Genomic DNA, 104,679 nt, shown 5'->3' with positions numbered 1-104,679 from the left:
GTCTATCTATGCACGCAAATACTTCACAAAGCCGGGTTCATCCTGCATCCACTGCTTGAATCCTGTTTTGGCTGAGGGAACTCGTGCCGGGGGAAGGGCCGTTATCTCGCTAAGACAGGCGACGCCTGAGCTCACGGGACCTATCAGACGCGCCTTCCTCGCCTGCGGCGCTGGCTAGGCGCGGTCCGAGAACTCGCAGCTCGCGGTAAGCCCTGTCCACCCCGCAGCGGTCCGCGGCGTCGAGGTATTCGCAGGGCGTTGCGGTCGCCCCTTTTGGCGGGCTCGGGCGCCCCGAGGCTCCGCCCCCCAGCGCTGTCTATCCGCACCCGCGGAGGCGGGCACCGCGCCCCCATTGGCGGAGAGGCCCGCGACGGCCCCGCCCCCTCCCGGCCCCGACGCCAGCACGTTGAGTGGCGGGGGCCGGCAGAAGAACTGCCCGAGCGAGGAGCGGCTCCTAGGGCGGGCGGCACGGTTGGGGCGCCGGCGTTGGGGCCCCGGAGAGGCTGTTGGGTCGGGACCGGGGTCCGCGGCCACGGGGGGAAGGGGGTGGGTGGGCTGAGAGCAGCTCGGCAGCGAGGCCGGCCCGTCGCCCCTTCCCCCCACCCCCGCCGACCTTGCCGGCAGAAGCTTCCCGGAGCTCTTCACGCCGGCGCGATGGCGACTGCTGGGGAGACGGAGGCCTCTCCGCCGACGGACGCGAGCTGGGAAAGTGGCGGCGGCGGGGACGACGAGATGAAGCAGGCGCTTCCGGAGCTTGAGTCCTCCCCACAAAATGGCGGCGGCGGCCTCAGCATCGCGGAGCCCGGCGGCGGCGCCGGGCCTGAGGAGACAGCAGCGGCCTCGGCCGCCCCGAGCGTCAGCCACGAGCAGACTCAGGACTCGTCTGAGGCGGGCGCGGCCGCTGTGCCCAAAGGCCCCGAAGAGCCCGAAAGACCCGTTAGGAGGAGTTTTCAGATCCCCAGGAAGAGCAGAGAAAAGAAAGGTGGTGCTTCCCCTCTCCCCCAACCCCTCTTTCTCTCTCCCCTCCATCTTTTCATTAGAACCTCTCTGTCTCCTCTTCCCACACCCATCCGAGACACGTAAACACGCATGCAGCGCCAGCCGCCTCTCCCCTCACTGCCACGGCCACCCAGCTGCTGCGCCTGGTGCGAGAGGAAAGCGGTGGAACCACGCTCCCCTGCTCCCCCTCTCCCCGTGGAAGTTGGAAGTAGCTCAGGTTTGAAGCTTGTCCGTAAGGCTGCAGCTCCCAGAGAGGAAAGATGGTGCTCGGCGCCCCTCCCTCCCAACCCCTGAAGGCACAGAAGCTGGTGTGTCCTCCTCAGGATGCTTCTGACAAGTCTCACTCTGGAAATAGCCCTTGGCCGTGGATTCTGGGGCTTTCTCCAAGGCCATTGCATTCAGAGGACCACAAGTGCTTCTCCCTATGGAAATTCTTCAGCTAGAAGTGTCTACTTGAAATTTGCTCGATGTCAGCGTCTCCCCTTGTTTAGAAATCTCCATTAGATGTGATCCATGCACACTGCTGTCTTCCATCACACTTCATTTCCATGTAGATTTTTCCCCCCTTGTTCAAGCGTTAGATTAAAATAGGTCTCTCTTTAAATCCAAACTTTGGTATGTTTTCTCTTGTATTTGAGAAGAATGGGAAGGTAGGTTCTTGGTGCAGTAATTTCCCTATGGAAAAAATAGAAGTTAGCTTATGCCCAAGAGTCACCAACTTGATCTTGCAGATGAGAGAACTTAAGTTGGTTTTTTGGTTTTTTTAAGGCCAGTCACTTGTTTTTTGTTTTTTTTTAAGGCCAGTCTACTTTTTGGAACCAATATGGGAATAGTTACATGAACTACTTTTACGTTTTTAAAACAATGCTATATTGGGACACATTTCTAATGGAGATCAAAAGTAGTAGTATGGTTTTCTATTACACTGTTTTTGACTCTCCAGTGATTTGGACTTAGTCAACTTAAAGTCTCTTTTTGTTTTACCTCATGGTTCAGGTTTTCATGATTTACTTTGGGAAATAATAGGAATTTTTTATTTGCAGAATGCTTTTTTATTTGTAATTAAAGTCTTAGTAGACGTGGAATCTTGATTGAAGCATGTGCTTCTTTTTTCCATGTGCTTAACCACCTCCCATTTGCACAACTGAAATTGTTAGAGCCTTGTATCCGGAAGATACAAATAAAATCAAACTTAATTTCTTTTTGGATGAGAAAACCAAGGAAATCCTTGGTGTCAGAAACCATGTTGACAAAGATGAAGTTACCTTTTGCCCACTAGCATGAGGAATGTTTCTAGAAATATCTTTTAGGTGAATTAATGTAATGTATTTTAGAGTTCAAGGGGATATTTGTAAAGGTCAAGGCTGTCCATTATTTTGGTTTATTTAGTCAAGATGTATGGTACAGCCTATATGAGGAAAGTTAGGTGTTCTTCCCAAATTAATCAATTGCTAGAGAATAGGTTGGAAGTACATTCACGTGGCCTCTGGTTTATGAGGTAGGAGATTGAACTTTTCTCTTGTTCGTAGCTTGATAAAATTTTGAAGTCCATTTTTCTCTTTTTCCTCTATTTCTTTCTTTTCTTTTTTTTTCTTTCCTTTTTTCTTTCATTTTTAAGTGCCCAAGAATATGGTTTATGTTACACCATAAACAATGGATGTACCATCTTTTAAAACTTTTGATAGGACCAGAATATTGGTGTAGAAAGCCTCATAGTTTGGTTTGAAATGAGGGAAGTCACCAGGAAATGTTAAAAGGCACTGTTTACATGTATTTTTTTTAGTTAGGTAAATCCAGAGGTTGCTGTAAAATAGAACTTTATTTGAACACACTAAAAGTGGAAATAATTGAGGAATTAGGAAATATAAAATCTAGCTGTTTTCTCCCCCGAGTCTGATGCTCCATGGGGAAAATTTGTTTTCCATTTTCATGTAGAGGCAAAAGGTTGTCAACCTTGGGGAAGTTATAGCTAAGGAAAATAAAACACACTGGACTTTCTTCGTATTTAGTGAAAATAATTGATGCACTAAGCAGCAGCTGTTCAAATAATTCAATAACGACTTAACTAGAGCTTTTAAAACTTAAACAAGCAGGTATTTTACCACCATGGACTTTATCCTATCCAAACTGAAAGAAGTTAGTGCTTGGTGATAGAATTTAATAGAAAAATTCAACTTTTCATTATTTTAAAAAGAAAGTTTTATTAGAAATGGTATAGCAGGTACTGTTAATTTCGCACTTCATCCCCACATCTTTGCCTCTTGAAAGGCTTGAAAGGTATCACTTTACGTATAGGATGTGGCTAGATACTAGTTGTGGTCACAGGAGTCTTTTATCATGACTATTAAATCATTTTCAGGAGATCCCTCTGAACCTTCCAGTATCAAAGATTCTGTTGCATTCATATTTTAATATGGCAGACCTGTGCTTGTGACTGTGCGTTTCCAGTGAAACTTAACATGACTTGATTATGGTACCTCAGATATATGTGAGTATAGCTTGCTGACTCAAAGTTCGTTTCCTTGTCTCGACAGTAGCATAACATGCAGAATACTGCCATTCTAATTAATGGTAGTGGCAAACACTTTATAGTGCTTAGTAAGTTGTGGGCGTGTTTAAGGCAGTTTACATGTGTGGACCAAATTCTATGTAGTAGGTACTATTCCCATTTTACAGATGAGGAAACCGAAGTATTGAAAAGTTAAATAACTTGCCCAAGGTCACACAAATTCCAACTTGAACTTGGAATTTGAATTTAGGTGTACAGTACTTATCATTACACAAACTGTAGCAAGACTTCTTTTTTTGTAATATAAGTGCTCTTGTTAGCTTTTGATTTGACCTATTAAATTTTTTAACCAATGTTAAACTGAGATATATTTAGTATGTCTTCATCTCTGGGGTATTTTGAGATTCAGAAATTATGTTCATTATGAAATTAACACATTTAATCTGTGGTGACAGATTAAATGACCTAACTTGACTGGAAGGGTAAAATTTTACTCTTTGATGTATGTTGTGTTGTTTATTGGCTGGGCTCTTCTATAGTGTAAAGAGGCACTGTTCTTATATTTAACCAAATTGTACAATTGGATTTTGTCGGTAGATGTTTCTCTATTGCCTTCTTTTACTCTAAAATCTAATACTATAAGTCATTAAAAGTAAATTAAAATTGGCAATTTGATATAATTTTTCCCTCCAAAGTTCTTGGGACATGAAGTAGTGATGATTCATTTTCTGGAAAGTGTTTATTGGTCAATGTTTTTTTTCTGTAGGACACAAGACTAACTTCTCATGCACCTGCGTCCATACTGGTCTAGGCTAGCACAATTAATGGCTAATTCTCCTCCCCAGCACCCATCTTTTCCCACAGAATTTGCAGTTGTCTTTTTTAAGACTTGGAGCAAAGTTTCCTTTATGGAAATTTGCATCGTGTTTCAGTAGTTGTATATGAATGACTGGGTTCTAAGTACCACAGATTTCTCTATCTACAGGTAAGCAGGGAAGTATAGGCAGAATCCAGTTATCCACATAAAACATTTGATAGGTGTGTATCAATTTTAAGTAATGTAAGTAAAATTTTCTTTGACCTATTCCCTGGGCCAGAAAAAGTCAATAGTTTTTAGTTTTAGTCATATTTGTACTTGTTTCTCTAGTTCTCTGCCAGCATATTCGTTCTTAATTCTGTATTGTGTTCAATCTTGATTTAGAGATGAAACGTCCATTCCTAAAGCATTATGTCTTTAGCAATTTTATTAGACTGGAGAAAAGTGATTTTTAAAATATCTTTCAGATAAATTATTGGAAGGAACAAATGGCTAGACATCAGAGAGATGGATTCAGAGAATTGAACACACATGATCTGCAGCCTACTCTTGGCTATTTCCTTTTCTTCCATGAATTAGTTACTTTAAATTGGAATGTTTATTTCACATTGGCTATTTATATGTTTTGATAATAGTGGTCTATCTTTTAAAAGTTTAGCTTATTTTTACATATATATATAGATGGGTTTTTTGTTTTACATATATACATAAATCGTAATACAAACATAAAGATTGGCATTTACACTAAGTAAATTGGTAAAAGTAATTGAAAACTGTTCCTTTGACAAAGGAACAAAGCTGTTGCATGACTTAAATTTTATGTCTATTCCAACTGCTTAAATAGAACATTAAATTCAATATATATTTGTATGCTACCAGTAGTAAAAAATATTTAATGATAGTATAGATAGTATGGAGTCAGGAGACCTGAATTCTAGTTCTAATTTTGTGATCCATTTTCCTTGTCCGAATTATAAATCTCCTAATGTCTTTTTAAATCTGTTCTTCAGTCCCATAAAACATCTATTATCAATTTTGTCCATAAGGAAACCTTGTAAATTATGTACATCAACTCATTTCTGACATGTATGTTATGGAAATCCTATAAATAAGCAAAATCGTGTTTCTCGGTGTGTGGAGGAACTATGGTTACTTCTGTTAACCTTTAGAACCCTAAAAAGGGCACGTTGGCTTTTGGCTCTATTAAAATGAGAAAAACAAGAGATCTGATAGAAGAGACACATAAGAGGGTAGAAAGAGCATAATCCTGGACATCAAGTTCTTTTTCTTTAATACCTAATTTTCTGTGTCTAAGTGTTCTATATGATTTCTTGGTCTAAAATGAAGAAACAATTTTATTCTCCCAGTTCTGTAATGATCAGTTTCAGCTCTTACACACACACACACACACACCTTCTACTTAGAGTTCAGGATATAAGATTTGGAGCTAGGCAGCCTGAATTTGAATCCTACCTGCCCTGTTATTCACAACTATGTAACCTTGGGTCATATTGGCTGTTAGCTCTCAGGTTCATTTGTGAAATGAGTATAATTGAACTAAGTAGGATGGTTTTAATGATTAAGTGAGATCATTTATGTAAAGCTCTTAGTATAGTTATCTAAATAGTAATAATGACCCACTAGTGGTTAGACTCCGTAATTGTCAGAATCCAGAAAACAATATATTGGATACTGACTTTTCATAAGTGAAATAATTATCATATAAAATGTTCTGTTCCCCATTTGGATAATCACAGGGTTGTTTATTAATTGCCTCAAATAATGGCCTATAATTAAGATTATGATGTATACATGTTTTCTTTAAGAGAAGTGATAGGATATGTTGACCAAGGGATGTGGAGTGTTAAGAGGATTATTAAGGACAAAATAGGCCACTAGGGAATGTACATTCAGAACAAAAACTTGTTAAATTTCTAATTATGATTACCAGCACTTTGACTTGAAATCCTTAAAAAGAGTTAACAGCATAATTTTATTTTTGTAGAAATGAAAACTGGGAGGAAAAAGAGAAATTACAACTTTGGCCTAACTAGTAAAGCCAATGGAATCATTTGATATATAAAATAACTAGGACACAGGCATCTTTTTCTATATTTTCATTCACAAGAATGTTTTCCCCCCACTGGCAGTCTACTTGAGGACACTTGACATGACTATAGGACATTGCTTTGGAATGAAACAAATGTTAAGTACTTTTCTGATAATTGGAATGTTAATTTCTCTATAAACTTATATGATGAAATTTTCCCCATATGATTAGATTGATAGTCAAAATAGTGTTGGGACAGCTTAACTAAGGAAAATGCTTTATGTAGACTTGTAAGATTTCATAGAAGTTTAAAGCCACATGAAACTTTTGCAGAAGGAGCATTTTAGATGTCTGAAGTCACTTAGAAACAACAAAAAAAGGAATCGTGCATAAAACCCAATTTTTGAAATCATGCTTAACCCATTTTGGATGTGAAAGCCTATAAAGACTATTCCAAATACATGCTGTTCTCCTTGCCAAGTTTTTCCCAATTTAGTTGGGGACAGTCAAAAAGATGTTTTTTCCTATTCTGTAAAACTGATTTTGACTTAAGAGGATTTATTTCAGAGCTTATATTTTGTTTTACATATTACTGAATTATTGAATCTGTGGGACTTAATTTAAGATGACACAGCAATGATACTTTGGTAGGTGTAGAATATGTTTGTATTCAGTATAAACTTTTTTTTAAGTTTATTTTGAAAGAGAATGCAAGTGGGGGAGGGGCAAAGAGGAGGATAGAGAATCTGAAGCAGGTTTGGTGCTGCCAGCAGAGAGCCTGATGTGGGGCTTGAACTCATGAATAATGAGATCATGACCTGAGCCAAAGTCAGCTGTTTAACCAACTAAGCCACCCAGGCACCCCTCAGTATAAAAATCATTGAGAAAGTTTATTCTCACTTTCTTTACAAACTTATTCAACTTACTTGGGTCCAGTGCTCACAGTTCTAGCTACTGGCATATAATAAAGGTAGAGTAATAAAGCACATATGGTTCTGGCTCTCTGGAGGTTACAACAGTAGAGGTTACAACAGTAGATTATTGAATGTATTCATCTGCTACAAATTTGATTATAGGACACTTTGTGTTTAATTGTTGTATTTGAGGTTTTTTTTTTTTGTTTTTTTTTTTTGTTTTTTTTTTTTTTCTGATTAACCCTAGTCAGTGTCTTCATTGCATTATAACTATGTTGGCTTTATTTCTTTATTTTAGTGTGCGATCCCAAAGTAGTGGGCACCGTATATACACATTTTGTCATCGATATACACATTTATACACACATTACAGTTTTACAGACACTTTTGTAATAATATACATGGTTTGGTGAAGGGATGGATGGATATGTCATTTGACATGTCCTTTAAAGCCTAATAGTATGTTTAGAAAATACGGTGAAAATATCTTATTTGCTGTCTAGTACTGTTAAGAGTACGTACAATTTTTAGTAGTAGCCTAAAAGTATTTTGACCGTGAAATTTATTGACTCTTTAGAAATAGTACCTCAAAAGAAATTAAGGTAACACAGGGTAACAAGTTCTATGAATGAATACTTCTATATACAGTGAAATATAAGTAGTTCCTTTTTTGGCTTGGGGAAATTTTATGTACATAGATTCTTGAAATTTATTATTAAGTTAAACTATTTCATGCATGAAGTGGAAATTTGAAATTATTAGACCAGTAATCCACTGGTCTAAGAACAAGTGGATATTTAAGTATTTTAAAAATTAAATGGGTTGTGGAATAGTTGTAGGTGTGGGGAGTAAAAACTTTTATTGTCTTACTTGAACAACAGATGTTGTGCTTAGAGCTTTTTCTGTGTATTGTATCATGTGTGGCATGTAGAATTTAGTGGTTATTAGGATAGCTGGAATGAATTCTTACAGGTAGGAGAACTGAGCTTATTTTTGGTTAAGTGAATTGATTTACCCAGGGACTTCCACAAAGCTAGTAAATGCTAGATCTGATATTTGTGTCCATGCTTCACTCCAGAGCTCTACATCTTTCCATTTCACTAAGCTTTCATAATGTCCCACTACTTTGTATTGGTAATACAAGAAGCCAATGGATGCAGTGTATTTTATTCTAATGTTAGTACTAAAAACCAGGTAGGGTAGTTTTATTATATAGATACATAAGTATCTTAAATGTTTTTATGCATTCATTTATGCTGTAAGCATTTAGTTTGCTCAAGTAAATGGTCCTAGACCTATTTCAGTGTAACATAAAAAAAGGAGTGGAGACAAGTTGAGCTTATGCACAGATTCTTTCTTATGAGAGTCTTTATGCAATTAAAGTTGCCTGATGTAACATTCTTAAGGTTTGCAAAATTGTAACCTGCTCGTGCATGTGTAACGGCCAGATACTTATTGCTGAAGGAACTGAACAATGTAGGCAATTGATTTTTATTTTCTCTCTGTTAATATGTGTTTCTTTTGAATATCACAAAATTAGCCTTGATGCCTTATTTCAACCTTATTTAAAAGTTATAGTAAGCCCACAAAAGTTTAAGAAATTACGCTTAAGAAGGAATAATCTTAAAATTAATGTTTGTTTTGTTTTGTTTTAGCACTTTTTCAGCCATTAACTCCAGGCTCTCGAGAATTTGAAGACGTTCTAAATATTCTCCATTCATCTTACCTTGAACCAACCTCAGTAACAAATTTTAACTACAAACGTGCTTGCTTGATACATAATGAACTTTTGGAAAAGGAGGTAAGTTTTAAATAGTACTTATTGTAAGATTCTTCATAACCAGTTAATAGCCTGGAAGTTGTTTTATGTTCCTTTTCTTTAAAAATGCTAGTTTTGGGAGAACCTGGGTGGCTCATTCAGTTTAAGTGTCTGACTTCAGTTCATGATCTCACGGTTCGTGAGTTTGAGCCATGCAGGCACCCAATAAATAAAACTTAAAAAAAAAAAAAAGTAAACAAAGGGGAATAGTTAAGTATGTAAGATAGTAAATTTAAGTTTCATGTAGATTATAAACGTTTTTAGGAAAAGCCAGAATGAGGAATTCTGCAGTAATACAAATGAGATGTTTAGAAATATTTTGTGTTTGTTGCTTTCTAATGCACATGAACTACTATTAATTTTGTACTTTTGTAAAGTGGTCAACCCAGTGCTACCAGAATTGAACTTCGAAGGAATCCCTGAAGTTACTGGCTACTTGAGAAAATTAAAACCTTGATAGTTTGATGTGATTTTAGGGTGTGATAGGGGTTATTTATTAACTTTATATGAAAATTTTGTCTAATAATTCTTTAATTACTGAACATCAGTAATGGCCTGAATACTGCATATAAATCTCTTAGATGTATGTTCCATATTTTGAATGTATATCCATTTGCTTGTATCTAAAAGTGAAAGCAGTTTGGGTGACTTGCAGTTGACTTATACTTAGAGGATGTCACTTTTATCCAGGAAATATATATGGAGTACATCTTATGTACTTGGCATTGAGAATGTAGTTATAAAGAAAACATTTTTCCTTGTCCTAATTGAGTTTATAGTCCAGAAGTTGGCCATTCCGCAGAGATTTATTAAACCACCTACTTTATGCAGTGTACCATGTTATGTAAAATGAGAGATCCAGAGGTAACTATTAACTTAAAAATCTGTGGGAGAGTTGGAATATGGCAAAATTTTAGTAGACATTTAGTTAAAATTCATAGATATTAGATGTTTATTTGATTATTACAAGGTATAAAGAGCTAGTTATAATGGGGTAAAAATTAATTGAAGCATGGAAATTATAGGGAGAGAAAAGATCATTTCTGCTTTGGTTACATTTGGGATTTCTTAGAAATAAAATTCCTGAAGCTATTAGCTTGAAAGACGTAATCACATGCTAAGGAGTTATTACAGATTTTATTTTATTTAGTTCACTGAAAAGCGAAGAGAACTGAAGTTTGATGGTCGTTTGGATAAAGAACTTTCGGAATCCTATGCATTTCTTATGGTTGATCGATATCAGGTGTGTGAACTCCTTTTATAAAAAACAATTTGAGGATGTTTCCACTGTAAGTTACTAATTTTGCAGTGTGAACAATACACTTGGTAATTATAAACTAATGTTTTACATTTTACTATAAATGATATGTGTAAATGGATCTATATGTGGAAGAAATGATTTAGTAGGGCAAGATATTTCATTGTTATGTAATTTATTTTTCAAATGTGCTTATTTTTTCTCTGACCAAGCCTATTTTCTTTGCCTAGGATGTGCTTGATAATAATTTTCTCTTTATTAAAGTAGATTATCTTCTGTATTGTTGATTATATGTACTAGAAGCTGTTTTGTCTCCTTTAATTAAAGTTGTGTAGGTGGAGTTACTTTTTCTTTAAATGTTTTGCCAGTTCTAATTCTCTTTAAAAGGGAATGTTTGTATATACGAGTGGCATGAATTCTGAGTATCTGTCACACCTAGTATAAACAAAAATGGATATCTGCTATGGTTACATTGGAAGCATAAGCCAGTTTCACACTGATATTTAGTCATAAATTGTCATGTGTATAAAATTTCTATAATGTAGAACTTATAGGGTTTAGGAGCTTGTATTTTATTTAAAACAAGTTTATAAATTATCTTTTCATGTTTTAAATGTATTATGATCGCAAGATGAAGTGTTTTGTTTATTTAGGTGCAAAGCATATGTGAAAAAGGATTACAGGTGGGCCAGTCCAAAATAACCATTCTTGGCAGTCCTTCCATGGGTAATCTTTTTTTTTTTTTCATTTATCTATTATTAAGTTGCCACTTAAACATGTTTAATTTTGTTGCAGTCCTTATAATTAAATTCATGTTTGCTTTGTCACGTTCTCAGAAAAAGGAGGATAGTTTGAGGTTATGCAGCGTAAAACCAGTTTTACCCTTTGTTTCTGATTTGCATACTTCAAATTGATCAAAGATTATTATTTTTTTAACTCAGTCCTGGTGATTTTGAGAAATTTGGATAGTTTCACAGGTTTTTTTGTTGTTTTGTGGTTTTGTTTTTTGTTTGTTTTGCTTTGGATTAATATCCACTGTCTTTACTGCCATTACATTTTTTTTTAAGTTGTCATACTTTTTCTCTCATCATTAGATTAAATGTTTGAATTTTCTTTTTAGTATTTGTGCCCTTATTCAAATTCTTTAATTTTTCCCTCTTTACTAGGTATCTATCTTTCTAAGTATGCTGATTTATTACAAGCTAACCCTTTGGAAGCTGGGGCAGTGGGCGATGTTGTTATTTTTAAAATAATGAAGGTAATTTTAACTTTTACATTTCATATATCAAAGACAGCATTTGGTTTGGATTTTAGTTGGCTCTGTCTTTAGGAGTTTGATTAAAATTGATGCTTGCTTTATTTAGTAGATAAACATACTTTGAAGAGTGGTTTGCCATCTTTAATCTATTTGACTTCCTTTCCAAAGAAAAGAATGAAGAGGTAATACAACTGGTAATGTCATTTAGGCTAATGAACAGTGTTGTGAATAAAATTTTTATTTCCTTGGGGCGCCTGGGTGGCTCAGTCGGTTGAGCGTCCGACTTCAGGTCATGATCCACGGTTTGTGGTTTCGAGCCCCGCATCAGGCTCTGTGCTGACAGCTCAGAGCCTGGAGCCTGCTTCGGATTCTGTGTCTCCCCTCTCTCTCTGCCCCTTCCCTGCTCATGGTCTGTCTGTCTCTCTCTCTCTCTCTCTCTCTCTCTCTCTCTCAAAAATAAACATTTAAAGAAAAATTTTTTTATTTCCTTGTTATTAAATTCAAACAGCACTTTTTTTCATGGTTAACTCCTTTTTACTGCTTCAATATTGGTAAAAAGTGTTGAGTGTTACCAGGTATTAAAGGAAAGAACTGTTGTCATAGGTGATCTGTATTCAGAGAGGTATTTTGTAATGTCATATAGTCAATAATTAGGTTAGGTGGACTTAAAAGGTTTTCTTTATTTTAGGGTAAAATTAAAAGTTTGGAGTCTATATTAAATAAAAGTGCTTTGGACCCAACGCCGAAACATGAATGTCACGTGTCAAAGAATGCCAATAGAGTTACATCACTTTTGGCTTACAGAGCCTATGAGCTTACCCAGGTAAGTGCCTGGATTCATTTCAGTGTTAATGACTTCATATCTGTTTTGTCATCAAATCCTTTAAAATGTCTCCTTTTCTGTACCTTCTGCCACCACACCAGTCTAACCTCTGGTGTCCATATAACACTACCAGACTCCAGTGTTTCTCACTACTGTTTGTTCCGTGTTTTCAAGACCATTCAGAAACCTAAGTCTTGTGGCTCCCCAGACTTAACAAAGTAATACATTCCTTAGTCTAGTTCTTCCTTCCAAGCTGATGTTTTGTATGATTGCTGCCCTCAGTAAACCTCATTTTATTTGAAGCCTAGGCTTCTCTTGGCCTAGATCCTGGCCTAGAAAGATATCCTGTCTAATAAAATACTACTCATTCTTCAAGGTAAAGTTGAAGCCCCTTGAATTACCTTAATTGATGTAATTTTGCACTGTTGATTTGATATTTTTTATTTTAACGTTTTTCTAAGACTACAAACTTAGAGTTTTCTAAGATGTAAGTTTTATTCAGATATAATTGATAATACAGTAAACTACAGGTACTTAAAAGTATAATATTTACCAAATTTTAGTCATTTTGTTTTGGAAGTGCACACGCGCAGGCGGGGTCAAGGGAGAGAACCTTTTTTTGTTTGTTTCATTGTACTAGTTTTTTATTGCTGCATAACAAATTACTACAAATTTAGTGGCTTAAAACAACACAAATTTATTATTGTACAGTTTTGATTGGTCAGGAGTCTGGGGACAAGTTAGCAAGGTCCTTTCCTCATGTTTCACCAGGTGAATCATGGTGTTGGCCATTGCTGCCATATTCTCTGAGGTTCAGGATTCTCCAGAGAGAGAATCTCAAGCAGGCTTCACACCCAGCTCCTTAAAAAAAAAAAAAATTGTGAGTGTGAGTGAAGCTTTTGTGGTTTTTTTTTTTTTGTGTGTGGTTTGTTGTTGTTGTTTTTTTTTAAGTAATCTTAATCTCTACACCCAACATGGGGCTTGAACTCATGAACTCCAGATCTAGAGTTACACAGTGTACTGACTGAGCCAACCAGATATCCTTGAAACTTTTTTTTTTTTTTTTTTTTTTTCCAACGTTTTATTTATTTTTGGGACAGAGAGAGACAGAGCATGAACAGGGGAGGGGTAGAGAGAGAGGGAGACACAGAATCGGAAACAGGCTCCAGGCTCTGAGCCATTAGCCCAGAGCCCGACGCGGGGCTCAAACTCACGGACCGCGAGATCGTGACCTGGCTGAAGTCGGACGCTTAACCGACTGCGCCACCCAGGCGCCCCTCCTTGAAACTTTTTTTAATTGAAATGTATAGTTGACTTTTTGAAGACTCTGAATGGGCAAGACGTATTGTTGGGGGCTTTCAGCAAAAATTATGTTCACCAAAGATGTCTGGGCTGACTTGTTTGTTTGCCTTCTGAACAGTAGTTGGAGAAGGTAGCAATAGGCTTTTCTTTTTCTTTTTTTTGTATAGTTGTTTTTGAGAGAGAGAGCGTGCACATGAGCAAATGTGGGAGAGGGACAAAGAGAAGGAGAGAGAATTCTAAGCAGGCTCTGTGCCATCAGTGCAGAACTGGATGTGGGGCTCAAACTCAGGAACCTTGTAAGCTGAAGTCAAGAGATGCTTAACCACTGAGCCACCCAGTCCCCCCCCCCCCCCCCCCCCCGCCCTTTTCTTAAAGCAGTAGGTTTTTCTAGCAGAACTTGTAAACTGGCTTGATGTTTCCAAAAAATTTCCAGGCATTTTTAGAGCAGCAACAATATTGAAAATCAGTAGTTTCCCAAGGGAATAAACTTTGAAGGACAATGCTTTCTTTATAAACCAGGGCATTCTTTTTAATGAAAATCACTAGTCTGGGTTGGTGCCTGGGTGGCTCAGTTGGTTAGGTGTCCCACTTCGGCTTGGGTCATGATCTTCCAGTTTGTGGGTTTGAGCCCCATGTCAGGCTCTGTGCTGACAGCTCAGAACCTGGAGCCTGCCTCGGATTCAGTGTCTCCCTCTCTCTCTGACCCTCCCCTGCTCACTCTCTCTCTCTCTCTCTCTCTCTCAAAAAAAAAAAAAAAAAAATCACTAGCCTGTGAGTCACAAAACCCTAATGAATGCTGTGAATAGGTGAAGGGGAGAAGCAGATGGATAGTAAGACAATTAGCTACGTTTGTCACCTGTGTTCATAATCTCTTCTACCTCCTTTTTTCTGGTTAGTCTGTGGTTAGAGCCAAGAATATATTTTTCTTTTGAAATAATGAACAGAATACTAGATTTGGTTGAGATTGTGTCCTTAGCATTTTACTTTTCGGATCGAATTGACTTTTCTGGGCTGGCTTGGAGCTTATAAATGTCCATTTGTAACATTTTTATGAGGAAATTTGTTGCACATACCGAGCCCTCAGCTCTTTAGTAATAACTTTTTCAAGTACCTATTAGTGCTCTGGCATGATTGATTGATAGGTAGGTAGGTAGGTAGGTAGAGAGATAGAAGCAGAATACTTTATACCATAAAATGAATATAAAGTGCAAATTATTTTAAATAAATTAACAAGCAGTGCTTAAAGATACTTCCTGTTAGAGATATTTAAATGGTGTTATGTTTCTCTAAAGTCAGGCAACTAAAGATTCTACTCTGTACCTTTTTGTCTTTTTATAGAAGTTAATTTTGCATTTTCTTATTTTTAGTATTATTTTTATGAGTATATCTTTGATGAACTCAGGCGAAGACCAAGACATGTGTGTCCATATGCCGTTGTATCTTTTACTTACAAAGATGATATACAAACTCCGAAGTTTGTACCTTCATCAAGGTAAGACTCATGAGTTTTAGACATCATTCAGAATACTAATTTACATATCCTGCATGGCCTAGAACACTCTTTTCTTCCCATTTTTTTTCTTGCCTTGCAACTCATTAGATGCACAGTGTTTATGATGACTTATAAAAGTAGAGTGTGAAAAATGTACTTTATATGCAACTAAAATTTACTTAAACCTCACCAGTTAACCCTTTTTTTCTTGATATTGAAGGTTTGCATAGTTGAGTAAAATGCAGCTTTTATTTATTTATTAAAAAAAATTTTTTTTTGATGTTTATTCATTTTTGAGAGAGAGAGGGAGACACAGAATCCGAAGCGGCTCCAGTCTCTGAGCTATGGGGGGGCTCAGAGCCCTATGCAGGGCTTAAACCCAGGAGCCGTGAGATCATGACTGAGCTGAAGTCAGACGCTTAACCAACTGAGCCACCCAGGTGCCCCTAAAATGCAGCTTTTAAAAAAAAGTGAAATTTTGTGTGTTAGCTCTCCTACAAATGAGGAGCTTCTACAAAAGATCCCTGATCCTACCTCAAACAAATTAAATCAAATGTGTATTAAGGAGCCTAGGCATTGGTAATTTTTTTTCAGTGTTTGTTTATTTTGAGAGACAGGAGGAGCAGAGAGAGAATCCCAAGCAGGCTGTGCTGTCAGTGCAGAGCTCAATGTGGGGCTCAATCTCACAAACTGTGAGATCATGACATAAGCGGGAATCAACGAACTTAGCCCTCCCTAGGCATTGGTAATTTTAAAAGCTTCCAGGTGATTCTGATTTTCAGTGAGTTGAGTACCACTGATGATTTCTTATAAGCTTTAATACAAAGTGACCAAATGCAAAGTAGTCTCCCTTATTGTTTCGCCCATGTGGTGATTCCAGAAAAAATGTTGGTAAAATTGAATAAGTAAATGTATAGGGATGTAGGTGAAATGGTCAAATGTCTGTTTAAAGTTATGTATGAGCCTTATTAATTTAGAAATACTGTTTTTAAAAAGCCACATATCATGAAACACATGGTTTGGTTGTTTTTCCAGATCAAATCATCTTGTCTTTCTTTAAGTTGTTTGAGATCCAGCACACTTATTTCATGTCACCAAATAGCCTTGGTAACCATCCATCCATAGCCATAAGTAGCAGTTCATATGTTATCCAGACACTTGTGATTTTCATTTTTCTTGTGGCTCTGTGTTTATGATTTCCATGATAAATTTACAATAGGGCCTTTCGATAGTAATCTTTTTTTTTTTTTTTTTTTTTTTTAATTTTTTTTTTTCAACGTTTATTTATTTTTGGGACAGAGAGAGACAGAGCATGAATGGGGGAGGGGCAGAGAGAGAGGGAGACACAGAATCGGAAACAGGCTCCAGGCTCTGAGCCATCAGCCCAGAGCCTGACGCGGGGCTCGAACTCACGGACCGCGAGATCGTGACCTGGCTGAAGTCGGACACTCAACCGACTGCGCCACCCAGGCGCCCCTCGATAGTAATCTTTAAAAGACATCCACCACTTAGTAATTATGAGGTCATACCTCCAGGAATTGTAACTGTGTTAATTTTTTTTTTTTTTTTGCCTCTTCTTCGATTCTATCTTTTGGTCTCCATATCATTTAAAAATGAGCATTGTTTGAACACCTTTGCTATACCTCAAATGCTGCTATGAATCATTCTGCCTCAGGGCCTCTGCATTTACTGTTCTCTTTTCCCAATTAGCTACATTGTTTACACTAAAAACCTTTATCAGATCTCTCCTTAAAGGTGACTTTATCAGTGAGGCCTTTCATGATTTTTGTTTTTAACCCCATAACCTTATTGCTTTCTCTTTTTCTGGTTTCACTTAAAACCATCATCTGGTAAACTATATACTACTTTTGGTTGTTGCCTGGAATCTTCATGAGGTTGTAAACTCTATGAAGGCAGGGGCTTTGTTCATCCTGGTAATCCTGTTATCTAGAACTGTGCCTGGTAAATAATAGGAACTTGGTAAATATTTATTGAATGATGAATAAATACATTTAAGTGTATTTTGAGGCTACTTTTTCAAATCTTATCACCAAAATAAAGTAATTCACAGAGACTTTAATGGACTCTGTTTTCTCCTGATGACTATTTTTGGGGAAAATAGCTCCCATAAATTTGGACAGATATGATCATTTGAGCCAAGTAAGTAATTGTTTTCTTCATATAGACTTAGATTTTTAAGTGTTGTAATAAGTAGTTCATATGTATTTCCCACTTGGATAAAAAGGATTTAATTTTTCTTGTACCTTATGCCATTAGAAATAGTGCTTATGTCAAGATCCTGAATATTAACTTTCTTGTTACCAATCAGTAATGTTTTCTTTTCTTTTTAAAACTTGTAGATCTAACAGTTTCAATGCAGATAGAAACACTGGTAAGATTCTTTTATTATTTTCCTTTAGTTTTATAAATTGGAAGAATACATAAAGTAAAAAAATTAGTGTTTTGCTTTATTTTTATAATGGACAAAAATCTGCAAAGTATGATAAAGGGGGTGAGGCCATGTTATGATATAGCATCAACATTTGGTTGTCCAAGCATAAGGTCTTCTTTAGAAGCTGCTGAAACTATGAGTAAACCAAAGGATTTTAGCACTTTGATAAAAGTAAACAAACAAGCTTTACAACTTAGATAATTAAAATACATTTATCAGAAGTTTAGGATTTAGAAGACACAGAAAAGATTAAAAGCAAAACTGACATTTTCTGTCATCAAGTTTCTCCACAATGAAAAGAAAGTGAGTAGAGAGGATAGGAGATGCTGTGGGGATTTGTGATTTGTGTAGTTAACTGGATTTAATATAGTAAGATAGTCTCCTTTGGGTGAAATAAGAAGGCAGTAAATGCTTGGTCTTTGCTCTTCAACTGTCTGATATGAGGACATTTAGACAAATTTGTTAATTTTTTGCAGCTGGAATAATCCTGTAGGGGAAAAGATATCTGAAACAAAAATCCTATTATTTGAACTCTCTCCTAAATAGCAATGTCATGGGTGTTTTTTGTGTGATTTTTGTTTTTTGTTGTCATAGATGTTTTTCCCTTATTTGTAGTAAACATGTATTTGCTTCTGGGCTGCTAGAGGCTGAATTATATCATTCTTTTTATTTAGACAAATTTAACTACACCTTGTGGAAAGGACAGCTTTTAAATAAAGGAAAGCTTTTGTGTTATATTTCTCTGAGGTCAACCACTCGTGCTTTTTTGCCTATCAAGCTGTAAGTATGTTATAAGAAATAGCAATTAGCGGTTGCTCAATATAGTTTCTTCTTTTGCTTTTTATTCTTATATTTAAATTTTGCTTTGGTCCACAAGAACTTCAATATAAATGTCGATTTGTTTTAAAAGATTGATAACTTGGGAAACACAGTTGGCAAAATGGGCCCTCTGCTTTTCTATCTTGGTTTGAGAATGGGCTAAATAGTCATATACATTTATAGCATAAAAGTTTCTGAATGATTTTAAATTTTAAAAGTAATTTTTCAGAGTTTTATCCTAATTAGATATATTTGTCATTTAGCAATTTGAACATGGTAGACCTAAAAGTTATCAGTTCTTTGTTGGAAACCTCTTTGATGTGGTGAGGTAAGTTAAAATTTATAGACTGTTTTCAGTCCTGTGCAGCATATATTAGAATAGAATGGTCTAAAATGATCTTTTGCTACCACCCAAACATTATGGGCCTTCATTAAATGTTTGATGATTACTTTCAGGATTCATACTCAAATTGTCTTAAAAGGACAGCCTTTAATCCTTTGTGGTTAGGAAAATTGGTGTATAAGATTAGCTTCTGGCTTAAAAATGGAAGGTTGGTGATATTACCAGTCTTCCTATCTACTTCTCTATATATCTGGGCTTCCCATTTCCAATCCTCTTTAGAATCAAGTCTAATATTAATAGTATGTTGTGGGTGGAAAGGAGATAACATTGTTAGAGTTAAAAATACAGGTGAGGCAAACATACTTTTTCAATTTTCTTTCAGTCCCGAAAAGTTAGATGTTGAAACAGTTATGAGTATTGATCATCTGAAACAGAAAATCCCTCCAGCGCTGTTTTATAAGGAAACATACTTAGGTCCAAGTGAAGGTAAGTAATTTAATTTTATTAAAATATATAAGAAGCAGATTTGATTTGAATATTTACCTTGTATTTTTTCTTATGTCAGTTTTGAAGAATGGAATGTATTGCAGCCTTTATGAAGTTGTAGAAAAGACGAGAATTGGAAGTAACATGGAGAGTTTACTACAAAAACTAGAGAAAGAAAAACTTGTGAGTGAAAGGTTTTAAAATGTTCCTCATTCTCCCTTAGAAATAAGTGTTTGAATAAGTGATCATATTAATATTTCAATTTATTTCATTTTTGCCTCAGAGTACCATAGGGTCTCTGTCTTTGTCGATATTATTTAGTGAACCATTTTACTATGGCCTTTAGTAGTTGTTGTCGTTGTTTTTTTTTTTTTTTTTAAAGCCATGACACTAGACCTTCTGCAAGTCTTCTCCATGAAGTATCTTTATTGTATTTTGTGATTGTGACAACAAATATTTATTGAATATTTTCTTATGCAGGGTGTATAATTCCAAAAAGAATGAGATAAGGACTTTTCTGGATCATATACAGAGTGATAAATGGAGTTACTCAATATGGTTTGTTCTAGTAGGACTGTGCCATATTTGAAGAATCATCAGAACAATTGCTTGGTGAGGTTGAAAGAGAAAGGAACACTAGAGTAGTTGGGGGAAAGTGGTAGGACTTGAGACTAGAAAAGTTGTGGGGGTGGGGCCTGTGTCCTGCAGTGTTGTGTAGGCAGTGTTCAAGTGTTTGGAATTTTGGGTGTGATCCTAAGAGCAGTTGGTTTTAAAGGGAGCGCAGGATATGTTTTTGATTGTGTATACAACATGATCAGATCCGTGTTTGGGAAATTTATTTGGTTACTCTGTAAAGAATAAAGAGGCGAGATGGGGCAGGAAAGTAGCATTACATTAGAGGGTGGTAGTGGGTTAGAGGAGAGAGGTAAGAACGATGATATAAGAAGAGACTGATTTAAGAGCTGTTTACTAGGTAGTATCCAATAATAGATACTGATTTTATTGAGTTTAGATTGAGGGTTTAGGTCAGGCATTAGTTGTGATGGGTTTAGGAAAGAACAAGATGAATACATGCTATTATGTGTAGTTCTGCTGAAGGAGAGGAGTTGGTTACAGAGAGGGGTTATTGCAAGGTTTCGGTTAACCTTGGAATGTTGATGAGACATTTCAATAGGGGAAGAAGTTTTTTGCACAGGTATGCCATGTGATAAAAGCTTTTCAGCAGTTAACTTCTTTCTACTCATTTTATTGAGCCTCAATTTCCAGGTAGTCAAATGGAGGTTACTATCAGTGATTTTCAGAACTGACAACTGCATTTTTAATGGTTATGTAGAATTTTGTTGTATGCATATTTATTTTCTTAACCCATCCATTGTTTAGAGTGGCAGAGTCAAATTGTGTACAAAATTTATAGGCAGAGTTTATATACTTATGAATTGGTGGACATCTAACAATAATTTTTTGACTAACCAGCTGGAAATCTTTGGACTGGGCATCTTATAACACATACATATGGACAGATGCACATTCACCGCATATGAATATACTCATATTTACATTTGTTTGTTTTCTTCTGAAAGCTTGCCTAATACAACTATTCCTCACATCAAAATCTGTTTAATTCCTGAGTTCAGAAAGTGAAAGTTCAGATTGTAGGTTTGGGTATGGTGAGATACTGGGTTATCCAAATCTGTTCAGTTCTTGCATTTCAGAGAATGAGTATTGAGAATCTTGACAATGAGGAGTTTATCAGAAAATTACAGTATCTTTCATTCTAATAGTGAGACTCGGGATAGGAAGATACTGGTATCTTATTCTTCACCTGAGCAAGTACTATATTAGATTCTTAGAGGACTGGGTTTTCTCAGGGTTAAGAAATAGAGTAAGATCCTATGTCTTAGAGGGCATGAGCATTCTGCAGGGGTATACTACCTGAGTCTAACGGAGTTGAGATATTTTTGTATAGCTATCCCTTTTCCTGCAACCTCATTGGGAATTATTCTAACTATGGCTACTTTCTTCTTAGTTCTAATGAAGATGGGAGATACATTGGGGACTGTTGAGTTCTCAATAGTTTTATCTTGAATATGCACACTAAATGTTCTGAATCAGAGATAGATTTAGTGAATACCTCACGGTAGTAAATATATTGGCCTTCCTTTGCCCCCTAGTCCTTAGCCTTAGGGCATCCCGAGGAAAGACAGGTCTGTTATCCTGTGCAGGTGGCTGGATATTCCACAGGCAAGGGATGAGGAAAAATTACTTTTCTTTGCTTATTAAGGGAAGAAGGCCACTGTCTCCCTCCCCTTCTGGGAAGTTCTCCTTGAAAATGTGATGAATATTAACTCCAATACTGTGGTAAATAAATAAAATCTCTTCAGGATACATTCAGCCCTCTGGAACTTAAAACATAGGAACTAATCTGTGCTGTAACCTCTTGTTCCTCTTGTGTACCCACATGGCACTCTCAGGGAGATAAGAGAAATTTAATTATCTTTTTGGATCAGAGCAGTTACTTAGATAATTGGCTATAAAGTACGTGAGGAGTAAAATATTTCTGGGGGAAGTGAATGCAAACATTTCCCTATCTGTATATTTACTTTTTTGTGCATCAGAAGGCTAGTTTTGGAGGACCACAGAGAAATTAGGGAAACTTTATTTCCTCACAAGGAGATTTGTACTATAAGTAAAATTATATTGAGCTTTCTTTTGGTTGGTGATAAGTTAGTAATTCTTAAAACTAACTTAATATAAAGGAAAATGATATATGTCACTAAATTTGAACGTTATTTCTGATGTGAACACTCTTCTGTATATCTCCCAGTGTGACATGTACAAAAATTTTTTCTCTTGGGTATATATCTAGTATATTAGATTTATTATCGATAAGTAGAATCATTGAATCATAATTCTACATGACTAGCTTTACAAGATAATGTCATATTGTTTTAAATATCTGTACCAATTAAAAAAAATATTTGTACCAATTTATATCCCTTACTACCAGCAAGTTCTCGTAAATTCACGGTTACTAGTATAGTCAGACTGTGGCATAATCTTGCCAGTATGGTAGGTATAAAATATATTGTACTGTGATTTTAGTCTGTATTTTCCTGAAATATGATGAGTTGATCATCCATTTATGAATGTATTTCTTTCCATATTCAGTTGCCTATTGTTTGAGTGCTTTGTGTTTCTATTTTATTATTTTTTTTTTTTTACTGTTTTATTTCTTAAAATTTTTTAAATGTTTATTTTTGAGAGAGAGAGAGAGAGAGAGCGAGCGAGCAAGCAGGGGAGGGGCAGAGAGAGAGGGAGACACAGAATCCAAAGCTGGCTCCAGGCTCTGAGCTGTCAGCACAGAACCTGATGTGGGGCTCCAACCCACAACCCTTGAGATCATGACCTGAGCCAAAGTCAGATGCTTAACTGACTGAGCCACCCAGGTGCCCCTGCCTTGTGTTTTCTTACTTATTAGAGGAATTTTTAATACATTTTTGGGTCCTAATACTGAGCTATGTGTGCTAGAATTTTTTTTTTCATAATCTATGCTTGCCTTTTCACTTTATTCCTGGTGTTTTTTGAAGAACAGATGTTCCTAACTTCAGTGTGTTTAAATTTATCTGCCTGAATGTTAAGCACTGTTTGTGACTTTAACAAATCTTTCCTTACCCCCTAGATCTTACAGGTATTGCCCCTGTGCTTTCTTCTGAATATGTTATGATTTTGCCTTTGGCACCTAGGTCTTTAAATAAATAAATAGGTTTTTGCTTGTTTTGTTTTTGTGTGATATAATATAGGAATCCAATATTCATTTTTTTCCCCAATATGAATACCAAATTGTTCCTGAAACATTTCTCCACCGAGAAGCCTTGATATGAGGTAGAGTCAACTGACTCTTTTGGGAACTGTTTTGCTATTTGAGATGGAACTTTTTTTCAAATATTTAAATATCAGCTTTGCTTTTTTCTTTCTTTAATTTTTTTTTTTTTTTTTTTTTTTTTTTTTTTCCATTTTAGAGAGAATCCTAAGCAGGCTCTGGGCTGATGTGGGATCCCATGACTCTGGGATCATGACATGAGCTGAAATCAGGAATCTGTTGCTCAACTGAGTGAGCTCCTTAGGCTCCCCTCAGCTTTGCTTTATGCAAAAAATGTTAGAATCAGATTTTAAGGTGCCTCCCCCCCCCCCAAAAAAAGCCCTATTGAGATTTTGTTAATCTATAGATGAAATTTGAGAGAATTGATGTGTTTTATGTTACTGTCTTATCCATGAACAGGATTATCTCTTTTTTAGGGTATTTTTTTAGTAGAGCTTTATAGTTTTCTGGGTACATGTCTTGCTTATTTTTTGTTTGGTTTATCCCCAGCCATTTAATTGTTTTTGGTGTGATTGTAAACAGTATTTTCCATTTCAGTACATTTTCTGTTCGTTTTGTATATAAAAATGTAATTGATATTTATGTATTAATTATATGTTAGATCAGAGTATGAAATTTGAATAATTTATTTTTTGTACATTGTTTGAGATTGCTATATAGATTTTATTATCTGGAAGCAACATTGGTTTTTTTTCCTTTCTAGTCTTCAAGCTTTGTATTTCTCTTTCTTGCATTAGTATTACTGTGTAATCTAGGATCTCCAGTACAATGTTGAATAAAAGTGGTAGTTGGAGGCATTCTCTGGTCTTTGATTTTAAAAAGAACATGTCTAACATGAACCATTAGGTAGGAAGGTAGTAGATTTTTCATAGATACCTTTATCAGTTTAAAAATTTCCTTCATTATTTTAACCACTATGGGTTTTGAATTTTTTTAATGCTTTTTTCATTTTTTGTTGTTGTTTTTGTTTTTGGCTTTTATCAAGTTGGTAACAAGGTGTATTAGGGTTCTCCAGAGGAACAGAACTAATAGGATGTACATATATAGAAAGAGATTTATTATAAAGAATTGGCTCACACAGTTATGGAGCCCATAAAATTCCAAAATTTGCAGTCACCAAGCTGGAGAATCAGGAAAACTTATGTGTTAAAGTCATCCAAAAATATTCTCAGAAACAGCCAGAATAGAGTTTGACCAAATATCTGGACACCCTGTGGCCCAGTCATGTTGACACACAAAATTAACTATCACATGTAATATTTATTCTGTAGACTTAGAAGATGAATTACATTTATCTTTTGCCAGTATTAAACTATGTTTGTATTGCTAGTTAAGAACACCAACTTCACTTTTTTTTTTTTTTTTGTAATGTATGGTTTGATCTGTGAATGTTTTGTTGAAAAATTTTGTATCTGTGATAAGTTAGATTGACCTGCAATCTTGTTCTTGTCTAGTTTTTGTATCAAAGTTATACTAGTGGGCACCTGGATGGTTCAGTCAGTTAAATGTCCAACTTTTGATCTTGGCTCAGGTCATTATCTCATGGTGAGATTGAGCCCTGCATCAAGGTCTACACTGACAGCACAGAGCCTGCTTGGAATTCTCTCTCCCTCTCTCTTTGCCCCTTCCCTGCTAGTGCACACACACACTTTCTCTCAAAATAAATAAATAAAAACTTAAAAGTTACACTAGCTTCTCAGAATTGAGTTGGATAGTTTTCCTCATTTTGTAAGAGATGTTTGTACATATGATTAGAATAATCTGTTCTTTGGATGTTGGCTAGCACTTAATTACAAAACTGTCTTCGTTTTTCTGGATGATTTTAAAGTACTGATTCAATTTAATAGTTAAACTTCTCAGGTTTTCTTTTTTTTTTTTTTTTTTTTTTAAATTTTTTTTTTTTTTTTCAACGTTTATTTATTTTTGGGACAGAGAGAGACAGAGTATGAACGGGGGAGGGGCAGAGAGAGAGGCAGACACAGAATCAGAAACAGGCTCCAGGCTCTGAGCCATCAGCCCAGAGCCCGACTCGGGGCTCGAACTCACAGACTGCGAGATCGTGACCTGGCCGAAGTCGGACACTTAACCGACTGCGCCACCCAGGCGCCCCTCAGGTTTTCTATTCTTATGTCAGTTTAGATATATTATGGTTTTGTTTGATTTTTAGGAATTTGTCCATTTTTTCTGTGTTTGAGTTTATTGCAATATAGTCATTTAAATAGTCTATTAATAGCTGTTGTGAGCATTATTATGTGATACTATTTTCATTATGCCTTCCCTTATTAGTCACTTTCACCAGGGTTTGTATGTTTTATTAATCTTAACCAAATTATGGTTTTAACCTTCTGTTATATCTTTGTTTTACTCTTTTCCTAATTTTAGCTGTTCTATTAATTTCAACTTTTGGGAGGTTCATTTTATTTCTGCTTTCTTAAGTTGGAAAAATGGTCAATGCAAGTAGTCTTTTAGTTGCATTCCACAACTTTTAATATGTAGGATTTTCATTATCATTCAGTTCTAAGTACTTTTTAGTTTCCATTATGATTTTCTATTTTGATATGTGATATAGAGGATTGTTTTTAAATTTCCAAATATATAAGAATACTTTTGTCTTTTTTTTTCCCCATTTAATTGTTATAATCAAAACAGGTGGTGATTATTTGAAATGTATTGATACTTGATCTAAAGCCAACTTTGTGGTCAATTTTTGAACATGCCCTGTAGATGCTCTGTAGATTTGCCAAAAAAAGTGTATTCTTTGTCAGATTCTGGTTACACAATTCTGGGTTGACAGCTATTTCCTCTTAGTGCTTTGACTATATTACAATATCTTCTGGCTTCTATTTTTGTTGAGAGGTCAGTTCTTAGTCTAATTATCGTTCCTTTGTAGGTCGTCATCTTTTTTCTGGTTGTTTTTTTTAATCTTTGTCTTTGGTGTTTTTCAACTCTATATCTAGGTATAGATTTCTTATTTATCCACCTTGGTATAATTTGATATCTGGATTTATAGATGCATTTCTATAATACAATTAGTCATTATCTTTCTGATTATACTTCTCCTTCATTCTTTGTAGACTGTTTTTCTAGGAACCTGGAGCATCCTATGTCAGGTCTTTTCATTATGTTCTTGATGTCTGTGAACTTCTTGTGTTTTACATCTACTTGTTTCTCTGCTTCATTGTGAGTGATTTCATCATAGTTACCCTCTAGTTTACAAATTCTGTCTTTAGCTGTGTCTGGTTTGTTATTTAATCCATTCGTTGAGTTTCCAATTTCACATAATATTTTTGATTTCTTAAAAGTTGTATTTGCTTATTTTTAAGACCTGCCTGGTCTTTTTTTTTTTTTCTTTTTAAATAGATTCTTGTTAATATTTTTTAGAAATACTTATTGAGGACATGGAGGTTCTATTCTGATATTCAGGAGGTATATTGAAATAAGCTTCATTTTAGCCATTTCTATTTTTATTATTATTTTTTAGAGAGAATGCGAGTGAGGGAGAGGGACAGAGAGAATCTTAAGCAGGCTTCATACTCAGTGTGGAGCCCAACATGGGGCTCGATCCCACGGCCCTGGGATCATGACCTGAGCCAAAATCAAGAGTTGGATGCTCAACTGACTGATGTTTATTTATTTTGAGAGAGAGAGTGTGAGCAGGAGAGAGGCAGAGAGGGAGAGAGAGAATCTTAAACAGGCTCCATGCTCAGCACAGAGCCCAACACGGGGCTCAATCCCACAACCACAAGATCACAATTTGAGCCTATATCAAGAACCAGATGCTCAACCAACTGAGTCACCCAGATGCCCCATGCCTAGCCATTTTTAAGTGTACACCTTTTCAGTGATGTTTAGTAGATTCACAGTGTTGTGTGGCCATCATCACTATCTAATTTCAGAACATTTTTATCACCCTAGAAAGAAAAGAAACCTCATACCTGGTAACCATACATTCTGTATTTGTTCCTCCTCCAATCCCACTATGAATCTACTTCTGTCCTTATGGATTTGTCTATTCCAGACATTTTATATAAATGGAATCATGCAGTATGTGGCCTTTAGTGCATTGCTTCTTTCACTCAGCATAATTAAAAAAAATTTTTTTTAATGTTTATTTATTTTTGAGAGAGTTGAGCAGGGGAGGGGGAGAGAGAGAGGAAGACACAGAATCCGAAGTAGGCTCCAGGCTCTGAGCTGTCTGCACAGCTTGAACCCATGGCTTGAACCCATGAGCAACAAGATCATGACCCGAGCTGAAGTTGGGGATGCTTAACCAACTGAGATACCCAAGCACCCCTCACTCAACATAATGTTTTTAAGGTTCATCCATGTTGTAGCATGTCATTATTTCATTCCTTTTTATGGCTGAACAGTATTTCATTGTATGGATAATACCACATTTTGTCAATTGTTTCTATTCTTTGTTATGAATAAGCTGCTATGAACATCTGTGTATCAATTTTTATGTGAATATGTTTTCAGTTCTACCAGTTATTTCTTTAAGCATCTCATACCTGTTTTATATATTACATCTGTTATTCCAGTTTGAAGCCCTTGGGCATTTGAATCTCTTGTTTCTGCTAAATCTCACTTAGGGTAGCTTATTTCCTCCTAGGTTGTGAGCTTGATGTTTTATATTATTAACACACGTTTGTTTGTTTGTGTGTTTGTGTGTTTTTAAAGATTTTCTTTTTAGGTAATCTCCACATCCAACATAGGGCTCGAACTCACAACCCTGAGATCAAGAGTCATATGCTCCACCGACTGAGACATCCAGGCACCCCAACACATTTTTGTTTTTGTACCATGTTACCTGTAATATTTATATGGAAAGTCAAAATAGTAGAATTGAGTAATAAAAATTAATGACTGGGTTAATACTGTTTTCTGAGGGGAAGAAAACAATAAGGTGTAATCGAGGTAGTAGGAGAACCTAGTTAACAGGTGTTTGCTTTCCTATAGCATTTAAAGTATTTCTTGGAGCTAAAGGGCAAAAATACTACTGTTAGGGCCTCTGTCTGCCTGAGTGGTGTTGCTGGGTATAGAGTCCCTGTGCTCCATGAGACTCTGGGGACATTGAGGCCCCTTAAAAGACAAGGAGAGTCTTTATGCCACAGAGCCAATGGAATTTTTAAAAACCTGGTACTTGGAGTGAGGCGAGACATTAAAAAGAATCTTTCTCCTTAGTTACCACAAAACATGAAAATCTTACTCATGCTTCCCAACTTCCTGTTCTGACAAACCCGGAGTTGGGTAAAATGTTAACAGAAATATATAGGATGTATAAAACATTTTTGGACAAAAGTGGTTGAATCTGAAACAAAATGTTGCAGGTACATTTTCCACCTTACTTTTGGCTATTCAAACGGTGTTTTTATTTTTTATGTTATTTAAAAAACATTTTTTTTTTAAGTTTATTTATTTATTTTGAGAGAGACTCAGACAGTGCAAGTGGGGGAGTGACAGAGAAAGAGAAGGAGAGAGAAAATCCCAAGCAGGCTCTGTGCTGTCAGGCAGGGCTCCAACTTATGAAACTGTGAGATCATGACCTGAGTTGAAACCAAGAGTCGGTCACTTAAATCGACTGAGCCACCCAAGCTCCCCTAAACCACTGTTTTATTAAATGTAAATTGATAGCAGTTACTTTTTGTCCTTTAAATTTGCGTTCTTACACAGACTTTGTTTACTGGAACAGTTACAAATTTACAATACAAATTTAGGTAGCACACATTTCCTTTCAGAGCCCGGAGTTCGTTTGTGTGCAACTGTCATGCTCAGTTCTTCCTTTACTTCCCCTTTCTTTAAAATGTATTGTGAACAGGGGCGCCTGGGTGGCGCAGTCGGTTAAGCGTCCGACTTCAGCCAGGTCACGATCTCGCGGTCCGGGAGTTCGAGCCCCACGTCAGGCTCTGGGCTGATGGCTCGGAGCCTGGAGCCTGTTTCCCATTCTGTGTCTCCCTCTCTCTCTGCCCCTCCCCCGTTCATGCTCTGTCTCTCTCTGTCCCAAAAATAAATAAAAAACGTTGAAAAAAAAATTTTTTAAGTAAATAAATAAATAAATAAATAAAATGTATTGTGAACAATTACAATAGCTCCTGAAGTTTCTTTGCATTACATTGTTTTCTTCCCCCTCCTGCACAGTGCTGTTGGGTTTTTGTTGTTTTTTGAACTCCCGTTCAAAAGGATATATTTTTGAGGGCATTCCTGGCTAACTTGGCATCCTTGTCTTTTTACAAATGAGCCAGTGATCTTTTCTTCTAGATTTGTGTGTTTGTCATAGTCTGTCATTACCCTTTTCCCAGTCATAAGTACTCTGATGCCTGCAAACTGTTCATCAATTATAATTCTGCCTTTGTTCATGATGTTGCCTCTATTGAAATGTTCTTCCCATAATCTCAGGCTCTTGGCAGTATTCCCATCCTTCAACATCCAACTTAAGTATGCTCTTGGCATCTCTTCTAACCATAAATAAATTATAGTTTTTCTCTGTTGTTTTATAAATCTTTTCAAGAACTTTTCTATCTTGACTAATTATTGACATTTCTTGTGTTACTCTCTCCATCCAATTATAAATTACTCTCAAGGCTCTTGTGTTGCTTATCTTTGAAGTTACTTCTGGCAAGGGAAATTGCCTTAGATGTGAAATGTGTTCTTTATGTGAAAACATTAGATTATAGCAACACATTTCATTTGAGATTAGCCTGTACTCACAGAAAGGCAATGTTTGTGCTGTAGTTGTTTTATACCCCCAACATCCAACACACTGCCTTGGCAACTAATAATAGGTCTTTTGAATTGCTGAGGAAGATATTTGAAGTCTTTAGTTTGGTCCTTGCATTTTAACTTCAAGGAAAAATCAGCAAGTTGGTTTCACAGTTAATTAGAGGAATTCTTTCAGTAGTAATTTCTTGTTTTCATTCTGAGAACTAAGTAATTTTTATTCGATTGGAATTCTGTTAATCAGAGAGTAGAGCTTTTAATTTAGTAGAATTATTTTTCCTAAAGAAAGATGATCAATAACTTATTGTTTTCTTTATAATTAGTAGAAATTGCTATGTCTTTGCCTTATGAGTAATAATAAAACAGATGCAACTTGTTCCCTCTTCCAAAAATGCAGGTTCTTGTTAAACCTTTGGGAGACCGAGGATACCTATTTCTTCTCTCTCCTTGTCAAATGGTTTCTCCATATGGTAGGTGATCTCTTTAATTTTTACAGTTCTTTCTCAAATTTTTAGTTAAAACATATTGCTAATCAATTTGGCTTCTGGTTTTTTTGTTTTTTTTTTTTTAGAACATCAGACTGCCAAGTCTCGAGTCCTGCATGCTTTATTTCTATTTCAAGAACCTAGAGGCATAGTTACTTGTAAGTTCTTTGAGTATCTAAATCTAGTTACTTATAGATACTTAACATTTTATCGAAATTTTCCAAATATTTTGTTTCTTACGTTTTGGGAAATACTGGGAATATTAAGAGGTCTTAGCAAAATAAAACACATTATATATGACTTGGGTTTTTTTTTAACTATTAAAAATTATTTGGTTGTTATCAGTATTTTCACTAAATAAACATGGGCTGTAATTATTAAAATACTACAGCTTAGATTTTTGGGTTTTATATTAATTTTTATCTTAGTTCAATTTTGCATCCAGATTTTAGTAACGATAAAAGAATCGTGTGCTAGGTTAAATTTATGCCATTTAAAGTTATAAAAGCTTTTCACACTGATTTTTTTTTTTTTTTTTAATTGAACTTAGTTAACATACAGTATAGTCTTGGCTTCAGGATTAGTAGAACCCAGGGATTCATCTCTTAAATATGACACACAGTGCTCATCCCAAAAAGTGCCCTCCTTAATGCCCATCACCCCTTTAGCCCATTTCTCCACCAACCTCCCCTCCAGCAGCCCTCAGTTTGTTCTATTTTTCACACTGAGGTTAGAGAAAATTTGCTATTCACTGTTTCTAAGAACATACTTCAATGCTATATTAAGGTAAAAGTCCCACTAATGGGTTTCACTGTTAGATTAGGAATGTCATTTTCTTTTCTTTTCTTTTCTTTCTTTTTTTCTTTTCTTTTCTTTTTTTTTTTTTTAATGTTTATTTATTTTTGAGAGAGAGACAGCGCGAACAGGGGAGGGGCAGAGAGAGGAAGACACAGAATCTGAAGCAGGCTCCAGGTTCTAAGCTGTCAGCACAGAGCCTGATGTGGGGCTCAAAACCATGAACTGTGAGATCATGACCTGAGCCAAAGTCAGACGTTCAACTGACTGAGCCATCCAGGCGCCCCAAGAATGACATTTTCAATTGTAGCCACTTGGTGCCTGCATATCTGCTTATGGGGGTAGAACATTTATGTGTAGTTAAAGTTGTTACAGTATAGCAGGAAGGAGTGACATTGCTATCGGTTGCAGGACTCTTGCTAGGAGCCTCATATCTTGCCCTGCTTCTTTATTTCTCCTTACATTTTGCTTGCCATCAGTTGAATTGCCTAGGGACAATGGGAAATGAAGAAGATCTTCAATGAGTGGGTTTTTCCCTTTACAGATATGTTCTGCAATTTTGTCTTAGTTTTAATTTCTTATTGGCCTGTTTTTAGAAGCACGCTATTCATCTATTTCTGTATTACATATATGTACTAGGGTACATACTTCTAGTTTGGTTCATCATTAATGTATGAATGATTGCATTTCTCTGACAACATATAGATCTGTATTTGATTAATTTCTTGCTTGGTAACATAGTTTGCTTTTTTGTTTGTTTACAGCACAAAAAGGTTCAACTAATGCAGCACCACAGAAGAGACATGAGAGCATGACAGATGTATTAAAAATAACTCAGTTTTTACAGTTTGCTTTGATTCAGTGTCGAAAGGAATTCAAAAATATGAATACTATAAATTTTCATTCTGTTGTTGAAAAGTATGTAAATGAATTTTTTAAGCGAGGTTTTGGTTCAGGTAAACGAGAGTTTATCATGTTTCCATACGATTCACGATTAGATGATAAAAAATTCTTATACTCAGCTCCAAAAAATAAATCCCATATTGATAATTGTTTGCATGCCTATATTTTTCGGCCTGAAATGTATCAGTTACCAATTTGTAAATTAAAAGAGCTTTTTGAAGAAAATAGAAAACTTCAACAGTTCAGTCCACTTTCAGATTATGAAGGCCAAGAAGAAGAAATGAATGGTACAAAAATGAAATTTGGAAAACGAAATAACTCAAGGGGTGAAACTATTATACCTAGAAAGCACAAGTCCTCTCATTCTTTGGATTATGATAAGGATAGAGTCAAAGAATTGATTAATTTAATTCAGTGTAGGAAAAAAAATGTGGGTGGGGACTCAGACACAGAAGATATGAGAAGCAAAACTGTCTTGAAGAGGAAGCTTGAGGATCTACCTGAAAATATGAGAAAGCTCGCCAAAACCAGTAATTTATCTGAAAATTGCCATCTATATGAAGGTAAAAATATCAGGTTGCTTTTATATAGTATAAAAATAACAACCAAAACTAAAGTAGTTCTGTCCTTTCCCCTAGTACAGGGGTCTGCAAATTACAGCCTGAGAGCCAATCCAGCCTGTCCCCTGTTTTTGGAAAGAAAGTTTCAATGGACTACAACCACGCTTATTTATGTGTATATGGCTGCTTTCACGCTATAATGGCAGAGTTGAGGCAGAGACTGCTTGGCCCATGAAGCCTAAAATATTTATTGTCTGGTTCTTTACAAAAAATATTTGCCAACTACTGCCTTAGGACATCAGGTTTCTGAATTGTGTAGCTTAGGCTGATAGGAGGAAAATAAGTATGCGTAGCTCTTATTCTATTAATTGGAGTTCTTGTCCTTTTATATCCCTTTAATTGTATAATTGGAAAAGTACATTGAATATTGGGTTCTTTTAGCATGTTGCTTAATGAAAGGAACCTTCTGAGCTTTAAAATTAAGTTTCTTTGATGCATACACGTTTTTTTTTCCACTCCAGGAGCCTAGTAATATGTTTGGCTTCTCTTTTTTTTTTTTATTTTTCTTTATTTTGTTTTAGTTAACAGTAAAAGACAGAAATGGGAGACCCTAAACTGTGTGTTTCAGTATTGCAAGTAATATAAACATTTTTCATCTAGAATTTTAAGATCTTTGCTAAAGTAAGCATGAAATGTGTTCCTTGCGTTCAGACACCTTTGAATTTTGCAATGCTGCTGCTGTTCTTATTGATTATGGCAGATCTCAGTATTCCATTCCTGTTGCTTACTAAGCTGTTTTACTTGTATGTGTTCGCATTCAGTGGGTCTCAGAACTAATTTGAATCAATGTCTTTATTGTACTATTCTTCTAGCAATCTGTGTTTGTATCCTCAGTTACTTTTTACTTACCTGCTTTCCTTAAATTCTTCTCTTCCTGCACATATGGTAGCCACTAGCCACGTGTTGTTATTTAAGTTTAAGTTGAAATGAAGTAAGAATTCATTTCATGCTTTATACTTGATATATTTCATCAGCCATACCACCATATTGAAATAGCACAGATAGAGGACATTTCCATCATTGCATAAAGTTTTTTTAGCCAGTGCTGTTGTTTTCAGTCTTTCAAGTGTTCTTTCTTCACTTGACCTGTGTTCTTTTTCTTTCCAACATTTTCATCTTATTCTTACCTTTGGCTGACTTTCCTAGCATCTGTCACTCATTTCAGTATCATCTTCCAGTCTTAGCTTCTGTATTTGTCTTTCAAAGCTTTTTTTATAGGCTGGCATGTCCAGCCTGAATAACCATGATTCCCACTCTTTTTTCACATGTTCTTTGATTAGGGCTCATCTCTCTCCTCAGAATATGTCATGGTCAGCAGTTTACTTCTCTTTCTTTCTTCATGTATGAAGCATCTTTGATTTATCTCAAGCCTCATATCTTTGCTTGATCCCTCCTTAGCTTTTTGGCTCTTTTCCTTGACGGTTTTCATTTCCTTTAGCTTACGCTGTGCTGAACCTGTTGACATTTAGTGATCTGCACTCATACTGTTGACCTGTATCTTGAAAATTAAGTGCTTACTATGTGCCAGGTGCTTTACATTTATGGACTCATTTAGTTCTTGAGTGGTAGACATTATTATTCTTATTTTTCAGATGAGGAAACCATCTCAGAGAAGTTAAATAATTTCCCCTAAAGTTACATAGTTCACTAATCCATGTTTAATCCATAACTTACTTGTGACTGACTTTAAAACATTGTTCCTAAACTTGACTGTGTTTCCTAGCACTGAGCACATAATGGTCAAGATACTTAAATTTCAGTACTGTTTTAGCTGTTAATTGACTAATTTTGTTAAAAATGTAAAAAAAATAGTTGTGGGTGACAGGCTTTATCAATAATAAAATGGTGGGAAAGCCATGCTAATTATAATAACTTGAAGGAGAAGCAGGGCAGGGGAGAAGGGAGAAGAGATAGGTTAAACTGGAACAAGCGACAGTCAGACTTGTATTTCTAGGTGTTCCTCATTTGTGTTTCTTTTTAGTCATTTTGATTTTTTAATTTTTGATTTCCGAAAGTAGAGATTTAAAGGTTGGATTCTAACTTTTAAAATACCCTCACCTTGATTTGATGATGAATCTACTCATTTAATAAGAGGTAATCTCCTAACCTCCCTACCCTCTTTCACATTAACTTTTTGAGGTATGATTTATGTATAATGTACCCATTTAAGTGTACAGTTTAAAGATGAGTTTTGATAGCTATGTTACCACCACTCCAATATAGAGAACATTTCCATCACTCCCACATGTTGCCTTGTATTCCTTTGTAATCTCACCCCTCCCTACCACTGAAATGCTTTCTGTCTCTATATAATAGTTTTCCTACTTCTATAATTTTATAATTTCATATATTTAGAATCATACAGTATATACTATATTATTTCTAACTTTTTTTTTTTTTTTGGTACATTATATATACTATGGTACATTATATATACTCTGTCTGCCTAAATTGGAAATCATGACATCTACTCAGGCTTTACCCTCCTTCAGCATTAAAAGCATGGGACTTTTGAACATCTATTCCTTTTGCAGGCTTTAAATATAATGGTTGTGGGGTGCCTGGGTGGCGCAGTCGGTTAAGAGTCCGACTTCAGCCAGGTCACAATCTCACGGTCTGTGAGTTCGAGCCCCGCATCAGGCTCTGGGCTGATGGCTCAGAGCCTGGAGCCTGTTTCCGATTCTGTGTCTCCCTCTCTCTCTGCCCCTCCCCTGCTCATGCTCTGTCTCTCTCTGTCCCAAAAATAAATAAAAGTTGAAAAAAAAATTAAAAAAAAAAAAATAAATATAATGGTTGTGCAGATTACCCAGATTTACATCTGCTTGGAACCATGTCTTAACATGTTTTCTCTCATATTGCTTTTTGTTCTTAGTGCAGGTTTGGTATAGATTTCTTCAGGATGATTTTGTAGCTTTGTTATGAAATTAAGTAATCTAGTCATTCAAAATAAGGTTTTAGATTATAAGAATATCAGTCATTATCTTAAAGACAAAATCTAGTAGGTATAGTCCTGGTTTGTTTTTTAGTAGATTTAAATGTAACCTGCATATCTTCCTAACATTTTGCAAAATTACAAGTATACAGATATTTTATATAGTTTTCAAGTCACTTGATAGACTTTGGGGTTTTGGTAATAGAGTTTAAGGTGAATACAGTACAGGTATTAATATATATTATTCATACTACCAGCATGTCTGAGCTCATTTCTCCATTGATACAGTTTTCTTTTTTTAAAAAAATTTTTTTTCAACGTTTTTATTTTATTTTTGGGACAGAGAGAGACAGAGCATGAACGGGGTAGGGGCAGAGAGAGAGGGAGACACAGAATCAGAAACAGGCTCCAGGCTCTGAGCCGTCAGCCCAGAGCCCGACGCGGGGCTCGAACTCACGGACCGCGAGATCGTGACCTGGCTGAAGTCGGACGCTTAACCGACTGCGCCACCCAGGCACCCCAATACAGTTTTCAAATTATGAAAATAAGCTTTCATTTATGGGAAATTTTAGTTTTGTGCAAAATTTTAGAACCTGTCATATCTGTAAAGAAAGGGATGGATATTCTTGTACAGTCTAAGCCAGTGGTTTGATTGAATTCCTGCCCACAAATGTCTTATGATAATTTTTAAATATACTTGATTTTTTAAATTTTTATGCTACCATTCCAAACTTAACTTTGAAAGATGGTTTTTCTTTCTCTTTCCCTTCAGAGTCTCTGCAGCCTATTGGCTCTCTTGGGCATGATGCTGATTTGAGACCTCAGCAGCAAGATACCTCTAACTCCGGTGTTGCTGACATCCATCGGCTGTTTAACTGGCTATCAGAAACACTAGCAAATGCACGTCATTCTGATGCATCCTTGACAGACACAGTCAACAAAGCCTTAGGATTGAACACTGATGATGCCTATGAAGAGTTGAGACAAAAGCATGAGTATGAGTTGAACTCTCCCGCAGATAAGAAAGAATATGAGCAGCCTACTTGTGCAAAAATTGAAAATGTGCATTTTAAGGGTACTCAGAGCCCATTGTTAGAAATTGATAAATCATTGTTAAAGTATCCTGTTGCTGTTTCTACCAGTGAAGTAGGCACTGACCATAAACTACATTTGAAAGAAGTAAGCATATGTCTTTTGATTACCTTTGTTGCTTTTGTGAATGTGTGTCTGAAAGAGGATGTAGGTGTGTTTCAATGGTTTTTTTTTTCCCCTTTCAAAAAGAAATTACACATTTACAATGAAAGTATCCAGGATAGTATTTCTAAGTTATCCCTGTTACAGAGGGATAAATGTAGATGTAGTTGTTTTCCTTCCTGCTTAGAGAATTATGTATATAGGCTTATATATAAAGTTGAATCCTCAAAAGATTAGTTTTCTACTGGCAGTACCAGAATCCGAAAGTGAGGCAGATGAGGTGACGACAGCCTGTACATCAGTGTCACAAACAAGACTAGGTACTTTGTATTTTTCATGCAAATAGGAATGGAAAGTGAGTGTCCTTTAGGATTACCTCTGAAGTGACTCAGCATTGCTTGACAGGACATCCAGTTTGTTTATGATACAAGCTTAGAGAGTACTGATCTCTAGCTGAGAAGTAACCTTATCTCCTCCAAGAAGGGGTTGTATCTCTGGGGAATAATAATAATAGGATAGCACCATGTTCCTACTGGCTTATTTATAATTTCCTCTTTCCTCCTGTATTTCTTCCCTGTCTTTGAATAAAAGTTGTATGCATGTCCCCAGGCTTTCTCCATGCAGTTTTAGGATATTTTTTTTTTAAGAGGAGGTTGATGGCAGGAGACCACTTGGGGAAGTATGTAACTTATGTAACTTAAATTCTTAACATTTCTTGACATATTTAATACTCTAAATCAGGTCAATGGCAGCATCAGCCCATTGCCTATTTTTGTAACTAAATTTTTTTGTGGAATACAGCCATGCTCATGTGCTTAGGTATTGCCTCTGGCTGCTTTTGCACTACAGTGGCAGAGCTGAGTATCTGGCCCACAAGGCCTAAAATATTTGGTGCTTTACCAAAAAAAGCTTACCAACCTCTGCTCTAAATCAACATCAAATTATGTTTTGAGGGAAAAAATTATGTTTAAATTTAAGACTAGAGAGTTACAACTTTGTCATGTTGATCTTACTCATTTGTAACGTTTAGATTGAAGCTTGTGGATTTGCTATTAAAAAATAGTTGTTTAGGGGCGCACTGCCTGGCTCAGTTGGTGGAGCATGCAACTCTTGATCTTGAGTTGCGAGTTCAAGCCCCACGTTGGGCGTGGAGCCTATTTTAAAAAAGAGAGAGAGAAAGAAAGAAAGAAAATAGTTGTTTATTCTTGACATAAAGATTAATTGAAAAGAAAGCTATTGAATGTGTACTCTAATTTTTAGGATCCAAATTTAATTAGCATGAATAATTTTGAAGATTGCAGTTTGTGTCCCACTGTTCCCATTGAACATGGATTCCGCAGACAATCTAAGTCAAATGATGTTGAAGAGACTGAAATACATTGGAAACTGATTCCAATTACAGGTAAGAACAAGTATACTGAGACTTAGGTTTGCTTGGTTTTACTTAGGGACCAGTTTCCTGATGGGTTTCATCTTTTCTAGATTCCATTCTTGGGTCACTAGGTGGTTCATCTTACTTGGCTCTGACATCTTGGTATCTTATTTTGAACAATGTAATTGTTCATTATTGAGTGTTGCTGTTTTTGGTCAGTATCAGCAAGTATGTGCAAAACAGCCTATAAAATCAGAAGGATTTAAAACATACTTACTCTTCCTGTGGAGTTGTTAGCATGCAGACTTCCAAATGAAAATTGTTGACAGAAATGGAGTTTCTGATAAGGTGAGCTAGTGACAGAGATGAAATGATGGTCTTTGGGGTAGCGGATTAAATACTATCTTCTCAAATTATTAGAGCAGACTTCACTGTAACAAGCTATCATCTGAGAAGTGGGCATGTTGAGGTTCATCATTTGAAAGAAATTTCATATTTGAAAGAAATTTCTTAATATTAGATTATCCTAGAGAAATTAAGTCATTGTAGAGAATGGCCTAAAATTATCAAATGCAAAAATCCCTAGAAAGCTTATTGAACCATGTAGGTTAGCAAATGTTGAAAGATCATTTTGCAGTATTCTAATTTCTCTGTGCAAACACATACATATATACACACATATATACATACTCTTAATATTCCAAGTTCTTACTCATCTTTGTAAGCTAAGCATTTTTGGAAATATTCCCAGGGCACATCTTTTCCATTCCTAGACCTTTATATAAACTTTAAAAAGAAAAAACAAATAACTTTTTGCTAAAAAGTCAGTAGACTGGCTTGTGACCCAGAAGCTACTAAGGCCTCCAAGGCCTCTGAGAAGAATTTCTAAAACTTGATGAGTTTCCATGGGCTTTAGCACATTCTCTACTTAGTACCTTACCAGAGGGGGCAAGAGCCTCAGGAGTGAGGTAGAGAGGTAGCTGATACTTAGGAGCTGGAGACATCGGCTTGAGTAGGAGGAACAATAAGAAAGTAGGCAGTTCAAGATGATTATCCTAACCATTCTTCGTTTAGGCACCTTCATAGTTGATGTTCAGAGCTATTTGAAGGCACAGCATCTAGGTGTTGATATTCTATCATCACCTGAACGGAAAGGGAAACAACTTGCTATTTCTGAATGACCCTTCTGGATTATTTTAGGCAAAAGGTGGAATACTTGGATTTGTTAGCATTTGGGGTTGTCTGAAAGGTGCTTAATAGGTATCACCAATATCTGAAGAGAGTCTACAAATCTAATGGATGCTTTCCCTCAGGAGGGAATGCAAGAAGCCCAGAAGACCAGCTGGGGAAACATGGTGAGAAACAAACACCAGGTGAGAAGGCTCCCTTTGCTTTTCTTCCCAATGTGCCCTTCTTCAGAATTGCTACTTGCATTTCTGGTTCTCCATCAATAGGGCATCATATTAAGTTCTGTTAATGACAGAAAATTTGGACAATCTCATATTTGCATTTAAATCATTTGATTTGTATCAAAGAAGTCACTGAATCATTCTTAGAGGTTAAGTTTTCTTCGCCTATAGTGTGATTCTATCTGATATGATGACTTCAGAAGACTGGAATATTTTTCTTAATCTGTTCCTGCAGAATATCCTATGAGAAGCAGTCTTCAAGTTTCTTTAAGACCATTTAAGGCCTTTTACTAGGATTAAAGCCATTTATCTTTTAGGTACATTATTCCTAATCTTGGATTTTTTGACCCAGTTCTTCTTCTAATTATTTAAATAAGACAGTGTAATTAAGAGATTAGGAAACTTTGGGATTCCAGAAACAATTACAGATGTTGCTGATTAGCTAGTTGCCATTGGTTCCTAGAAGACCTATTCTTTTGTCTGAAATCAGTCAATTGAACATCTCTGCAGATGGGCATAGGCATTGTTTTCTTGCTTTGAGTTTGGTGGTCAGACTTTTTTGTTTCCATTTCGTTGTGTCTTACTCTTTCAGAAATCTTCAGTGGTGGTTTGTTTTTTTGTTTTTGTTTTTTCTTAATTTTGAAGAAAAGCCAAGTGACTTTTAATTTTAGTAGATCTTTATGGTTTTCCTCTCTTTGGGGATTAGAAAAAGATTGAATAGTTTTCTTCAAGGACGTCTTTGTCCTAGGAAAAGATGACCCCAAAAAGCAAAACAGGAATAACAGATCTATGACATAAAGTGCATAAATCTTTAGTGCACAGCTCGATGGATTTTTACATGTGCATACACTTATGTTACCTCTATCCAAATTGAGATGTAGACCATTTCCAGCACCCCAGGTTTTCTTTTGTATGTTTCCAGTCAGTACTCTCCCTGACCCAACAGTAATCACTAATCCGATTTCTTTCACAATAGATTATTTTTACCTGTTCTTAATTAAGGTAAATGGAACCTACACATGTCCTGTTTTGTTTTTGGCTCTTTCACTCAACATTATGTCTGGAATTCATCTATTTTCTATCTGTCAGTAATTCTTTCTCATTAGAAGCAGCAGGGCATCTTGTTTATGCTTCACCATGCTCCCTCAGTCCTCTTATTTGGCATACCCATCTTTATATTTTGTGTTTAATAGTGTAAATACCTGAATGATGCTGCCTTTAGAGAACTCACTACTCACACTTAAAATCCTGCATTGCTTGAATGTCAGTAGAAAACATGCATTATTCTTGATATCTGTGTGTTTTTCTTTTAAATCATTTACTGATGAAGACATTTTTTAAAATAATAAAGTCAGTGTTAGTAATTAGAATCATATAGGGGAAATTTGTGCAAAATAGAATTAGGTGATGATAATTTGCATTTTTAAGTGGGGTTTGTTTAGAGGGTTTTTTTTCTTAATATTTATTTTTGAGGGGGGTGTGAGCACATGTGCACAGAGGAGGGGCAGAGAGGGAGGGAGACAGTATCTGAAGCAAGCTCCGTGCTGACAGCAGAGAGCCTGATGTGGGGCTTGAACTCATGAACCACAAGATCATGACCTGAGCCAAGGTTGGACGCTTAAACTGACCGAGCCACTAAGGGGACCCTAGAGTTGTTGTTGTTGTTGTTGTTGTTGTTGTTGTTTTAAGGTTTATTTATTTATTTTTGAGAGAGAGCATGCATAAGCAGGGGAGGGGCAGAGAAAGAGGGAGGGAGACACAGAATCTGAAGCAGGCTCCAGGCTCTGAGCTGTCAGCACAGAAGCTGAACAGCTTGAAGCTTGTGCTTCACAGCACAAGCACGTGAAGCTTGAACCCACGAACTGCGAGATCGTGACCTGCTCCAAAGTCAGACGCTTAACCAACTGAGCTACCCAGGCACCCCTAAAGCTCTGTTCCACTTTAGAAAAAAATTCCTTTTATCCATAGCCCTTCAAGTATAAGCTTATTGGTTTGAACTACAGCTGTACATTTTGGGAAGCAGGTTATTTCACTTGAAATAATAATCAGAAATTTAAAAATTATAGGTAGTCTTCTGCAACCCATTTGTTATGTAAGATAGAATTTAAAATGTATTTTGTGTGTGTACTAAACCCCATGTTGCAATTTTAAGAAGGATGTTTTGTATTCCTGAGTTAATTTATGGAACTTGAATTTTCTGGTTTCCAGTTTCATATAGTTTTCTTATCTTGGTGCATTGGTTATTTTGTTCCCCTTCTACCTATAGACCTGTTGTGGTCTTGCTGACAGGTGTCTGTGCAGTAGTTAATGGGTGGAGTGGCTCATGGTAAATACCAAGATTGGTGGAAAAATGTCACAAGCTGACAGCTGCTGATGCTGTTAAAGCCCTTAGAAAAGTGTGAATATGAGGAAACCCAAACTGAATGTGTGTGGAGAGGGCATGCAGCCACACCTAGGTGCAAACTTGAATAGGGAATTCACTATATCTTTAAAGTACCGTGGTTTTGAAGACTATACTTGTGCCTGCACTTCTTCGTATGGAGGTACCATTTTGTAGACTACAACAGCAATTTGTTGGGGAATATTTGCTAAGATCTAAGAAAATTAAAAATAAAATTGTATAATACCATCTAGGCAAAGATTTTTTCTTTTCCTAAAAATATTATTACTATAAATTGCCGTTAAACATATTTTCCCCTTTTAAAAAAGGACTTAGGGTGTCTGTTTTGAACTGTAGTTTTAAAACCATATTGTGTTTTGAATTTAGAATTTCTGGGGAAAAAAGTATAATCTGTGGATTGTGCTGGTTGTCAAAAGTCAGAGTTATGGTTCCATTAAAATCAGTAGTTAGCTGAATGACCTCTTCATCTCAAGAGTGTAACTGTTAATGCAGATATGAAATATGTCCTCTTCCATATTCTTGAGCCTTTCTTTTCCTGATCTGAGAAGCAGAAATAAGCAAATGACTTAATTTGTATTGTTGCCAGTTCCAAATTGGCATTTGTTCAAACACTTCAAAAGGAATCAAGGAAAATAACATCCAAACTTGTTACTCTAGCTACCTAAATCCAAAAACCAGCCATAGATAGGGCACTTAGAAAATAGGGTTCACATCATTATTTGAGATTCTTATTCTACCTTCCAGTATGTAATTAATTCTAAGTATATGCTTTGATCTGACATTCCTATTTATGAGTTTGTGTTTTCAGGTGTTATTTTTTTGGATTGCTGTTACAATAATGAACTCTTCCTATATAGGTATGAAATCACCAGAAGAACAACTGGTGTGTCTGCCACCACAGGAGGCCTTTCCTAACGACCCCCGGGTAATAAGTAGACAGAGAAGTTCTGATTACCAGTTTCCATCCTCTCCATTTACAGACACACTAAAGGGCACCACTGAGGATGACGTGTTGACAGGTCAGGTGGTGACAGTGGAGGAGCAGTGTGTGCCAGCAGCAGAGCCACCAACAATGAGTGAAACCACAGAGAGGACAGTGTTAGGAGAGTACAGTCTCTTTTCTAGGAAGATAGAAGAGATTTTGAAGCAAAAGAATGTTTCATATGTCAGTAGAATTTCCACACCTATTTTTTCAACACAAGAGAAGATGAAACGGCTTTCTGAGTTCATATATTCTAAGACTTCCAAAGCTGGTGTACAGGAGTTTGTAGATGGCTTGCATGAGAAACTAAATACTATTATTATCAAAGCATCAGCCAAGGGTGGGAACTTGCCACCAGTCAGTCCTAATGATTCTGGTACTAAGATAGCACTGAATCCTCTGGGAAAGCCCGTCATCCCAATTTCCTCAAGTGACTTCAACAATAAACAGCTCCTTGAGCCACTTTGTAGTGATCCTTTGAAAGACACCAACTCCAGTGAGCAGCATTCCTCTTCATCTTTGGGTTTAACCGAAGTAGAAGTGAACCAGCCACACCATGCCACAGAGCTAATGGTGACTTCTGACCATACTGTACCTGGTGATATTGTACGGGAACCAGTAGAAAAAGAAACAACAAAATCGCCCAGTGATGTAAACATTTCTGCCCAACCAGCTCTTTCAAATTTTATAAGCCAGTTAGAACCTGAAGTATTTAACAGTTTGGTTAAAATCATGAAAGATGTCCAGAAAAATACTGTGAAATTTTATATTCATGAAGAAGAAGAGAGTGTGCTCTGTAAAGAAATAAAGGTAACTAAATGAGAAGGTAATAGTAATGCTATATAAACTTGTCTTGTGTCTAATGTCTATAAAATGATTTTTTTTGTTTTTAAATGTTGATGATATACTTTCTTACGTAATTTAATACAGACTGAAATAAACTAGTAAGTTCAATTAAATTTAGAACCTGTGATCTAAGTATCTTAGGATTAACATCTTGTTTTATTAGGTGGTATTGAAGACCATTTGTATGCACACTGCAAATACCTTTAAACTCTTGATTCAGAGATTTTAAATGCTTTGTACTTGGGTTTTTAATGAAGGGGAGGGAAAGATACAGAGAAGTAGAGGAAGCTATCAGTGTTTACCTCTTATGGGTTTTTTATCAATCAGATAGAAAAAACTGTCCAGGGATGACCTAATCATGATATATGTGATCTTTTGGCATTTTCTTGATACCCTGGTCATGTCAGGATTCCTTATAGCCTTTTTGATCAAAAAACATGATGATCATGAAAGATTCCTCACTGCAAGGTGTATTTTTTTTCTACTGAAGCTACAGAGTAAGACTAGTGTTTCAAGTATGTGATTTTTAAAAACACTTGCGTGTGTCTGTGCAGATGCATAAGTATGTAACATTTGTAACGATAGGTAAATTATAACACAGTAACAATTATATCAGTGTTTTCATATTAACAATTAGCATTCACTAAATTACAGGATTTCAATTCCTTAAGGGAATACCATAGGTTTTAAAATAAATGCCTCCTCCCATTTATGGAATTTACTTACCATGATGAGTTTCTGTTTGTTTTGTTAGAGGAAGCAGAAAGGACTATAAATAAGGGCCTTGTAGCCTACAGTGGCCCAGAAACTCTGTGCTCTGTGCTGCTGACATGTCCTGAGCCTTTGTCAGTTTGGGGATCTCTTTGATGTCAGCATGTTTCATGTAGTGCAGCCATAAGAACATGAAGGGCATGGAAATGAAGAGGGAGGAAGAGCGCTCAGTGTGATTTCTTGGAAAGATGAGATCAGACTGTTCAACCATCTTACCTAAAATGAACTTGCTTTTAAAACTTCTTACTGTAAAAAGACCAAAAATTATATACTGGTCTGTCAGCAATTTACTTTTTCATTACCTGACTGTAAGCTGTTTTGAGATCTGCCCAGAAGCTTTAATTATCTAATAATACAGAAGACGCTGCTTTATTTAATTTAGGGCTACATAGAAACATCCTCTTTGGGGGTGACACTTGTAGACCGTTCTTAACAGAGCAGTAGACTGGTTGTGAGGCAAGCTGGGTTTAGATTTAATGGCTATCTAACCAGCCTTGCCAATCTTGAGAAAATTAATCTGCTCCTGTATCTGTGAAAAGAGGAATGTGACCTCTAGGACCCTGCAGTTTACCTCAGACTTCAGGATTCCACCAGCAAGCAAAGAGCAAAGGAAATTGCCTGTACTACCACCATGTGTCCTTTGAAAGGTAGTACCATGTCACCAACATGGAGGGAGGTATTAATTAGATGGGAGGGTCTATTTCGGCTGAAGGTATAAACTTGACAGACATGGCTAACTAGTATGTGAATGCCATTGTATACGCTGAAGCTCTGTATGAATGACTTTGGGACTGTTGTGAATTAAATGAGCTACAATAAGAAAAGTGCTTTATAACTAAAGGAGTATACTGGCAGCCTTGCTGCAAATAGCCAAGGGCTTGCCTTAAATGGAGTGGAAAATGGGAGTGAGGGAGTGGTTGATGATTGGACTCTGGGTTGCCCAGAATAAGTAATGGAACTGGATTAAGAACCTGGCTAACCACTGTTCTTATGGTTCTTTCTATTACCCACCATTGACATTTACTTAGTTTTCACTGCATAGCATTGTAACATTGTGACTGGCCACTTAAATTCTGAGCTATAGGTTGTTCTGTAAGAAGAGTGGACTTGATCTCTAGGGTCCCTAGAGTATAAGGTCATCATTGCTAGTGTTCGAACAGTAGTTACACTTGCCAGTTTATCTTGCATTTGTAGTGTTAAATGGATATTTGCAAAAAAAAAAAAAACTTCTTAATGTTGATTTAGTTTTTTTCTTTAACAGGAATATCTTATCAAATTAGGCAATACAGAATGTCATCCAGAACAGTTTTTGGAAAGAAGATCAAAATTAGATAAACTATTGATTATTATTCAGAATGAAGACATTGCAGGCTTCATTCACAAGGTAGAATATTAAGTCAAATTCACTATTATTTTGGCTATAAAAACTCCCTTATTTTAAAATCTTACTGCCTTTGAGACTAAAGCTCTTTGTTTTTTTTTGTTTTTTTGTTTTTTTTTTTTTTTTTTTTAATTTTTTTTCAACGTTTATTTATTTTTGGGACAGAGAGAGACAGCATGAACGGGGGAGGGGCAGAGAGAGAGGGAGACACAGAATCGGAAACAGGCTCCAGGCTCTGAGCCATCAGCCCAGAGCCCGACGTGGGGCTCGAACTCGCGGACGGCGAGATCGTGACCTGGCTGAAGTCGGACGCTTAACCGACTGCGCCACCCAGGCGCCCCTAAAGCTCTTTGTTTTTAAAATATCCTTGTAAGGTCTGAAAAGAGAGAAAACTTCAAGGTTGGTAGATTTAGGGCTTGAGACCTAAATGATCCTTCTGTGAATCAGTTTGTGATCAAGTTTGTACCTTTGCAAAATTTTAAATTGCGGCATGTCCCATACCCTCCCTGTCACTCATCAAGACTAGGAATACTGACTCCTTGAATGTCAGTGGGTCTGTTCACTCTCTTTACATTGTCATTTTCATTCGTATGTCCCAGGTAAAACCTGTTTGTACCCTCTCTCTGCCACATCATTTCCCCTTTCCGTTGCATTTGGAGGAACCCCACCCAGTCTTCTGAGCTTGTCTCAAGTCCTACTGCCCTTTGAAGGCTTTCCTGACTGTTCCAGTACCATAGGCTCTTGCCCTCTGAATTCTGCCTGCACTCACAGGGCCATACAGGTTGGCCTATATCATTGTTTCCAAGTCCGTTTGTAGGTACCTTTTCTTTAGAGCATTCTGTTTATGGTATTCACCGAGTACATAAATGTTGATTTATGTATTTGAACATGTTGGGAATATTATTTTTGTGCTTGGCTTTCCAGAAGCAACACACTAATATAGATGAGCTGTAGTGCATTTTGTTAGACTTTATCCTATAGGTCACTTCACACTTGAGTCTTAACCATTTCATTCTTTATTTGTTTTTGTTTTGGGATTTAAATAGGTACCTGGCTTGGTGACTTTAAAGAAGCTCCCTTGTGTTAGTTTTGCTGGTGTTGATAGTCTGGATGATGTTAAAAATCATACATACAATGAATTATTTGTATCTGGAGGTTTTATCGTGTCTGATGAATCCATTCTAAATCCAGAAGTTATCACAATTGGTAAGATTTGTGCATTCTTTCGAGTATGAACTTCTGTCTTTTCTAGGTTTTTCTGATTAATGACTCATGGTTTTGTGTTTTGTTTTTAAAGTTTATTTATTTTGAGAGAGCTAGAGCGCATACGAGCAGTGGAGAGGCAGAGGGAGAGAGAGAATGAGAATGAATATCCCAAGCAGGCTCCACATGTCAGTGCAGAGCCCGACGCAGGGCTCTATCCCACAAACTGAGATCATGACCTAAGCTGAAACCAAGAGTCAGACATTTAACTGACTGAGCGACCCAGGCACCTCAGTGACTCATGCTTTTTAAATGTATTGTCCATTCTGCCAATCACAGATAACTAATACATTTTCATCGTTTTCTTGAGGTTTTATTGCCTCAAATTTCTTTACTCTTCTCTTAGTCTTTGCAAATAATTTCCTCTAAATCTGGTATAAAGCAAGGCTACCTGCTCCTACTGCATTTGTATCACTTCTGCTTTGTTATTGTTATCATCCTGTTCTTTTTTTTTTTTTTTTTTATGTAGATGTTCTTAAATCTAAGAGTATGTATAGATCTGTCTCCCTCAGAGGGAAAAAAGTGGGGGGCAACACTACATAGGAAAGTAGACATTTATGGAAACCAATTTGACAATAAATTTCATATATTTTAAAAAAAACAAAGTAAAATAAAAAACAAAAAAGGAAAGTAGACATTTCTGTATAATATCAACAAAAATTTCTTCCATAATTCAGTTGTGGATTGACTATTATTTATTGAATTTAAGATGAACTTTGTTATCTCTAACAGAAAACCTTAAAAATTTTTTGACATTCCTCGAAGAACTTAGTACTCCGGAAGGAAAATGGCAATGGAAAGTCCACTGTAAATTTCAGAAAAAACTAAAGGAATTGGGCAGGTAAGATTTGAAAAATAACTGTATAATGGTTGCTGATTTAAAATTTTATTTTTCTGTGTTTATAGATTATCATTGATGCTGCTCAGTTTTCACAGGTATCTTTAGCCAGCCATAAGGGAATGTAGATATAATTCTAGCCTATTTGGAAGTAGTATTCTTATTTAGGTAGAGTTTTTCTTAAGTTGAAGTTCTAGTTTCTAGTTATGTATATAGGTAAAATGGTTTTCATCTTTGCCAGTTGGGGATTTAGAATAATCAAGAGGGAATAGTCTGCTTTTTTTTTTTTTTTTTTTTTTTTTTTTTAACCAAACTGTATATGCCAACTAGGTCAGACTCTTTCCCAACTGAGGACTAATTTAGGCAGCTAATCTAGTGACGCGCATACATACTGAGACAAGGATTGATCCCGACATAAGGGGATTTGTGATTAGGACATTTATTTATGGAAATAGGTGATTTCTAGCATACCCAGTGGTCCTTAGAACACTAGTCAGCTTGAGAGGCTTCACAAATGATAGAGGAGTTTTGGATACTGTATCTTCCTACTAGAGAGTCCATATAGTATATTTACATAATTAGGGATCTGAGAGACTAAGACTTCTGTTCTACAGGGGTGCTTGCATGGCTCATTCGGTGAATTGTCCGACTCTTGATATTGGCTCAGGTTGTGATGTAAACGGTTGTGAGATGGAACCCCATGTCTGGTTCCTCGCTGAGTGCGGAACCTGCTTGGGATTCTGTCTGCCCCTCCCCCACTCACACTTTTTCTCTCAAAATTAAAAAAAAAAAACCTACATTTTGTCAGCCAGCATTTCTGAAACAGACTACAAAACACTTTTTTTTTATACCCTAATACCTTCTAATCCCATGGTACACTTAAGAAGGAAATTCAGGCTTAAATAACTGAAAAGTAACTTTTTGTAGTAATTCACTCTTTTGAAACTTGTTTTATCTTCAAATCATGTGAAATAGGCATCAGTAAAGCCTTACTTTTGTATACCAGATAACAGTGAGGCCCACAGGTGTAACTCTGGTACAAAGTTAGTACCTTTATCTTCCTGACAGTAGTCAGTAATTTCTACCACTTGTTGCCTTGTGCTTGGAGGTGTAGAAACAGCTTAGAGCCATGTATTTTTTTGAAGGAGATATTTATATATATTTTTTGTCCTTCTGTGTCCTTCATTCAAGTTCTAAATTAGTAAAGTTAAAGGGAACTGTTGTTTTTTATTAAGTAAAACAACTGAGATTTTTTAGCCTAAGCTGAATAGCCAGCTCTCAGGCTATTACACCCATATGAAGCCCCTGGACTTACATGTAGGTTGCACAATTCCTGCTCCCTTCTCTCCCCTAGGAGAAACCCATTCACTAGGCACTGAACTAAGCAGTGCAGTTGTCATTAGTTGCCTCAATTGAGAAATTATGGTTTTAATTTGAAGCAAAAATTTCCATACTGTAGAAATGCAGATCCAGATATTGAACTATTTAATTTCACAGATTGAATGCTAAAGCTCTAAGTCTGTTGACGCTTCTGAATGTCTATCAGAAGAAGCATCTGGTTGAAATTCTGTCGTACCACAATTGTGATTCACAAACTCGAAATGCACCAGAATTGGATTGCCTCATCAGACTTCAGGCTCAGAACGTACAGCAAAGACACATAGTCTTTTTAACAGGTAAAGAGCGCCCTTAAGCTTCCTATTGTGAATGTAGGTGTGGATGCAAGGATTTTCTGGGCCTGTGGTAGGTGTTGAGCACTTTTATGGGGAATGGGGGCAGGCACCATCATTTGTCCATGTATAGTTTCAAGTGTTTTATACTAGAAACTTGTTTTTAATTTAGAAAAGAATATCAAGATGATTTCCAGTTATACAGATAATGGAATAGTGGTTGCAACTACTGAAGACTTTATGCAAAACTTTAAAAATCTTGTGGGCTATCACAACTCAATCACAGAAGAAAACCTTCCACTGCTTGGTGCTAATGAGAATCTTGAGTCGCAGTCAGGTAACTTTTCCGTAGTTTTCCTTTTCTTTAAGGCAGACAGAAAAAGAGGAACGGTTTTGTTTCATTTTCATATAACGAAATGCCTGTCCTGAAACTACTCACCCTCAGTGTTAATAGCTTCAGGGAAAGTATTTCAAGGCACCTATGATTTTTATACTTAGCATCCACAAAATCTGCTCATTTATACTGTAATCACTACAAGCTGTTAAGAGTTACTGTGTCGCATACTATAGAGTAGGCATTTTCTCGAGGGTTTGTAAGCTTTTATTGGCTGCTGTTGTCAGCAAAGGGGTTCTATTTTTAAAAGGAGGACACCAGATAATGGGGATTTAGCATTGGGCTACTAAATCTCCCCAGATGTATAAAGCAATTTAATTACAAGGTAGTAAGGGATATCCATAGCTTTAGTCTTTTGTGAGATGGCCTCTGCTTTGGTTCCAGGTTTTATGTTAAATGAAAGATGTAATTTGTTTTTGAGGAAAAGCAGAGATGATCAAACATTTGATAGAACTAACTGGTTTAGTCATAATCCAGTGAAGCTAGATGTCAAAATTTTTATTTTTTATTTGTCTTGTCAAATACTGAATTACCGTATAACTTTAGATGCTGTTTTGACATTAACCCCTTTGGAGCTGGGAGTTGGGATTTCCCAACATTAAACGTGAACACATTTCGCAGAAGCTTTTAGCATCGGATTATCTGGACATTCACACCTAGTGTGAGTGTTGTGACTAAGTGAACTTGTGGCAGAAGACCAAGCTTTAAGGGATTGTGGACTTGCAGACCCTGACGCGTTATATTGTGTGAGTAGTGTATAATTTTAAAACTTAAACAAATTGTGTATTTCAATAGAGGAGGACTTTTTGTTTTTTAAATGTAGCTCTTTTAGAAAACGATGAAAAGGATGAAGAGGATATGTCTCTGGATTCAGGGGATGAAATCTCACAAATAGAAGTATGCAGCAATTTTCATTCAGAAATATTGGCGAAAGAGACCAAAGGATCACGTGGAACAGATCAAAATAAGAATATTCAAATTGAGTTGCAATCGTCTCTTGACGTGCAAAAAAGTTTATTAGAAGATAAGACTTGTCAGATTGATTCTGAAGAGAGAGCTTCTGTTGCTCTAGTGTGCTCTGAAGGAGAGAACAGCAGTTCAACTGAACAAGATGCATATAGCAGCTTTCAGGTTTATCACAGTCAATTACATATGTCCCATCAGTTTAGTCATTTTAACGTTCTCACTCATCAGACATTTTTGGGGACACCATATGCCCTTTCATCAAGTCAGTCTCAAGAAAGTGAAAATTACTTTTTATCTGCTTATACTCAAAGCTTGGATAGAGATAAATCTCCATCTCCATTAAGTTGGGGGAAAAGTGATTCTTCCAGGCCGTTTTCAAAAGAGAAATAATTATAGTAATTTTTTTTTGAAACAGGTTGTTATGGACTTTCTTATAAGTGAAATAACAATTTATATTTCATTCTCTAAACAAAAGGTTTCTTGTCCTTTCTCAAATGTTTTTTTTCCTTTTATTTAAATCATGATGGCCTGTAACAGTTGAAGCATCTGAAAATTGAAATAAATATATATATTTTTAACATATATTGTACTTGAATTATCTCATGTTGGCACTTTTAAGTTTTACATTTATATGTCACCTGTACTTAGACTTCAAATTGAAGCCTGTTTTATACATAAAATTAGATATTTGCAAAACCATAGTAAATAACTTTTTCCCCCCCTCTGTCAGGATACCAGCTACTTTTGCTGAAATGACATATCAGTCAACTATTGTATTTATTTTAAGCTTTTGTATAGTGTTTTTATACAGGTATAAGCCAGTGATGTCAATAAATAATTTACAGGATTTGGCTCAATACCTCAAGATTTAAGACCTAGGACTTAATACCAGGCAGCATTATTTTTATCTTTAAGCTTAGCCATGTAAAAATTGTTGCTAAAATTTTGCTCAACCTTTTATTCGAGGTTATTTGATAATTAACGATTTTCAGTACTTAGTGTGAAATTTGACTTACTCAAATTCAGTCTCCTATTTCAAAAGATAGGTTTGTTTATTAAAGGCATTGAACAAATTTGCTATGGATTTTTAAATTGGTAGTCTTAGCAAAATGTAAGTATATTTTTTGAGGTGTTAAACACTTAAGTGCTGTTCTAAAAAATAACTTCAAATTCACAAAGTATATGGCGATCAGTTTTAAAACTATAGTGGTAATAACTGCCTGCATTACAAATGCAAACTGTTTTTGAAAATGCAGTTTCCACAAGTGGAAAAAAAAAAAAAGGATTTAGAGAAAAGAAATACCAAATCAGCTACTCTAGTAAAAGTTGGGATGTGTTAAGTCAGACCTTCCTTTGGGCCTGCCCTTCAGAAGAACTTAGAATCTGAGTTCTAACCTTTCAAATCTTTTTATAGAGCAAAATACCTAAGTGGTATCTTAGTAATAAGCTTCATAAGTGTAGAAGAACGTTGTCTGTGAACAGGTCAGAAACCTGTCGTAAGGTAAGTGGAAAGTGTTTTTACAGGACTTAAATGCCTAGATTGTGATAGAGCAGAAATTTTTTTTTTCTTTACTAAGCTTTACAAAAAATGTCCGTTTTATTGTAAAATATATATATATATATACACACAGTGTTGTACTACATAATGTACAAGTTTTAAATAAGCATTTTTAAAATAAATCTAGGTTATTTGGAAAATACAGTTATGCAATGAACACATTTTATAATTTAGAAGACAACAAACGTGAAGGATTTGATTTTCTACATTTAAAACGAAGAATTAAAATTCTCTTCTTGATTTGCAGCTAAAGGCATGAGATTAGTTTCCAACTCCCTTTGCTTCTGGAGAAGGCCCTGAAATCACATTAATATGTTAGTGAGGTGTGCAGCAGACTTGCAAAATTATTCCTATTTTACATTTCAGCCCTGCTAACCCAGAATTCTATTTACTTTGAAAACCTATAGTAATAAATTCCATTACTCAACCATAGCTTGTCATGTTGAATTTTGAACCACTCAAAAAACCTACTCACTTGGATGTTGTATACCCAGGATTACCTTCTTAGGATAAAAACCAAGAGGGATGACTAACTTGTAAAACAAAGTCTCCCCAATGACATGGCTCTTAAAATGGTAATGAGACACACTGAAGGAGTCTCCCCGAACATCCCGTGTTTATCTTGACTGCACTAACCTTAGTGGCTTAGACAAGGCTCTGCTGAAATAAGATGTGGCTACTATACAGGTGGGTCACTGTGTACAATCATATATATTCCTGCCTCTTGACCTCACAACTTTTACCTCTATTAAGTGCCTTGTCACTTTAAAGGAAAATTGAAAATATTTACATGTAGCCAAAGCTAGCATTTGGAGAACTGAAGGATACTTTCTACATAATTCTGTTAGTATGGGTGATTTTCTAGCTCTGTGAGAACTAGTAAGCAACTGTTCAATCAACAATTTGAAATGCAAGAGGCATTAGCAAATGACTGGACATGGAAAAGGGCATTTCTAAAGTGGCAGTTTATTTTTCCTGATAGAAAAAGGTTATAGCCTTAAAATAGTGTGTATGTTACCAGATTTTATTTTTATCTGACAATAATTGGTCTGGGAGGAAAAGATGTAGTCTGATGAGTAAGGTTATATGTATGATTTCACACTGGATTATATTATTCTTTGGGACTTGGATCACTGTTCTGTTCTGAACACTGCCAACACATTCAATTAAAAAAACGTGAACTGCATTACTAAGAGTTTATTAAAGCATAATTGTGTATTTTCTGCTTTTGGTTTTAGGGCCTTATTGATCATGTTTTACCTTTCAAATGTATGTTTTTTCCCATTCAATAAAATTGTCTTAATATTAGAACTGTCTCATGATTTCATACTGGAAAGATTTTTAAAATAGCAAATCTTATTTCCATTCAAGGTTAATACACAGGTGAATTTCTTATGTGGGAGAAGTGACCTAAATAATGTAACCAATAAGGCACTGTAAGTAAGTAAAACACAGCCATTCCAACATACAGCCTTCCAGGGGCTCCTGGGTGGCTTAGTCGGTTGAACTCTCGACTCGGGTCCGGTCATGATCCCAGGATTGTGGGATTGAGCCCTGCATTGGGCCACACGCTAAGCATGGAGCCTGCTTAAGAGCCAACACACAGCCCTCCATCAGTTACATCCACACTTGGTGAAAAAGCTCATCATACCTGTCTCAGTTCTGATAGTCCCTTAAGGATTGCTTGTTGTCGATCCCTGTTTTTCAACAAGTTAGGATTAAGAAGTGGGTCCCTGACACCAAAGTCAAGTAGCTGTCCTTGTTCTTGGTCACAGTCTGAAGCCAGATGAAAGTAGTATGTTAAATATAACTCTAATATGATACAACCCTATCTTAGAGTAGTCTAAGGATTCATTAATAAACTTACATATTCAATTAAAAATTTAGTTATGCACCCCAAAATGGAAATTATACCTCTCCTGGCTAAGGGCAAGAATATTAATTTGGATTTTGAATTTACTTACCATGTGGATTTTGGTACTGAAGATCCTGGGTTAAAGGCCTAGACAGTGGTGCATCTGGATCAAGGTAATAGATCTCATTGGTTCGGACATAGGGGATAAAATGGGATGGTTCAGAAACCCCAAGTGATGTTTCTGTTTGACTGCCTTCTAAGATCAGATTCTCTCTTTCATAATTACTGTTTAGTGTCTGAGTCTGTTGTGTTCTGTTTTTCACCACTGGAACTGGTGGTGGTGATGGAGACCTGTGTTTTTCAAAAAAGCACAATAAGGACTAAGAAGATTTAATGCAAAATCATGCATTTTAGAGTAAGTATATCTGCTCTTCAATCACATTTCAATTTATCCTAAATTTAAAACCTTTAGGAACACTATGTACAGAAGTGAGTTCTAGGATACTTTCCCTAAATAGCAACAGAATAGGATGAGTTTTTACTTGGCAAGGATACATACAGCATAGAGGAAAAAAGGGCGATCAACATTAGCTGGGTTAACGTAAGCCTAATGTTTCTCCTGAGATAATTTAGCATAAAATAACTCATTAGAGCCACATTCTGACAGAACTCTAAACCATCTGGTTCAAAGGCATAGAATCAAATTCCTAACAATCTAAATCTCCTACTGGTTAACTGAATTTTTCATTATCCCTACTAGTCATTTTTTCATCCAAGTACAATGTCTATTCCACTGTTGACATAGCTAAAATAGTTGGAATTTCCAGTTAAGTTTGCAGACAACAATACCTTACCTACGTTCCCACCCAGGATGTTTATTAGGCCCAGTCCAAATTGGGCCTTCAAATTTTAGGTAAAATGCCAGCCACATATCCCTTAAACCTCTATGCCTCACGTGGAAGTCTGACCTCCAGTTACCGACTTCATACATGCTCATGTTTTCATCTCAATTGTATTCTCAGCAAATATTGTGTATTTCTTTACCACATATACACAGCACTAAGTAGCTGTGGAATCCATCCAGTCCGTAACATACCTTTCCTTGCTGAAAGAATTAATTTTCAGAGGATCTTCTTCCTAAAAGATAGATAAATGCAGAAAGGAGTAACAGTATTTGCCTTATATACCCACAAATACTTCTGATGATTACTTGTGGAAATAATCTGAGGATAATATTTGAATAACAGATACTGGATGATGGGATAGAGATTTTGTATTTTTCCAGTCACAGGGAACCAATATAGTAATACGTGACCTTGTAAAATTACCCTCTGTCAATATGGACTATAAACAAGAATTCTGAGTAGCTATTTGAATAATGGAATAATGAACAGCATTAATCTAGACAGGATTTAAGTGTCAAGTTTTTATGTAAAGGGCCAGACAGTAAACACTTTTAGCTTTGTGGGCCATGTGGTCTCTTGCAACCACTCTAAGCCACCCACTGACAATTCATAAAGGAATGAACATGGCTATGTTCCTATAAAACTTGATGGATTTGCCATAGTTTAACAATCCTTTATAAACTAAAGCACATTTCTTAAACTCTTGTTCAGATACAGAACAGCCTTGTCAAAACATGCATGTGGGGAATCTGGTTTTCAATCTAGAAACATCAATACATACTTCAAAATATATTTTAAGACAGAGGAGTTTTACCTTTTTGATTAGATGCCACCTGAACCTTGGCTCAGTTTCTTGAGATGAAGGAAGAACTGGTGAAGGCCCTCTATTTTGAGAGAGGTGTCCAGGACTATTTCTTTCTACCAAATTAAGCAGTTCCATCTGCCTTCTTACTTTTTTTTCTTCTCTCTGCTTTTGAAGCTGTTTAGGGTACTTTTCTGATGCTGGAATATACCTTTTGAGTGGCTTATTTATATTCCAGTCGGGCCTTTTAGGACCTTTCTTCACTGGTTTTGTTTTCTCTGTCCTTGTGAATTCATTCCACTGATCATTATACCAACTGTTTTCTTTTTCTAAGTTGGCTCCTTTATCCTGATTTGTTAGTTCCTGTTTGTCTTTCTTAGTGTGAAGTTGTTCAATAAATTCTGCAGGAATCTCAGGGGATGAACAATTTATAATTTCCCTCTCTATTACTGATCCACAGCATGATTCTGCATTGGTGAACATTCCTGTATTTAAGTCATCTAAAAAGAAAAACTTCAAAGGCTTAATTTTAATTGTTGTAACACAAAATTCAGGTTTTTTTCTCAAAGGTATTACACAGGGTTTTTTGTTTTGTTTTTTCAAAACAAATTCTATACCCATTAAACTACTCCCCATTCCTCCCTCCCTGCCTGAAGCTCCTGGCTACCACCATTCTACTTTGTTTCTATAAATTTGACTACTCTTAAGTACTTCATGTCAGTAGGATCCTACAGTATTTGTCTTTTTGGGACAGGCTTATTTCGTATTAGGATAATGTTCTCAAAGTTCATCCAAGCTGTACATGTGTCATAATTCCTCCTTTTTTAAGGCTGAATAATATATACCATCAGAGGTGTCTAAATGCCACACTTTATCTATTTATCTGTTAAGGGACATCTGGATTACTTCCACCTTTTAGTTATCATGACTAATGTTGCAGTAACACTGGTGTCCAAATAGCTCTTCAAGACTTCAGGGTATATACCCCGAAGGGGAAATGCTGAATCATATGGCAATTGTATTTTGAATTATTTGAGGAAATTCTTTATGTTTTCTATAGTGACTACATAGTATTTTACATTACCACCAACTGTGCACAAGTGTTCCAATTTCTCCAAATCTTCCATTCAACCATTTTTAAGTGTACCATTCACTGCAGCAAGCATACCCACAGGGCTGCACAATTTCAGACCCTTTCATTACCCCAAACATACCCTGTATACACTAAGCAGTAACTCCACATTCCACTCTCAACCCCCAGCAACCTCTATTTTCCGTCTCTATGAATGTGTCCACCCCACCCTAGATTGCTCACATAAGTGGAACTATGTAATATTTGTGTGTCTGTGCACTCCTCCCCAACCCTATGCTCAGCTTATTTACTCAGCATAATTCCTTGGTCACCCATGCCACAGCATGGATCGAAACTTAAGCTGATTCATTCTTAGCATCACATAATATAGACCATTTTTTAAACAAAACTTTTCACAGGACTGTCCTGGTTTTCATTTAGAATATACAGAAACCGTATGTAATATCATCTTCTACATCTAAGTGTATTTCTGAGCAAAACTCTTAATTTAATTTTCCCTATAACAGTAACTGACAAAAGTGTCACAAAAGCAATGTAAAAAATTTCTTCTGAGATGTTAAGTTTTTCTGGTAACTTGTTTTGAAATTAACAACATACAAAAATATACAGGATCTGGAAAATGTCCTTCTGTCTTCACCCCAAAAGTGCTGGGAAAATTTCTTTTATACCTCCCTCCTTGGAACCAAATTTTTAGGGAAATGTTGCTACTGATAAAAGTCACATTGCATTTTGTGTATTTAGATCTATAGATCTCATATACCATTATACTCGGCCTGCAGATCATCCCTGAATCACACACAATGTCAGGAACAGTTCACTCAAAAAAACATCTGAAATTTTACAACTTACATGTTTAGTGATGTGTTCAGCTGTAACAGCTATGGGACCAGTTGAACAATCTTTTAAAAGGTTTTCTTTCACTCAAGATTAAAATTTTAAATACATAATTAGGTCATGAAAAAAGGTTTGTGTTCACATTAAAAAAAATTAACTCTAGCTATTGCTCTCTTATTTTGCACACTTACTAGGTGTGTTATTCCAGGCTGGACATGCTTTAGGACCAATCCATAGTAAGGCTGCCCAGCCTGCATCACTCTCATAGTGGGTATCTTCTTTTGCCACTCTGTACCCACTTAACACCTTTTTCTACCCTGGCAAGCTGACTGGTATGAACTGTATTAATGGGTTCCTGATCCTCTGGCTTCAGTCAACAGGGTTCACAAGCAGAGTAAAGGGAGGGAACAGAATGAAATCAGGATATTTACTCCACTGGCTCATTCTCTTAGTTGACCTGAGGCTGACTCTGTCCCTTTACCATAGTTCATCATTCCCCTCAAAGTTCCCTCGGACACAACTTCTGTCTTCTAGGTTCCGGTAATCAGTTTAGTTGCTACCTAGCACAAGAGTCATGCACCCTCTCTGGTTCCCATAAATCTGATATATGCACTACCTCTGATTCTCCTTTGAATCTCTGACTCTCCTTTAGAAATACTCCCTTCCTACATAAACCATTTTGAATTATTCTATTTTGGGACTCTGACTGATTGAATTCCCTTATTTAGAGCTGCTCAGTGAAAAGACACATAGTTTCATTATTTTAAAAACTTATTTTCACTTTCCCTTAATGTGTAGGATTTATATAACTTAGTAATTTATCTGGACCTAGGGATGGAACTGAACCAGATTCTTCAAGCTTAAGAGTGAAGTATCAAAAAATACCAAGAGCTCATAAGCAGAATAATTTTAAGTAAGCAAGTGGCTTAAGTAGGTAAGTTAGTAACCCAGAGCGGCTCCCTAAGGTGCGATGGGTTTGAACCCTACATCAGGCACTCCAACTTTTAAGACCTGCACTTGAGAAATGAGCCCCCAAAACATCTTGCTTTGAAAGCCAACAGGCTCATGCCCATGAGACCCACCAAGCTATAGTGGAGGGAAGAAATGGCTTTTAAAGGGTTGTTGTGTAGACTCACTTGCCCCAGGGCCAAGTGCAGAGGTAGCCAATAGTGCCCAGTGTGTAATATAAGTAGATGAGCCTCTTTCACATAAAGTGAGGGGCAGGCATCTAACAACACACACCTAGGGACCTGCTGGGATACTGTTCCAGGGAACTAAGGCTGGCAAGTACTACCTTCATTTAAAACTCTAGGTATCCCCTGCACCCCTGGCAGATGCTATCTTTAGAGACCTTCCTCCATCCACTCCTGTCTACCTCACTCCAACCAGCAGGTGTCATCTTCACGTTCTTCCTCTGTCCTGTTCCACGGTCCCAGTATCTCCTTATACATGTCTGTTGCCCGGGATTTTATGTTTTGTGCCCTGGTTTCTGCAGCTGCTATGTGCAGGGTGCCCCTTGATCACCTGGCTCTGGAGGCCAGGTACGCTTCTGCTTGTGGTCCTGTTGGGACCGTATATGCTTTTATACGTTAAAAGCTGATGCCTGAAGGTCTGGCTTCCACTCAGCCTGAAAACTAGGTGCTGACTGAGATATTCCCCTCTAGGGCACTGACCCGGTCTTGGCACACTCAATCCCCTCCTCCCCCTTTTTTTTTTTAATATTTATTTTTGAGAGAGAGAGCATGAACAGGCTAGGGGCAGTGAGAGAGGGAGACAGAGAATTTGAAGCAGGCTCCAGGCTCCGAGCTGTCAGCACAGAGCGTGACACAGGGCTCAAACTCACTGCTTTCAGCAAAGAGCCTGCTTCATATCCTCTGTCCCCTCTCTCTGCCCCTCCCCCACGGGTTCTCTCTCTCAAAATATAAACTTAAAAAAAATTTTTTTAATGTTTGTTTATATTTTGAGAGCAAGAGAGAGACAGAGCACGAGTGGGAGAGGGTCAGAGAGAGCTGGAGACTGAATCTGAAGCAGGCTCCAGGCTCTGAGCTGCCAGCACAGACCTGTGTTCATGACCTGAGCCAAAGTAGGATGCCCAACTTAATGAGCCACCCAGGTGCCCCTCAAAATAAACTTAAAAAAAAAAAATAGAAGTAATTTACCTGATAGAGTTCAAAGTAATGATAAAGATGCTCACAGAACTCAAAAGAATGGATAAGCAAGGAGAACTTCAAAAAGAAAATAAATGTAAGTATCAAAGTACCAAACAGAAGTCACAGAGCTGAGGAACAGAATAACTGTACTGAAACATACACTAGAAGGGTACAGCAGACAAGACGAAGCAGAAAAAAGGATCAGTGAACTCAAAAATAAATAAAAGTGAAGATAGCTCAAGGAACTTATGGCATAACATCAAACAGACTAATATTCACATTATATGATGGAATCCTGGAAGAAGAGAAAGGGGCAGAAAACTTCTAGGAGAAAAAAACATCTCCTAACCTGGAGAAGAAATAGATATACAGATACAGGAAGCCCCGAGAATTCAAAATTAGATAAAAACAAAGAAACCATCACAAAGATACATTATAATTAAAATGTTAAAACTTTAAGACAAGGAGCAAATCTTAAAAATGGTGAGAAAACAACTTGTTACATACAAGGAACCCTCCTAAAGACTACATGAAATTTTTCAGCAGAAATTCTGTAGGCCAGAAGGCAGTGACTCAATATATTCAAAGTGCCAAAAGAAAAAACTTCCAACCAGGAATAATGTACGTGGCAAAGTTATCATTCAGAATTAAAGAATTTACTTTCTAGACAAGCAAAACATTAAGAGTTCATCACCACTAAACCAGACTTAAAAGGAATGTAAAACAAACACTAATCAACAACAAATGGAAAACTAAAAATCTCATTAGTAAACATTAATACAAAATAAAAGTAGTAGCTTAATCATTTATAAGACCAGTCTAAAGGTTGAAACCCTGAAACAATAGGAGCGCCTGGGTGGCTCAGTAGGTTAAGCATCCAACTTCCGGCTGAGGTCATGATCTCACGGTTCATGAGTTCAGGCCCCACGTTGGACTCTGTGCTGACAGCTCGGAGCCTGGAGCCTGCTTCAGATTCTGTGTCTCCTCTCTCTGCCCCATCCCTGCTCACACTCTCTCTCAAAAATGAATAAACATTAAAAAAAATTTTTAAAAACACTGAAGTAGTAAAAATCACCATAACTGGAATAACTAGTTAGGGATACAAAAGATAAAAAGATGCAAAATGTGCCACCAGAAGCAAAATATGAGGGAGGGGGGTAAAAACGTAGAGCTTTAGAATATGTTAAAACTTAAATTGTTACCAACTTAAAACACACTGTTCTAAGTTACACTGTATGTAAACCTAATGTTAACCACAAAGTAAAAACCTACAGTAGATGCACAAAGGACAGAGTCACAAAAGATCAAGAAAAGAATCTAACAATACCATTAAAGTCATCAAAACAAAGGAAGAGAAGCAGAAAGGAACTAGAAAACAATGAAAAAAATAATTCCTCTCAATGTAATTGTACTAAATTTTCCAAATCAAAAGACATGGAATGGGTGAATGGATTAAAAAAAAATAATAATAAGACCTATCTAAATGCTGCCTATAAAGAGACTCCCTTCAGAAGGACACATACAGATTGAAAATAAGGGATGAGAAAAGATGTTCCATGCAAATGGACAATAAAAGAAATTGAAGGTAGCCACACTTATATCAAACAAAATGGACTTTAAAACAAAGACTACAATAAAGAGACAAAGAAGGGCATTACATACTGATAAAGAGGTCAATCCACAAGAGAATGTAACATTTGTAAATATTTATACACTCAACACGTGAGCACCTAAATACATGTATATATATAAAGCAAGTATTAACAGGCATAAACAGCAGTACAACAACAGGAAACTTTAAAACCCCACATACATCAGTGAATAGATAGTCCAAACAGAAAGTAAAAAAACAAAGGCCTTAAATGTTAGACCAGATGAACTTCACACATATATTCAGAACATTCAATCTAAAAGCAACAGAAAACACATTCTTCACAAGTACACATGGAACATTCTCCAGGCTAGATCATGTTAGGCCACAAGACAAGTCTTAATAAAATACATTCATGAAATTTCAATTAATATCTACACACAGTTTTCCCAACCACAATGATATGAAACGAGAAATTAATAATTACATGAAGAAAACTGGAAAATTCATAATTATGTGGAGATTAAATTAAGGAGTCCAAACATCAAAAGAGAAATAAAAAAATGTCGAGACAAATTAAAATGGAAATACAACATTAAAACTTATGGGATGCAGTAAAAGCAGTTCTAAGAGGGAAGTGAAGTTCATCGTGATAAATGCCTACATCAAGAAACAAGAAAAATAAGCAACATAACTTTAAATCTCAAGGAAAAAGAAGACCAACCAAATTCAGTACAAGGAAGGAAATAACAAAGATCAGAGGGGGAAAAAAAGGAAGTGGAGACTATAAAAACAATAGACAGTATCAGTGAAACTAAGAGCTGATTTTTGGAAAAGATAAACAAAACTGACAAACTTTCGCTAGAATCATCAAGAAAAATGAGGATTCAAAAATCAGAAGGAAAGAGGAGACATTACAACGGACACCACAGAAATACAAAGGATCATAAGACTACTATGAACAACTACACACCAACAAATTTGACAACCTAGAACAAATGGATAAATTCCTAGAAACATACAACCTATCGAGACTAAATGATGCAGAAATAGAAAATGTGAACAGACCTATTACTAGTAAGGAGAATCAGTAATAAAGTAAAATAAAAAAAATAAAAAAAATAAAAAAAAGAACCTCCCTATAAACAAAAGTCCAGGACCAGATGGAATCACTAGTGAATTCTACCCTGCATTCAAAGAATTAATAACCAATCCTCAAACTATTCCAAAAAACAGAAGAGGGAACACTTCCAAACTCATTTTATGGGACCAGCATCGCCCCAATACCAAAATCAGAGAAGAATGCCACAAGAAAATTACAGGCCAATACCCGTGACAAATATAGATGCAAAAAACTCAACAAAATATCAGCAAACAGAATTCAACAATACATTAAAAGGATCATACACCATGATCAAGTAGGATTTATTCCAGGGATGCAAGGATGTTCCAACATCTGCAAATAAATCAATGAGATACAACATATTAACAAAATGAAAGATAAAGATCATATCAATGGATGCAGAAAAAGCAAAACTCAACATCCATTTATGATAAGAACTCTTATACAGAGAGTATAGAGGGAATACACTTCAACATAATAAGGCCATATATGTCAAGTAAACAGCTAACATCACACTCAGCAGTGAAAAGGTGGAAGTTTTTTCTAAGATAAAGAACAAGATAGGGATGTCTACTCTCCCCACTGTTATTCAACATAGTACTGGAAATCCAAGTCACTGCAATTAGGCAAGAAAAACAAAATAAAAGGCATCCAAACTGGAAAGGAAGAAGTAAAACTGTCACTATTTGCAGATGACATACACAGAAAATCCTAAAGACTCTACCAAAATCTGTCAGAAAAATACAAATTCTGTAAGGTGCAGGACATAAAATTAATACACAAAAATGTGTTGCATTTCTATACACTAATACTATTAGAGAAATTAAGAAACCAATCCCATTTGCAATTGCATCAAAAATAAATACCTAGGAATAAATTCAACCAAGGAGGTGAAAGACCTGCACACTGAAAACTATAAGATGTTACTAAAAGAAACTGAAGAAGAATACACAAATGGAAAAGATATTCCATACTCACTGGAAGAATTAATAACATTCTTAAAATGTCTGTACTGTCCAAAGCAATCTGCAAATTCAGTGCAATCCCTATCAAAATTCCAATGGCATGTTTCACAGAAATAAACAATGCCGAAATTTCTATGGAACTACAAAAGCACCCCAAATAGCCAAAGTAAGCATGAAAAAGAATACGGTGGAGGCATTACACCACCTGATTTCAAATTATATTACAAAGCTATAGTCATCATAAGAGTAAGGTACTGACATAAAAACAGATACAGATCAAAAGAACTGGGCGCCCAGAAATAAACCCATGCTTATACAGTCATTTAATTGACAACAAAGGAGCCAAAAAATCCATAATAGGGAAAGGACAGTCTCTTCAATGAATAGTGCTGGGAAAACTGGACAGTCAACTGCAAAATAATGAAACCAGACCACTATCTTACACTATACACAAAAATTAACTCAAAATGGATTAAAAACTTGAATGCATGACCTAAAACTATAAAACTCCTAAAAATAAAAACACAGGCATTAAACTCCTTGACACTGGTCTTGGCGATGATATTTTGAATCTGAGTCCAAAAGCAAAGGCAACAAAAATAAAAGTAAACGAGACTACATCAAACTAAAAACATTCTTCATAGCAAAGGGCACAAGAAACCATCAAAAAACTGAACAGGCAACCTACTGAAGGAAGAAAATATTTGCAAACAATGTATCTGATAAGAGGTTAATATCCAAAATACAAAGAACTCATACAATGCAATAGCAAAAGCAAAAACATAATCTGATTTAAAATGGACAGGGGCACCTGGGAGGCTCAGTCGGTTAGGCGTCTGACTTTGGCTCAGGTCATGATCTCACAGTTTGTGAGTTTGAGCCCCGCGTCAGGCTCTGTGCTGACAGCTCAGAGCCTGGAGCCTGCTTCAGATTCTGTGTCTCCCTCTCTCTCTGACCCTCCCCCACTCACACTCTGTCTCTGTCTCTCTCTCAAGAATAAACATTAACATTTTTTTAAATGAAACAATAACAAAGAAATAAATAATGGGCAGAAGATCTGAATGATTTTCCAAAGACAACCTACTGATGGCCAACAGCTACATGAAAAGATACTAACACCACTGACCATCAGGAAATAAAAAACACAATGAGACATGGCCTTTAACCAATCAGAATGGGAGTACCAAAAAGACAAGAAATGACCAGAGTTGGCAAGGATGCGGAGAAAAGGGAATTTTCATGCACTGTTAGTGAGAATTATAAATTGGTACATTTCTACTATGGAAAACAGTACAAAGGTTTCTCAAAAAATTAAAAGTAGAACTACCACATGATCCAGCAATTCCACTTCAGGGTATTTAACTGACAGAAACAAAAACACTAACTCAAAAAGATACATACACTCCCATGTTCACTGCAGCATTATTTACTATAGTGAAGACACGGAAGCAACATTAAGTGTCGGACAAATATAAAGAAAATGTAGTGTGTGTACACACACACACACACACACACACACACACACACAAGAATGATTATCAGGCCATAAAAACAAATGAAATCTTGCCATTTGTGACAACATGGATGGACCCTGAGAGTATTACGCTAAGTGAAAAAAGAGAAAGACAAATACCATAATGATCTTACTTCTATGTGGAATCTTAAAAAAACACGCATAGTCAAAAAAAAAAAAAAAAAAAAAAAAAAAAATATATATATATATATATATATATATATATATATATATATATATCCAGAAGCTCATAGGTACAGATACTGTTGCCAAGAGCAGCAGTTGGTGTAAAAGGAAGGGCAAAATGGATGAACGGTCAAAAGGTACAAACTCCAGTTATATGTCTTGGGATGTAATGTACAACACAGTGACTATAGTTAAAAATAATTCTATATTTGAAAGTTGCGAGTAAATCTTAAAAGTTCTCATCACAAGAAAAAATTCTGTAATCGATGGTGAAACTGCTAATTAGACTTACTGTGATCATTTTTCAACATATACAAATATAGAATCACTATTGTACAACTGAAAAAATGTTATATGTCAACTATATCTCAATTTAAAAAGGTGAAAAGATAAAGGGGTTTCCTGCAAGTTCATAAAAAATTCCCAGGAAGAGGGACGCCTGGGTGGCTCACTTGCTTAAGTGTCTGACTTCGGCTCAGGTGATGATCTCACAGTTAGTGAGTTCGAGCCCCATGTCAGGTTCTGTGCTGGCAGCTCAGACCCCAGAACCTGCTTTGGATTCTGTGTCTCCCTCTCTCTCTGCCCCTCCCCCGCGCACGCTCCCGTGCACACACACTCTCTCTCTCAAAATTAAACATTAAAACAATTATATAAAAAAAAGTTTTCCTAGAAAGATAAATAAAGGGGAAAAGATTCACAGTAAGCATGGAGATCTATGATAATAATATCCAACATGGATATTACCTTATCAACTTTTTAAAATTTAAAATGAACAAATAAAAAAGATGTTCAACATCATTAGTCACTGGGGAAATGCAGATCAAAACCACAATGACATACCACTTCACTACCATGAGAATAAGTGCAGGGGAACATGCAGAAAAACTGAAACCCTCATACACTGCTGATGGAAATATAAAATGATACAGTTGTTTGGAAAATGGTTTTGTAGTTCCTCAAATGCTAAGCATAAAGTTGGTTATATATGACTCAGCAATGTTACTCTTTTCTCCCAGGAAACCTGAAAATACAGGTTCTGCATGAGTGTTCATAGCATATCTGTAATTAAAAAGTGTAATTAACCAAAAAGTCCATCAACTGATGAAGGAATAAACAAAATGTGGTATATGCACAAAATGGGATATTATTCAATGATAAAAAAGAATGAAGTACACGCTATAACATGCTGAACCTTAAAACATTATGCAAAGAAATAATCCAGACACAAAACACCACATATGGTATGATTCCAATTATATGAAATGTCTAGGACAGACAAATCTAGAGTAACAGAAAGTAGATTAGTGGTTGCCTATGACTAGAGAGGAGGGAGGAAGTGGACAAAAGCTGCTGATGAATACAGAGGTTCTTTCTGGAGTTATAAAAGTGTTCTAAAATTGTGGAGATGGTTGCACAACTCTAAATATTCTCTAATTGTACTCTAGAAAAAACACATTGCATTGTATTCTTTAAAAGAGGTAATTTTATGTTATCTGAGTTGTATCTCAATAAAGCTGTTACAAAGAAATGAAAAGCCAAGAGATCCCTTTATTTTCTTATTCTTACTGAAAACCTTGAATTCATTTTTTAACTGAGCTCAATTTTAAATTGAGCTTAATTCTAACTGTGATGTTAATTTTAAGTAAATCTTAAACCAAATCACAACTTTTAAACAAATACCTGTTTGCACAGCAGTGTCCTTTTTGGGAGAGGTTGTAGAATTGATACATATATTCATTTTATCACTGACGTCATCCAAGCCATGTCCTAAATTTGAAATGTTAGTAGATTCATTATATTCCACTTGTATTAACTGACAAGAGAAATATGTTACCCAACATAATGACACTTCAGAAATGTTAACAGAAATTATGTATAGCGGCAACTAAATACAAAGACGACGTTTGGTGTAATCAGGAAGTGTGAACACTGCAATACAAATTTAAAAGGGCTCTCCTAAAGTTTCTTACAAAAAATTACCTGCATTTTAATCTGTTATTGAATTTTAGGGAGATCACTTAATATATTCCTCCAAAAACTGGGTAAAAAAGCAAACATTTTCCCTACTGTGAGCAAAACATAAAGAGAATTTAAGATTACTAGAAAATGTAACATTTAGTATACTCTTAAGGTGATTTCTCAAATAAAATAAGCATTATAGAGTTCCAATAGCTCAAAGTCTGAAATTCCTTAAAAAACATTTAGTTAATAGGTGTGTTAAAGGCACTAAAAATAAGAAATTACTTAAAAGCATCTTCAAAAGATACTATAAGTAAAATTCTTTTTAATTATTTTATTATTTTTAAGTTTATTTATTTAGAGAGAGCATGGTGCATGAGCAGGGGAGAGGCAGAGAGAGAGAGAGAAAGAATACCGAGCCCAGTGCAGGGTTCAATTCCATGAAATGTGAGTCATGAAGTAAACCAAGATCAAGAGTTGGATGGACTCTCAACCGACTGAGACACCCAGGCACCCCATAAGTAAAATACTAGTGAAGCGCTTACCGCCAAGATTTTTAATCAATCCAGAAGTGTCATGTCCCTTTTGAGCCAATTCTCGGATTCTCTGTTCCTGTTTCAGTCTCTGTGCTAGCTCTTGTGCTCTTTGCATTGTCTGGAATAGCTCATTTGTCTTGAGAGCCATGATTTCCTATTGAGGTGCACAAAGGTATTAAATACAATTATCAAACACGTACAGACTTGACAATTCTGAGTAGATAAGCTACTATGTGTCAGACACTATTCAAGATATTGGGAGAACAGTCTGGGCAAAGTTCCTTCCCTTTTGAAGCTCACATTTTAGTATCTTTTCTCTGTATTTAATATCTTTTTATCTGTATTAGATCACAAATTTAAGAACCCTTTTACCCACTCAAATTTATAATAAAGTTTTGAAAACTTCTAAAACCAATGGTCAATTCCATCAGAATTCCATTAAGAGTAAAAATAGATTAAGATGTAGGACACAAGGTTTACACGGGGCGCCTGGGGGGCTTAGTCGGTTAAGCGACTTTGGCTCAGGTCATGATCTCACAGTTTGTGAGTTTGAGCCCCGCATCAGGCAGGCTCTGTGCTGTCAGCTGGGAGCCTAGAGCCTGCTTTGGATTCTGTCTCCCTCTCTCTCTCTCTGCCCTCCTCTGCTTGTGCTGTCCCTCTCTCTCTCTCTCTCTCAATACTAAATAAACATTAAAAAATTTTTTTAAATAAAAACAAAAAAAACCTATAAGGTTTATGGCCACTTCTTGCAATTCAAGCACGCGATACTTAGATTTTTTTCATGTATACAGTTATTTCATAGGAGTAGTTAGCTCAGCCTATTCAACATAATCAAATTAGAACCCCGACCATATGCTGTTTCATCAGCTAAGTGTGGAGTGAAGGCTGCAAATGGGAAAAATCAAGAAAATGCAGGCTCTTAGACCCATCTCCCAGCTCCAGAGAAAAGGCTCTAAGGCTCTTCTACAAACCTCCCAAATCCTTGGCAATCAAATGTCACTGTATGACATGGTACTTGACACAACCGTACCTATGCTGCCTGTGCCACTTAATAGAGATGTTTTCCTAGCCAACCAGAGATCTACTCTTTTTGAAAAGACTCTTACTGGGGCACCTGGGTGGCTCAGTTAGTTAGGCATCAGACTCCTGATTTTGGTTCAGGTCATGATCTTACCATTGTGAGATCAAGCCCTACATCAGGCTCTGCGCTGCTTATGGAGCCTGCTTGGGCTTTTCTCTCCCCTTCTTTCTGCCCCTCCCCCACTCAAACATGCTTTCTTTGTCAAAATAAATAAGCTTAAAAAAATCAATTTTTTACTCTAAAATATTATTTATAATGTAAATATTACCATGTTCATGGGCTGGAAGAATTAACACTGCTAAAAGTCCATTCTATCCAAAGTAATCTACAGATTCAATGCAGTCCCTATCAAAACACCAATAGTATTTTTCCCAGAACTAGAACAAATAATCCTAAAACTTGTATGGAACCACAAAGGATCCCAAATAGCCAATGTAATTTGAGAAAGAAGAACAAAACTAAAGGTATCACAATCTCAGATTTGAAGTATATATACTACAAAGCTTTAGTAATCAAAATAGGATAGTAATGGCACAAAACAGACAGAGATCAAAGAGGATAGAGCGCCCAGGAATAAAACCATGCTTAATATGGTCAACTAATCTACAACAGAGGCAAGAATATGCAATGGGAAAAAGAAGTCACTTCAACAAATAGTGCTGGGAAAACTGGACAGTTACAAGCACAAGAATGAAACTGGACCACTTCCTTCACCATACACAAAAATAAACTCAAAATGGATTACAGATCTAAATTGTGAGACCTAAAACCATAAAACTCCTTAAAGAAACATAGGTAGTAACCTTTTGGACACTGGCCTTAGCAACAATTTTCTAGATATGTCTCCTCAAGCTACAGAAACAAAAGTAAAAATAAACTGTTGGGATTACATCAAAATAAAATACTTCTGACCATCCACAAAAGGCAACTTACTGAATGCGAAGGTTATCTATAAACAATGTATGTGAAAAAGAGTTAATATCCAAAATACATAAAGAAGTTATACAACAACAACCTAAACCTCAAATAACTTGATTTTTTAAAAAAAGGGCAGAAGATTCAAATAGAGGTTTTTCCAAAGACACAGATGACCAACAAACACAGGAAAAGATGCTCAACGACAGGGAAATGCAAATCAAAACCATAATTATACCATCTCACATTGGTCAGACTGGTTAATATCAAAAAGACAAGAAATAACAAGTGTTGGTGAGGATATAGAGAAAAGGGAACTTTCATACACTGTTGGTGAGAATGGAAATCGGTACAGCCATTGCGGAACAGTATGAACTTTCCTCAAAAAACTAAAAATAGCACTACCATACAATCCAATAATTCCACTACTGAGTATCTGCCTGAGGAAACAAGAGAGATATGCACTCCTATGTTTATTGCAGCATTATTTACAACAGCCAAAATATGGAAGCAACCGAAGTATCCATAGGTAGATGAATGGATAAAGAAGATGTGGTGTATACATATTCTATATTTTATTTGACCATAAGAAAGAATGAGATCTTGACATTTGCACTAACATGCATGGACCTAGAGGGTATTATGCTAAGCAAAATAAGTCAGATGGGAAAGACAAATACCATATGAAGTCACTTACATGTGGAATCTAAAAAATATTAAATGAAAAGCAAAACAAAAAACCCCACACAAACACAAAAACAGCCCCACAAACTGGTAGGATGGAGTCAGGAAACGGGTGAAGAGGAGTGGAAGGTATAGGGTTCCAGTTATGTAACGAATAAGTCATGGGGATGAAAGCTACAACATAGGGAATATAGTCAATGGTACTCTAATAGTGTGTATGACGACAGATGGTACCTACGAACACACATAACATACAGGACTGCTGAATCACTATTTTGTATAGCTGAAACTACCATTGTGTGTCAACTGTATTTCAATAAAAAAATTTTTTTAATATATACTTACTTCCTTTTGTTTTTGCTTAAGTATGTCTTCTTCATACTGCTTCTGCATTTCTTCTCGCTCCCGTGCTAAGCGACACTCCTCTTCTTGTTCTTCCTTCTTTCTTTGCTGTTCTTCCAGCTGTTTCTTCCTGCGTTTCTCCTCTACCTGAGCAGTGATAGCTTTCTGGTCATAAATCATAAATGACACAAATTACTGTTACAAATTAAAAAATCCATTTTTAGCATTTGTTTATATTCCTAAAATAAGCTTATCAGTATCAGATGATACACAATACGGTATTACATATATAAGTAAAGTTAAATTGTCAAATTCGCAATCTATTTCTCCCATCTCATCTGTCAAGTTCTACATATGCTTTTTCTTTAACCCCAGGAGGGCTGTTAGAAGAACTAATCCAGAAACAGCTGAGTGCTTAGTGCTTAGCATAATGCCTGGTAAGCAACAGATACTCTATAAATGTCTGTTCACTAAACTAAGAGTAACATTATTAAAAAAAGTTTGTAATACTTATTTTTGAGAGAGAGAGAAAGAGCACAAGTTGGGGAGGGGCAGACAGCGAGGGAGACACAGAATCTGAAGCAGGCTCCGGGCTCGGAGCTATCAGCACAGAGCCCGACGCAGGACTCAAACTCACAAACCCTGACATCATAACCTGAGCCAAAGTCAGACGCTCAATCAACTGAGCCATCCACACGCCCCAAGAGTAACATTTTTAATTAAACTGAATTCTTCATGTATCAGTGATTTTAAAGAATTATTCAGAATTTTAAGTCCCTTTAGTGTTAGACTAAAATTAGGAGAGAAATTAAATCTTAGTCTCCTTTCTTACGTTGTCTGCTAGATTTCTCAATCAGAATTCTACTTCAATGCCCTATATAATTCCCTTACAAAGAACTAATTCTTATCCTGAACAGAATTCAGGAGAACTAAACCAATGAAAAAAAATAACCAATATTAACTTAAGACTTAGTGCCACTTCATATGTGCAACTTACATATTAAAGACCTCTTCTGGCAGGCAGGTGGCTGGCTGTACTACATGATACTGTCTAGTTCTTAGCATGAATGTAATTTTACTATAATGCCAGTTGAAGTAAGAATTAGATTTATCACAGGATTGGACAGGGCCTGTGCTACACATTTAACTGAAATTTTAACTGCCATTTACTTAGGCATCTGCTGGCTATGACTATTATTTATTAAGGCAAAGAACAATATTTTACAGTGCAATACCTGATGTTCTAACTGTTTTTGTCGTCGCCTGTCACGTTCTTCAATCTGAGCTGGGTCCAAGAGAGCAGTCATAGAACGGAGAAAACTGGCAAGACAGACACTTTAGCTATTCAAAACCCCCAAAAGGTGGGTTTAACAAGGTGCTAAATCACTTTTGTTTCAGATATATCCACTATTCATTTATACTTTAAACAAAAATACCAAACCTAAAATCAATTAAGACATATTATAAATATAACAGCTCTTTTAATAAAGCACAGACTTTCTTAAACCTCAATCAATACTGAAGAATAAACTTACTTCGTTTTCTGACTGTTTGCCATAGTCGTATCTCTAAGAGGTTTTGCTATATGTTCCTCCTCTGAAGGTTCAACCTGGCTTCCACTCATAGGTGTATAAACACTGTTGATATCAGCCAGCTCCTGAGTGTCCGGAGAGACACAGAAGTACTCTGGTTGGTTGTATGTTGACCGAGAGGAGAGTTGAGACTGAGAAGCAGGATAGTTCTTTAATGAACCAAAATGCATTGTCCATCTGTCATGTTCCTCACCCTAATCATGATAAGCAAGAATTACTAAGAATTTTTCCAATTGTTCACATGTATAAAGTCCTATACAACAAACACAATTAAAAAAAAAATTTTTTTTAATGTTTATTTGTTTATTCTGTGGGGGAGGGGGGGTGCAGAGAGAGGGAGAGAGAGAATCCCAAGCTGGTTCCACACTGTCAGTGCACAGCACGATGCAGGGCTCAAACCCACAAACCATGAGATCATGACCTGAGCCGATATCAAGAGTCGGATCCTTAACCGACTGAGCCACCTAGGTGCCCCTCAAACATGATTTTTAAAAGTTACCACAGAACAGAATAAGAATAAAATTAATGAAACTACATTCTTTATTGATTCCATATACATTTTGGTAACTAGCTTCAAGAATATGAGAAATTCAAAGAATTAGGAAATTCCTAAGAAGTTAGTTTTAAGTATGCAAAATCACACTTACTAAATGCATTCGATAAAAGTTTCAGAAGAACAACTGTGTAAGAATTTGAATAGTGTAGTCTTGTCAAATAGTTTCAGGATATTTTTATGTTTATGATTAAAGACTTTGAAATTATTTTTTTCACCTTTATATCCACATATATTTGCCACCTTACCTTTGAAGATGTAATTTTTTCCTCTGTTTTTCTTTGCCGATCATCCTCTATTTGTTTGTTCAAATCTTCGATCCATTTTCTCTGCTGTTCTTGTTTCACAGCATTGAAAGAGTGCTCCAGTGGTACTGCTTCCTAAACAAGAGTCATCAATACTAGCTGAAGTTCGCTTCTCTTTTTGTAACCACTTTATATTTATAAATCTTGCCAAGAATTTATATAGATTTAAGCAGAAAGGCACTGATCTCTAAGAGGAACAATAATTTTAAAGAAAAAAATTTGAGTTATACAATTAAATAGATCTATTCCAATTTCTAGAATCATACTTGTAACATACAGAAGTAGAGAACACAGTAAGGTAACTAAATGTAAAAAAAGGAATTTTATAATAAAAAATTCTTTTTCTAAAATAATTATAAGATTTTTAAAAGTTTTTCCTAATAGTCTCATTTAGACTTTGAAAGGAGTTACTGATCATTTAAGTTAGATGTAAAATACTGTTTTACATCTGGCTTCAGAACACAGGAAATACTGCCTCTGGACCAAGAGCCAGGAAGATATGAGTACCAGAGGCTTTCTCTATTGAATCATAATGTCTCTCTAGAGATCCCTCTTTTCCATTTCTACTGCTACAGCCTTATCACAGTAGATGACATTTCAATAAGATAAACATATTGTGTCTAGGTTAAGTCCTTGAATTCTAAGAAAAAAACAAAAATTAGAATAGTAGCATAAAAATTTGTTGCTTCTTAATTTATGAAAATTTAGGATACTCTAACAAAAAGAAAATAATATATACTACTCAAACTGTCCTGAAATGCACCAGCTAAGTAACAAACATACTGTTACACGAAATAACTGCAGGACATAATTAAAAAAAACAGCTTGATAGACTACTACAGTCACAATATATCTCATAATGCTACTTTCTACCTTTGTTTTTTTTTTTTTTTTTAACATTTATTTATTTTTGAGACAGAGAGAGACAGAGCATGAATGGGGGGAGGGCCAGAGAGAGAGGGAGACACAGAATCTGAAGCAGGCTCCAGGCTCTGAGCTGTCGGCACAGAGCCCGATGCGGGGCTCGAACTCACGGACCGTGAGATCGTGACCTGAGTGAAGTCGGACGCTCAACCGACTGAGCCACCCAGGCGCCCCTCTACCTTTGTTTTTAACAGAAACAATGGCAATTGACAAACTGCTTTAGTTAAAGGAAAGAAATATTTATACAACAAGAAAAAATTTTAGTATCTCATGTATTCTTACATGTTTTAAAGAGATAAAAACCGTCACATTTCCTTAAGCCTAAAAGAGTCACTTCAAAAGAAGCATTATCTTCAAGTAAGTAATTCAACAATTCTATTTCTAGAAATATGATTTTGAAGATCAAAATGGAAAAGAAGCAAATGTCCCTTTTTACCTCCTTACAAGACTTTCTCAACATGGCACTCAATCATTTTAGACTCTGTCATCTGTTTAAGTCTGATTTAACTAGACGTGGTTTCAAATTTCAGTCGAGTTACAAATTATTCAGTTTAGGTACAAGTCAAAACTACCCTTGAAAATTTCTAAAATCACTCACAAAATGTTTTGTATACGTGTCTTTACAACCCTATGGAAAACTTAATGAGTTCATTTCTCTTAAATATAGAGAACAAAGAGAGGGTTGCTGGATGGGCTGGGGGAGGAGGGATGGGCTAAATGGGTAAGGGGCATTAAGGAATCTACTCCTGAAATCACTGTTGTACTATATGCTAATTTGGATGTAAATTAAAAAATAATTTTTAAAAAATCAGTTTTTAATTCAGTCTTCCACTTCCTACTCAAGGATGTCTTATAACTTCCTTACCACTTGAATAATTCGTTTTACTTCTCTAACTTACTAGGAAACACTTAAAATTATTATTTTCTCTTGGGGCACCTGGGTGGCTCAGTCGGTTGAGCGTCCAACTCTTAATTTCAGCTCAGGTCATGATCTCACAGTTCACGGGTTTGAGTCCCATGTCAGGCTCTGTGCTAATGTCACAGAACCTGCTTGGGATTCTCTCTCTGCCCCTCCCCTGCTCACACTCTCTCTCAAAATAGACTTAAAGAAATTTTAAAAATTAGTTATTACTGAATTTTGGGGGTTTTAAAAGATATAGTCTAGATACAGCCCTTTATCAGGTAATTTGCAAATATTTTCTCCATGTATTTTATAATCTAACAGTAATATTCACAGAGTACTTTTTAAAGTTTGAGAGAGAGAGAGAGAGAGAGCGCAAACCCACAAACCCTGAGATCGTGACCTGAGCCAAAGTCAGACACTTAACCAACTAAGCCACCCAGGTGCCCTCAAAGAGAACTTTTTAAATTTATTTTCAAGTTAGTTAACATATAGTCTTGGCTTCAGTAGAGCCCAGTGATTCATCTCTTACCATATGACACCCAGTGCTCATCCCAAAAAGTACCGTCCTTAATGCCCATCACCCATTTAACCCAACTGCCACCCTCCCGCCCCGCCCCAGCAACCCTCGGTTTTGTTCTCTGTATTTAAGAGTCTCTTATGGTTTGCCTCCCTGTTTTTATCTTATTTTTCCTTCCCTTCCCCTATGCTCATATGTTGAGTTTCTCAAATTGCACATGAGTGAAATCATAGGATATCTTTCTCTGATTGACTTATTTCGCTTATCATAATACCCTCCAGTTCTATCCACATTGTTGCAAATAGCAAGGTTCCATTACTTTTCATCACCAAGTAGCATTCCATTGTGTGTGTATGTATAAATATATACCACACCTTCTTTATCCATTCATCAGTTGGTGGACATTTGGGCCACCAGTGTTGTGTCCTTGATGTCAGCATATTTTTATATCTTAACCCTTTGATTAAATTTACCTGTCATTCCTCAAAACACAAGGGAGTATCATTGACTTCTGAATGTTAAACCCAGCCTGTGTTCCTTGAATAAACCCAACTCATCATGATGTACCATTTAAAATTCTTCTCTTTGGGGGCGCCTGGGTGGCATAGTCGGTTGAGCGTCCGACTTCAGCCAGGTCACGATCTCGCAGTCTGTGAGTTCGAGCCCCGCATCGGGCTCTGGGCTGATGTTTCAGATTCTGTGTCTCCCTCTCTCTCTGCCCTTCCCCCGTTCATGCTCTGTCTCTCTCTGTCCCAAAAATAAATAAACGTTGAAAAAAAAATTAAAAAAAATAAAAAATAAAAAATAAAATTCTTCTCTTTCTTGTACTGTCAAGTTTTCATATCAAAATATTTGTCTTGTCAGCTTTGAGTATCAGGTTTTGTTTATTCCACTCTCATAAACCTTGAAAAGCTTTCTCTTCTACTTTAGTTACGTGGAAGAATTCACCAATAAAAATGTCTGGGCCTTGGGTTTATTTTGTGAGATTTTTAATGATGGAGTCCAGCTCTTTAATAAATAGGTTCATCAAGATTTTCCATTTCATGTGTCAATTTTAGTAATTTGTTTTTTCTAATATTTTGTCCATTTTCATAAATTCTCTAACGTACTGACAAAAGTTCATGTATTCTCTTACTTTTTTTTAAGCTTATTTTTGAGGAAGAGTGAGCACAAGCTTGGGAGGGGTAGAGGGAGAGGGGGACAGAGGATCTGAAGCAAGCTCCATACTGGCAGCAGGGAGCCCAATGTGAGGGTCAAACTCACGATCCGTGAGACCATGACCTAAGCTGAAATCAGATGCTCAACCAACTGAGCTACCAGGTACTCCCATTCTTACCTTTTTAATGTCCATAGACCCTTTAGTGGTATCCCCTTTTTCACTCATGCCAGTCTTCACAAGGGGTTTATCAATTTAAAAACCTTTCTAAAGGACTACTGTTGATCTCTTAATTCTGTATATTTATTTCCAATTTTACTAATATCCACTCTGATCTTATTTCTCTCCTTCTACTTGTTTTGGGTATAATTTTTGCTCTACTTTCTCTAACTTCTTAAATGAATTACTTAGATCATTAATGTTTTGTCTTCCAGTCTTCCTTTTTCAAGAAATGGATTTAAGTCTATAAACTTACCTCTAAGCACAGAAAACCTATGTTTTTATAAGCAATATTTTCATTTTCAGAGTTCATATACTTTGTTTTTCATTCACACAGAACTGTATTGCTTAAATATTAAACATTTGGAAATTTTCTTTTTACTATTTGTTACTGATATCTAGCTCAATTCCACTGTGATCAGGTAACATATTCTGTGTAATCTGAACCTATGAAATTTGTTAAAATTTTATGGCCTTTCAAATTATTAATCCTCACTTTTTGTCCATAGATGTTTTAGGTTTTATTTCTATATAAATGAAAAATCATTACAATTTTATTTTTTCTTTTCCAGTTCTTATGACTTAATTTTGTCCCCTTGTCTTGCTATACTGGCTAGGACCAATCAATAACAAATAATAACCTGAACATCTTATCTCCTTATGGAATACTTCTAAAATTTCTCACTTAGGATGTTAGCTTTAGGGTTTTGTTTTTTAACTCCAGTATAGTTAACATACAATGTTCTACTAGTTTCAGATGTACAATATAGTGATTCAACAATTCTACACATTACTCAGTGCTCATCAAGTATACTCTTAATCCCCTCCACCTATTTCACCCATCCCCCCTCTGGTAACCACTAGTTTGTTCTCTATAATTAAGAGTCTATTTTTCAGTTTGCTTTTTTTTTCTTTGTTGGTTTCTTATATTCACATTTGGGTAAAATCATATGGTATTTGTCATTCTCAGATTTATTTCACTTAGTATTATACTCTCTAGCTCCATCCATGTTGCAAATGGCAAGATTACATTCTTTTTTATGGCTGAGTAACATTCCACTGTACATATATAACACATCTTCTTTATCCATTCATCTATCAATGGATACTTGGGCCTGCTTCCATAATTTGGCTATTGTAATAATGCTGCAATGAACACTGGGATGCATATATCCTTTCAAATTAGTGTTTTCATATTCTTTGGGTAAATACCCTGTAATGCGATTTCTGGATCATATAGTAGTTCTATCTTTAATTTTTGGAGCATACTGTTTTCCACAGTGGCGGCACCAGTTTGCATTCCCACCAACAGTGCATGAGAGTTCCTTTTTCTCCACATCTTCACCAATGCTCGTTTGTGTTTTTGATTTGCATTTCCCTGATGATAAGTGATGCTGAGTATCTTTTCACATGTCTTTTGGCAATCTGTATGTCTTCTTTGGAGAAATGTCTGTTCATGTCTTCTGCTCATTTTTGAATTGTATTTGGGTTTTTTTGGTGTTAAACTTGCATAAGTGCTTTATCTATTTTGGACACTAAACCTTTATCAGTTTTGTCATTTGCAAATATCTTCTCCCACTCAGTAGGTTGTCTTTTAGTTTTGTTGATTATCTCCTTTATTATACAGAAGCTTTTTTACTTTGAGGAAGTCCCAATAGTTTATTTTTGCTTTTGTTTCTCTTGCCTGAGATGAAATCTAAACAAAAAAAAAAAATGTTGCTATGGCCGATGTCACAGAAATTACTGCCTGCGCTCCTTTCTAGGATTTTTACGGTTTCAGGTCTCAAGTTTGGGTCCTTAATCCATTTTGAGTTTATTTTTGTGTATGGTGTAAGAAAGTGGTCCAGTTTCATTCTTTTGCATGTAGCTATCCAGTTTTTCCAACATATGGTAGTGTTTTGATTTGTTTTTTTAAATACTCAATTGGAAATTCCTTAACTGGGGTTAAATTTTATCAAGTGCTTTATCTGCACCTATTGAAATGTTTTCTTTTGTTATTAAAATGGTATAATATACTTGTGGATTGTATTTTATTTTGGAGTCTATAAGAAAATGGATTTTTTTCTCCAAATTTTTATTTAGACTTTAGTTAAAATATAGCATAATATTGGTCTCAGGGGTAAAAACTAGTGATTTATCACTTACATGTAACACCCAGTACTCACCATAACAAGTGCCCTCCTTAATGCCCATCACCCGTTTAGCCCATTCCCCCTTGCCCCTCCATCAACCCTCAGTTTGTTCTCTATCTTTAAAGAGTCTCTTATGGTTTGCTTCCCTCCCTCTCTCTCTTCCCTATTGTGGATTTTAAAATATTTCCTTAACTACCTAGCAAAAATCTGCCTTAGTCATGATATATTATCGCCTTTCTATATATTACTAAATTTTAATTGGGAATATTTTCTTTAGAATTTTTGGGTATATATTCCTGAACAAAATAAACTTTATTTTCCTTTTTTGTTTTGTATTTTTCTGGCTTTAATACCAAGTTTACACAGTCTTATAGAATTAATTGGGAGCTATTCCATATTTTTACTGCCTGATCATGTGAATAGAGTTTGGTAGAAACTGTTAGTAAAACCACTTGGGTATTTTGCATCTCTTGTGGGAAAATCTTTCTAACTAGATCTACCTTTAACAGTAACAGGATTATTCAAGCTTTCGGTTTCCTTTTAAGTCAGTTCCTTTAAGTTATAATTTTTATAGTAATTTGTCCATTTCACCAAGGTTTTCAGAATTGTTGGCATAAGATATTCACTACTGATTACTCTCTGTAATTATGCCACTCATAATTTTTATCTTCTTGATCATCTTTCCTAGAGATTTATTACTTCTTTCCAAACAGGCAACTTTCAGCTTTAGGTTAGGACTGGTATCCTTATTTTCATGATTTCTTCGAATTTATTCTGTTGTTCTTAGGGCGCCTACGTGGCTCAGTTGGGTAAGTGTCCAACTTCAGTTCAGGTCATGATCTAACAGTTCGTGAGTTCGAGCCCCGCATTGGGCTCTGTGCTGACAGCCTGGAGACTGGAGCCTGCTTCAGATTCTGTGTCTCCCTCTCCCTCTGCCCCTCCCCAACTTGTGCATATGTGCACATGCACACCCTCTCTCTCAAAAATACACATTAAAAAAAATAATTTATTCTGTTTTTCTTCTTCTAACTTCTTTAGACACCTAGCATTTAAAGATTTTCTTTTCTAATACACTTTCTCTTGAACTTATGATGTGTTTCTGATGTATGCATATACACTGTAATTCTGTTCCAAGTATCTGTGATTTCCACTATGATTTTTTTACTCAAGTTATTCAGTAGTGTGATTTTTAATTTCCAAATACATATGTAGTACTTAAAAATCTCTTTTTGCACGGGCACCTGGGTGGCTCAGTCGGTTGAGTGTCTGACTTTGGCTCAGGTCATGATCTTGCAGTTCGTGAGTTTGAGCCCCGGGTCGGGTTCTGCTGCTGATGGCACGGAGCCTGGAGCCTGCTTCGAATTCTGTGTCTCCCTCTCCCTGCCCTTTCCCCACTCATGCTTGCTCTCTGTCTCTCAAAAATGAATAAATGTTAAAAAAAAAAAAATCTTTTTTTAAATCTCTAAAACTTCTAAGTTACTTGTAGTCAGACATCACTGTAAAATAGCTATTTAAATTTTATCTGAGCCTTTCTTTATGGCCTAACACAAATCACTTTTTGTAAATATCCATGTGTGCCTGAGAAAAATATTTCCCAACTGTTGGACAAGGCACCTGATATATGCTACTTAGGACCAACTTGCTGTTCTTACAAGCACGGGCTCTGCTCTGTGCTGATGATGCAGATGCTGCCTGGGATTCTCTCTCTCTCTCTCTGCCCCTCCCACATGTTCTCTCTCTCTCTCAAAATAAGCAAAGAAACTTGAAAGAAAGAAAGAAAGAAAGAAAGAAAGAAAGAAAGAAAGAAAGAAAAGAAAACAATTCCATGTATAATAGCACCAAAAATAAAATACCTAGGAATAAGAAGGCAAAAGATGTGTACACTGAAAACTGTAAAACACTGCTGAGGGAAATTAAAGAAGGCACAAATAAATGGAAAGATACTCTGTGTTCATGAAATCAGAAAACTTAATATTGTCAAAATTACCTAAAGTGATCTACAGATTCAACACAACCACTATGAAAAACTTGATGCATTTTGCAGAAATAGAAAAATCCACCCTAAGATTCCTATGGTATCTCAAGAAAGCCTGAAGAGCTACAACAATCTTAAAAACGAACAAAACTGGAGAATTCACACTTCATGCTTTCAAAACCTACTACAAAGATTGGACAATTAAAAGAGTGAGACAGTGACATAAAGAGACATACAGAACAATGGAATGGAGTGCCCAGAATTAAACTCTTGCATTTACAGTCACATGATTTTTGACCATCACTGAGTCATCATGATTGACCATCAAGGACAATCTTTTCAAATAAATGGTGCTGAGAAAACTGGATACCAATGCAAAATATGTGAAAGAATAAAACTGGACCCTTATCTTACACTATATACAAAAATTAACTCCAAGTGAATCAAAGACCTAAACATAAGAACTGAAACTACAAAAATCTTAGAAGAAAACATAGGGGAAAAGTTCTGTATCAGATTTGGCAATGGTTTCTTGGATAGGAGACAAAAAGCACAGGCAACAAAGGAAAAAAAAACATAAAATGGAGTTCATCAAAATTAAAAACTTTTGTGCATCAAAAGGCTCTATCAAGAAAGTGAAAAGGCAACATAAAGAATGGTACAAATCATACATCGGATCAGGTATTAATACCCAGAATAAAGAATGCCTACAACTCAACGACAACAAAAACCCAATTCAAAAATGGGCACAAAACTTGACATCCCTCCAAAGAAGATACACAGATGGCCAACAAGCATATGAAAAAAATGTTCAACATCACTAATCATTAAGGAAATGTAAACCAAAATTACAATGAGCTACCACTTCACACCTATTAGGTCAGTTATTACAAAAAAGTCGGTGAGGATGTGGCGAAATTAGAATCCTTGTGCACTGCTGATGGAAATGTGCAATGGTAGAACAACTATGGCAAACAATACAGTTAAATATAAAATTACCAAATTAAAACTGGTAAAACCTAACAAAAAATTAAATATAAAATTATCATACGATGCAGCAATTCCACATATGGGTATCTACCCAAAAGAACTGAGAGTAGAGCCTCAAAGAGATTGTCTGTACACCAATGTTCATTGCAGCATTATTCCATAATAGCCAAAAAGGGGCAACAACTCAAATATCCATCAACATTTGGATGGATGAACAAAATGCAGTATTATAAATACAATGAAATATTATTTAGCCTTAAAAAGGAATGAGACTCTGATACATGCTATAACACGGATGAACCCTGAAAACAGTATAAATGAAGTATGTCAGACACAAAAGAGCAAATATTACGTGATTCCACTTAAAGTATCTAGAATAGTCAAATTCATAGACAAATTAGAATGGCTGCCAGGGGCTAGGGGGAGGGAAAAATGGGGAGTGACTGTAATGGATAGTTTCAGTTTGGAATGATGAAAAAATTCTGGAGGTGGACAGCGGCAATGGTTGACTGACAAAATGAATGTACTGAATCCCTCTACATGTACACTTAAAAATGATCAAAATGGTAAATTCTATGTTTTGTGTATTTTACCACAAAAAAAAGGTTAAAAAGGAAAAAACATATAATTTTTTATTGGCCAAATGCAGAACTATAGTATGGTGGCAGCATTAAGAAACTTAGCAGAATGATAACCTCCCTTTCTTCCCCATGTTAAAGAATGCATTTGAATATACTTCCTTCACTTAAGAGGTTTCCCAGCAAGGAGTAGTGATTAGGGAAAGCCAAGTCTGCATGGAGGTGAGATGTTCTCAAAAAAGTTGAGGCTAGGGGCGCCTGGGTGGCACAGTCGGTTAAGCGTCCGACTTCAGCCAGGTCACGATCTCGCGGTCCGTGAGTTCGAGCCCCGCGTCGGGCTCTGGGCTGATGGCTCGGAGCCTGGAGCCTGTTTCCGACTCTGTGTCTCCCTCTCTCTCTGCCCCTCCCCCGTTCATGCTCTGTCTCCCTCTGTCCCAAAAATAAATAAACATTGAAAAAAAAAAATTTTTTTTTTTTTTAAAGTTGAGGCTAGAAGTAAATTTCTTAGAAACACAACAGTTTAAAATTACAGTGTAGGGGCAACTGGGTGGTTCAGTTCCAAGTGTCTGATCTCATGATTGGATGATGATCTCATGATTGGATGATTCATGATCTCATGATCTCATGGTTCATGAGTTCGAGCCCCTAGTCAGGCTCAGCACTGGCAGTGCAAAGCCTACTTGGGATTCTCTCTCTCTGCCCCTCTGCTCTTTCTCACAAAATAAATAAACTTAAAAAAAAGAAAGAAGAAGGGAAGCTGGTGAGAGAACTGATGCCAAACAGCCTTGGACTCCAAAAAGATATGCTTTGTAAGTTACAAACAGAGTAAACTTTCATTGAGTATTTGCTATTTGTCAGCCAATGTTCTAATAAGCACTTTATATGCGTTACCTTATGTTTTAACAAAATTGGCCTTGGTGACTCTACTTGCAACCAAATTTTTGCTCCTCTTAATTACACAAAAAGGTTAACTTAATAGTATAACAGTCTGACTATGGGATGGATTTCTGAAGCCAACTGCTTTCAGATATTTAAGAAGGGTTTTTTAAAATTACACAGTTAATTCATTTCCCCTCAACAGCATCTCTCCAATATCCTACCACATGCATACACATAAGTGTATAAAAACTGCATTTAAACAGTAAAAAAAAAAAAAAGAGAGAATAGATAATGATACCCTTTAAGCCTTGGTTGTCCAGCCTTACATTTAGTGTGTGTTTTATTTTCTAGTTCTTCTCCCACCCCAATTCCCATCTGACTCCACAGTATAAATAATTTTATTGGTTTTTTGGATTATAAAAAAAAGACACATGCTATCATTTAAAAATACATATGAAATGTAAAAACACTTAAAAGTCACCTCGAATGGCTAATTATTTATTTGCATTAATAATCATAGTATAGGGGTGCCTGGGTGGCTCAGTCGGTTAAGCATCTGACTTCAGCTCAGGTTGTAATCTCACGATTTGTGAGTTTAAGCACCGCATCGGGATTGTGCTGACAGCTCAGAGCCTGGAGCCTGCTTCGGATTCTGTGTCTCCCTCTCTCTCTGCCCCTCTGCCATTCATGCTTTGTCTTTCTCTCTCAAAAATAAATAAACATTGGGGCGCCTGGGTGGCGCAGTCGGTTAAGCGTCCGACCTCAGCCAGGTCACGATCTCGTGGTCCGTGAGTTCGAGCCCCGCGTCAGGCTCTGGGCTGATGGCTCGGAGCCTGGAGCCTGTTTCCGATTCTGTGTCTCCCTCTCTCTCTGTCCCTCCCCCGTTCATGCTCTGTCTCTCTCTGTCCCAAAAATAAATAAACGTTGAAAAAAAAAAAATTCTTTTTAATAAATAAATAAATAAATAAACATTAAAAAAAATTTAAGAAAATAATCATAGTATAAATTACTCTCAGATAATAAATGACCTAAAAATAGTACAAATTAAGCAATAAGAAATGATATACTAACATTTCAATCTAAATTTTTTTGGTAACTGAAAATACCTTACCATTTTTAGTATTAAAGATACTTCAATGCTAATGTTGAACTGTAAATAAGCTAACAACTAATTCTTACCAATTTCATGAACAGTTTTAGTTGTAATTTTTAGTAATATCTGCATGCATCAAAGTATTTTGTTTTTGACAGAGTGCACACACAAGTTGGGGAGGGGCTGAGAGAGAAAATCCCAAGCAGACTATGTGCTGTCAGCACAGATCTCACAAACCAGGAAATTGTGACCTGAGCCAAAACCTAGAGTCGAACACTCAACCAACTGAGCCACCCAGGCGCCCCTGCATGTATCAATTTTTAAACTTTACACTTTAACTTTACACTTAAAATTATCCTTTAAAACTAAGATTTTTGTAAAATGCCTTCTATCAAGACTATTGCCTTTCAATAGTCAAAGTACTTTTGGGAATGTGGAAAAATACAATTCAGATTTCATTCCTTTTGTTAATGTAAAATTATCAACAACTATAGAACTCTTTGATATAGGCAAGTCAGCCCTATATGGAGCAGAACAAACAGCCATGGAAGCCACACAATCTAACCTGGAGGGGTTCTATAAGAAATCTACCAGTGCCGAAAACGTCTACCACCAGAATCATCCCTTTAGGTTACTGCATTATTTTCAGAACACATTTGTTAAACTGTAAACGTTCACTAGGAAAGAAAAATTATTATATATATATATATATATAAAAAAGAAAAGTTCATATTTTTTTAAATTTAAGGAGCATAATGCACTCAGTAAAAATTAACTGTTAATTAAAATAAAATAAAAATATTTAGATTCACTCCTTCAAGGAAAATAGAGATCAAGTACTAAAAGGCTTATATATTCAAAGTAATGGCACTTACCTCTAAAATTTGACCAACTCTAATTAGTGGGTGCCCATCATCCTGGACCACTGTTACCTGACAAGGAGACTGTGACAGAATGCTAGAAGAGCTAGCACAAGTCTAAAAACAAAGAGAAAACACAAGGACACTTTCTTTATATAATATTAAACCTAGGCAAAATTTAAAGGTCACTAAAACACTACTTAAGGGACACCTGGTATATACTTATGTTTGACATAACCTTGTGGTGGATACCACATGGTCACTGGCAGTGTTTTGTGGTCACCTAAAAAAATGCAGAGCTCTTTTACAGGAGCCTGAAGGAGGTGCCTCAGGCCTCTACACTCATCTATATAGTAAGACAATTTACAGAATGCAAATAGAACCTAGCTGAGGTCAAAAATTGTTCTAAAATAAGATATGAGAGGTGCCTGGATGGCTCAGTCAGTTAAGCATCCAACTCTTAATCTTAGCTCAGGTCTTAGCTCAGGTCTTGAACTCTTGTGAGTTCAAGCCCCACATTGGGCTCCATGCTGTGCATGAAGCCTACTAACGGAATGAATGAATGAATGAATGAGATAAAATAACATGAAAAATAATTTTTTTTAAAAAGCTTTATGATATGAACATGGCTTAGAATTTAAAAAAGTAGGGGCACCTGGGTGGCTCAGTTGGTTGAGCATCCGACTTCGGCTCAGGTCATGATCTCGCGGTCCGTGGGTTCGAGCCCCGCGTCAGGCTCTGTGCTGACCGCTCAGAGCCTGGAGCCTGTTTCGGATTCTGTGTCTCCCTCTCTCTCTGACCCTCCCCCATTCATGCTCTGTCTCTCTCTGTCTCAAGAATAAATAAATGTTAAAAAAAAAAAAAATTTTTTTTAAGTAAAATTAAGATGTCTCATATTCTAAAAATGCTTCATTTTTATACTCTTACCTTAGACTGGTCAAGAACTTGAAATTTTTCCCATACTCTTTTATCACTTTCAAATTTTTTCCAAGGATTGTTCCATTTTTCAGAAGCTTCTTTTTCTTTCTTCTTTAAAGCAACCTGTTCATCTGTAAATAATGTCCTTTTTAAAAAAAATGTATAAAAAATGTAAAAAAAAAATCATGTAAACAAATCATGACCTTCTTAAAGAGTGCAGATTCCAATACAGATCTAATCAAAACTGTTTTTTAGGGAGATTACCTCACAAAACAGAGAAGAATTTTAAGAAATATGGAATAAAAGAAAACATTTAACCAGAACCAAACTTATGTATGGCACAGATGGATGTAAAAATGTTTATCACAATTGGCAATAAAAAGCAATTTTTTCAGAACGTATTTTATAACATGCTAATTATTCTAAAGTTCTACTTTCCTATAATGTTCACTCAGGTATTACAAAGAGATTGAAAAGTGAGACCTCTGGATTCAGAGAACCCTGTAAGCGAATCCTAGTTCAACCACTTCCTATCTGTGTAACGGGGCAAATCGCTGTTCACCTTTCTAAAACTCAGTTTCTTCTTTTGTAAAATGAGAATAGTGCCTATTTCAGTATAGGACCTAGCACAAAGTAAGTATGTAATAAATGCCATTATTATTCATAACTGCTGAAAAGTGAAAAAACAAAATCTTGTATCTAACAAACTAATATAACAACAAGGTCCCAAATCAATAGTTCTTAAAAATTCAGAGATGTATAGGAGCACCTGGGTGGCTCAGTCGGTTAAACACCCGACTCTTGGTTTTGGCTCAGGTCATGGTCTCATGGTCTCACGAGTTCAAGCCCCACGTCAGGCTCCACACTGACAGTGCAGAGCCTACTTGGGATTCTCTGTCTCCCTCTCTCTCTGCCCCTCCCCACTCATGTTGTCTCTCTCTCAAAAATAAACTTTAAAAAGATTCAGAGATGTATAAATCTAAATTTCAAGAAAATTAATGAAAGCAGGACTTTAACAAAGAGAAAGGTGCTTTCTTAACAGTAGAAGAAAGTAAACTCTTTTTAGGTAATAAAACATAAAACACTTTAGTCATTTCCAAGCAGTTCCATCTTACTTCAGAAGTTTGGTGTTACAGTCTGATAAGCAAAATGTGTATTGAAAGAAAATATTTAAAGCTGAAATTATGATATAAAGACACAACGAATCTCCAGACCTTCAGATACTGTTAGCATACATTTAATTTCTTCAAACTTCTGCTACTTTGACTTCCAACATAAATAATTCATTCCCAATTTCTTCTGCTTATCTCTTTTTCTATATCACCTGTCTCATCAGCGATATGACTGCCTCACAGGACTTTCTAGTTGAGTGGAAGATGAAGCCCATCTCTATGCTTTTACTTTTTTTTTATTTTTTTTTTTAATGTTTATTTATTTTGAGAGTGAAAGACAGACAGACAGAGTGCAAGCAGGGGAGGGGCAGAGAGAGAGAGAGAGAGAGAGAGAGAGAGAGAGAGAGAGAGAGAGACAGATAGACAGACAGACACAGAATCCAAAGCAGGCTCCAAGCTCTGAGCTGTCAGCACAGAGCCCGACACGGGGCTCGAACTCATGGACTATGAGATCATGCCCTGAGCCAAAGTCAGACGCCTAACCGACTGAGTCACCCAGGTGCCCCAAACCCAATTATTTTTAAATAAAACCATTAAATGCATAGGATTTCTACAATAGAAAAATATGAAAATGGATTCTCAGGAACCAAGAAAAGTTTAGAAATCTTTGAGCTCCAGAATGATACTAATGATATTAATACTCATCGCTCACCTCTGGTCTTTTGGTGCACACTGAGTAGACAAAAAGACACAACCTAATCTATAATAATAACAGGTATAATAATTACCTACCAAGCTCTTTCCTCCACTGGGCTTTTTTTGCTTCCAACAAACTTCTATCACGTTCTCTTTCCCCCAGGGTACTGAATATGTCAGCTGGTTTCCATGCATTCTCTCTAACACAAAAAATAACAGAAACCTTATTACATGTTTCTATACAAGTTACCCATAAAAATTAAGTAATAAACTTTTAAACAGCTCACAGTTTTCACAGTAAATATTTCACATGCAAGTCAAGGAAAAGCAGAACCATTTTCACCAGATGACCCCACAATAACATATAGGAGTTACATACATGGCAATTTTCTGTTTATACTGCTTAGATGTCTCTTGATTTTTATTTAAAACAGATTTACTTTCATCTAGGACAGATGAAAGAGCCTCAGTTTTTTGGAGTACTCCCATAACGTTTTCGTCATTTGGCTGATTAGAAATATTGTTTAAATGTAGACTGCCCCGACCTAGGGAGTAAAAATGCATGTTTTAAAATTAACACTAAAATTACACATATTACAATACCTTATCTTGGCATACTGCTACACACTTTAAAAATACTGCCTTAACATTACCAAAGTAATTACCTCTCACAGCAGTCCTTCAGTAGGTATTATCGTTCCCTTTTGTCAAAAAAGGAAACTGAGCCCAGCGGTTAAATGGTCCAGAAGATCTATATAATCTCGTGTCAAATATGAAAACAAACAAGCAACAACAACAAAAACCCTCCATTTACTCCTGTTGATAATATTTTTACAAATAATACAAATCACAACTTAAAGGAGAATAAATGCAAATAGCTTTATGAAAAACTCATTACCTTGACCTTATTTTTCTCATTTAGCTGGGAAATCAATGGAAAACTTTATTATGGACCACTGTCTCTATGCCTCTGTTATATCTGTTACAAATGTTTTATACAGATTCCTATGCTTGGCTCAAACACTGTTCTAATTCTTCCTCAATGTGCTAGTTTTCCCAGTGAAGAGAAAGCATATTTAATATGCAGGTCAATACATGATTAGACAAATTCTGCCTTCAACTTTGTTGATGTTATCTCTCACTATGCATAGTAAGTTTTTATTTTTTGTTCTCTAGGCTACAATTCTAGCCTCTAAAGACCCAGCTCCCTCATTTTACAAAGAATAATCTAGACCAAGAGAAGGTAAATTACTCCAACTTGTCCCCAAGTCAGTTGTGGGGCCTCTTTCTGGTGACTGTTAATTTTAATTTATTTCATTATCGCCTAACAAAATTTGAATGATATTTCTACTCATATTAATTCCTTAGCTCAAAGCTGAAACTGGAAGGCTTTTAAAAACATAACACAATGCCCTAATGAAACAGAAGACATGTGACACTCTACTACTCCTTCCAAATCTATGTTTTACATTGGTTAAAAAGATAGTGCTGCCAATCCTCAACGTAGATTAAGGGTGAAAGAAGGCAAAATGCAGGAGCCAGGAAAAAATCTTTTCAGCAACTCAAGTCAAATATTCAAAGTAAAGTTTCCCTCAATTTTCACTAGAAATTCTATAGTGGTCTTTTAAAACATTTAATATAATTATTGTTAATGTAAGTAGAGCCTTCTATATTCTAAAATAAGTACCATAGCTTTTTTACTCTAGAGTCCACAGAATTGGGTTTCTTAAGGCTATGGTACCATGATTGTACTGTGTTTTGAGCATTAACCTTAAAATGTGGCATATTATAACTATACAAGTAATTCTGCATGAGAAAACTGTTCTCTAAAAGAATAATTATTTTAAAAGATTGTTACACAGTAACTTAGAATTTAAGAGGCACAGTTATATCAAATCCAATGAATGAGAAATTTGAAAACAAGTACATATTGGTAAAGTTAATATTAATTAAAACTTCAAAAAAAAACCTTACATGTTTCCTCCTTTCCATTTTCAATCAGGGAAATAGATCCATTCCCTTGGTTCACAGTCATCAAAATCTGTTGTAGTTGGTCTTGTGTTAGACACACCAAACTGCTCTTCATATTTTCAGCTGTGATGTGTTTTTGGCAAAGCTTCTCTTTAGATACTATAGATGTATTTATGGTGTTTCTAGTCTTCTGTATATTGGGGGTGGCAGGTAAAATCTCTTTCTGGACATAAAGACAGTCTTTATCTACATACTGCTTGCATAAATCCTTAGTGGGTGAAAAAGTCATACTATTTTTTTCACCTTTTGCCTGTGAAGTTTCTGAACCCATTCTCTTCTTTTGCAAAAGTTTTCCACTCTTGATACAAGTATTTTGTGTTGATTTTAGAATGTATCCAGTTTGTTTTGTTCTTAATGGACATTTTGCAATCTTGGTCTTATTTCCCATCTGTTAAAACACGAGAAATTTATACTTTATAACAGCCCATGAAAAAAATCAAACAATTATCTTTATTTATATTGTCTGTGATGTCAGGCTTCTAAATTTTTTTTCCATTTTGCTGTTAAAAGATTATATCCATGAGAAAATAACATTTAACCTTTGCAAATCTACTTGAAAGCTTCATCACCAACTGGAAATTATTTTATTTCAAGATAATGAATACAGAAGAATTTTCATTCTAGCTGTTGTAGAACATCTCCATTCTACTCCAGCTTGGAATCTCATGTCATGATTATACCACTCATACTACCAATTTTCTTTACAGGTATCTATAGACCTGTGCATTAGTAACTTAGGTTAGTTACGCCTTGAATAACTTAACTTGTGGGTCGACATCCCTCTAGCGTAACTCCTGTCTTAATTATTAGTGCTTTCATATCCACATAGATCATTTTTCCAATTCCCTGGCCTCTCATTTCCTTAACTCGGTTCTTCTACTCTTGTCCTCCAAGCTACCTCGGTTACTCATTCCCATAGTGATATCTTACATTGACCTTGTTACTCCTAACTTGCAATCCCTCCATAATCTCAATTTCAATCACGGCACAATGACCAACACTCTCCTTGCATATCCCAATTCTGATAATTCTTTAACTCATCTGGGATCTATAATCTATTGATTCTACTACCTTCCTCTTCCACAATCAACCAAAACCACCATTGCCTTCCATTCCCAACTCCTGCTCTGACACACACTTTGCAAATCCCCAAACTGGTAAAATCTAACTCTTCATCACCTACTTTGTGCCTGCACTACTCAGGAAGAAAAATACCAAGCCACAATATTTAGTTTCACCTTAAATACATAGCCCAAACAACATGCTACCCTACAGTCAAACATTTCCCAAATTCATTTACTCTTAACAATTTCAACTTTCTCCTCTTTCCCAAATTCCTAACACTTTCTTTCATAACTTATTCTCAGCTGAAAATCTTGATCAATATTTCACTAAAAATCTTATAGAGAAGCATTCTGAAAAAACTTCAAGAAATTTCTACCACCAAATCTGTACCAGCATCAATAGTCATGCAAACCTGCTTGTACTCCTGTTATTCATACATATTCATATAACCCGTTCTCAGGGATCTTTCTCCAGCAATTCTTTGCTTTCTCCTGAATCAACTGTTTCTTTTCTGCTGGATCACATCATTTTTTATCACCTTAAAAAATACATGATTCCACTTTCTCCTCTCATCTCCCATAATCCCATTCCCAACAAGCTTTCACCCACACGACTCCACTAAAACTCATCAAGGTCACTAATAACTTTTATGTTGCAAATCCAGTGACTGATTCTCAGATCCTCATCCTAACATTATTATCAGCATGTGACACAGTTGATTATTCCTTCTATTTTGAATACTTAAAAAAAATTTAATATTTATTTTTGAGAGACACAGAGCATGAGTAGGGGAAAAGCAGAGAGACGAGAGACCGAAGCAGGCTCCAGGCTCTGATCTGTCAGCACAGAGTCCGACATGGGGCTCAAATTCACAAACTGTGAGATCATGAGCTGAAGTCCGATGCTCAGCCAACTGAGCCACCCAGGGGCCCCAACTCTTTCCACTTTGAATCACTTTCTCTACTTCACTTCCAGGACTCCACAATCCTGGTTCTTGCTGCTCCTTTCCCCCAGACCTCTTAAAGTTGCTCAGTCCCAGGATCTCTTCTCTAAGTTACCTCATTCACTCGCTAATTTCTTTTATCCTTGTGGCTCTAAATATTATCCATATACTGAGGACTCCCAAATTTGTCTCCAGGATGGAACTCTCCCCTAACTTAAGGTTCCATCTGTCTATCCAAACACTTCCACTGGGTTTCTAATAGCCATTTAAGACTCGGCATGCCCCACATAACCTATGAAAAGAATTCACAGTGACAAAAGTACATTATACACAGGACTTCCAAACGTTCTCATATTTATCATTTAATGAAATATATACATTCCTGCAAAGTCTGCTATGGACTGTGTATATGTGCACACACAGATTGGATAGGATCAAATAAAATTGTCTTTAATTACAAAAAAAAAAAAAAAAAAAAGCCTCAGCAAGCCCCAAATCAAACTCTTGATCTCCCACATGCCCCTAAATAACTTCCTCCTTTCAGAGGAAGCTACCCATGCCAAAAATTTTGGAATTATCTCTCATATGCCACACTTGTCATCAAACCTTGTTTTGCTCCATCTTCAAAATATATCCTGAATCTGACCACTCCTGAACATTTCTTGTGCCCTCTACTCCAAGCCATTATAATGCTCTTGCCTGAATTTCTAAAAGCCTGCTTTTCCTACTTCTGCCTTCACTTCCCAGTCTGTGCTCAGCACAGCAGCCACAGGGTACCTTAGTAGGTAAAGTCACATCATGTCACTTTTTTCAAAAGCTTCTAAGGCCTTCCTATCTTACTTAGGAAGAAAACTGAACTTCTTACTCTGACCTAATGATCTGCACACACTTCACATTTTATCCCCTTACCTGATCTCTCTGATCTCATTTTGTCTTAGCCTCCAGACACGTGGGCTTCTTATTCCTTGAATAAGACTCTCCTAATTTCAGGCCTCAACATTAGTCAATCCCTCTACCTGGGCCATTCTTCGAAGACCTCATGGTTTATGTACTCACCTCCTTCAAATCTTTGCTCCAACATCACTGGCTCAGTGAGGTCTTCTCTGACCAACTGATTTAAATTTGCAGGTTTCCTGTTCTCCCTCACTCTCTCACCTACCTAACACTTCCTTTTCCAAAGACTGCTGTGCCCCTAAAGTGACTGTGCCTCTTCCCTTTCTCTTTTTCCCTATAGCACTTTTCATCTTGTGACATTGTATATTTTGCTTACTGTATGCCCATTCAACGCAATCTTCTTTTTTTTAATGTTTATTTTTGAGACAGAGCGTGAGCAGGGGAGGGGCAGAGAGACAGGGAGACAGAACCAGAAGCAGGTTCCAGGCTCCGCGCTGTCAGCACAGAGCCCGAAGCAGCACTCGGACCCACGAACTGTGAGATTATGACCTGAGCTGAAGATGGATGCTTAACTGACTGAGCCACCCCAAGTGCCTCTATTCGTTTCCAATGTAAACTCCCTAGGGCAGAGATTTTTTATACTTTGTCCACTGTATAGCTCCAGTACAGAACAATGAGTGGAACAAAACAGGTGTTGAGTGAATTTTTTGTTGACTACCCTCAACTACGCTATTTTAAAGACTGAATTATCTCTCTCCCCCATATTTATTCCCCTTTCCAAAATATCCTATTTCTGTGGCACTGTTGTCCTAATCTCTCAGACCAGTAAGCATGGAGTCATCTTTAACTTTATCCTCTTTCATGGTCTTCTTTGGCTTATAAACAAGTATTGGTCATTTCTTCCTTTCAAATCTTTTTCTCACCATTTACATGATGATAAGCCTAAATTCAGGTTTTCATTACCACACTACTAGATTACAGTCTGCCTAATTCATACCTTTCCTCTATTAATCCATTATACATTTCCGTAAATCCAATTAACCAAAAGTAATTCAACACTCATTTAGTCACTATTAACTGTTGCTTTTTATGTGCTCACCAATACAGAAAAGCACTAGAGGTGTAAAAATGAAGAAGATATTTGCTGTCAAACAGTAGGGTAGATGCCCCACGACTTTCATCCGGCTTATCATATCCCAACTCTCCTGGTCTTTCAGTAACTTATATAATATACAACCACACTTAGACCAATTAGCCATTCACATTTCACCTGACTTTTCAAAATGTACCTGTAGTATCAGCCACAGATCTGTTTGTTATTCTCTTCACCTCATCCAAATCCTATTTGCTCCTAGCTTCAGGCTTTTGATAATACCAATGTAATTGGTACCACAATGTAAAATGCCTTTTATCCTCTCATCCCTGTGGCTATTTTAATATAACTAATTCTCTGAGAAATGGCAAACTTGAATACATACTGTAAATTAGGCTAGGTAGGAAACAAGATGAGTTGAAAAGCATTTTTCCACCTAAAGGAGGCAGTCACCATCAGAACCAGCCTACACTGCCAAACAGGAATCCAGTATTTCAAGAGAACCAAAAATGACAGATTTTACATTAAACTCTCCAATGTTTAGATACTGGCAATTCACTCTAGTTTTTGAAAACCATTGTGTGGAATAAGCAAATTATTAGCAGACTGCATGTAGCTTATACAGCTGAGCCCTACCACCTCAGACTCCAACTACAGCTCCTACTTTCTCACCCTTCTTTGACTCATATGGGCCTTTTTTTGGTCACTAATAGTTGAGCATTTTGTTTCTCTAATCAGTTGCTCATTCAAACTAAGTGCAGTGCATGCCATTAACATATCTTGAAGTCATTTGTCCCCTTCTTTCCATTTCACTAGCCACCACCCATGTTCAAGAACTTATGACTCTCCCTGGACCATATTTGGCCCATAACTATGGTCTCTCAGTTACAATCTGTCCTTTGTAGGGCTGTCCGAAGCCCTATCCTACAACACAAATTATACCGTATCTACTCCACTTTTCAAAAATACTTTAATGCTCCCTACATACAAATCAAGAAGTTCAAATTCTTTAAGTATATATTTAAACTCTTTAAAGGGTGCCTGGCTGTCTCAGTCTGTTAAGCATCTGACTCCTGACTTCAGCTCAGGTCACGATCTCAGTTCATGAGATCGGGCTCTGCATCGGACTCTTGCACTGATGGCGCAGAGCCTGCTTGGGATTCTCTCTCTCCATCTGTCTCTGCCCCTCCCCTACTCATGCTCTCAAAATAAAAAAAAAAAAAAAAAAAATTAAACTCTTTAAGACTAAACCCTCCCCTAAGCTTTACGTTCTATACTTCCCTGAGATACACACTATTCCCCAAATGCAAATTAGGCTTTCTATCTTGGTATTGTGCCCAGTATTTTCTCTGAACTTAGAATACACTCCCCTACCTCTTTACCTATAAATATCTGCCTGATCTTTTAAGTTCTAATTAAAATGTCACCTCGTTTATGAAGCATTCCCTGGTCTCCTCAAACCACAAAGAGCTGCTCTTTGCAGTGTTGTCTGCCTTTTATAACCCTACTGTGGTATACATTATCCTACTATAGTACACATCATATTCTACTTGTAATATAGTTATTTACCTGACACCCTCACTTCCAAAACACAAGGACCAGGTTTTGCTCATTTCCTTTCTTTCAATCACAGAAGAAATAAAGCCAAGAATGGCACTCTACTAGAATTTTAAATCTTCAGTAAATCCTTGTTAAATAAAAACTTACTAATTGACGATCTAATTTAAATAGAATTATCCTGCAAAATTTCACTTACAAAAAAAAATAGACCAAAAAATCTTCTAAAAATATTTAATAAAATGGGGGTAAGGGGGTGGGCAGGAAGGGCAATGATGTGGCATGAGGTCAATATATACTCAGCTCAATTCTGATTATTTTTTGTAGCTAAATGGCAGGGGAGGAAAAAAAAAAATAACAAAACCAATAAATGGAAGCAGCAAAAGATCATGAACTACCAAATAAACATTCAATTATGTTCAGGTTACTTATTAAGAAAAAGCAATCTAGACCAAATAATTCCAAGTGTTTACTGGATTATGTGAATTTTAATAGATCAAAATAGATCAAGTTTTCATGTCAAAATTTTTACATAGCCAAATTGTTTTTTAACTAGTTTTAATTCTATCAATATTTTTCATAATACAATGTCCAATGAATTTGTTTAGTACTGGCTGACTTTATCACTTATATGGGGCCAGGATGCCAAAGCTAGAAAGAATCAGAGAAAAGTAACATTTTAAGATATAAAATGTGCTACTTAACACTAATATTGTGTATATCCTTTTGCATGACACCATTCTGCTTCTCACATGTAGAAATACCTATGAAAAAAATTTTTTAATGTTTTATATTTCAACTAATACGTGTGACAATTTTTTTTAATGTTTGTTTTTGAGAGAGAGAGAGACAAAGTGCAAGCAGGGCAGGGGCAGACAGAGAGCAAGACAGAGAACCTGAAGCAGGCTCTAGGCTATGAGCTGTCAGTACAGAGCCTGACCTGGGGCTCGAACTCACAAACCTCAAGATAATGGCCTGAGCCAAAGTCAGACACAACCAACAGAGCCACCCAGGCGCCCAAGTGACAATTTTAAGTGTAAGAGTTTAGAAGTTTATTCATTTATTTTGAGAGAGAGCAGGGGAGGGGCAGAGACAGTGAGAGAAAGAGAATCCTAACCAGGTTCCACACTGTCAGTGCAGAGCCCAATGCAGGGCTCAATCCCACGAATCAAGAGATCATGACCTGAGCCAAAGAGTCAGACATTTAATCAACTGAGCAACCCAGGTGCCCGAGTATAAGAGTTTAGAATTTATAAATTACTCATGACACTGAATCATTAACATTTCTTTCATTTCTCTTCCTAAAAGCTTAAGAAATTAAACTGGTAACCACCTTTAACTTCATATTCCTTACCACGGATTTAAAAAAAAATGCAGAAGGGATTTTGAAAAATTTAAAAAGTACTCGGACCACAGAGGTGTTAAACTTAATCACGATGAGATGAGAGTTCAGCTGTGTTTAAAGAGCACACTATGGGGCGCCTGGGTGGCTCAGTCGGTTTAGCGTCCGGCTTCGGCTCAGGTCATCATCTCACAGTCTGTGGGTTCGAGCCCCGCATCAGGATCTGTGCTGACAGCTCAGAGCCTGGAGCCTGCTTCCGATTCTGTGTCTCCCTCTCTCTCTGCCCCTCCCCTGCTCATGCTCTGTCTCTCTCTGTCGCAAAAATAAATTCAAAAAAAAATTTAAAAAATTTAAAAAATAAAAATAAATAAAGAGCACACTATGACAGTGACAGTAATTCAACCTATGAGGAAAGGGAAACCAGAACTGTAGGTAGGTGTTGTAGTCACTCAGGAGCTTCTCCCAGTAGAAGAAAAACACTATGAAGAGAGAATTCATGAATAACTTATGGAAAAGAGAATCCAACATAAAGCTGAATGAGATTTGGGAAATTAAAAACAGAATTAAGCAAAAAAAAAAAAAAAAAAAAAGACAAGTACTACTATCTTTGTATTTTACCTTCTGTGAGGAGCAAAGAAAGAAATGAGGAAGATCTCAGCAACCCCTATAAATAAGGGAAGAGAAGCTCCTTAAAGTAAAATCAATCTAGAAGGGAGACTTAGGTTTCATCAGAATTTTTTCCCCAGCTTTATTAAGGTATAATTGCCAATTAAAAACTGTATATATTTAAGGCGTACAACTAGATGATTTCATAAATGCATACACTGTGAAACAGTCACCACAATCAAGGGAATTAACATATCCATCACCTTATATAGTTACCATCATCAGTATTTTGAAGTCTCAAAAGCAAGAGGAATAAAATCAAAGAATTTGCTCCAAGACAGTGAATAATAATTTAAGATCAACATCGACTGAGACATAGTTACTCTGGAAAAAAAGAATCCTAGAATAAAATATTTTTAGATTGCTAACAGAATCTTGTGATGATTCTATCAAAAGTCCAAGACTAGTAATTTTATTATAGGCATGAAAGGAGATCGCCATATGTTCTAGGCTGGTTAAAAAGACAATGAAATGTCTTCACAAAATGTGGTGACTGAAGCAAATCCATTAAGGACATTGATGGAAGAAGAAACAGGTGAAAGAAAACTGAGGTCAAGGGAAGATGGAAACCAACTATTACAAGCAGCTTTTTATCTAAGAGCTAAAAAAGGGGTGCTGTAGTTGTTAATGTGACTCAAATAAAATAATTAGTTCCAATATTTTAATAGAGCAGGACCAGGAAAAAATATATAATTTGCATTCTGTGATTTTAAAAAGCACACAAGGTATACAACTATATACCATATTCAGAGAGATAATTTTTACTGGTAACATGTGGAATTACTGATTATCATCACCCATTTATGAAGTCATTATTATGCTCGGTACTCAAGGAACTTCACCTTGATCAAACCTGGAAAAAAGAGCAAAGCCATCAAGAGCTCAGAGTTGAAAAGTGCCACATCATCCAAATTGAGCTCTATTCACAGAAACACAAAAGACTTTAAGATGCTACAATGATAAAGGAAAAAGGAGGGCTACAGTGAATTATGGAAGAGATGAAATTTCTGCTCCTATTAATCTAAACATGGAAAAAAAATAGGGAACAAGAAAAGTATGATATCAAAAAACTGTGAAAGTGGTACTGTATTTTGTAGAAAAAGTCACTATGGGTTCCTGATAAAAATTTAAAAGGAAAATTATCATTAAGCTCAAGTACGATCTCTTAAAGGAGAAGGCAAAATGCATGTAAGTCTGTGAATCAGATACACCGTTTTGATGTGGGAAAATGGAATTTGAATATGAAAAGAAAAATATTCTCATTTTAAAGAATATGTATTTTTAAAGATCTTAGGAACTGCATTGTCCAGTGTAGTAACTACTAAATTTGCATTCAAAATTAAATAAAATTAAAAATTCACTTCCTTAGTCATACTAGCCACATTTTAAGTGCTAAATAACCACGTATGACTAGTTGCTGACGACCATATTAGAAAACAATGATCTTAGAATATTTCCATCATCACAAAAAGATTTACTAGGCAGCACTGATGTAGAGAAAAATGTTCTATACAGCTTTTTAAACTGAAAAATTATGATCCCATTTCTGTGAAAGGACCAGCCTGAAAGCAAGAGAACAATAACTCCTCATCATTATCCCAAACCCATTATGATAATTTCACAGGAATTCTTTTCAAACCACTATAAAGAAAACCACATTTTACATTCAAAAACAGGTCAGGTCATTTGGCTTACCTTCACAGAATATTTTGATTTACATTCTACAAAAGAAAAAAATAATTACTGAGCCATCAAACAAAAACACACTAAGGCAGTCACAAAATAAATTTTAATTAGCATTGTTTTAAGAAGGTATTTAATAGAAATATTAACCCCAGAAGCATTAACTTTAGGTCCTGAGTGTTCTAACTTTTACAGAATAGTTCAAGAATTTCTATTTCACTTCTATTTATTTTCCAAGATAAAGCTATAAACAGATCAGAAAAAAAAAAAAAATAGTAATATGAATGAGCGGACTACCAAAGTTTACTGAGTTTTAAAACTAATAGTAAAAATGATTTTAGCAACTGTGGTCTTACTACAAATTTAATTTTCTCAAACTACATTCTTTATATACACAGAACATAATTACACAAACTTCACCCAGATTATCCATTAGGCAACATATTAAACATTAAAATATACTGGGACATTTAAGTTTTATGAATAAATACTGAGAGTGGTAAGCAGTGACGTAATCTGACTTTACTTGGCTAAAAATAAATCTGAAAAAGTGAAAACAGCTTTTTGCAAAGAATCATTTAAATATTACTCTATTATAAGCAAAAAGTACATTAAACTCATATAAATTTTAGGTAGGAATATAAAAGTTAACATTTTAGGTTTCCAGTAACACAGCATACCATATGGAGACAATATTAACTTGGTTTTTCCATCCAATAATTCAGTTTCAAGCTTTAAACCATCTCTGAAAAATAAAAGAAAGTTGTCATTTTTAAGAAACAGCAAAGTTTTAAAGAGAAATGAAATGCTCATTTGAATCTTGAAAATATATACGTTCTTCCCAATTTATACAAGAACTGTAAATATTAAACCATTCTTTTAATTAAAATCGTTTTTCAATCCAAGATAAAACTAAACACTCAGAAAATTCCTGAAACTTTCCAATAATAAAAGAATTTATTACCTTTAACATGAAACTTCGTATTTTACTGGTAAGCAATGAATTCAATTATCATGCCATTATTTAACTTTTATAAATCCAGACTGGAAAAAATGCTGTTACCAAAACTCTCCACCTAAGTTAAAGTAGCAAAACATATCTAACTACTATTTGTTCATGACTAATACATTCTATGGCCTGCTACATCATTAATCTGAAAGTGGCCTGTAACATTGCCACCACTGTTACTAACTTTTTGAGCACACTGACACTTTGTTACTATAACAACAATAAATCTGTAATAAGTTTTGGCTGTTATAATTTATTTGTGCATGTCCTATGCAAGAGCACAAAGTTAACGGTAGACACTACCAAGGTAACTTGTACAAATCAAGGTCCTAATAAAAATTCCACTGAAAATAAAAATAGTCCACATTTAATTCACTGTTTCCTAAAAGTGGGGGAGGAATAAGTGTGGGTCAATAAACATCAATGGGGACAAATGTGATGTCTAAGAGACAAAATTAAATCCGGCGGGATCACCCAAGGAAAAAAAGAAAGGTTGAAAAAAAGTCTCATTGGGAACACGAAACTGTAGTGTTGGTAAGTAGAGGAAATCAAAATACCCTGTTTTATTAAAACAGTGGGGGAAAACGGACTTTAAAAGTTTCCCTGTTGCAGCGTTAGAATACTCCATGTTTACGCGTTCGTGAAACTCAACAAACAAAAGAATGAAACCGAAAAGTACGTCTGTTCAGTATTACTGCACTGTAAACTCCTTTAGGGGCAGCCTGTCTTATTTATTTTTCTCTCTACAGATTCTAGGATACAAAATTCATTTGCTAAATGATGTGTAGTCTGAGTTTGGTAACTTTTCATCTTCTTAAAACATGAACTTCCCCATCACTTCCCTGCAACAGTCCTTTTTACTCAACAAACTTAATGAGGGCCTATTAGGGGCCAAGCACTGGCAATGCATCGGTTGCTCAAGACTCGGTTCCCCGCATTACGGGCGTTAAACGCCTGTGGGCGCTCCGACAACCTGCAGAGACGCCAAAGGCGCAAAAAAAAAAAAAAAAAAACCAGGGCCGGGGCCAGGATTTCTCCCCGGGAAGCCACTAAACTTTATCTCTCCATCTGCCCTTACTGCTTTCCGCCTCTCTTCCCTCACCACCGTGAGGTTAATGAGAGGGCGGAAAGGAGGTCCCGGACAGATTTACTGCGAGTAACGTTGTGCAAAAGCGGCGGCGGCGACAAACGCCGTCCCGGGCCTCTGGTCCCCCTCTCCGCCACAGGCAGCCGAACAATGCCGTATGAGGCGGCGCAAGCCGGGAAGGTGTTCCACGAAGGATTCCAAGGGCCAACCTAGCCTCACCCCGTCTCCGCTAGAGACCACCCTTCTCGCCCCAGCTTACCCTAGGTTCATGGCCTGACCTCTCCCTCTCTCCACGAACGCTCAGGTCCCCTGTGTATGCCGGTTGCCTCCGCCGCTCAACAAGCGCTACGCCCATTGGATACGGTGATACCGGCGAGCTGGGAGAACAGACCAATCAGAATTAGTCGTGCTGGAGGGTGCTCTCTCTACCGGGGAGAAGCCACTGGGGAGACCCGCTGGGTTAGCCTGGCATCAGGCGCTTCGCCCTCGTTCTTGGGTAGTGGGGATCTTCGTTCGTTGGAGTTGTAGGCACACCACCCTCCTCCCTCCGCCCCTAGTTCACTCGAAGCCCCCAGAGAAGTGCCTCAGCTCAGGTGGAGGTGGCAAAAATATGGAAAAACTAAAAACATAAGCTTTTTAGGAAATAAACATTTCCCGTATTTCATATTTGTAAGAGAGGGTTATTCGGGTATAAAATAAATTGGGAGTGGGGACCTGGGGAGAGACTCCTAGGTCCGGTACAGGGTTTGTCCTGTTTCTGGCTCTGACCTCCGCAGGAAGCCTAATGCATTGTAACTCTTTTTTAAATTGCAACAATCACAAGTACTGAATTTCAGCTCTTTTGTGCAGACTGGGAGCTAAGGGCTTTAGGTCTATTGAAGCTTTACATTATCTCTGAGGCACAGAGAGGTTAATCAAACAGTTTAACCCCGGAGCCCATGTTCCGAACTAGTGTTTTATGAGTCTAACTGCTGTTAGTTCTTAAAAATCTAAATTTAAACGTACTTCCTCCAAGAACCTCCTCTGGAATCCGCTAGTGGGTAAATCAGGAACCTATTCTCTGGAGCTTCCAGTCCCTGCCCTTTTGATCCGCGCGCTCATACGTTTAAGATCCTGTGTCAGCGTGAGCTTCAGAGGGCCAGGCAGTTGGTGTCTCATATACCTCCATAGCCACAGCACCTGGCACTGAAAAGCATAGACAGTAAATAATTGTCACATGAAAACACAGCAAAAAATAAAAAATGCCAACAACTTTATTAAATTTGGCTGAATGCTATTTCATGATAAGGATTATAATGCAGCTACTAAAAGTTCACAGGGTGTTCATCTACTCAAGCAATTTTTGGAAACTATAGTTTTATAGGCACATTGAACTCTCATAGTACATTCAGTGAAAACTCAGAGATCTTTTAATATTCGTTTATGTACCTGGTCTGTGGAAGATATACTTAAATCAACATTTGTTAATCTACTTGACTGAGTAAATGAACAGGTACCAGAGTACATTTGATCCTGTGTTTTGTTCTGTTTTAAGGAACACTTACCTAGGCATAGAAAAAAAAAAAAAGGCTAAAAAGATTTAAACTGACATGCTAACAGGAGTATTTTTGGGAGATAGAGTGGTGTGACTTATAAAATGTTACTTTGGGGGCACCTGGGTAGCTCAGTCGATTGAGTGCCTGCCTCTTGATTTTCGCTTAGGTTATGATCTCACAGTATGTGAGATCGAGTCCTTTGTCAGGCTCTCTGCTGACAGCATGAAGACTGCTTGGGATTCTCTCTCTTCTCTTTGCCCTTCCCCCTACTCGTGTGTTCTCTTTCTTTCTCTCTCTCTCTCTCAAGTAAATAAGCATTAAAAAATAATGATTAACTATAATAATAGTTAATAGATCTGGCATAATGAGAGATTGACTAGTAAGAAATAAAGAGAATTCTAAAAAATATACGAATAGCAGATATAAAGAGCAGTTTAGATAAAGTCCCCAAGGACCCCACAGGACTGAGATCCAGACCTTACTGGAAGTCATGACCCTGGCTTATGCCAGGAGATCTTGCCGGAAATCCATCTTCTGGGTTACTGGGGGAATCCATTCAAGGTATCTCACCAGGGGCCTGTCACTACAAAACTGCCCGAGGGGGTTGCTGGGGGAAGCTGCTGATGGCTGGGTGCTTCTGGCCACTAGGCTCTATAGGAGTTGAGTGCTGAAGCAAGCTTATGTGCTGGGGGCTTGACCCTGGAGATGCTGCCCATGCTGCATGAGCTTGATGTTGGAGAAGCTGCCAGTGCTGCAGAAGCTGGAAACTGGGGGAAGCCTCTTCCACTGAGATATTGGATTCCAAGGAGCCTACCAAGTGAACACACTGGAAGCAAGGACAGGATTCTTTTTTCCTGCAGTGTCTCTCCAGAAATCTTAGAGGTGCCTGAGCGGCTCAGTCGGTTGAGCGTCCGACTTTGGCTCAGGCCATGATCTTATGGTCTGTGAGTTCGAACCCCACTTTGGGCTCTGTGCTCAGTTCAGAGGCTGGAGCCTGCTTTGGATTCTGTGTCTCCCTCTCTTTCTGCCCCTCCCCCACTCATGCTCTGTCTCTCTCTGTCTCTCAAAAAATGAATAAACGTTAAAAAGAATGTTTTTAAAAAAAGAAATCTTAGGGGC

At 36.5% G+C, this 104,679-nt stretch overlaps 2 protein-coding genes across 14 annotated transcripts; one reads left to right on the top strand and one right to left on the bottom strand.

Moving 5' to 3' along the window:
* The first annotated feature begins 390 nt into the window (after positions 1-390).
* On the top strand, positions 391-51,738 carry TASOR (transcription activation suppressor). Of its 7 annotated transcripts, none has more exons than XM_047850368.1 (24): positions 391-982; positions 8,945-9,090; positions 10,259-10,351; positions 11,020-11,092; positions 11,533-11,624; positions 12,313-12,447; positions 15,117-15,241; positions 17,602-17,633; positions 18,368-18,473; positions 19,238-19,341; positions 19,421-19,524; positions 30,336-30,408; positions 30,510-30,581; positions 31,983-32,684; positions 36,446-36,852; positions 38,128-38,269; positions 39,553-39,612; positions 43,030-43,841; positions 45,910-46,032; positions 47,076-47,235; positions 48,025-48,133; positions 49,628-49,806; positions 49,973-50,137; positions 51,018-51,738. In XM_047850368.1, the coding sequence occupies exons 1-24, from the start codon at positions 655-657 to the stop codon at positions 51,548-51,550; spliced, it is 4,875 nt and encodes a 1,624-aa protein (XP_047706324.1). In that variant the 5' UTR covers positions 391-654; the 3' UTR covers positions 51,551-51,738. The 7 variants fall into 7 exon arrangements, with proteins under 7 accessions (XP_047706324.1, XP_047706322.1, XP_047706327.1 ...); XM_047850366.1 differs by having other exon boundaries at positions 42,907-43,841; XM_047850371.1 differs by having other exon boundaries at positions 50,741-51,160.
* On the bottom strand, positions 51,174-102,377 carry CCDC66 (coiled-coil domain containing 66). Of its 7 annotated transcripts, XM_047850377.1 has the most exons (20): positions 102,285-102,305; positions 100,610-100,674; positions 99,942-99,967; positions 99,089-99,099; positions 90,630-91,074; positions 89,035-89,200; positions 88,752-88,855; positions 86,857-86,978; positions 85,945-86,046; positions 73,646-73,777; positions 72,788-73,038; positions 72,488-72,572; positions 71,256-71,417; positions 68,240-68,384; positions 67,416-67,502; positions 56,293-56,780; positions 55,670-55,710; positions 54,683-54,924; positions 54,370-54,494; positions 51,174-53,014 (listed from the first exon to the last, which is right to left on the bottom strand). In XM_047850377.1, the coding sequence occupies exons 5-20, from the start codon at positions 91,072-91,074 to the stop codon at positions 52,928-52,930; spliced, it is 2,784 nt and encodes a 927-aa protein (XP_047706333.1). In that variant the 5' UTR covers positions 99,089-99,099; positions 99,942-99,967; positions 100,610-100,674; positions 102,285-102,305; the 3' UTR covers positions 51,174-52,927. The 7 variants fall into 7 exon arrangements, with proteins under 7 accessions (XP_047706333.1, XP_047706331.1, XP_047706330.1 ...); XM_047850375.1 differs by lacking the exon at positions 99,089-99,099 and having other exon boundaries at positions 72,788-72,975; positions 102,285-102,377; XM_047850374.1 differs by lacking the exon at positions 99,089-99,099 and having other exon boundaries at positions 102,285-102,376.
* Positions 102,378-104,679: the final 2,302 nt, after the last annotated feature.

Source organism: Prionailurus viverrinus, chromosome A2 (assembly GCF_022837055.1).
Source record: "Prionailurus viverrinus isolate Anna chromosome A2, UM_Priviv_1.0, whole genome shotgun sequence".
Classification (NCBI taxonomy): domain Eukaryota; kingdom Metazoa; phylum Chordata; class Mammalia; order Carnivora; family Felidae; genus Prionailurus; species Prionailurus viverrinus.
The sequence above is the reverse complement of the archived record's forward strand: the minus strand, read 5'-3'. Positions and strand labels throughout refer to the sequence as shown.

Bases quoted from the DNA above. Each gene is read 5' to 3' on its own strand.
- TASOR (XM_047850366.1), top strand. From the start codon at position 655: ATGGCGACTGCTGGGGAGACGGAGGCCTCTCCGCCGACGGACGCGAGC. The intron at 11,625-12,312 runs GTAATTTTAACT...TCTTTATTTTAG, and splicing joins TTATTTTTAAAATAATGAAG to GGTAAAATTAAAAGTTTGGA. The intron at 19,525-30,335 runs GTGAGTGAAAGG...CCAAAAATGCAG, and splicing joins AACTAGAGAAAGAAAAACTT to GTTCTTGTTAAACCTTTGGG.
- CCDC66 (XM_047850374.1), bottom strand. The intron at 68,385-71,255 runs GTAAGTATATAT...GCACCTCAATAG, and splicing joins TTAAGCAAAAACAAAAGGAA to GAAATCATGGCTCTCAAGAC. The intron at 55,711-56,292 runs GTAAAACTCCTC...TCTATCTTTTAG, and splicing joins GGTGGCATCTAATCAAAAAG to GAAGAAGATCCTCTGAAAAT.